Here is a 117,101-nt window from a genome sequence, read left to right as displayed (position 1 = left end):
GACGATGGGCTGGATGGATTTAAAGCAATATTTCACTTTTAATAGAACATTTTCACTTTTAGTACACCTTTGACTTACTGTAGAAAATAATAAACCACTACTAATATTCACTTGCCTGAGGTAATAACGCTCATTTTAAAATGTGTATGGGTCCTCAAACCTTAAATGTATCGTTGTGTACTAGAAATTTCTTCTAAGGAAATCCTAATTGTAGTTTTAAGGGAAATCTTAACTTAAGATGCTTCGTGGCACCATCGGCTTTCTTCTACATACACACTAGTAGAGCATCAGTGGCGGTTTCCCCCTTTGCTGTAAACATTTTGAAGTGGTGATTTTACCTGTTTTCCATAATGGTCTGGGCGTAACATTTTCAGTAATAGTCTGGGGGGGGGGGGGGGGATATTAAAAAGGCCTAAGCATTGATGACTACGGTTTATCACGGCAGCTATTGTCATTCTACCCTATACCAAGTTTGCGTGTTCAAAACAATCAAAAGTGTAAATGTTCTTAGTAAAGGGAATTGTTGCTTTAAGATTTATTTTCTTTTCTGTTTTTTTTTTTTTTCATATCTTTGTTTTTGAAAGGAGCACCTGTATTCACTTGGATCATAATTAGTTTGAGGTACAGTGACTGAGCAGCTTCTGTGGTGACCGTTGGGAATGATTTCTTGGTTTTGCATATTTCTCCAAATCAGAATTCCGACCACGCCGTCGGGGGTGGGGTGGGATGGGAGGGGGGGGGGGGGGGGGGGGGGGGCAAACCTTAATACCTCGCATTTTTTTTTCTCTTTTCTGTTAACTCTTAAACGGCACAGTGAGATGGACAGCTGTGTTCAAGTCATATGATTGCAATCAAAGTGGAGCGTCTGTAATGAAAAAGAAGCTTACAGCATTATCACTTAACCACTTAAACCCTCGATAGATTCTAAATTGGACTTGAGTTGCTCCTTTTGCTATTTTTTATTTACACCGATACATTTTGCCAAAAATAGCCGATCTACAAGTTCACAAGATGTCACGAATCACGATGCATAGTGAGCTTGTAGATCTGCATATTTTTTGCCAAATGTTCCATCCAGAATAGGGATGCTAGGGTTCAAGTGGTTAATGGGGCTTAGCACCCCCTATAGGCTGTTTGTGTTCAGAGGTCGTCAGATGTTCAATTAGGCTGTATTCTTAATATTCACTATGCTTCACTCTAACTTTTGTGACCAAATCAGAGATGCTATTTAGCTTTGGAAATATTTTTGAGCTACAGTATGTGTATATGGAGGAAATTATTTTTTTGTTCAGTTAACTTTTTCCGTTGACAAAATGCTATATTGGCTTTTTTCTGTACATATTGAGGGCTTTTACACTTTTGTCTCTTGTACTATCTTTCATCCTTTTTTTAGATACCAACCATTTTCTAAAAACTTCCAATTATTCACAATGTAAATTGTCTGACTAGATCTAGGCCACATAGTCTATGAAAAAAAGACTTCCCCGTGTCATCACATACTCATTGTAAAAGTTATATGATCTGCTGCCTGTACATTGTATATAATTGTAAAACATACGAAAGCTGATCAAATTAAATAAAAGTACAAAAACCATCCATGTGAAGACGTGAAAAGATTAGCTAGGGAGTCGGGACTAATTGTATACATACTGTATATACAAAGAAAATCTTGAAAGATTACAAATGGTCTGCATTTTATCACTTCATATTCTTTGAGATTGGTTATATATATATTTTTTTGTTTTTCTTTCACTGAGTTTAGTGGGTGAGTTGGTTGGCTGCTATCGGGGTTGTTTTAAATGTTGAGTCGAAGGTTTGACTTTGTCTGAGTGATGTACTGAACTACTGAAACCTGAGCACAGTGCTGCGTAGAAGCCTAATTTATGCTTGCATGTCAGAAATAGCAGAACTACAAGCTCGCCACGTGCTGCATCCGCAAGGTGTTGTGGGCTTTTGGGTCTACAATTTGGGACATGCAACAAAGTATGAATCCGGTTTAATGTCTACAGTCTGACGTGGCACCTTGTCCTCTTCCCTGTCCCTCAAAAAGGCATCCCTTTTTGTTTGTTTTTCCCCCCCTGCATACGCATCCTTTTTGTTCGCCTGTCCATTCATACGTTGAGTATAAATTAAGCGTAACCTTCCATCTGGCATTACAGTATCTGCAGTGCATCCTCTGCCCTATTAACTATAAAGTGATTATATGTAATTAATGCTGTCAGACCCTATCATTGACTTATTGAATGCCCTACAGCACATATCATCTTTGGGGAGTGAATCCTTTTCATTGGCCTCTTTGTGTGTGTGTGTGTGTGTGTGTGTGTGTGTGTGTGTGTGTGTGTGTGTGTGTGTGTCATATAGCACCTTCTACATGGTTGCCACGCACTTGTCTTAGAAAGCAACAAGAACAGGCCACTGTTTGTGCCACAAAGATTTGTTTTGGTGAAGCAGAATATAATGGGGTTGTCAGCTGTCATAATCATTGTGTGACGTTCTATGATTTTGTTTATGAATGATGCAGCGTTAGGGTGGCTACTTGGGTCTGCACCATAACGGGCATGCTTTTGGCCTGCTTTCATTCTCTACTCTCTTGCTACTCATTGTCAAAGTCGTGTGTGTGTGAGAGAGTTGTATTACTATACTTGTGAGGGCCATTTGCCTGGTCCTTTTATGGAGAAATTGTTTTTTTTTAGTTTAAAAATATTTATACAGTTAGGCTTAACAATTCAAATATTCAGCTTTGGGTTAGGGTTCTGCCTGAATTATACATGGGTTGCGCACTGGTGTTGCACACCGAAAAACAGATAAATCTGCTCTTCTCCTATTTTCCGGCTATTTTCAATGCCGTCCTAAAATGTTGATGTCATCACAAGCATAGTAATACAAACGTGTGTGTGAGAGAGATAGAGACATGCCTTTCGGCTTTCCATGTTTTGTTGAGGTAGTTTTCTCTTTGTAGACTAGTCTGGTTAGTCTATAATGTGAATATCGGCCGAGAAGAGACAACACTCTTATAAACACTTCAGGGATAGTACAGGAAACATCTTTCTCCTATTTATTCAAACCCACATGGCAGTTGGAACAGATTTATTCAAACCCACATGGCAGTCAGAACAGATTTATTCAAACCCACATGGCAGTCAGAACAGACTTATTCAAACCCACATGGCAGTCAGAACAGATTCATTCAAACCCACATGGCAGTCAGAACAGATTCATTCAAACCCACATGGCAGTCAGAACAGACTTATTCAAACCCACATGGCAGTCAGAACAGACACATGGCAGTCAGAACAGACACATGGCAGTCAGAACAGACACATGGCAGTCAGAACAGATGTATTCAAACCCACATGGCAGTCAGAACAGATCTATTCAAACCCACATGGCAGTCAGAACAGACTTATTCAAACCCACATGGCAGTCAGAACAGACTTATTCAAACCCACATGGCAGTCAGAACAGACGCATGCAGTCAGAACAGACGCATGCATGTGATAACGTAGCCCCACAGCTGTCTGCTGATGTTCAGAGGGGTACATTTGGTTTTGAAGAGGACCTTTGATATAAATTATTGCAGTGCTATCTTTTACCTTTCCCTGGGGGGAGATGAACCTGTGCTACACACCATTTTCCACAAGAGGGAGATGTTTGAAATAGAAGGCTGGCAGGAAAGTTTCATAAGGCCTTGTCTTGAATATTTTAGGTTTTTTGTGTTTCATTTCGTTTGTACTGTACCTTCCACCATCACTGTGTTCATAATAATCGTAATTGATCAACTGTTATGTTAACAATACAGTGACCAAATTCATTTCTAATTGTATCAATGAAAAAGAACATGATAAAGAAGAACAGACATGGAGACAAATATCCCTCTGTGTGATCAGCTTTTGAAGTGTGTGTGTGTGTGTGTGTGTGTGTGTGTGTGTGTGTGTGTGTGTGTGTGTGTGTGTGTGTGTGTGTGTGTGTGTGTGTGTGTGTGTGTGTGTGTGTCCATGTAAATATACATTGTCTGAGTGGGATGGTAAGTGTGTGGACATGTCTTCACTTTTAACATGGTAGGACATGACAATTTTGGCTGCAATTTCAACTCGGCTTCTGAGCTGCATGTGAGAACTGATGTAAATAATTTAATTTCTACTCTTGACATAATCACAATTTATTTTCAAATACAAGAAAACATAAAATTAGTAAATCCACCGCACCATCTTGATTGGTTGGAGCTGACAGTGATTCATTTAAAGAGCACCTTTTTTCCTCTTTCTTTTCAGTGGTTTAGCACACAAGTAATTTTGAGATATTTTGTTTTGTCTTAGTGTGGCAAGGCTTTGGAAGAGCAGGTAACAGGCCACCATGTCCAATTCCCCAGTCTAATAAAAACAACAACATCCATTGTACTTTTGAAATAAAAATCTATGTAATTCCCAGAGCCACCACCATGACTGTACAACAATTACAAATAGGTATTTGTGAGGGCCTTACAGGAGTTGACTTTTTTTCCCAGTCAAGTTGACATGTTGAACTGAATCAGTGGTCCATGTCTTCAAAGTGAATGTCTGGACTGAAAATATAAATGATAGTGGTAAAGATGAGAGGCTGTAAACTATTAAATGGGATATTTTCAATTTATGCTGTGTATTCTTGTCTTTGGGTTGGAGAAAATGATCAAGAGAATAAAAAATAAAAAAGTCAAACACATTCTACTGGTTTCTTCTTGTGTACATTGGGTGTCGTGCTCCATTCGGACAGATGGTATCACATGTGATATAAATGCTATGTTCATATTTATCAAGAGTTTTCTTGCATTATAATAAAACTGCTAAATGCCTAAATTGTAACTAGGAATATACTCAACCTAGAGGGATGCCCTTGAAAGTATCTTTGGGATTTTTAGAAGTAGTCGATGGGAATCTAAAAGTTCAGCAAAATTATGTACAGTAGGCATATATGCCTAGTCTAGTATGCTTCCACGGTTCTACCTAAGAAATAGACTGAGTCTGTAGTCTGTAGGGCACTTAAATGTATTTGAATATATATCAAGTAGCATAACCCCACGTTATGAAACTCATTTTAACATTTTAATTGGGATTAGGATTAAAAAAATAAAATTACATTAGAATGATAGTTCACTTCAACCACAAAGGTATAATTTCACCTTCCATGAGAATGTACAATAGTATATAACAAAAGCACAACAATGACAATTTATAAACTGGAGGTTGAATAATATTCCAAAACAGGCCTCTCCCCCTGAAATGGGCAGTGCCCAATGAATAAGCACAAGTCCAAGTCCAACCCTGCCCCTTTAATGTTTATTGATTAGCTCTACAGTCCCTGCCCCTTCAATGTTTATTGATCAGCTCTGTACTCTAAGCCTATATGACAGTAGGCTCAGATATATATGCACTCTTCGTTATGGCGTCGCTGCACCGAAACACAATGACATTTTCCAGCTGCGTCTATTGGAATTCATCAGTCGCGGTGGTGGTGTGTCACGACGACACGCAATTGTGGCTGTTAGTAGTTTAAAATAGGCAGCATCCATGGCGATGGAGGACGAGCAGAACACAGCGGGCATGGTGGTCTCCAACAGCCGAATGGACGTGAAAAAGGGAGGCGGCGGCGGCGGCGGTGGTGGTGATGTCGGCGGTGACAAGGGGGCTTGCACCGACAGCCAGCCGGAGCCGGTGCTTCACCAGGACGGATTGAATCAGACGGCAGGTCGCGGCGGACGGAGCAACGCTCCGGGAGGGGCAGCCCGTGGTGCTGCTGCTGCTGCCGGTGCTGCTGCAACGGGAATCCGCGTACTAAAGGCAGGTTATTCTATATAACATAATACATAGCCTATATATAGGCTAGAATACAGTGGTTCTCAAACACTTTCATGGCAGAGACTCCCCAAAATTGATTTGTCAAAGCAAGGACCCCCATTTGAAATGATGTGTAGCCTACTAAAACCAGGTACACTGGGGAAGCCATAGATAATATATGTGTTGTTAAGTCATGTTCAAAATTGTTGATAATTATATATTATTATTAATGTTCAAAATATTTCGATAATATAGTCTATAGCTACCTTCAACTAGGCGAGTGAGCTTGTTGATCAGCTATTTTAGAAAAGCCAGCTCAGATTGTCAAATAGGGTTACACTGATTTTGATGCTATATAAACTAATTTAGCTGGAGAACCCCTAGCTGCATTCAAGGACCTCTGGGGGTCCCATGGGCCCCACTTTGAGAACCACTAATATAATGTATATTTGATGTAATTGTTTTATTCCCAAGTGCATGAGACATGAAATGCCAAAATTCCACCCTGTCACGTCAGTGATGATTGGCATTCTTTAATGATCTATCTCTGATTAGCTGTGTGTGCGTGCGTGCGTGCGTGCGTGCGTGTGGTGGGGGTTTCCAATGTGAGCCAACACGCCTGTCTGCCACAGCCGGCCCAACCATCTGTATGGGTTTGGCCAAAGTCACTGATGTGTCATTCAGAACTTTTTGCTATTTAAAATCTACATTATGTAAAATGACAGTAGATTATTGAGCCATCAGGGCAACAGTGCCTCCACCAACCCCTTCACCCCAACCTAAGGGTTAAACCTTCCTAATCAGGGGTGTGCTGCTGAAGGTGGAGCCTACTGGAGCGGAGCTCCACTTCCAGACTTTCAAGCTCCACTAGTTGGGTGCACGGATGCCCCCACGTGTATGTCGGGCGGGAGAGAGAATTATTAAAACAAATGCATAAATATAAATCACACCAGTGTGAAGTGAGGTGCGGTCTTATCATCGTACTGTACATCAGCATACATCATCTCATTCCGGCCAATCACAATTTGCATCCTCACCTTCGTCTTCAATGTTTGTGTCTTACACAAACACTCAAAACTGGCCATTCATTGTCAATGGCATTCAATGTTTGTTTGTTCAAAAACACATGGAATACAGAAATTCCAAATCTATCGCTCACGTGCGATGCATTATGGGCTTAGAAATGTGCTACACTACTTTTTCAATGTTTGAAGTAGGGCTTTTTTGTACGTTTGGGTGCTGAGGAGACGATGTATCCATTGAGTCTCAAGATGAGATGTTTCTGAACCCCTGTCTATTTCTCCGTTCGTCTGATCGTCTTGTTAGAATGATCGTGTCTCCATAATTTGCAGCGCAACATGAAGAGGAACGGAAGCCGGGGCTGTGTGACCAGAAAGACCCGCTTTGGGTCGCGGGAGCGGGACTGGCTTAAGGGAGATCCCCAACGTGGCTGTGTGTGTCTGTACGGGGGAGCGGTGGACCCTCAGCCCCCAGCCTCTGGTGGCCCCCCCCAGGCCTCGTCCTCCTCCTCTACCCCTCAGGCAGACCTCCAGCTGGTGCTCTGCACCACCAGAACCACAGTGGAGGAGCTGTGTGCCCAGAGGGATGGAGAGGCACTCTACATTCAGCTGCATGGCGATCTGCTTAGGTATATTGAACACAGTGAGCTACAGTACGCTACTACAGGCTCAAGTGCTAGTCCAGGGGTTGGCCATGTCTCACGACCCCTGCCCCGCCCCCCTCCCCACCCCAATACAAATTGGCTGCTACAATAACCTTAATAATAGAGAAAATACATCGTAATTAAATACTGAAACCACATATAATCATTAAGGAAAGTTCATGCATGTACTATGTGTACTATGTAAACTCCTAATTTCTATTTTCCAGCCATTCAGTTGCAAAAAATAAAAAAATAAAAATCATTTTAAATATTCTGGGGACCCCCCCCCCCCCCCCAAATAATTTGGCGACGCCCAGGTTGAGAACCCCTGCTCTATTCTAGTGCACTTTCCCAAACAGTGGGTTGGGACCCATTTGTGGGTCGCGGACACATTGTTATGGGTCCCATAAGTTATTGTTTTTTTTTGGTTTTTAATTATTATTTCCAAACTTTTTCATTAGAACAAATATTTAAGAAGTAGTGAAAAAAGTGCCACGTTGTGAGCTTGTAGATGGGCTATATTCACTAGTTTGGGACCTGGGCAAATATCTCATTTCTGTTTTGGGTCATGAGCTGAAAAGTTTTGGAACCACTGCTCTAGTGCATTGGTTCTCAAATTATTATTTGGAGGATTGAAATTTTTAACGGATAAAAAAAACAACCTTTATCAACTAATGGTTACATGTAATTAACAGTTTTAACAGCCAAAACCAGCCATTATCAAATACTCACTAGGAGCTCTGTTCCCTGACCTTGAAGGTGAAGACTGCAGTAATAAGCAGCATATTAAATAGTTACAGAGATGGCAGTTAATATTAATTATAAATGAACAGACAGAGATATCTGTTATTCCCAGACACGCAGATCAACATTTATATTTAAATCTGATTTGAAGATGATGCCATGTCTTGCAGATGCTGACATTTTTGTGTTTGATTTCTAATATTTTGAACGTTGCAATGATCCCTCATTTGTGTTTAGCTGTGAGAGCTAGGAGAAAATGTGCATGCGAGTCAAGCTACACAAACAAATTACGTAGCAATGATAAGCATCATTATTTTAATTATTTACGCGCTTCACCCCTGACTATATGCTATACTCTATGCCCACCGTCCTCGGCAGACACAAACGCAAACTGATTGCGACCAGAAAGAGCAGCACATGATAGTTGATTGTGCATGAAGCACCCTTAAAGGACCTATAACATAAAATTAAATGTTTGTGTTTTTGGGGCTCCCATATGCGTTTTCTATCCCCACAAATAACCAATGTTGAACAATTAGGCTTTCATATCATATGGGTGCTTTAATGGAAATTGCTCTCAGGAACAGCTCAACTGATTTTGTCCTCATCGTGATGTCATCAATGTCACCCTACTTTGTATAATTCCTCCTCTTCGTCAGTCTTCACTTCCAAATTTGCATTTCCACTTTGTTTACAATGTCCACCATTGTTGATTTTCCAAGATGGCATGGAATGGAAACAAGCCTGGTTTTATCTAGCATCAGTATTATAATGACTCAAATATTAAATAATCTGCATATCAGCACCCCCACCACCTCAGGACATTGTGGTACTGCAGCTAAAACTGCTTTCAAAGTCCAGAAATAAATGACAAGGACTGGTTAAGGAGTGGTGATTCAGGCTCAAACCATTATAAATAACTTTGAGGGACATAGACAATATGATATTAAATATTAAAAGCAGTTTTAAAATGCATGTTATTTGCACTTTAAGATAATGCATTCAGAGCTGCAGGCTTAGCTCATTATTAGGCTACATTCTCTGCTGCTGCTGCTACTATATCTTAGTCCATCTCTGTCTTTCTCTCCCTCTCTCTCATTTGAACTTCAATCACTCTATGTATTTGTGATAAGAACCTGCAACATTGTTTCATGTCTGTTAATCATTGAAGCTTAAAATGTCTGCCAGTAGATGAAATTAAATATGCATGATGCATCCCAAACCATGCTGTTGAACTGCAACACTCACTTGCACAGTTTTGTGAATTTATGTATGCTAGATTGACTCAGGTACTTAAAATAATCTCTTTAATATTTGCTATAAGCTAAGTCTACACCACTAAGAAACATGTTTAACATAATTCCTTGCAGTATATACTGTACTATACTGAAAAGAAGCTGACTAAACAGATTAAACAGATTGTCCCGGATGTGAGAGGACGCTGGCGTCTGTTTGTTCCCCACCCAGAACTTCACCCTCAACATCGACGGCTCCACTGTTACAACCTTCTCCCCCCATATTCGCAACCTCTGTGTCACATTCGACTCCACACTCTCATTCCTCCCCCACATAAACCAGATCACCAAAACTGCCTTCTTTCACCTCAGGAACGTCGCCCGCCTCCGTCCCTCTCTGACTTCCCCTGCCGCCGAAAACAATCATCCACGCATTTATTACATCCCGGATCGACTACTGCAACAGTATCCTCGACGGCACCACCTCCAAATCCTTTTGGTCCGTCACGTGCATTTCCCGTTGGTCCGTCACGCCCCCATATATGGTCATGCCTCGTGACATCACGTGATTAGTTGCTGCGAGAGTGAGGTCTAGCCTACACCAACTCGGGATTCCTGGATCGCTGCCCTCCACAAATTCCTATCCAACATCAGGTTCTTGAGCTCTGCAGTGTTGTCAGCCAAGCTGTCGCTGTCGCGTCTACATAGGTGGTACGCTTCTTTCCCCTCCTGGCTTTGCCCTGGGTTGCCCTGACTCCCATAGAGTCAATTTACTTGCCTCAAGTTCTGGGTGCCTGACGCAGTGCCCTGCCAGCCTCATCCTTCTCTCTCTGACATCACGTGATATCCGATGCCCTAATTCAATCCCTGTTATGCCCATATATGGAGATCCCTGATTTCATCAATATTAAGCCCATATATGGGAATGTCAATGCATGGCCATATTGTGCCAGTCTCATGATAACCAGCGTTGTTGCCGCGACGTGAGTCACACTTGCAAAAGTTGGTACAAAACATGGATCTCCATAGTGGAGCTGACTATCATCACCTAGATCTCCATGTATGAAGATCAAACACTGACCTCATCAAACCCTGGATAGCCATACATGGTTTGACATCCTAGATCTGCATATATGGAGCCGGCCACATAATGACCTCACTGACACCAGATTAATAGTTTAACTCCTGCTTCTCAACTGTGTCGTATTTAGAAGCTATGTTCTTTCAGCTTCTCGCCCTTAGGCGTCTTACTGGTAACTCTATGGTCTCAACCCAGAGTCTGTAGCGCCGCAGAAAATAGGGTCAGATGCACAACGGAGAACGCTTGTTTTACCTGGCTGTTAATGATACGCGTGTCATTCTTGTTCGTTATTATAATTTTTTTCATTATTTGTCTATTATTATATCAAATAATCAAAATCTAATTATTACTGTGTGACCTTTTCAGTAAAATCAAAGTTCAATTTTATATAATTATTGCAGAGGCAAGGAGGCAACCAGGTGCTCAGGAGGTGTGCAGGTATAAAAAATTTAAAAATAGTAAAAAGGTGCTCCTGGGATCAATCGGGATAACTCATCGATATAGAACAAAGAGGAGATCCGGGCACACTTAATGTTAAAAGGAGGAAAACTTTATTGAACTGACATGTTTCGACCTATACGGTCTTCATCAGGGCTGATATAATTTATATAATTATTGACTGGAAAAAGTTTCACAACACCCCCATGAATTTCACCCCCAAAAGCCTTTTCTAAATATGTTAAAATGTGTTTTCAAAGATCCGGACACACACACAGCTTTCTGAGGATTCATGCCATAAAAAGTTGTCCTGAGCGGCTAGCACCGCTCAAAAATGTAGTGGTTCCGTTGATGCTGAAAATCACCCACCACTACAAATCATTCAAGAGATTTATGATGCGTCTCTCCTAATTTCTCACTCTCGGCTTCAAACGCTGGACTCTGATACTCTGCTATTCTGCTCGAATGACAGATTAGCTTTGTAGCTGAGTTGATGAAAGATGAGCCATAGCCCTGTAAGTGCGTGTTTATGTGTACGATTAAGACAGAGTGGAAGGAAATTATCACAATATTATCACCAGATATCACTATTCCCTTCATGTTGTAGGAGGCTGGACTGTAGTGAGTGTCCTCTTCAGATGGTGTACGACTACCTGACAGCGGTGGGCTATGAGGACCCTGTACGCGTGCAGAGAGAGGCAGCCAATTCAGACCTCAGTTGTATGATACGCTTCTACAGTGGTGAGTATTGAGTACTGACTGTTAAGCCTAATGTAAAGTATGTTTTGTGATGTGATGCGTTGTTAGCTCCTAGATCTGTTCTTTTTGGCAAAGTGCTGTATTGTGTTGGAAAATATGGAAATATGTTTTTTGGTGTAAAAATGGTAAATGGGGCCTGGGCCATGGCTCAGTGGTCCAGGCACCTTGGCTGGTAATCCAGTCTGGCAGTGTGCCGCGGGTTCGACTCCCGATCCCGACGGCCTTTACTGCATGTCTTCCCCCCATCTCTCTCCCCATTTCCTGTCAGCCTACTGTCTGTCCCTCCATAAAATGTATAAAATAAAGGCGAAACCCCTTGTGGACAGGGTAGTCCTGTACCTGCCTGTAGAGTAGACCTTCTCGCAATTTGGTGTTGGGGGAATTTCTCACTTGAACTGAGTCAATGGGTCCCTAGACGTGAAATATCAACGAGGTGCTCGTTCGCCATAGTGCCACGAATGGCGCAATGGCCACATCAAATATGGCCGCCATCGGCTATGATGAAAATACAACTTTTTTGTTTCTGGGTGTGTAATTGCACATGTAATACCTCCATCCTGACTAATTCAGGTGTGTGGCTGTGACATGCATGGATCAGTAGTTCTGGGTCATTCCTGAAAAGGTTTGTGCTCTACAGTAGGTCGTCCTCAGACGAGCCCTCCATCGTTGCGTCCAGTCATCCCGGTTCTCCATACATCTGGCCAGCTCGTTGGTGCTTTGCGCTCCTGCGTCGTTCTTGAGTACATCCACATATGTTAATGTGGGACGTCCTCGTCTTGGGGGTCTTTGGCAGTGTCCTGCTAGTCTCATTCTTCTGGCTGCTATTTTCTGGCTCACCCTTGTGCAAACCTGAGTTATCGCAGAGTTTGGGGCTCGGGGACCCTCAGGGGTCCTTGAGTGGGTTCCAAGTGGCTTTCAGCTAAATGAGGAACAGTTTAACGACTTTAACCCTATTTATTTTATATTTGAACTACCGGTATTTGAAAATAGCTGATCTACAGGCCTACAGGGTCATATAACGCATCGCAATGCGAGTCATGCGACACATTGTGATCTTCTAGATCTGCTCTTTTCAAAGCAGTTGCACAAACAACGATACGTAATAGTAACCACACGATGAGCAATCCACCATCCCTTCCTCCTGTGGTTGCCCTTGTCTCTTCCTGCAGGCTGCTGGCTTACCAACTGTCACTGCTGCCATCATGACTGTGGTACTGAATGTGATGCAATCCAGGTGGTGCACACACATCCGAAAATTGCAAAAGGGTGCTGGATAAAAAAAAAGACACTTAAACCGTACAGAAAGATATCTGCACACCATCTAACTTCCCAAATCTATATTAAGCATAAAATACCCGAATAACAGATTATGTCACTACGAGCCATCAATGAGCTTGGTCAACACAGAAACGTCAGGTTCAGGTTGGGCGACGGATTATTCCTTCTGAGGTATGGATGGTTTGGTGGTCTTCCGGACGAGTCCGAGAGCGGCGCGTGCCCCCTCGGAGATTCTGCTGGAAATGACCAGTGAATGACTACCTGTAATTGCACTGTTTGATATTTCATACAGTACTTGGTTTCAATAAATTAACCCAGTACATTGTACTGGGTTTCAAACTCACACAAAATGTGGTTTTATTTATTCTGATCGGTTTGAAAAATATAAATATAGGCCTCTCTCTTATATGCCTCCTTTCAATAAAAGCCTGGTACCCTCTTGTGCTTGCACACCCTGTGGTTCAAGCGGTCAACTTTCAGACTCTCAGGTTACCACTGTTGTTGGTTGAGTGGTTACCACTCAGGCCTCTCAGAAAGATCATCTTCGTCTTCTTCATGGTCCTAGTTTTTAAGTGGTGCAACCACTTCCTTAAGTGAGTATGTGTGTGGGTGCCTGCCTGCCTGGGTGGCTGGCTGGGTGCGTCTGAGCACGAAAACAGCATGGTTGTTTTTCACCACCTGTGCGCAACCTAACACACACACAAACACACACACACATATCAACTGTATATATGGTGATTTTGGGTGTGCCAGTATAGTACAGTGACAGTACAGTACAGTACAGTAGAGGGTACAGTAGAGGGACCCCCACACGGTAACTCTGTCATTTCTCAACCGTTTCGGACGCGGGGCGGCTCGCCAGAATCGGGCCGGCACCCTGGGTGCGTTCCTGTGGACCCCCACATGGAGTTGCACCACTCACTTCACACGGGTGTGATTTTCAAGTGAAAGTAGAGGCGTTGTTTGCCCAGTACCAAGTGAGAACTGACTGTGGCTAGGCTGCTGTCGGTAGCCAGACCACATACTGTACCGTACATTGGTTGCACGCTAGCCAGGCCAATGGGAGACTTACTTCCCCTCTCCTTTATCAGTTGGTGGGAAAACAGACGCAGAGTCCAGGCAGGCAGGCAACACTGGTACTCTCTGCGCATCCCAATGAAGCCAAGAGGATGGCCAGTTAGTTGGGTGCCCAGTTGAGTCGGGAGTAAGTGACCAACAGCCGCCCTATCTTGTGTGGCTTGTGTATATCTTATCTTGTGTATCTTGTTAAAACTACTGCATTTCCTTTACCTATACCGATCCTGCTGACATTCAGGGACACTGCAGTCACACCTCGTTTGGCTGGTTGGTGTACCACCCAGAGTGGTGGATAGTACATAAACATCAGTTTGAGGTACTTGGACTTGAGTATTTCCATTTTTCCGTTTGTATTTCTACCCTACTTACAAGTTACAAATTACAATATTTCTGACCAATTAAGCCCTGTTTTATACTACTTAGGATATTCGGAAATAGCTGATATACAAAATTGTAACGAAAAAGATCAGAGTACTTCTTCTATCACTGCTCTCCAGCCACACCTCCTCTTTTGGCTGATTGCTGTATACCACCCACAGTGTTGATGCACGTAGGTGGGCTCCGAGTGTGTGTGTGTGTGTGTGTGTGTGTGTGTGTGTGTGTGTGTGTGTGTGTGTGCGTGTGTGTGTGTGTGTGTGCGTGTGTGCGTGTGTGTGTGTGTGTGTGTGTGTGTGTGTGTGTGTGTGTGTGTGTGTGTGTGTGTGTGTGTGTGTGTGTGTGTGTGTGTGTGTGTGTGTGCGTGTGTGTGCACGCTTGTGCGTGCGTGTGTGCACGTGCGTGTGTTGTTGTTGAGGTGCACTAACAGAACAGCCTTGTTCGGAGATGCCAGTCCCAGGTGCCTGCATGCCTAGCAGCCGTGCGTTGTCAAGGGTAACATCCTGACGAAGCAAATGAGGGGATCTGAAGCCTGACTGTAAACAATACCTACATTACATTACATTACATATTACATTTCAGCAGTGGTTCTCAAACTTTTTCCATATCAAATTGATATATTTGGCCGCAGATTAATTTTGTACATGCTGTATTCTAGTGGTTCTCAAACGTTTTCATGTTAAGAAAATAGCAGCTCTATAAGCTCACAACATGTGTATCGAGCTTATAGATAGATAGATTTTCAGCTTTAGGTTTGTGGTTACAAATGGCAAAACACAAAAATATTATTAAAATCACACCCGTGTGAACTGAGTGGTGCAACTCCCCCCCTCCCCCCCCCCCCCCCCTGGTACTCATGAGTCACACATGAGTCACACACAAACACCGGTTAACACGGACATTGCTGTTCCTTGGAGTGGTTGCACCACTCAAAAATGGCATTCATAAAAGTGTCTGTCTGTCTGTGTGTGTGTGTGTGTGTGTGTGTGTGTGTGTGTGTGTGTGTGTGTGTGTGTGTGTGTGTGTGTGTGTGTGTGTGTGTGTGTGTGTGTGTGTGTGTGTGTGTGTGTGTGTGTGTGTGTGTGTGTGTGTGTGTGTGTGTGTGTGTGTGTGACTGTGTGTGCGTGCGCGCCCATGAGGTTTATTGCTAACCACACATCATTATGACCTTGTTTACTATGCTGGCCAGTGGGACGTTGATAAGGCGACGTATCGTGTTCAGCCCTCTCCTATTTGTTCAAGGAACTCATCTCCTAACCCCCTCCTCCCCTGACCCTCTAGCCACACCCCTAACTGCCCGCCCACGCCCACCTACTATGACGGTCGGGACGAGATGAAAACAAACATGGAGGAGAGAGTAAACATTAATAAATGCTGACTTAATAAAGAGCACTGCTTGTGAAAACAGAGCTTCAGAGACCCGAGGGCCAGTGCTTTGCCTGCTTTTGGCCCACGCAGCTGCAGCACACAGGGGGGGCTGGCTGCTGCCTGGGAGCTCTGCTTGGCGCTGCTCCACCGGGCATCATTCCACCGCTGCTGCCTGGGTGAGCCGGGCCTTTAGATCTCTGGGCTCTAGGCAGTGGGGGGAGAATTACTCGGATTCTAGTCTTAAAGCTGCATTATGTAACTTTTGTTTTGTCTGAATTAAATGTTACTTTGTCCAAATCTGTATGGTTTGGCACAACGGTCGACACAATCCTGTTTCTGGTTTGTTACATATTTTGACCAAAAAGGTCAAAATTCTGTTTTTTCTCTTTTCTATTTTTTTATTTTATTTGACACCACTGGCTGTAGGACGAGAGACTGTGCTCTCAGAGGCAGCACTGTCCCCTGAGACACTGTCCCCTGAGAGTGGAGGGACATGAAGAGACTGTCCTCTCAGGAGGCAGCACTGTCCCCTGAGAGTGGAGGGACATGAAGAGACTGTCCTCTCAGAGGCAGCACTGTCCCCTGAGAGTGGAGGGAAATAAAGAGACTGTCCTCTCAGAGGCAGCACTGTCCCCTCAGAGTGGAGGGACATGAAGAGACTGTCCTCTCAGAGGCAGCACTGTCCCCTGAGAGTGGAGGGACATGAAGAGACTGTGCTCTCAGAGGCAGCACTGTCCCCTGAGAGTGGAGGGACATGAAGAGACTGTCCTCTCAGAGGCAGCACTGTCCCCTGAGAGTGGAGGGACATGAAGAGACTGTCCTCTCAGAGGCAGCACTGTCCCCTGAGAGTGGAGGGACATGAAGAGACTGTCCCCTCAGAGTGGAGGGACATGAAGAGACTGTCCTCTCAGAGGCAACACTGTCCCCTCAGAGTGGAGGGACATGAAGAGACTGTCCTCTCAGAGGCAGCACTGTCCCCTCAGAGTGGAGGGACATGAAGAGACTGTGCTCTCAGAGGCAGCACTGTCCCCTCAGAGTGGAGGGACATGAAGAGACTGTGCTCTCAGAGGCAGCACTGTCCCCTCAGAGTGGAGGGACATGAAGAGACTGTCCTCTCAGAGGCAGCACTGTCCCCTCAGAGTGGAGGGACATGAAGAGACTGTCCTCTCAGAGGCAGCACTGTCCCCTCAGAGTGGAGGGACATGAAGAGACTGTCCTCTCAGAGGCAGCACTGTCCCCTGAGAGTGGAGGGAAATGAAGAGACTGTCCTCTCAGAGGCAGCACTGTCCCCTCAGAGTGGAGGGAAATGAAGAGACTGTGCTCTCAGAGGCAGCACTGTCCCCTGAGAGTGGAGGGAAATGAAGAGACTGTCCTCAGAGGCAGCACTGTCCCCTCAGAGTGGAGGGAAATGAAGAGACTGTCCTCTCAGAGGCAGCACTGTCCCCTCAGAGTGGAGGGACATGAAGAGACTGTGCTCTCAGAGGCAGCACTGTCCCCTCAGAGTGAAGGGAAATGAAGAGACTGTCCTCTCAGAGGCAGCACTGTCCCCTCAGAGTGGAGGGAAATGAAGAGACTGTCCTCTCAGAGGCAGCACTGTCCCCTCAGAGTGGAGGGACATGAAGAGACTGTCCTCTCAGAGGCAGCACTGTCCCCTCAGAGTGGAGGGAAATGAAGAGACTGTGCTCTCAGAGGCAGCACTGTCCCCTCAGAGTGGAGGGACATGAAGAGACTGTGCTCTCAGAGGCAGCACTGTCCCCTGAGAGTGGAGGGAAATGAAGAGACTGTCCTCTCAGAGGCAGCACTGTCCTCTCAGAGTGGAGGGACATGAAGAGACTGTCCTCTCAGAGGCAACACTGTCCTCTGAGAGTGGAGGGACATGAAGAGACTGTCCTCTCAGAGTGGAGGGAAATTAAGAGACTGTGCTCTCAGAGGCAGCACTGTCCCCTGAGAGTGGAGGGACATGAAGAGACTGTCCTCTCAGAGGCAACACTGTCCCCTCAGAGTGGAGGGACATGAAGAGACTGTCCTCTCAGAGGCAGCACTGTCCCCTGAGAGTGGAGGGACATGAAGAGACTGTCCTCTCAGAGGCAACACTGTCCCCTCAGAGTGGAGGGACATGAAGAGACTGTCCTCTCAGAGGCAGCACTGTCCCCTCAGAGTGGAGGGAAATGAAGAGACTGTGCTCTCAGAGGCAGCACTGTCCCCTCAGAGTGGAGGGACATGAAGAGACTGTCCTCTCAGAGGCAGCACTGTCCCCTGAGAGTGGAGGGACATGAAGAGACTGTGCTCTCAGAGGCAGCACTGTCCCCTCAGAGTGGAGGGACATGAAGAGACTGTGCTCTCAGAGGCAGCACTGTCCCCTCAGAGTGGAGGGACATGAAGAGACTGTGCTCTCAGAGGCAGCACTGTCCCCTCAGAGTGGAGGGAAATGAAGAGACTGTGCTCTCAGAGGCAGCACTGTCCCCTCAGAGTGGAGGGACATGAAGAGACTGTCCTCTCAGAGGCAGCACTGTCCCCTGAGAGTGGAGGGAAATGAATCATCTGCAAGCAGAGGGTTTTAAGATGCCTAATATGTTATTGATCAACCTATCAGTGGGGAGAATGAAAACGATATAAACTGTGTGGATCGTCCGAAAGTTCCGATTAGGGACCAAGTATGCAGAATTGCGGATAGGACACCTGTTGGACATCTCACTCTGGGTTTTATTTATAATTACGGCTCAGTGAGAGCAAGCTTATAGGAAAGAATCTACCAATGTAGTCCCTCTGTTTGACTTTTTGGAGGAGAAGAGGGGATGTGAGAGAGAGGCCCAGATAAACCCACAGAACACCTTCTCTGTGACTTTATTCCCACTACTCCTAATTTGAGATGACTCACTAATCCTCCTAAGAATTCTCTGTTTCATTGGAAATCTGATGACGGCCACTCATCCCTGATTCTCCATGCTCCACGTTTCAGTGAGAGGCTTAAGCCTGACTTAAGGTGTTTGCACACTATAGTGCGTTTTTCGGACGAACATCGAAGCAAATTTCGTAAAAAAGAAAAACCCCGACCTCAATTTATGTCAACACTGCCCACACTGCCGCTGAATATTTCGTCTGTATAAAGTTTTTTTTCGGACCGGGGGCTGATTTTATCCGTTTTCCGCAGGTGTCTATAGTGGGGTCTAGTGGTGACAGGCTGACTGCTAGTGATAGCCTACTACTTTTGGATCCGGCAAAACACAGCGAAAAAACTCACCAGTGTGACACCACCTTCATACTTCGTAGTACAATGGTGTCGCTTGCAAAAACAGATCTACAAGCTGCAATGCATTGCAATGGTGTACTACTGCAACACCGGGGCTCCACCGGGCGCGTCAGCGTCGCGTCTCCGTTACCGTCAGCCTGGGAATGTTCCCTTTTTAATCAATGAAGGGTGGCTCCACTGCCCGCGTTGCGTTGCGTTGACGGAGACGCGACGCGTGCATTAAAATTGAACCGGTGCGTTTTTTGACGCACGCGACGGAGACTCAACGCGTCCGGTGGAGCCCTGGCGTAACTGTGCTCTGCTCTGTGCCGTGACACAAGTGTGCCTGTTTTTTGTGACAACCAAAAACCATTGGCCTATAATGATATCTGATTACCGATTAATTGCAAGGGCAAATCGACCGATAGCGATATTGCAATACAAGTTTCCAGTTGGGTTTACCCATAGAGTATATAAACTGGAGCACTAGCCCCGCCCCCAAGCTATTCATTTCGATGAAGTTGCTCAGTGGCGTTTTGAAGCACCCGGAAGACTGCCGGAAGTACCTCCTCCGGACCTCAAATTTGACGTCCGGGGTGACGTATGGGTGACGTAGGGAGTGATGGTCCTACGTGTCCGTGCACGGGTCCGCCTGCAGTCCTTCCTCTTACCACTAGGACCCAGAGCTTCAACGTTGGAGCGCCTCACTGGCCCCTTGGGTTTACCTTATACAGTAAGTGTGATTTTGGGTGCAGACTTCTAAAATATAGTGCATTCTTATTACCTGATGCATTAGGCCTACTGATGGCAATATATTTGTTCAAACTACTTAAATGTAGCATTTTTCTTAATATTTTTTCTTGTGAAAGCTTCCCCTAGAAAACACAGATTTTTATATATTTTTTGAGTGGTGCAACCACTCCCTTACGGAGCTATGTGTGTGGGTGGCTGGGTGGGTAGCTGGCTGGCTGGGTATGAGCACGAAAACAGCATGGTTGTTTTATCACCACCTGTGCGCAACCTAACACACACGCACATATTAACTGTATATATGATTATTTCGGGTGTGCCGGTACAGTACAGTACAGTACAGTACAGTACAGTACAGTAGAGGGACCGGCACAAGGTAACTCTGTCATTTCTCAACCGTTTCGGATGCGGGGCGGCTCGCCGGAACCGGACCGGCACCCTGTGTGCGTTCCTGTGGGTCTGGAACCCCCCCCCCCGGGAACCCCCACACGGAGTTGCACCACTCACTTCACATTTTTCACTTGTCCATTGGTGTGCCTGGGCACAAAAAGCTTGAAAACCACTGCTCTAGTCTAAGGCATGTGGATGGCAACCATTTAATGACATTATATCAACCACAGATTGAACTCATCTTTTCTTCCAGCTGTGCTCTCGCAGCGTTTGTCTTATTTTGATATCTGACTTGAATTCCATGCATGAAATCCAGTTGAATCCGGATTCTGCGAGTAAAGAGCGAAGGCAGAACCTCTGAGGAGGTCTCTGGGTGGCGGATGGGATTTGAAGTGGCAGCCGGTGTTGCCAAGTCTGCTTATTATAAGTAACGTTGGGCTTGTTTTTTTCCGTAAAGTCACTTGTAAATATTGGTAGTTGCGGGTTGTGTTTTTTTTGTGGGCTTTTTTTCTAAAGCGTGGTTGCTTATTGGGCTTGCTTCCTAATGTTGTTCCTAGTGGTTCTTAAATATTTTCATGTCAAGGACCCCAAATAAATATTGGTCAAATCCCCATTAAAAAATATTATCGCCAGGGGGGAACTCTATAAACGATTTGCGTTAAAAAAGGAAGATCTACAAGCTCTGTATTTTCAAATAGGTGTGTGTGTGTGTGTGTGTGTGTGTGTGTGTGTGTGTGTGTGTGTGTGTGTGTGTGTGTGTGTGTGTGTGTGTGTGTGTGTGTGTGTGTGTGTGTGTGTGCGCGTGTGCGTGCGTGCGTGTGTGTGCGCGCGCGCGCGCGCGCGCGCGCGCACACACACGCACACACTTGTTTTCATAAACCTGGTTGCTTATTTCTCTTGCAAAATCTGGCAACACTGGTGGCTTCCTGACAAGTACTCCCAGACAGTATAGTGTCACGAAGATGCATCTTAGAGCAGGCGTCTCTTCCGGGGTTTTAAACAGCTGGTGGATGGAAGTGACGCGTGCGTGCGGCTGCAACTTGCATCGTCGGCAAAGCGTTTCCATTTTTTTTCGCCCACGCTGCAAGTTGCAGCCCCAGGTGACGCTATACTGTCTGGGAGTACTGAGAAAGGGCCTGGTGTTCTTAGAGCTCTTAGAGCAGACTGTGTTTCCGCCTCCACTGGCCCCCTACTGCATGCATGCTAGCATAATCTAGGCAATCTTTAGCGAGCTAAACGAGCCTTGGGATACTAGGAGCATTGTCTCCCACTCCAATCTCACAATATGCCATGACTTGATCCAATATGTGGATGAGATACAGCTGCAAAAGCACCTACAACCTTCAGACTGAGAGGGAGAACTAGACAAATATCTGCAACTAGACAGAGATGGAAATCCTTTGAAACAAATAGAAGAAGAAAGAAGAGAACCAAAAACACCAGTTCTTATTTATGTTCACTTTTTCAGAAATAGTGAAGATCGCCAATCTACAAGCTCCCATTGTGATGCGTAGTGAGGTTGTACAACTTTCTCTATTTTGGAAATCTTTTGCAATTGTTTGCAATATTGTGAAAGTTTGACAATTTCTTCTTCTTTTGCCCATCATCATCATCATCATCATCATCATCATCATCATTTATTTATTTTTACTGTCGGTGCATGTACAGTATCATACATGCAGTATGCATGGTTTGTGTGTGGCCCTCCTAAGAACTCCCATAGCTATACTAGGCTGAAAGCATTCTGCAACCGAGACTGGACAGTACAATACCCCCTGTATTGTTGATTGTTATGAACCATGTAGTCTGAAATAAAGATTGATTGATTACACCTACAGTCACTTCCTTATATCCACATGATGACCAGTGAGAGTGGGTCACATTAATATATGACATCAACCTTATATATATTAATAGAGACGGCACCCGGAGGAAACCCTGAGGTGAAATGGACATAGTGGCCGAAGTTGGTATTGCAGCACTGGCCCAAACACATGAACGCGCTGGTCAACGGCAGCGCGTTCATGTGTTTGGGCCCAATCCATCCCAGAATGTACTCTGTTCCTACCCGGAAGGAGGAGTGAAATCGCCTCATGCGCTTTTGAGCAACTTAATGCAAGTGGATGAGAGGAGGAATCCGGTGCCGTCTCTATTAATATATACTCTAAGACAGTGTTTCCCAACCTTTTTTGTCCCAGGGCACACTTTTCATAGCCTAAAAATCTCAGGGCACACCTAGATATACGGTGTATAGGCCTATCTATATACATATACATACATATGTGTATGTATGTGTATATAATATATACAGTATATATATATATATATATATATATATATATATATATATATATATATATATATATATATATTTATATATTCATCATTCAATATTTTGAACTAAAGTTCATGGTTCCAAAAAATGAACTATTTTAGTTATTTTTCGTTCTTTCTTTTTTTAATTATTATTATTATTATTACCACAGTACCACAGCCCATAGCCATATAGAACCTCAGACTTTATTGAATAAAAAAACTTTGGGGGATTTAATAATACAAAATTAATTCCTTTAAAAAAAATACATTTTGGAGAAAAAATAGCTCATATGCAATGTGAAATGCCACCTAATTCTTAATCCTTTTCCTTGTCTTTATTATGGGCCAACTTGTGAAAGCTGCATGCTTTTATTGTGAAGGGTCTCAGTTCTCACAGCCTGCATATTTCCACGTGCTAAAAATAGCTGATCGACAAGCTCACAACGCGTTGCGTCCGCAACGCGTTGTGAGCTTGTAAATCAGCCATTTTCAGCATGGAACACGTGTACGACGAAGAATAAATCAAGCATCACTGCGCTTCTGTGGAGGGAGGGAGTCGAGATATATTGTGTTGGCCGAACGAGGCGATCATGTATGGACAGTTGGACAGCTATTTTTCGTGGCACATTATGTTTAATCACAACAACGTCACGTTTACGTTACCTCCTCAGTGTTTGGGTCGGGACATGTAGGACTGTATGTGGCTGCTGTCTATGTGAATATGCGCGAAATGTAGCGTCTTCTGGATGCATCTCTTTTGCATTAACATTTCAATGGCCGAGGGTCGTTAGAGTCTATTGTTCCGTCGTTATCGCACGTCTAATGGTTAGACGTGTGACAACAACAACGACGCAACAATAGGAAGCCTGCAGCCCAGTAGCTATAATATTGCTTTCGGGGGAGGGTTAGTGTTATTTTAGGTCAAATCAGGCGGCACACCTGGACACATCAAACGGCACAGTAAAGTGCCGCGGCACACAGGTTGGGAAACACTGCTCTAAGACATCAACAGGGTAGGGTTGGTTTGGTTGTCTTTCTGGTGAGTGGCCACTAGTCATTGGAAATATTACGGAGTGGAGACTGGAATGACCAATGGTTGTTGGAGATATTACGGAGTGGAGACTGGAATGACCAATGGTTGTTGGAGATATTACGGAGTGGAGACTGGAATGACCAATGGTTGTTGGAGATATTACGGAGTGGAGACTGGAATGACCAATGGTTGTTGGAGATATTACGGAGTGGAGACTGGAATGACCAATGGTTGTTGGAAATATTACGGAGTGGAGACTGGAATGACCAATGGTTGTTGGAGATATTACAGAGTGGAGACTGGAATGACCAATGGTTGTTGGAGATATTACAGAGTGGAGACTGGAATGACCAATGGTTGTTGGAGATATTACGGAGTGGAGACTGGAATGACCAATGGTTGTTGGAGATATTACGGAGTGGAGACTGGAATGACCAATGGTTGTTGGAGATATTACGGAGTGGAGAATGGAGTGGATTGGACTTTGGTATTGAGAAACCGGTAGTCATGTTTCCCTTGCAACTAATGGTCACCCTGACCTTGAGGCAAATTATGTTTGTTTTAGGTGAAAGTTTATGGCTTTATGGCTTCTATTGTGTGAACGGACACAACCATGGCAGTAGTGCTTTTAAAATATGAGGAAGTTGTACTTTACAGTGTGTCAATGTGTTGGTGCAAAACATAAAAAGTAAAGATTTAGGGCATATATAAGATACAAGGTTTCTTTGGGGCAGCGGTGGCCGAACAGTTTGCGGAGCGGTCTTGTTATCGGAAGGTCGCCAGTTCGAATCCCCGGACCGGCACGTTCAAATTACCACCGCTGAAGTGCCCTTGAGCAAGGCATTGAACCCCTACCATGAAATGTTCTATGAGCAGGGTCTGGCTGTAAACAAGAATCTCGAGCTTAGTCCATTCACCCTGGGTAAACAAAGAACTTTGCTTTTTTGCTTTTGCCCAAATGCAACACTTTGCTCTGTTGGGTGCTCTGTTGGGTAGTGAGTGCATAATCCTGAGTGCATAAAACTTCATGTTAATGACGTTTAGAAGATTTTGAAAACTTTCCTGGGGGTCTTTATGTGTGTAATATGTGGTTTTAGATATTTTAGATTTTTAGCAGTGATACCAAATCCAGGAGAACGCCAGGAGACGAGGTGCAGGATCCAGGAGGGTTGGCAGCCCTGCAATGGTGGCGTACAAATGTAGCGTAAATAGCTGTGCATTCTAAACTTGTAGATCTGCTATTTCACTCATTGTTTTAATTCATCTTTTATAATCGTTCATCGTAATTGAGGCAAAAGTTTGAAATGACTAGTGATTTGACGTCATATCGCCCTGCCCTAACTCATATCGCCCTGCCCTAACTTGTACATCAAGCTCCAGAAACAGGAGACAGGCTCCTGACCTATGGTTGGTTATTGGCTCGGGAACCAGTGGTTCCCAAGGCTAATGACTTAAACCCCCAAACCAGCCACACACCAACGCTGGCATTGCACAGTAGAGACTGACGCTGTATGTTCTCTATAGTAGCATGCCCATCCCATTAACCTCATATTATTGGAGGGCTGCTTGCAGTGTTGTTTTCGTCGACTAAAACTAAGACGAAAATTATTCGTCGACTACCTTTTTCCACTGACAAAAACTAAATGGAAACTAAATGAAAACTAAGCTGTGATGACTAAAACTAAGACTAAATATACTGACAATTTAGTCAACAAATAAAAACTAGACTAAAATGTTAGGAAGGGACTAGTGGACAAGAGATCCAGTATAAGTCGTTTACACTTGCTTGCATGCTGAAAATAGCCGATCTACAAGCTTGTAGATCGGCTATTTTCAGCAAATGTAAAATCAGCCATTATGACGGCATCAAGGCCTGCCAAAACACATTTTAGTCGACTAAATCAACTATAGATTTAGTCGACTAAAATCTCCTGACATTTAGTCGACTAAAACTAAACTAACACTAAAACATTCCAGGTGACTAAAATGTGACTAAAACTAAGTGAAAACTATTCAAGAGACAAAGGGCCCTATTATGCGTGTCTTAAGTACCAGGTCTTATGACTTAACTTAAGACCTGGAGGCGTGATCAATGCCATTTGGCTATTCTGAGTGGCCAAATGGCATTGACCACGCCTCCAGGTCTTAAGTTAAGGAATAAGACCTGGTACTTAAGACACGCATAATAGGGCCCTATGACTAAAACTAAAATAGAAATTTGATGCCAAAAACAACACTGGCTGCCTGTCTAAGCACGGACAACACTGTTGTGTCCTTCAGCATCACCGACCAAAGCTAAAGAATGCAAATTTAATGTGACGAAAGCCTGACTCATTCATCAACCTGACAGATGCACCTGGGAGAGCGCAGCAGTAGGGAGACACTGACTGCCAGTGAGCGAGCGATCTGACGACGATATCACACAAGAAACTGTCCTGATATCGGCCATGGCGTTGCAAACTTGCGACATTACCTGAACCAATCAAATTAACTAATGGATAACTAATACAGGGAGAGGAAAGCTGCAACACGGCATGCACACACGCACACACACACACACACACACACACACACACACACACACACACACACACACACACACCACACATATAGTCCCTTCCTTCAATAACAACCAATGTCTTTACTGTTTGAACCATCCTGCAATCTAGGCTCTTGAGCTTTTATGTGTTTTATCATTCATGTACAAATTATGTTCATGTTTGTGTATATGTATTTATATCAAGCAATCAAGCAATCAATCAATCAGTGTAGATAAATCAAACCAAAGGTTTATGAGACAGCAGGTCTTACAATAGCATTATTGTAGTTTTGCATTTTGGTTTCAATTTCAGTTCAGTTTTCATTAATTTACTAAGCAGCCTTTCTAATTTTACAATTTTCACATTGTGAAACAGGGCTTAAAAGGTAGGAGTGTGGCTACGGATTTTGGAAGATAATATTTCATATCCACCCAAAATATTAGTTTTACGTATGAAATATGGACAAAGGATAAAACTAACCACATTTTCGCTATGATTTTAGTTTGCAAACACAACACAGACAGAATTTTTTATTTTTTATTTAATGTAATTGTAGTTATTTTGTTTATTTGTTAGTTCTAGTTAACTGTAATAACTCTGGTCCAGTTCAGAGTGACCGTATAGGGACATTTCTAGGTGTTGGAATCTAATGAACTGACGTATGACATCATGCTGACATAGTCGTACATGTATGTGGCTGCTTCTCAACGGTGGATCCGGAGACACAACCAGGGGTCCAAATGGACCCCTCTGGGTCTGGAACTCTGAGAGTATACAAACGAAACCGTAAGGTTCCATAAGCCCTGAGCATTTTACATTGATACTCTAGATAGGTTTCCAGTGTAGGTTTAGTTTTTATTTACTAGTATTGCTAACATTTTTTATAGTTGGGTCCCTAATCTAGACCTAATCTAATCTTAAATTTGAGAGTGTGCAAATGGAACCATTACAGGTCCCTTTGGTTCCATTTGAACACAAGACTTACAGAGCTGTACGGGTCCATTTGACCTCAGGCTCTGTAAACCTTACAGAGCTGTACGGGTCCATACAGAGCTGTACGGGTCCATACAGAGCTGTACGGGTCCATACAGAGCTGTACGGGTCCATACAGAGCTGTACGGGTCCATACAGAGCTGTACGGGTCCGTTTGACCTCAGGCTCTGTAAACCTCCCCTGCTCCGCTCGGAAATTACTCATGTCATGAGCATATGCTATTAATTAGGTGTGTGTGTGTGTGTGTGTGTGTGTGTGTGTGTGTGTGTGTGTGTGTGTGTGTGTGTGTGTGTGTGTGTGTGTGTGTGTGTGTGTGTGTGTGTGTGTGTGTGTGTGTGTGTGTGTGTGTGTGTGTGTGTGTGTGTGTGTGTGTGTGTGTGTGTGTGTGTGTGTGAGACTGTGTCTGTCCTCACCAGTGGTGGACACACATGCTAAAACATATAAATGAGTAGAAAACTAAAATTCAAATATGTACAGTAAACAGCTAAGGGGGGAGGGGGGGGGGGTCAGTCTCGAATTACAGCCACCTGTAAATGCTCTTTTAAGGGCAACACTCACAGGTTGCAAATAGCGCGGGCCGCCTCCATTATTTTCAGTGGACCTATCCCACACCGGCGGCATCAGGCGCGTGTTCACACCTCGCCCAGCGCTCCCATGCGCCGCTGTTCTATTTCCAGCCGTTGCCACACGGTGAAAGAAATATTTATTTTACTACAAACTGCACAAAGTTGGCATCGGCGCGGCAGCGTGCCGCGTCCTGGGTTGGCGCTTATGGGTGGCACTTCACATGCGTTGATACTGTGCTGCTACGCTCCGCAGCTTGTGTGTGTTACCCTTTGGAGCGGTTTTGAAAGAGAACAAAGATTTGTGGCAGAATTATTTTAACCCCTTGTTTGAGCCAAATCTGGGTTGAACGTGATTTGTGGAGCTCCCTCTGACTGGTGTTGTGATTGTGGACTTCATTGACGTTTTCGTTTTGTAGTACAGGTACATGGCCAGGGTGTCAATGAGGTGTAGTACTTAGACAGGTACATGGCCAGGGTGTCAATGAGGTGTAGTCACAATGTATCTTGTAGACCAGGCCCAAGTTGCTGTACTCCGTCCTCTACCCTGAGCCATCCTACCCTGAGCCATCCCACGCTAGCAAAATGAGCAGGGGTTAACTGAGTTGTAGATGTAAGGCCAAGCATTAGCATGTTTTAGGATGTCTGAAGCCTTTGTGGTGCTATGTACTGTATGAGGTGCATGCGTAGTCGAAGTGACATTGGATGAGTGCTCCTGCCAGAGTCCTCAATGTATTTTCTAGTGACCAGCAGTGAAGAAATCTTGTTCTTTGGTTGACTTTTTGGATAAGTTGGAAAGTTTTTTCACTGGACAGATTTGCCTCTAAAATGCAACCCATGTAGGTAAAATGGTAATTTCATATTTTCTTGTGATGACATTGTCACCCACTTTTACTGAGAAGCTGTGGGCCTTGGAGAGGTGGACCCAAAGGAGAGGTGGACCCAAAGGAGAGGTGGACCCAAAGAGAATAGACCAATTATTTGTTTACAAACATTGGGACTGGGCGCACGGGTGACTGTTTCATGTAATCAATTCCCAACAGATCTCCAAACCTGTTGTTTTGGGGAGCGCTGGTTTCAATCCATTCAAACTCCTCTTGTGAGTTGGCTAGTGAGATGCACCCTAGGAGACAATTATACTTCAAAGCCCAACAGTATTGCGCACAGAGAACTGTTGTGTTGTGAGCGTAGAGGTCTACGTGCGCGACACCATCGCGGGACGAAGCATAAATTATACTTGATGGACTAAAGGTGCGCGTGCAGCCGTGCACAAATAGGCTCTGCTGCCGTGTTCATTGCTATTATTGTTCAAACACAACAGAAACCAAGGATTATATATTTCAAGGGCAAGAGATCACAATAAAAATCCTAATCATTCTTCCGCCACAGAAAAACAGCATCTGAAAGTTTGATGGGGCATTTTTTACACGTGAGTGCAGTTAGAAACTTTTCCATTGCATCTTATGAGAGGTGGTGTTCTTCTGCTGCCGCGATGCGCGCGCATGCTGTTTCTTATCAGTGTGACGTCGTCTGTTAAGGCGTCTATAGATAGTTTGTTTTCATGGAGCCAGGTGCAGATTCTGCACCAGAGCTAAGCGTTTTTTCAACCTGCAATTTGTCCTCATCTGCAAAACGTATGAGTCAAAAGTACATGCTTTTAACAATAATTAAGTCTTCCAAAGTAATTTTCTTTTTAACATCAAAGCATTGCTGTATTTACATTTAGGAAGTTTCCACTTTTTTTTCCAGGATGAGTATAGTTGCAGGAATGTAACTATACTCAAGTAAAGTTCAGTTACTTGAGTACTGTACTCAAGTGAATGTGTGTGTGTGTGTGTGTGTGTGTGTGTGTGTGTGTGTGTGTGTGTGTGTGTGTGCGCGTGGGTGTCGCGTGGGTGTCGGTGTGGACGGGCTCTTTTTCTTCCCAGAACGTCCGGTGAACGCGGACCAGCAGGAGCGGACGTTGCTGAAAGGTGTGTTCAACGCCAGGAAGGGCAAGACGCAGCTGCACAAGTGGGCCGAGCGGCAGGTCATCCTCTGTGGTACTTGTCTCATCGTGGCCTCCGTCAAAGACAGCCTGACGGGGAAGATGCACATCCTGCCCCTGGTGGGGGGGAAGGTGAGAGAGGCAGTGGGTGGAAGAAGTGGTCAGAAGTTTTTCAAGTCAAAGGTGCTATATCACATTATAAAAACTCTGTTACAAGTTTAAAAAAATTTGACTTTAGTAAAAAAGCATTGGCATTGGCAAATATAAAATATACTTGCGGTATTCATTTTGTCAAACCTTTTCTATAATAACAGATTTACAACCTACACAACGCATCGCAATGTGTTGTGAGCTTTTAGATCTGCTATTTTTTGAATAGCAAATAATGGCCAATATATCGGCCAGACTGATACATATGGGTCTGGTCGTGCTCTTGAGGGGGACGATGTCTTTACAAACAGCCCTGCAGGTGCTTCCCTCTTAGGAACGGTCGATCACAGGCACCCAGCGGGGTGCGGATACGACAACACAGCTGGGATGGACTGCTGTGTACAATTCACCGTCAGCTGCAGAGACAGCCCTGCAGAACATGTACTGCACACACTGAGTGTCTAATGCAGTATAAGCCATTTATTTCTGAAAGAATATATATTCAGCATTGCTGTATTTACATTTAGGAAGTTTCCACTTTTTTAATTTTTTTTCAGGAATGAGTATAGTTGCAGGAATGTAACTATACTCAAGTAAAGTACAGTTACTTGAGTATTGTACTCAAGTGAATTAACTTAGTTACTGTGGACCACTGGTCCTCACAAAAAAGTAGTTTTTGATACTGTTAATTTTATTTATTTTAACTTAATTGACCTTTTATGCTGTACTCTTGCTTTTGTGGACTCTGTACTGTGGCATACATGTTGTTGTTTGTGTCTTTCTCCATTGAAAAGCACTTTGGGTCAACGTCTGTTGTTTTTCAATCTGCTACATACCTTTACTGTAGATCTCTCTGTGAGCAGGGACCTTTACTGTAGATCTCTCTGTGAGCAGGGACCTTTACTGTAGATCTCTGTGAGCAGGGACCTTTACTGTAGATCTGCTCTGTGAGCAGGGACCTTTACTGTAGATCTCTCTGTGAGCAGGGACCTTTACTGTAGATCTCTGTGAGTAGGGACCTTTACTGTAGATCTGCTCTGTGAGCAGGGACCTTTACTGTAGATCTCTCTGTGAGCAGGGACCTTTACTGTAGATCTCTCTGTGAGCAGGGACCTTTACTGTAGATCTATGAGCAGGGACCTTTACTGTAGATCTCTCTGTGAGCAGGGACCTTTACTGTAGATCTGTGAGCAGGGACCTTTACTGTAGATGTCTGTGAGCAGGGACCTTTACTGTAGATCTGTGAGCAGGGACCTTTACTGTAGATCTCTCTGTGAGCAGGGACCTTTACTGTAGATCTCTCTGTGAGCAGGGACCTTTACTGTAGATCTCTGTGAGCAGGGACCTTTACTGTAGATCTCTCTGTGAGCAGGGACCTTTACTGTAGATCTCTCTGTGAGCAGGGACCTTTACTGTAGATCTGTGAGCAGGGACCTTTACTGTAGATCTCTGTGAGCAGGGACCTTTACTGTAGATCTGCTCTGTGAGCAGGGACCTTTACTGTAGATCTCTCTGTGAGCAGGGACCTTTACTGTAGATCTCTCTGTGAGCAGGGACCTTTACTGTAGATCTATGAGCAGGGACCTTTACTGTAGATCTCTCTGTGAGCAGGGACCTTTACTGTAGATCTGTGAGCAGGGACCTTTACTGTAGATGTCTGTGAGCAGGGACCTTTACTGTAGATCTGTGAGCAGGGACCTTTACTGTAGATCTCTCTGTGAGCAGGGACCTTTACTGTAGATCTCTCTGTGAGCAGGGACCTTTACTGTAGATCTCTGTGAGCAGGGACCTTTACTGTAGATCTCTCTGTGAGCAGGGACCTTTACTGTAGATCTCTCTGTGAGCAGGGACCTTTACTGTAGATCTGTGAGCAGGGACCTTTACTGTAGATCTCTGTGAGCAGGGACCTTTACTGTAGATCTGCTCTGTGAGCAGGGACCTTTACTATAGATCTCTATGTGAGCAGGGACCTTTACTGTAGATCTCTCTGTGAGCAGGGACCTTTACTGTAGATCTGCTCTGTGAGCAGGGACCTTTACTGTAGATCTCTCTGTGAGCAGGGACCTTTACTGTAGATCTGCTCTGTGAGCAGGGACCTTTACTGTAGATCTTTCTGTGAGCAGGGACCTTTACTGTAGATCTGCTCTGTGAGCAGGGACCTTTACTGTAGATCTGTGAGCAGGGACCTTTACTGTAGATCTGCTCTGTGAGCAGGGACCTTTACTGTAGATCTGCTCTGTGAGCAGGGACCTTTACTGTAGATCTCTATGTGAGCAGGGACCTTTACTGTAGATCTGCTCTGTGAGCAGGGACCTTTACTGTAGATCTCTCTGTGAGCAGGGACCTTTACTGTAGATCTCTCTGTGAGCAGGGACCTTTACTCTGCTCTGTGAGCAGGGACCTTTACTGTAGATCTCTCTGTGAGCAGGGACCTTTACTGTAGATCTGTGAGCAGGGACCTTTACTGTAGATCTCCGTGAGCAGGGACCTTTACTGTAGATCTTTTTTGAGGAAAAATACGTTATGCCCAGTAACTATGCTGCACCTGAGATGTTCCTTTTTTACTGAGGCCAAGTTTAGAATAAGAATTAAATACATTAAATATAACTGAGGCAACTGAAAAACTAGTTTTTGGGCGTGAAAAGAGGCGGGACCACAGGCAGGACTTGACAATGTGTAAATAAATAACATTGGATGTCAGGATGTAGCCATCAATGTCCCTATGTTTTTTTTGTTTTGTGAAGGTAGAAGAGGTGAAGAGAAGACAGCATTGCCTGATGTTCAGCTCAGCGGGACCACAGGCCCAGACCTACTTTGTCAACTTTGACACACTAGCCGACTACCAGCGATGGCATAGGCAAGCATCAAAAGTAAGCAAGAGACAAAGTGTATGCGTGCGTGCGTGCGTGCGTGCGTGCGTGCGTGCGTGCGTGCGTGCGTGCGTGCGTGCGTGCGTGCGTGCGTGCGTGCGTGTGTCTGTGTGTCTCTTCTGGCATTGATTGAACTGCTTGCTTATGCAGTGGTGGAAAGTGACTAAAGTACTCAAGTACTGGAGGTACTTTACGTGAGTATGTTTGTCCATGTTTCAATACTTTATACTTTACTACATCTCAGAGGCAAATACAAGTAAGACGCGCGAACGCGGGAAGCGAACGCAGCTCGTAAATTGCAATAACAACAATTAGAATAAATTACGTACTTTTTTAAGGTTTTTTTTTTAAGTTCTATTTTTTTTGTTTTTTTTAAGATTTTGTCTTTTTAAGTTGTTTTTTTTTTAAGTTAAGTTTTTTTTAAAGTTTTTTCTTTTTAAGTTTTTTTTTTAAGTTAAGTTTTTTTAAGTTAAGTTTTTTTAAGTTAAGTTGTGTGTGTGTGTGTGTGTGTGTGTGTGTGTGTGTGTGTTTGTGTGCGTGCGTGCGTGCATGTGTGTGTGTGTGTGTTTTTGTGTGTGATACAGCTGCGCCCTCTGGTGGTGGGCGGGTGGTGTTACAGCGTGACACACACACAGACACACAGACATGATCTGCTGGGTCTCATAGTAAATGCTCACTGCGTTCGCAATCACTGCGTTCGCAATCACTGCGTTCGCAATTATACTTTTTACTCCACTACAATTGACACCTTTAATTACAAATTACTTTATAGATTACTATTACAAAACATGAAGTCATGAACCATTGAAGCTGTATTTTATACGTCTTCTATTAAGTTCTATTCGAAAATATCAGAAAATAGACAAGCGGACTGGACTTACACTGTTACAAATACGGTCGTATTTTTGTTTTATTCGTGTTATATATTTTCTTATTGGACGTGTCTGTGTCAGGTATCGGGTCAAGGCCATGTGTATGCAAATAGCATGTCCCATTCCCACACACATGATATGCGTGCACTGCAGTGTGTGCTGTGTAGCTGTGTGTTACTGCAGTGTGTGCGTGCACTGCAGTGTGTGCTGTGTAGCTGTGTGTTACTGCAGTGTGTGCGTGCACTGCAGTGTGTGCTGTGTAGCTGTGTGTTACTGCAGTGTGTGCGTGCACTGCAGTGTGTGCTGTGTAGCTGTGTGTTACTCCATAGAGTTGTTGTTCCATTGATAAATGAGGGCCAGTATAACTCAGGCTTTAGACTTTACTTTTCAAGTCATGTAGTCATTAATTCATGGTTGACTTCTACTGTAACTGCACATGACAGTAGAGGCTCAACAATGACCCCAGATCAGTAGGCTCAACAATGACCCCAGATCATTCACATGACAGTAGAGGCTCAACAATGACCCCAGATCAGTAGGCTCAACAATGACCCCAGATCATTCACATGACAGTAGAGGCTCAACAATGACCCCAGATCATTCACATGACAGTAGAGGCTCAACAATGACCCCAGATCATTCACATGACAGTAGAGGCTCAACAATGACTCCAGATCATTCACATGACAGTAGAGGCTCAACAATGACCCCAGATCATTCACATGACAGTAGAGGCTCAACAATGACCCCAGATCATTCACATGACAGTAGAGGCTCAACAATGACCCCAGATCATTCACATGACAGTAGAGGCTCAACAATGACCCCAGATCATTCACATGACAGTAGAGGCTCAACAATGACCCCAGATCATTCACATGACAGTAGAGGCTCAACAATGACCCCAGATCATTCACATGACAGTAGAGGCTCAACAATGACCCCAGATCATTCACATGACAGTAGAGGCTCAACAATGACCCCAGATCATTCACATGACAGTAGAGGCTCAACAATGACCCCAGATCATATACATGACAGTAGAGGCTCAACAATGACTCCAGATCATTCACATGACAGTAGAGGCTCAACAATGACCCCCAGATCATATACATGACAGTAGAGGCTCAACAATGACTCCAGATCATTCACATGACAGTAGAGGCTCAACATAGGATAAGCCGATTGCTGTTTGTTTCTTTGCCAAAGCTAACTTTGCTATGCTAGAAACTATCCTGCATTGACATTGCTACCTTGATGAAGCTAACTCTGCTATGCTACGAAGCTATCCTATGCATTGACATTGCTACCTTGCTGAAGCTAACGCTATGCTAAGCTACGTTGTTATGGAGATACCTTTGCTATGAAGATAACCTACTAAAGCCCCTGCTAAAGTGCATTTTTCTACCGTGAAAGTCGTTGTTGCATTGGCTTTTATTAGTGAATACCATGCCAAGTTGCACAGCTCATTGACTTTTCTAACTTGCCTAGTTGGTACTGCTTGTTGCTAGAGCTACTGCTAGATTCTACTCATTCTAGTGTAGCTGCTAAAGGCTAGTACATGTAAACAAGTCCGCGAACCGGATACGCAAGCCGGAAACGGACCCGCAAACCGGAAGCAGCCGAACGGGAACCCGGATACAACTATAAGAAAACGGGAGTACGTGTGCCGTCCAAATCGGTCCGTCGTGCAACTACTACCAATTGACTTTAGTTCCTACCAACGTTTTCATCTTTTTTGTTCCTACTAAAAGCCTCATCATGTTGATGGATGCAATGGGGGACCTTAAAGACAGCAGAGCACAGGCAGAGGCAGTGTTTAACAAGAGGGCTGATGCTGTTTCACATATGATGAAGAGACTGAGTGTGAACGAATTGAAAGCTGAACATTACGCACTTAAGCATGATTATGAAGAATTCATGCATGCCAGTTTCAAATGCTGTGCTGCAATGGAGGACCATCCTGTTTTAGCTCAGGACATTGGGGAGGAGAGGGCGAGGTTGGATGATAGAACCTCAAAGTTTTTTGACATTGACTTTAAAATCAAGGACATTTTGTGGGACAAGCATGTTTCCAACCAATTCTATTCCCATGGGGACAATGTCAGGCACTTTGTTGAACAGCTCGAGCAGCAGTGCGCCCAGGGAGGAGGGATCTCGTCGGAGGAGTACGCATCGTTGCAGGATCAAATGGAGTGCAAGGTAACATGTCTGGAGGAGTATGGACAAACTTGGGCCCCTTTGGTTCATGATGACAATGTTGTTGACATGGAGAAATACTGCATGGAGTACAAGGAGAGGAAAGACGTGGTTTTACGAGCGTTGGGGAAGAAGATCGACGTCAACCACTCTGGTCAGTGGGAGAGCAATGTGAGTGTTGGGGACAGCTATGAGTCGTGTGGCGAGGATGAGAATCGGGTTCTCGCTACTGTAGTCCGGGAGCCAGACGGGGCAGGATTAGTCCAGGAGCCAGACGGCTCAAGATCATCTAGTCCCCGAGGCAAGCAGGCTGATTTAGCCATGGGAGCAAGTGGAGGCGGACTAGCTACTGGGACAACGCAGATCGATCCAGACCCGCCATCTCAGGCACTGAAGCGAGAGCCGTCTCCGCCGCCAGGGCTAGACACTAGCACCCTGCTGCATCGGCCGCTTCCAGACCTGCCACCCCAAGCGCCGAAGCGAGAGCCGCTTCCGGGGCCAGACACTAGTACCCCGCTGCATCGGACGCTTCCTCCGTCGCTTGGCTACGGCGACCATCGGTCTCAGCAGCAGCGGGGAGCGTCTACATCAACTCCAGGCTACGCTGACTCACGTCCACCGCAGCAGAGAGGAGCGTTTTCTACATTGCAAGGTTACGGTGACCTTCGTGTTCAGCAGCAGCATGGAGTGCTTGCTTCAAGGCAAGACTACGGTGACCTTCGTGTTCAGCAGCAGCATGGAGTGCTTGCCTCAAGACAAGACTACGGTGATCTTCGTGTTCAGCAGCAGCATGGAGCGCTCGCTTCAAGACAAGACTTTCGTGTTCAGCAGCAGCATGGAGTGCTTGCTTCAAGACAAGACTACAGTGACCTTCGTGTTCAGCAGCAGCATGGAGCGCTCGCTTCGAGACAAGACTACGGTGACCTTCGTGTTCAGCAGCAGCATGGAGCGCTCGCTTCATCACAAGGCGACGGTGACCGTCGTTCTCAGCAGCAGCATGGAGCGCCCACTTCATCACAAGGCTACAGTGGGGCGCGTTCGAAGCTGCCATCAAGAGCGTATGTTGAGCAACTGGACAGTAACCCTCATGGGTCGAATGATGCGTTTGTTGCGCCACCAAGGGATGGCGGAGCGAGGCAGTCAACGCCTGCGCCCATGAACGTTTCAAGTGCTTCTGCCCGTTCGATGGGGGCAGTAGCGCCAAGGTTAGCGCTTGCGCCGCTGAGCTTGCCCAAGTTCAGTGGGGACAGAAGGAGCTACTACCGCTGGAAGGATAACTGGAATAACCTGCAGTCCTTGGCTGAGCCATCGGGCTCTCGTGAGTTACGGTTGTTGCACCTGCTGGACAGTATTACCGATGCAGTGAAAAACGAGCTCAGACTGTTTTATTGTCGTGATGCAGACGATGTTTTCCGTGCTCTGGAGGATCGGTATGGAGACGTTTCGCATATCGCTGATGACATCATTATGGAGTTACAAGAATTGCCAGTGGTGCGCAGCAACCAGCCAAGGGAGGCATTACAACTGATCCAGACCGTGGAGAGGGCGTTGTGTGACCTCTCAGACTTGCGTTGTGAAGATGCGATTAACAACCAGTTGGTGGTCCGAGCACTCGAGGGGAAGTTACCGCCCAGCATGCAGGAGCGGTGGCTCCTATTTCGGTGTGACGCAATGAACAATGTCACCACACGAAATCGGTTTGATAAACTGTTGCAATTTCTGCGCGATCAGAAGACCGTTCTGACACAACAGGAGCAGTTGCAGGCCATGAGACCGGCCTCCACCAGGGCGGGTGAGCCGCAGGGCCGCAGCAAGCCGGTTGATAAATCAGGGGACAGAGGGCAAGAGAGGCGTGCGTTCACTAAAGCAACAGTGAACGAGACCAGGAGCAACTCTTCTCAGGTTCTTTGCGACATGTGCGGAAAGGCCGGCCATACTGGGCTATATCGCTGCAAGTCGTTTCGAGATGCCAGTGCGGCGGATAAGAGGGCCCAGGCAAAAAAGGCAAAAGCTTGCTTTAAATGTCTGGATATCCATGACGGGCTGTGCAAGAGAGACTTTTTGTGTCGTAAGGACGATTGCAAGAGGGGCAATACTCCTGTGGACCACCACTACATGTTGTGCCTAAAGCCACGAGCAGATAGGAGCTCTGTACCTAAAGACACTGCAAAGGGGAACACTGCAAAAGTCTGGGCCAAGGGGGATCAAAGGAAAGAACCTCGGGGACCGACAACGCAGCAGGAGGCCATCTTTGCGAGGTTGGGCCTTACACCAGAGCAAATGGCCGGAGTTCGTGAGGCGGTGACGAACAAGGTGTCTACTACAGTATGTGCGGAAACAGGACTCGTGGACAGTAGTGGACTAAAAGAGCACCCAGTACTCATGATGATGGTTGATGTCACGACCAAGAGAGGGGACTGGCTGGGTGCTTTAATTGATTTAGCCTCCGACACCAATTATGTCACTCACCAGGCAGCAGAGGAGCTGGGGCTATTGGGTGAGCCCGTCACGCTGATCGTGCGTGGTGTGGGTGGAATGGAGTCAAAGGTTGACACAATGAGATACGTTGTGAGCCTGAAAGTGGAGATGAAGAAGGGATCATTGCAGGCTCACGAGATGATCTGCTATGGGCTTGACGAAATCGCCAGAATAGACTATACAGTGGACTCTGAGCGCCTGGAGAAGTTCTTTCCAGCTGTAGTCAAGCCGGGGGAACTGAGACGCCCGCAGGAAGTGCAGCTGCTAATCAGTGCCCGGGAAGGCCGTCTCGCGCCTCAACGGATGAAGAGGTGCGGTGATCTGGTCTTGTGGGACGGTCCTTTGGGGAAGGTCGTCAGCGGCGTTCACCCTGAACTGTCCGAAGGTGTGGAGGTGACAGCACGCCAGGCATCGACACATTTCGCCTGGTCTATGCGGGCGGAGGCTGTGAGAGTCGAGGCCCGGAGCAGAGTCAACCGCCCAGAGCAGAGCTGTGTGGAAGTTAAGACTTCTGCTGCAAGCAACGCTGAGGTCATCAAGTGGCTGCAATGGGACAGTATCGGCGCAGCCTGTGATCCTGTGTGCGGTGGCTGTCGTTGCGGGAGGTGCGCTCCTGGAGGGAAGGAGATGTCCCTGGCGGACGAGAAGGAGCTCGAGATCATCAGAGGAGGACTGACCTTCAGAAAAAGCGACGCTCACAGCGACAAGTCCCACTGGGATGCGAAGTATCCGTGGAAGGAGGACCCTACTACTCTACCCAACAACCGAAGAGCTGTGGAGGCGGCGTTCCTACGGTCGGAGAAGCGTCTTGAGAGGGATCCCGCATGGAAGGTCACGTACACAAGGCAGGTGCACGACATGCTCGACAGGGGGGCCGCAGTTAAGCTCTCAAAGACTGTGATGGACAATTGGAACGGAGCTGTGTGGTGGGTTAACCATCTTGCTGCACCCAATCCACACTCTGTTACCACGCCAGTCCGGCTTGTTTGGGACAGTAGTCAGGAGTTCAAAGGCGTCAGTATGAACAGTATCCTTTTGAAGGGCCCTGACGTTCTAAATCCCATCCGAGCAGTGCTGCTGCGGTTCCGGGAAGGAGAGCACGCTGCCATCGGCGACGTGTCGAAGATGTATAATTCGGTGTGGCTGGAGGAGCAGGAGGTGCACGTACATCGTTTCCTGTGGAGAGACACCCCTGCTAGTGACATCGAAGACTACGCTGTGGTGCGGGTCAACATGGGAGACAGGCCGGCGGGCTGCATTGCTCAAGTGGCCATGTGCGAGACTGCCCGTCTACCCCAATTCATCGACATGGTGGACGAGAAAGCCGTCATTGTCGATCATTCGTATGTCGATGACATTCTGTATTCCCACAACGACCCCCAGAGACTAACAGAGATTTTAGCGGGGGTGGAGGCCATTCTCGCTACTGGGGGTTTTCACCTCAAGCCCTGGGTGCGGTCTGGCCAAAGTGGGAGGGAAGGCATTGCTCCAACAGTTCCAGGGACTATCTTGTTGCCAAACCAGCTACGGGAAGAAGACAACAAGGCCCTGGGGGTAGGCTACAATGTGGGCAAGGATAGCCTCTTCCTGATGGTGGCCATTAACTTCTCTACCCGAAAGAAGAAGATGCGCACGGAGACAAACCTCACTGCGGAGGAGGTTGAAGACCAGACACCGAGCCCCCTCACCCGCCGTGAGTTGTTGAGCCAGGTTGCTAGTCTGTATGATCCCATTGGGTTGGCGACGCCCCTAAAGCAGAAGGGTGTCATCCTGGTCAGGAGGGCCTTTCAAGAGGCTGGAACTTTAACCCGGGATACATGGGACAAGCCGCTGTCTAGCGAACTGCGCAGGAGGGCAATCGAGCTCTTTATGGAGTACTCTCAGCTGAGTTCAATCGCTTTCCCCAGGTGTGTTACCCCACCCGGCTGGGTGGGTAGACCTTGGGGGGTCACCTTTTCCGATGGAAGCTCTGACTCCTATGGGGCGGTACTATATCTACGCTGGGAGACTTCGAGTGGAGTGGAAACACGGCTGGTGGAGTCAAAGGCGAAATTGACTCCTCTGGACCAGAAGGGAGACGCTGTCAAGGCGGAGATCTGCGGGGCCGTTTTTGCCTCCCGACTGAAGGGTTACGTGCAGAAGCACGGCCGTTTGGAGGTGGAAAGATGGTTTCATTTCATCGACAGCCAGACGGTGTTGGGGGCTATCCAAAGGGAAAGTTATGGATTCCAGACTTTCTTTGCTAACCGTGTTGGCGAAATTCAGAAGGCCGGGCCTGTGACAGACTGGTGGTGGGTCCCTGGCACAGAGAACATTGCTGATCTGGTCACGAGAGGAGCTTCTCCTGAACAGCTGGATGGAGATTCTCTGTGGCAGAGAGGGCCCAGGTTCCTGTCCCTGCCAGTGGAGAGTTGGCCCATAAAGTCAGCGGCGGAGGTGGCCTCCGAGTCCAGAGAGAGCGTCAGTGCACTGCAGAGGAAGGCGTTCACTGCTGTCGTGACTAGAGCCCAGGCATTGAAGTTGGCTGCACCGTCTTCACCGGTTGGTGCCATGGGGGTGTCACCAGGGACAACTACAGGGTCTTCTTCGGTGGATTCCAGTGTCTGTGTGGAAAGACTTTGGGGGGCACTCCTTGTGAGTCAGATGGACCTGACGAGATGCAGTACCTTATCTAAGCTCTGTGGCACGGTGGGGTACGTCCGCAGAGCAGTACAGATCTGGTTGCTTCAAAGGATCGGCAAGCGTGAGCAGTGGGAGGCGAGGCTCACAGTCCAGGAGCGTAAGATGGCGTATCAAGACTTATGCCTTGCTGCCCAAACTGGCATGTCCTTCCCCACAACTACTCTGAACCGGCTCGTTGTGTGTAAGGACGAGGAGACAGGACTCTTGCTGTGCCATGGCCGTGTTCAATCAGTAGGCGAGGAGAGCCAGGGTGTCCCGTTGATACCTTATGGCGCACAGATCAGCACACTTTTGGGTGAAGAGGCACATCGTGTCGACCACGAGGGTGTTGCTGGCACGCTTTTGCGGATGAGGAGAAAAGCCTGGGTGGTGCAGGGGCCACGAGTTGCTCGCAGGGTGATCGACTCATGTCTGCACTGCCGGAAGAGGGCTGCCAAGCTGTCTACACAGGTGATGGGCGCGCTACCTACGGTGCGTACGGGTCCGGCGGCTCCCTTTCAGTACACCACACTGGATTTGTTTGGACCTTATATGGTCAGGGACGTGGTGAAGCGACGCACCAAGAAGAAGGTCTGGGGCATCGTCTTTAGCTGCATGGCTTCACGGGCTGTACATGCTGATCTGGTGGGAGACCTGTCGACAGAAGGCTTTCTCCTAACCTATCAGCGTTTCACTGCCTTGAGGGGACACCCGGAAAAGTTATGGTCTGACCAGGGGACGAATTTTGTGGGGGCCAAACCGGCGTTGGCTGACCTCTACAGTTTCCTGGCCGTCATAGACCAGGGAGTCGTCCAACGAAAGGCGGCAGTGGCTGGGACTGACTGGGCCTGGGAGTTCAGCCCAGCAGACTCGCCACATCGCAATGGGGCGGCGGAGGCAGCTGTCCGCGTCCTGAAGACGTCTTTGAGCAGTGTTGGAGAGAACGAGGGGCTGTCTGCATTGGAGTTGCAGACTGTACTATACCTCGCAGCCAATCTAACAAATGAAAGACCAATCGGTGGCCGGGCTCAAGTCCAGGAGGAGTCTGTGGACATTATTACACCGAACTCGTTGCTGTTGGGGCGAGCAGGGCCCAGGGGAGACACTCTGGGCTTTGAGTTTCCCTCATACCCATTCAGCCGTCTTCGGGCGGTCCGGATTGAGGTGGACAAATTCTGGAGACGGTGGAGCCAACTGGCGGGCCCTCATCTTTTCGTTCGGCAGAAGTGGCATGCTCCGGCCCGGAATGTCACCGTCGGTGACGTTGTGTGGGTCGCAGACCAAAACGCCCTCCGGGGGCGATTCAGACTGGGTCGTGTGGTGGAAGCGCATCCTGACTGCAAAGGCGTCGTCCGAGACGTCAAGGTGCAGACCTGCCACAGTCTCCCCATCAGTTGGTCTCAGGTGAAGAAGGACATGGGGTCATGTTCATCTACCATCCTCCATAGGGACGTGAGGAGGCTGGTAGTACTGATACCGGTGGAGGATCAACCATAGTTTAAGTCCCCACCGAGGGTGCCCAAAAGACTTTAGCTGCTAAAAACTTTCAGCTGCTCTCTTTTTTACTTTTTTACCCAAACGGACTTACGTTCAGCTGCTTACTTTTTTACCTTTTACCCAAACGGACTTTTGAGTTGTCTTTGTTTGAGTGCTTACTAAGAGTTTGTTTAAAATGTTGTGACTAAAAGTGATGCTTATGTGTGAAATAACCTAAGTGGGATGGTGTGTCTAAGTGGGAGGTTGTGTAGCCTACTTGGATCGCGTGATCCGTAGCCTAAGTGGGAGGTGTAGTGTTATTTACTGCGTGCACAGGCTTAGGTTACCTATATTTTGTATTTGGGGTGCTAGAGTGGACTCTAGTGGTTGAGGGAGGCACTCACACCTGTTGCGCATGTGCGAACGGAGTGGAATAAGCGTCAGGAGTCAGTCTCCGAGTGTGATTGTCTGATCTGGATGTCTTTTGTTTAATTACCTGCTAAGCTGCTGCTAACTGCTGTTCTCTTTACTGCTGTTGACGGGTTTGGCTTATTACGAATGCTATACAAAGTTTAGTTTAGATTTAGTTCATGTGTGTTATGTTGTGAATGTGTGTGTGCTAATAAATTAACAAAACGAGTATTTGAGTTGCCTCGGTGGTATTGCTGAACTAGCATGCTGTGTGTAGCTAGTTAGCCGAGTAGTTTACATTGTCCCAGACAGATGATAGCCTCGACGGAGGGCTAAATTATTAGATTATTGATTGAGTCTAGTGATTTCCGTACAATGACCCCCAGATCATATACATGACAGTAGAGGCTCAACAATGACTCCAGATCATTCACATGACAGTAGAGGCTCAACAATGAGCCCAGATCATTCACATGACAGTAGAGGCTCAACAATGACCCCCAGATCATTCACATGACAGTAGGCTCAACAATGACCCCAGATCATTCACATGACAGTAGGCTCAACAATGACCCCAGATCATTCACATGACAGTAGAGGCTCAACAATGACCCCAGATCATTCACATGACAGTAGGCTCAACAATGACCCCAGATCATTCACATGACAGTAGGCTCAACAATGACCCCAGATCATTCACATGACAGTAGGCTCAACAATGACCCCAGATCATTCACATGACAGTAGAGGCTCAACAATGACCCCAGATCATTCACACGACAGTAGAGGCTCAACAATGACCCCAGATCATTCACATGACAGTAGAGGCTCAACAATGACCCCAGATCATTCACATGACAGTAGGCTCAACAATGACCCCAGATCATTCACATGACAGTAGAGGCTCAACAATGACCCCAGATCATTCACATGACAGTAGAGGCTCAACAATGACCCCAGATCATTCACATGACAGTAGAGGCTCAACAATGACCCCAGATCATTCACATGACAGTAGAGGCTCAACAATGACCCCAGATCATTCACATGACAGTAGAGGCTCAACAATGACCCCAGATCATTCACATGACAGTAGAGGCTCAACAATGACCCCAGATCATTCACATGACAGTAGAGGCTCAACAATGACCCCAGATCATTCACATGACAGTAGGCTCAACAATGACCCCAGATCATTCAGCATTTGGATTGAATGTTGAGTGTCTTTCAGAACACCATGTCTGGTCCTGTCTGGTCAGAACACCATGTCTGGTCCTGTCAAAGACTCTGCAAAGCTCTGCTGTCCTAATTCACTATTCTCAACGTCCGGTCCGGGGGCCATCATCGGTCCAACTAAACAGTTACAGGTCTGTAACTCTGAGAGAGTACAAAAGGAACCAAATGGAACCAGGCCATTTGGTTCCATTTGTGCACTTGCAGGGCACTAGTTTAACTACAGGACTTTGCGCCATGACTCCATGGTCTTACGCCTTGGTGGTGGTCCAGTCCGCGGCAATTTTGCTATTTACAGGACACTTCTTGTGGGCGCAATGTGTTAGCGCCTGAAATTCAGAAGGCTGACCATCATGAACGTCACTGTACTGGAACCCCAATACAATAACTGAGTTGACCTGTGAGGGCCCATTTGGATCCTTGGTGGTCCCCGGACCCGACTTTGAGAAGCATTATGTCCTAATTCAGGGGTGGGCAACTGGCGGCCCGCGGGCCACATGCGGCCCCCACCTTCACTTAATGCGGCCCGCATGTTAATATCAGAATACTGATATAGTATTGATTTCAGCTGTTACAATTCCAACCCCGCTTTAATTACTTCATGACTAGTATTAAATGACTAGTACTTAATGTTATTGTCTTTTTGTGTCCAATGTAGTTATGTTAACAGTTCATAAAGTTAACATAACTAACTAAATGCATTTGAAATTCAATAAAAAGGTTACTTTTCAGGATTCCAATTAAAAAATAGCAAAACATTATTCAGGTTTTCAATTCAAATATAGCAAAAAATTGCTGATCTACAAGCTCAAAACGAGCTTGTAGATCGGCTATTTTTGCTACGACAGTAATATGCACTGTGGCCCTCTGTAGTGAGAGTGGAAATATAGTGGCCCTCGTCATCGTCAAAGTTGCCCACTCCTGTCCTAATGAATGAATTTTGTCCCGGCTCCACCCCGTCAACCTCACAGAGAGCCCCATGTTGACAGAGAGCCAAGCACACAGTGATCCTGGAAAGAGAATAAGGGACAACAGAACAAAAAAGGACAATCCAATTAGTTGCAGATTCATGCTACAGTAAGTCCAGGATCTGTCTCGGCCACAGTGGCATGGTTCACTGGATTAGAGCAGTTAAGATGAGTCCATTTAATTCATAAAGCATTTATAAAAACGAGCAGAGTTGCCCAAAGTGAATAACAGCATAGAAATCTAACATACCATAACAACAGTCATGTATTAGCATGGATCCATGGATTAGAGCATGCATAGCATAGTCTCTCAGGCCATGGATCCATGGATTAGAGCATGCATAGCATAGTCTCTCAAGGCCATGGATCCATGGATTAGAGCATGCATAGCATAGTCTCTCAGGCCATGGATCCATGGATTAGAGCATGCATAGCATAGTCTCTCAGGCCATGGATCCATGGATTAGAGCATGCATAGCATAGTCTCTCAGGCCATGGATCCATGGATTAGAGCATGCATAGCATAGTCTCTCAGGCCATGGATCCATGGATTAGAGCATATATAGCATAGTCTCTCAGGTCATGGATCCATGGATTAGATTTAGAGCATGCATAGCATAGTCTCTCAGGCCATGGATCCATGGATTAGAGCATATATAGCATAGTCTCTCAGGCCATGGATCCATGGATTAGATTTAGAGCATGCATAGCATAGTCTCTCAGGCCATGGATCCATGGATTAGAGCATGCATAGCATAGTCTCTCAGGCCATGGATCCATGGATTAGAGCATATATAGCATAGTCTCTCAGGCCATGGATCCATGGATTAGAGCATGCATAGCATAGTCTCTCAGGTCATGGATCCATGGATTAGATTTAGAGCATGCATAGCATAGTCTCTCAGGCCATGGATCCATGGATTAGAGCATGCATAGCATAGTCTCTCAGGCCATGGATCCATGGATTAGAGCATATATAGCATAGTCTCTCAGGTCATGGATCCATGGATTAGATTTAGAGCATGCATAGCATAGTCTCTCAGGCCATGGATCCATGGATTAGAGCATGCATAGCATAGTCTCTCAGGCCATGGATCCATGGATTAGAGCATGCATAGCATAGTCTCTCAGGCCATGGATCCATGGATTAGAGCATATATAGCATAGTCTCTCAGGTCATGGATCCATGGATTAGATTTAGAGCATGCATAGCATAGTCTCTCAGGCCATGGATCCATGGATTAGAGCATATATAGCATAGTCTCTCAGGCCATGGATCCATGGATTAGAGCATGCATAGCATAGTCTCTCAGGTCATGGATCCATGGATTAGATTTAGAGCATGCATAGCATAGTCTCTCAGGCCATGGATCCATGGATTAGAGCATGCATAGCATAGTCTCTCAGGCCATGGATCCATGGATTAGAGCATATATAGCATAGTCTCTCAGGCCATGGATCCATGGATTAGAGCATGCATAGCATAGTCTCTCAGGCCAGCCAAGTATTCCACAATCTTTTGTAATTACGGCCTCATGAAAGCCACATGCAGAATTGGTCATCTGCTCATTTAAGTTCATGAAAATATGTTTTAAAAGGTAAAGTAAATTAAACTAGATAAAGCATATATTTGCTGTCGGGAAGAAACCACCTAACTCTGTCTGTCTGTCTGTCTGTCTGTCTGTCTGTCTGTCTGTCTGTCTGTCTGTCTGTCTGTCTGTCACATCGTCTATCCTTCGTCAGCAGTCAATCTTTAAAAAAATTGACAAATGACAAAACATCCAGCTCAAGTGGAGTTTTGTCGAAGTGTTTTTTAATATTTATGCGTGACATGAAAAGGTTAATGGTGGTGCTCTGGTTGTATTTTATATATGAACATATATGCCAATATATGTCAAATATATGCAGAAATTGTCAGGCTTCTATCCCAGGTAAGGATCCAAAATGCAGAACTCACGGACACAAGGAATAAACTTAAAGTCTTTACTTGGCAAAAGTAGAAAACAGGTACACCTTACAAGGCAAGAAATAATGAATACACAAGGCAGAGCAAACTGATAAACCAACAACCACATGAGAGCATCAAGGGCTATATATAGACTAGGTTCATTAGGGAGCAGGTGAGGTATATATAGACTAGGTTCATTAGGGAGCAGGTGAGGTATATATAGACTAGGTTCATTAGGGAGCAGGTGAGGTATATATAGACTAGGTTCATTAGGGAGCAGGTGAGGTATATATAGACTAGGTTCATTAGGGAGCAGGTGAGGTATATATAGACTAGGTTCATTAGGGAGCAGGTGAGGTATATATAGACTAGGTTCATTAGGGAGCAGGTGAGGTATATATAGACTAGGTTCATTAGGGAGCAGGTGAGGTATATATAGACTAGGTTCATTAGGGAGCAGGTGAGGTGAGACACACAGGTGGGCCCAGGAAGTCATCAGGGCAGTGGATGAGTGGGTGTGGCACAGACTGTGGCCAGGGCTGTGACAGAAATGATATACTGGCTGCATATACAGTATTCCATAGGCTATTCATGTTCATAATATACAGTATGTATATAACAGTACAGCATAGTATAATATATATGTATAGCTTATATGTATAGTGTCATTATATATAGATATGTTCTAGTTACGTTCTTAGCTTACGCATGTTTCTTGATAAATGCTGTTTATATATGTGATGTATTCCCATGCTTTTTGTTCTTGCTTAATGTAAGTCGCTCTGGATTAAGAGCGTCTGCTAAATGCCTAAATTGTAAATTGTAAATTGTATGTGGATAGGAACTATATGTCCACATACAGTATATCGTGCATATATGGATATTTACATTTATAATTGATATATGTACGTAGTAGAGACATTGGTGGCCAATTTCAAATAATATGTCACATAACCAGGTCGGGAGGTAGAGCAGGACAGGATCTGGCTTAGAGCAGTCAGTCAGTGTGGATCACGGGTTTACAGCAGTCAAAATCATACAGTGTAAGCCCAATTTACACCGTGGCTATTCAGAAATAGCTGCTCTTACAAAAATAGCCGTTCTACAAGCTAAGAATGTTTGAAATACAGGCCGGCACATACTCATACATCAGAGGATTCTATGGAGATTGCTAATAATGAGTGGAGAAGAAGGCTTGTGGGGATTTGGGACAGCGTTCACGCTACGCTGAGCAGAAAATATGAACGCTCTCCCTCATGCTCGCTCTGTCTGTCTGTCTGTCTGTCTGTCTGTCTGTCTGTCTGTCTGTCTGTCTGTCTGTCTGTCTGTCTGTCTGTCTGTCTGTCTGTCTGTCTGTCTGTCTGTCTGTCTGTCTGTCTGTCTGTCTGTCTGTCTCGCACACACACACACACACACACACACACACACACACACATTTTAACCATTTATTTATGTCCACACAAAGGATATGCATACAAGGACACAAATATTATAGGTGCATTAAAGTTACATCTGCAAAGTCATGGCATGTGTTTTCGTGATACAACAGGCATGTCACTCAGTACTCTATGGGTATAAGTAACAGGCATGTCACACAGTACTCTATGGGTATAAGTAACAGGCATGTCACACAGTACTCTATGGGTATAAGTAACAGGCATGTCACACAGTACTCTATGGGTATAAGTAACAGGCATGTCACACAGTACTCTATGGGCATAAGTAACAGCGTCTCCGCCATATATGACGGCTGCCAATTATAGCAGAGACACCACAATACTTTGCCAGCCTTTTTGCCTCCTTTTTGGGCATCCCAAGTTGTTGGAACCCTCTAACAACCAGTCTGTGCATATGCCCTAGGCTGCCAAATATAAAGACAAATAGTCTGCACCTATAGCCCAGCTCTGAGATGGTATGTAGAAGTGGTTGGTATTTTATGACCTTGGTCATAAAGGCTTCCTCTAGGCTGACACACACACACACACACACACACACACACACACACACACACACACACACACACACACACACACACACACACACACACACACACTGAAAGTCAATACCTGGAATTGAAGCAGCAGAACTACCTAAGCCCTATCTTGTTTCAATTGCCTTTTTATCTCTCTTTCATTGTCCACTTTCACATCAGCTGGTGTGATCTATACGCCCTTGTTTTCCAGCTGCTAGCTGATGAGTCGCAGCGGTGGGAACTAACTAAGTACATTCAATCAAGTAGCCCCGGAAACGCTTTGGCCATGTCTCGCTATATAATTTAAACGAGCATGCTTTAACCGCAAATATTGTACTTTTTACTCAACTAATATTTTTTTGTTACTTAGTAGATTTAGATTATTATTACAAAACATACATAACCAATTAAGTCCTATTGTATGAGTCCTGAGCTTGTAGATATGCTATGTTTTGAGGCGGAAAAAAAGTTAAATCAGCCATTCATAATGAGTAAATGTTTGACACATTTAGAAAAATGCAGTAACCTCCTGTACTTCTTCCACCTCTGGTGACGAGTGGTTCTCTGATGCTGTGTCTTTTCCAGTGTCTAAAAGAGGTGACATGATCTCATGCACAGCTGAGTAAGCGCCTCATGTGAGGGAGTGTTGCTCAGAGAGTAAACGCCTCATGTGAGGGAGTGTTGCTCAGAGAGTGATCCATCCTACATGTGAGGGAGTGTTGCTCAGAGAGTGATCCATCCTCATGTGAGGGAGTGTTGCTCAGAGAGTGATCCATGTGAAGGAGTGTTGCTCAGAGAGTGATCCATCCTACATGTGAGGGAGTGTTGCTCAGCGAGTGATCCATGTGAAGGAGTGTTGCTCAGAGAGTGATCCATCCTACATGTGAGGGAGTGTTGCTCAGCGAGTGATCCATGTGAAGGAGTGTTGCTCAGAGAGTGATCCATCCTACATGTGAGGGAGTGTTGCTCAGAGAGTGATCGCCTCATGTGAGGGAGTGTTGCTCAGAGAGTGCTCGCCTCATGTGAGGGAGTGTTGCTCAGAGAGTGATCGCCTCATGTGAGGGAGTGTTGCTCAGAGAGTGATCGCCTCATGTGAGGGAGTGTTGCTCAGAGAGTGATCCATCCTCATGTGAGGGAGTGTTGCTCAGAGAGTGATCGCCTCATGTGAGGGAGTGTTGCTCAGAGAGTGATCCATCCTCATGTGAGGGAGTGTTGCTCAGAGAGTGATCCATCCTCATGTGAGGGAGTGTTGCTCAGAGAGTGATCCATCCTCATGTGAGGGAGTGTTGCTCAGAGAGTGATCCATCCTCATGTGAGGGAGTGTTGCTCAGAGAGTGATCCATCCTCATGTGAGGGAGTGTTGCTCAGAGACTGATCGCCTCATGTGAGGGAGTGTTGCTCAGAGAGTGATCCGTCCTCATGTGAGGGAGTGTTGCTCAGAGAGTGATCCATGTGAGGGAGTGTTGCTCAGAGAGTGATCCGTCCTCATGTGAGGGAGTGTTGCTCAGAGAGTGATCCATGTGAGGGAGTGTTGCTCAGAGAGTGATCCGTCCTCATGTGAGGGAGTGTTGCTCAGAGAGTGATCCATGTGAGGGAGTGTTGCTCAGAGAGTGATCGCCTCATTTGAGGGAGTGTTGCTCAGAGAGTGATCCATCCTACATGTGAGGGAGTGTTGCTCAGAGAGTGATCCATCCTACATGGTATTCGGAAAGTCAGGAAAAAATATATATTATCAATACGCCTAATGTAATGCTCTGTAGCTTGCCAAAAAGAACAGAAATAAAGGCTAAAATTGCTTGTAGATCAATTATTTGTCACAGGCAACACCCTCACGTGATTTAGATGTAACAGGCCGGCTGTGGTAGTGTGTTATTTTGAGGAGGATGAAAGCGAGGCGGTTTAGCTACATTCTGCACATGTAGATAAGATGTGCCTTTCGGATAGGATGTGGAATGTACTGTAAAGTCACAAGACTGCTGGCAACCAGCCAGTACTGCAAGTACTAGACCATTCATTACTGTAGTGTTGCAAGTACTGGACCATTCATTACTGTAGTGTTACAAGTACTGGACCATTCATTACTGTAGTGTTGCAAGTACTGGACCATTCATTACTGTAGTGTTACAAGTACTGGACCATTCATTACTGTAGTGTTGCAAGTACTGGACCATTCATTACTGTAGTGTTGCAAGTACTGGACCATTCATTACTGTAGTGTTGCAAGTACTGGACCATTCATTACTGTAGTGTTGCAAGTACTGGACCATTCAGTACTGTAGTGTTGCAAGTACTGGACCATTCATTACTGTAGTGTTGCAAGTACTGGACCATTAACCACTTCAAGTACTGGACCATTCATTACTGTAGTGTTGCAAGTACTGGACCATTCATTACTGTAGTGTTGCAAGTACTGGACCATTCATTACTGTAGTGTTGCAAGTACTGGACCATTCATTACTGTAGTGTTGCAAGTACTGGACCATTCATTACTGTAGTGTTGCAAGTACTGGACCATTCATTACTGTAGTGTTACGAGTACTGGACCATTCATTACTGTAGTGTTGCAAGTACTGGACCATTCATTACTGTAGTGTTGCAAGTACTGGACCATTCATTACTGTAGTGTTGCAAGTACTGGACCATTCATTACTGTAGTGTTACAAGTACTGGACCATTCATTACTGTAGTGTTACAAGTACTGGACCATTCATTACTGTAGTGTTACAAGTACTGGACCATTCATTACTGTAGTGTTGCAAGTACTGGACCATTCATTACTGTAGTGTTACAAGTACTGGACCATTCATTACTGTAGTGTTGCAAGTACTGGACCATTCATTACTGTAGTGTTGCAAGTACTGGACCATTCATTACTGTAGTGTTGCAAGTACTGGACCATTCATTACTGTAGTGTTACAAGTACTGGACCATTCATTACTGTAGTGTTACAAGTACTGGACCATTCATTACTGTAGTGTTACAAGTACTGGACCATTCATTACTGTAGTGTTACAAGTACTGGACCATTCATTACTGTAGTGTTGCAAGTACTGGACCATTCATTACTGTAGTGTTGCAAGTACTGGACCATTCATTACTGTAGTGTTGCAAGTACTGGACCATTCATTACTGTAGTGTTGCAAGTACTGGACCATTCATTACTGTAGTGTTACAAGTACTGGACCATTCATTACTGTAGTGTTGCAAGTACTGGACCATTCATTACTGTAGTGTTGCAAGTACTGGACCATTCATTACTGTAGTGTTACAGGTACTGGACCATAGAAAGTGTCTAACGTTACCATGCCAACAGTGCCACAATCTTTCGAGGCTGTGGCTCTCCAATTGAATGGACCCACTCCTACCATTCTAGTCAACATTTACCGCCCTCCCAAACCAAACAAGGATTTTATTACTGATTTCACTACATTTCTCACTCATATCTGCACACTTTCACCCAATATAATTTTGCTTGGTGACGCAAATATTCATTTGGACAATAACAATCTTGCTTTCACTAAGGACTTCATCTCATGCCTGGACAGTTTTGGTCTCAAACAATTTATCAATTTCCCCACACACTGTAAAGGGCATACATTGGACATAGTCTGCTGCTCTGGTATCACTCCTCTCAATTTCTCTGCTTCCGACCTCCCTTCCACTTTCACTGACCACAAACTCATTTCATTTAACCTCAGTCTCATCTTGTCCAAAACCAAACAATCTCGTACCATAACCCTCCGTAACATCAAAAACATAAACCCTGACGACCTCATAACAGGCATTGAAAATCTCCCCACCATCACCCCCTCATGCACCCCAGATCAGTTAGTCAATATTTACAATGATGGCCTCCAATCCCTGCTAAATACACTTGCCCCCCTCAAAACCCGGAACACCTCATTTCGCCACTCTGCCCCCTGGTTCTCCCCCCACCTGCGGCAGCTGAAGGCCAAAGGCCGTCAGCTTGAGCGACTGTACACCAAAACCGGCCTCACTGTACACAAACAAATGCACCATGCCCACATCCTCCAATATAAAAATGCCATCTCCTCAGCCAAAACCCAATATTTTGCAGACAAAATCTCTGCCGGTGCCGGGAACACCCGGGCTCTGTTTTCGGTGGTTAACAACTCCCTCCGCCCCCCTGACTCCCTCCCCCCACACTTCTACTCCACAGACCACTGCAACTCCATAATGTCATTCTTCAACGCCAAAATATCCACCATTCACCATCAACTAGCCCCCCTCACGTCCGGTTGTCCTCCTCCCTTTGTTCCTAATCCCCCAGTCTCTGCACCTCTCTCCTGTTTCCAACTCCCCTCTCCCTCAGACCTATCCAAACTCATCCGGACTTCCAAACCTACGACCTGCCAACTTGACCCCCTGCCATCCCCCCTCGTTATAGCCTCCCTTCCCTCTCTACTCCCTCTGATAACAGCCATTATTCACGCCTCTCTCACATCTGGTTCCATCCCATCTCCACTGAAAACTGCCTCTGTTACGCCCTTATTAAAGAAACCTGGTTTAGACCCCAACAACTTCAGTAATCTCCGCCCCATCTCCAACTTACCATTTTTAGCAAAAATCCTGGAAAAGGTTGTTGCAACTCAGTTACAGGCCCACCTCTCCAACAACAACCTATTTGAACAGTTTCAGTCCGGTTTCCGCCCCCACCACAGTACAGAAACAGCCCTAATAAAAATCACCAATGACCTCCTGTTAGCAGCCGACTCTGGACAGTTATCAATTCTCATCCTTCTCGACATGACCGCAGCCTTTGACACCATCTCACATTCCATCCTCCTCGACCGTCTAGCCTCCATTGGCATATCCGACACACCCCTACACTGGTTCCACTCCTATCTCTCCGACCGTACTCAGTTTATTCAGCTAAAATCTTTCATATCCCACTCCTCTCCCCTCTCCTCTGGTGTTCCCCAGGGCTCTGTCCTTGGCCCCATATTATTCATAATATACCTCCTCCCACTTGGCGCAATATTCCGCAAACACAACATCAATTTCCACTGTTACGCGGACGACACCCAGCTCTATGTCTCCTCCACACCTACCTCCACCCTCCCACCACCCTCCCTCTGTGCCTGTCTTCACGAAATTAAAGACTGGTTCACCTCATCCCTCCTCAAACTAAATGGCAATAAAACCGAGTTAACCCTCATTGGCACCAAATCCTCACTCACCAAGCAGCCCAGTTTTACACTCACCATAGACAACTCCTCGGTTTCCCCTTCCCCCCAGGTCAAGAGTCTGGGTGTCGTCCTCGACAGCACCCTATCATTTCATACCCACATCAATAACACCATCCGGTCAGCCTACTTTCACCTTCGCAACATCAACCGCCTCCGCCCTTCACTCACCTCCAACAACACTGCCATCCTAGTCCATTCTCTGGTCGCCTCCCGCCTCGATTACTGTAACTCCCTTCTCTTCGGTCTCCCCCACAAACTCCTCCATAAAATCCAACTGGTCCAAAACGCTGCAGCCCGCATCATCACCAAAACCCCTGCCATCTCCCACATCACCCCCGTTCTGCACCAACTCCACTGGCTACCCATCAAATACTGCATAGACTTCAAGATCCTCCTCAACACATTCAATGCCATCCATAACCTCTCCCCCCCATACCTGTCTGATCTCATCCATATCAACACTCCCACCCGGGCACTCAGGTCTGCCTCCTCCACCAACCTCACTGTTCCCCCAGCTCGTTTGTCCACCATGGGGGGTAGAGCTTTCAGCCGCTCTGCCCCTCGCCTCTGGAACAGCCTTCCCCCTGACATTCGAAACATGGACTCACTCCCCACCTTCAAATCCCACCTCAAAACTCACCTATTCAGACAAGCCTATGCTCACCTTGAGTAAAGGTCTGCTGCAGGCCTTTGTGTTTATTTTAAACTTGCTTTATTATATTGTATTTCTTTTCTGTTTTGTTAGGCGACCTTGGGTGACCTGAAAGGCGCTATATAAATAAAATGTATTATTATTATTATTATTATTACTGTAGTGTTACAAGTACTGCACCATTCATTACTGTAGTGTTACAAGTACTGGACCATTCATTACTGTAGTGCTGCAAGTACTGGACCATTCATTACTGTAGTGTTACAAGTACTGGACCATTCATTACTGTAGTGTTACAAGTACTGGACCATTCATTACTGTAGTGTTGCAGGTACTGGACCATTCATTACTGTAGTGTTACAAGTACTGGACCATTCATTACTGTAGTGTTACAAGTACTGGACCATTCATTACTGTAGTGTTGCAAGTACTGGACCATTCATTACTGTAGTGTTGCAAGTACTGGACCATTCATTACTGTAGTGTTGCAAGTACTGGACCATTCATTACTGTAGTGTTGCAAGTACTGGACCATTCATTACTGTAGTGGTGCAAGTACTGGACCATTCATTACTGTAGTGTTGCAAGTACTGGACCATTCATTACTGTAGTGTTGCAAGTACTGGACCATTCATTACTGTAGTGTTGCAAGTACTGGACCATTCATTACTGTAGTGTTGCAAGTACTGGACCATTCATTACTGTAGTGTTGCAAGTACTGGACCATTCATTACTGTAGTGTTGCAAGTACTGGACCATTCATTACTGTAGTGTTACAAGTACTGGACCATTCATTACTGTAGTGTTGCAAGTACTGGACCATTCATTACTGTAGTGTTACAAGTACTGGACCATTCATTACTGTAGTGTTGCAAGTACTGGACCATTCATTACTGTAGTGTTACAAGTACTGGACCATTCATTACTGTAGTGTTGCAAGTACTGGACCATTCATTACTGTAGTGTTGCAAGTACTGGACCATTCATTACTGTAGTGTTGCAAGTACTGGACCATTCATTACTGTAGTGTTGCAAGTACTGGACCATTCATTACTGTAGTGTTGCAAGTACTGGACCATTCATTACTGTAGTGTTGCAAGTACTGGACCATTCATTACTGTAGTGTTACAAGTACTGGACCATTCATTACTGTAGTGTTACAAGTACTGGACCATTCATTACTGTAGTGTTGCAAGTACTGGACCATTCATTACTGTAGTGTTGCAAGTACTGGACCATTCATTACTGTAGTGTTGCAAGTACTGGACCATTCATTACTGTAGTGTTGCAAGTACTGGACCATTCATTACTGTAGTGTTGCAAGTACTGGACCATTCATTACTGTAGTGTTGCAAGTACTGGACCATTCATTACTGTAGTGTTGCAAGTACTGGACCATTCATTACTGTAGTGTTGCAAGTACTGGACCATTCATTACTGTAGTGTTGCAAGTACTGGACCATTCATTACTGTAGTGTTGCAAGTACTGGACCATTCATTACTGTAGTGTTGCAAGTACTGGACCATTCATTACTGTAGTGTTGCAAGTACTGGACCATTCATTACTGTAGTGTTGCAAGTACTGGACCATTCATTACTGTAGTGTTGCAAGTACTGGACCATTCATTACTGTAGTGTTGCAAGTACTGGACCATTCATTACTGTAGTGTTACAAGTACTGGACCATTCATTACTGTAGTGTTGCAGGTACTGGACCATTCATTACTGTACTGGACCATTCATTACTGTAGTGTTGCAGGTACTGGACCATTCATTACTGTAGTGTTGCAGGTACTGGACCATTCATTACTGTAGTGTTGCAGGTACTGGACCATTCATTACTGTAGTGTTGCAAGTACTGGACCATTCATTACTGTAGTGTTGCAGGTACTGGACCATTCATTACTGTAGTGTTGCAAGTACTGGACCATTCATTACTGTAGTGTTACAAGTACTGGACCATTCATTACTGTAGTGTTGCTACAGAAGTACTGGACCATTCATTACTGTAGTGTTGCAAGTACTGGACCATTCATTACTGTAGTGTTGCAAGTACTGGACCATTCATTACTGTAGTGTTGCAGGTACTGGACCATTCATTACTGTAGTGTTGCAGGTACTGGACCATTCATTACTGTAGTGTTGCAAGTACTGGACCATTCATTACTGTAGTGTTGCAGGTACTGGACCATTCATTACTGTAGTGTTGCAGGTACTGGACCATTCATTACTGTAGTGTTGCAGGTACTGGACCATTCATTACTGTAGTGTTGCAAGTACTGGACCATTCATTACTGTAGTGTTGCAAGTACTGGACCATTCATTACTGTACTGGACCATTCATTACTGTACTGGACCATTCATTACTGTAGTGTTGCAGGTACTGGACCATTCATTACTGTACTGGACCATTCATTACTGTAGTGTTGCAGGTACTGGACCATTCATTACTGTAGTGTTGCAAGTACTGGACCATTCATTACTGTACTGGACCATTCATTACTGTACTGGACCATTCATTACTGTACTGGACCATTCATTACTGTAGTGTTGCAGGTACTGGACCATTCATTACTGTAGTGTTGCAAGTACTGGACCATTCATTACTGTAGTGTTGCAAGTACTGGACCATTCATTACTGTAGTGTTGCAAGTACTGGACCATTCATTACTGTAGTGTTGCAGGTACTGGACCATTCATTACTGTAGTGTTGCAAGTACTGGACCATTCATTACTGTAGTGTTGCAAGTACTGGACCATTCATTACTGTAGTGTTGCAAGTACTGGACCATTCATTACTGTAGTGTTGCAGGTACTGGACCATTCATTACTGTAGTGTTACACGTACTGGACCATTCATTACTGTACTGGACCATTCATTACTGTAGTGTTGCAAGTACTGGACCATTCATTACTGTAGTGTTGCAAGTACTGGACCATTCATTGCTGTAGTGTTGCAATTACTGTGTACTGGACCATTCACCACTTACATCACAGGTTTACATCGCAGGTTTACATCACAGGTTTACATCACAGGTTTACATCGAAGGTTTACATCACAGGTTTACATCACAGGTTTACATCACAGGTTCACATCGCAGGTTTACATCACAGGTTCACATCACAGGTTTACATCACAGGTTTACATCACAGGTTCACATCACAGGTTTACATCACAGGTTTACATCACAGGTTCACATCACAGGTTTACATCACAGGTTTACACATCACAGGTTTACATCACATCACAGGTTTACATCACAGGTGACAGAGACACAAGAGAACGTAATAAGCAGTTTCAGATAGCGTCCATACGTAGTGTACTGAACTGTTCATTTCAGAGCAATTAGTCTAATGAGCGTACCAAGCGACCATCGCGTGCCTTATACTTCTTCATTCTACTGGCACAAAGTACTGTCTGTCTGTCTATTGGTTGTCCCAATTTTCACCAATTTCAATTTCAATAAAATTGTAAAATTGCTGTCCTAATATGTTGGTGTGTGTGTGTGTGTGTGCGCGTGTGTGTGTGTGTGTGTGTGTGTGTGTGTGTGTGTGTGTGTGTGTGTGTGTGTGTGTGTGTGTGTGTGTGTGTGTGTGTGTGTGTGTGTGTGTGTGTGTGTGTGTGTGTGTGTGTGTGTGCGTGCGTGCGTGCGTGCGTGTGTGTGTGTGTGTGTGAAGGTGGTGTCTCAGACAGTCAGCCTGGTGGATCTGTCCTGCTACAGTCTGGAAGCAGTGCCTGAGTATCTGTTCTACAGCCAGGATGTCACTCACCTCAACCTGAGACACAACTTCATGAGCCTACAGGGGCCTGGAGGCCTCCTCAACCTGCCCAGGTAAACATCCTGTTAACTCCCCTACAGGGGCCTGGCGGCCTCCTCAACCTGCCCAGGTAAACATCCCTGCTAACTCCCCTACAGGGGCCTGGCGGCCTCCTCAACCTGCCCAGGTAAACATCCTGTTAACTCCCCTACAGGGGCCTGGCGGCCTCCTCAACCTGCCCAGGTAAACATCCCTGCTAACTCCCCTACAGGGGCCTGGCGGCCTCCTCAACCTGCCCAGGTAAACATCCTGTTAACTCCCCTACAGGGGCCTGGCGGCCTCCTCAACCTGCCCAGGTAAACATCCCTGCTAACTCCCCTACAGGGGCCTGGCGGCCTCCTCAACCTGCCCAGGTAAACATCCCTGCTAACTCCCCTACAGGGGCCTGGAGGCCTCCTCAACCTGCCCAGGTAAACATCCTGTTAACTCCCCTACAGGGGCCTGGAGGCCTCCTCAACCTGCCCAGGTAAACATCCTGTTAACTCCCCTACAGGGGCCTGGCGGCCTCCTCAACCTGCCCAGGTAAACATCCTGTTAACTCCCCTACAGGGGCCTGGCGGCCTCCTCAACCTGCCCAGGTAAACATCCTGTTAACTCCCCTACAGGGGCCTGGCGGCCTCCTCAACCTGCCCAGGTAAACATCCTGTTAACTCCCCTACAGGGGCCTGGCGGCCTCCTCAACCTGCCCAGGTAAACATCCTGTTAACTCCCCTACAGGGGCCTGGAGGCCTCCTCAACCTACCCAGGTAAACATCCTGTTAACTCCCCTACAGGGGCCTGGAGGCCTCCTCAACCTGCCCAGGTAAACATCCTGTTAACTCCCCTACAGGGGCCTGGCGGCCTCCTCAACCTGCCCAGGTAAACATCCTGTTAACTCCCCTACAGGGGCCTGGCGGCCTCCTCAACCTGCCCAGGTAAACATCCTGTTAACTCCCCTACAGGGGCCTGGCGGCCTCCTCAACCTGCCCAGGTAAACATCCTGTTAACTCCCCTACAGGGGCCTGGCGGCCTCCTCAACCTGCCCAGGTAAACATCCTGTTAACTCCCCTACAGGGGCCTGGAGGCCTCCTCAACCTACCCAGGTAAACATCCCTGTTAACTCCTACCTACAGGGGCCTGGCGGCCTCCTCAACCTACCCAGGTAAACATCCTGTTAACTCCCCTACAGGGGCCTGGCGGCCTCCTCAACCTGCCCAGGTAAACATCCTGTTAACTCCCCTACAGGGGCCTGGCGGCCTCCTCAACCTGCCCAGGTAAACATCCTGTTAACTCCCCTACAGGGGCCTGGAGGCCTCCTCAACCTACCCAGGTAAACATCCCTGTTAACTCCTACCTACAGGGGCCTGGCGGCCTCCTCAACCTACCCAGGTAAACATCCTGTTAACTCCCCTACAGGGGCCTGGCGGCCTCCTCAACCTGCCCAGGTAAACATCCTGTTAACTCCCCTACAGGGGCCTGGCGGCCTCCTCAACCTGCCCAGGTAAACATCCTGTTAACTGCCCTACAGGGGCCTGGCGGCCTCCTCAACCTGCCCAGGTAAACATCCTGTTAACTCTCCTACAGGGGCCTGGCGGCCTCCTCAACCTGCCCAGGTAAACATCCTGTTAACTCCCCTACAGGGGCCTGGCGGCCTCCTCAACCTGCCCAGGTAAACATCCTGTTAACTCCCCTACAGGGGCCTGGCGGCCTCCTCAACCTGCCCAGGTAAACATCCTGTTAACTCCCCTACAGGGGCCTGGCGGCCTCCTCAACCTGCCCAGGTAAACATCCTGTTAACTCCCCTACAGGGGCCTGGCGGCCTCCTCAACCTGCCCAGGTAAACATCCTGTTAACTCTCCTACAGGGGCCTGGCGGCCTCCTCAACCTGCCCAGGTAAACATCCTGTTAACTCCCCTACAGGGGCCTGGCGGCCTCCTCAACCTACCCAGGTAAACATCCCTGTTAACTCATTTTCAAGGACGCCCTGATTAAAGCAGGTACAACAAAGTATCAATTGCTATTGCAATAATACAAACATGTGGTGCATGCAGATAACAGTAGAGGGCTACATAAAGCAGTCTATCTGGAGTATAAAAGGTGAAGGCGGTCTCTCCTGACTCACTGTTCATACGTGGTAGTCTAATATGTGCCTGTGAGCGTGTTTCATATCCAGTAACATTCAAGCGAAGACAAATACAAACAATGGAAGGTTGCCACACAAGGCCTTATTGTTAAGACTGAGTAGTGTTCTGAACTCAAATGCAACCACTCAAGAGACAGGAAGACTATTAAGCAGTTTAATGTCCAAATAAAGCAGGATAATGACAATGTATAGATATATATATAAATCCATATAAATACATAAATACTCTATAGTATAAATAGGTAGATATGTATCTATGAGGATATATATAATATAAAACTATACTTAGGGGAAATCCAAGAGAGTAGTCGAAGACGAGCTTGTAGATCGGCAGCCAAACAGACAGTCCAGAACAAAGGGGTGACGAAATCCAGGAGTGGCACGGCAGATTGACAGGTCTGGAGGATGAGAGAAACAAATTAGCTAAACAGCTAATACTGCAGCTAAAACACAAGAACAGCTCTACAGAGTACGAACAGCAACTGAGTAGAGAGCAACTATACTTGCCAGGCGTTTCTATGGGAAGATCTGGCGAGGAGTGGGGGGAAGGCAGGGTTTTTGAAGACTCTGGTGATCATGTAGAATGGAAACAGGTGTGCAGTGCCACACCCAGGCAGCTCGTCAGAGGGGAAGGGGAACACAGAGGTGGACCTGACTAGGTGGAAGAGTGATGACGGCGCAGTGGGTTGTGCCCAGGAACACCAGAAGTGGAAGGTGGAGGTGGAGGGTTCGAACCTGGGTTCGAAACCGTAACAGGACCCCCCCCTCTACGGGAGCCCCCTGGCGACCTGCCAGGCTCATCAGGATGGTCTCGGTAGAACTGGCGCAGAAGCTCGGGGTCCATGATGAGTTTCCGGGAAACCCAACTGCGCTCCTCCAGCCCATACCCCTCCCAGTCGACGAGGTATTGGAATCCACGACCCCGGCGGCGCACCCTGAGGAGCCGCCGCACCGTCCATTGAGGATGCCCATCGACCATCTGTGGGGGTGGGGGGGTAGGGGGTGGAGGTGTCAAGGGGCATGAGGAGACGGGCTTTATCTTGGAGACGTGGAAAACTGGATGGACCCGCTGCATGGAGGAGGGGAGTCGGAGGCGCACTGCAACCGGATTGACAATGTGCTCAATAGGGAATGGTCCTAGAAACCGGGGCGCCAGCTTCCGGGACTCCACCTGCAGCGGAAGGTCAGGGGATGAGAGATACACCTGCTGACCCACTCTGTACTGCGGGGCCTTGGTGCGCCGACGGTTGGCTCCCCGGCAAGCACGGGTGTTGGACCTCAGTAGAGCTGCATGGACAGTCTTCCACACCTTGCGACTACGTCGAAGATGGGCTTGAACCGAAGGGACTGCAACCTCAGTCTCCTGGGCCGGAAACAGGGGAGGCTGGTACCCCAGGTAGCACTCAAAGGGTGACATACCGGTGGCAGCACTGACGTGGGTGTTCAATGAGTATTCAACCCAGGGCAGATCCTTACTCCAGGAGGACGGATGGAGAGCAGAGGCGCAACGGAGGGCCCCCTCCAGACTCTGATTGGCCCGCTCTGCTTGTCCGTTTGACTGGGGGTGATATCCAGAGGAGAGGCTGATGGTGGCACCGATGCCCTTACAGAAAGCCCTCCAGGCCTGGGAGGTGAACTGGGGACCACGGTCACTGACGATGTCCGCTGGGAGTCCATGAAGGCGGTAAACGTGTTCCATCAGTAACTCCGCCGTCTCCTTGGAAGAAGGGAGCTTAGGGAGGGCTACAAGGTGCACAGCCTTGGAGAAACGGTCTACCACCGTGAGGATAACGGTGTTGCCCATGGAGGGGGGAAGACCGGTGACGAAATCCAAAGCGATATGCGACCAAGGACGACCAGGGACAGGAAGGGGATGTAAGAGACCAGCAGGGGACTGATGGGATGACTTGCCTCGAGCGCACACCGTGCAGGCGGTGACAAAACTCCGGACATCTGCCGCCAAAGTGGGCCACCAGAACCGCCGGCGTACGAAGGAGAGGGTGCGGTTGACTCCTGGATGACAAGCCACCCGGCTGGCATGGCACCACTGGAGGACCTGGGATCGGGCAGCATCAGGAACGTACAGTCGGTTAGGGGGTCCAGTTCCTGGGTCAGGTTGCGTGCGCTGAGCTCTCCTGACCGCTGCCTCCAGACTAGTGGTGATCACTCCAATCACTTGGGAAGCGGGGAGAATGGTGTCCGGGGTAATGGGGACTCTCTCCGCTGAGTGAATCCGAGACAGTGCGTCAGCCTTAGCGTTCTTGGAACCTGGCCGGTACGTCAGAGTGAAGTTGAACCGGCCGAGGAATAGGGCCCAGCGTGCCTGCCGAGAGTTCAGCCGCCTGGCCGACCGGATGTAAGTGAGATTCTTGTGGTCGGACCAGACAGTGCTGGGATGCTCTGCACCCTCCAACCAGTGGCGCCACTCCTCGAAGGCCTCCACAACAGCCAGGAGCTCCCTGTTGCCGATGTCGTAATTCTCCTCAGCCGGGGTGAACCGGCGAGACAAGAAAGCACAGGGATGCAGTTTCTCATCTGAGTCAGACTGTTGTGAGAGAACTGCCCCAATGCCAGTGTCAGAGGCATCCACCTCCACTACGAAGGGCTTAGAGGGATCAGGGTGGAGCAGGATGGGTGCAGATATGAATCGCCTCTTAAGGGCGTCGAAGGCGGCGCTGGCTGCAGATGTCCAGGCAAAAGGACGCAGAGGCGACGTAAGAGCAGTGAGGGGGGCTGCCACCTTGCTGTAGCCTCGAATGAAGCAACGATAAAAGTTTGAAAAGCCCAAAAAACTCTGTAGCTGCTTCCTGTTGGCCGGTTGAGGCCACTCAACAACAGTCTGGACCTTCCGTGGGTCCGGCCGAGTCTGTCCACCCTCTATGATGAATCCCAGAAACTCCACTGAGGGAGCATGGAAGGTGCACTTCTCGGCCTTGATGAAGAGGCGGTTCTCCAGGAGGCGCTGGATGACTTGACGGACGTGTTGGACGTGTTCCTCAGCACTCCTGGAGAAAATCAGGATGTCGTCGAGGTAGAGAACTACAAAGATATCCAGCATGTCCCTCAGTACATCGTTCATCAATGCTTGAAAAACTCCAGGGGCGTTGGTAAGGCCGAAAGGCATGACGAGATATTCATAATGCCCCCGCGGAGTCTTGAACGCAGTCTTGAACTCATCCCCCTCACGTATCCGAACGAGATGGTAGGCATTCCGGAGGTCCAACTTCGTGAAGACGGTAGCACCCTGCAGGGGTTCGAAGTTGGAACTGATGAGGGGGAGAGGGTACTTGTTCTTGACCGTGATCTTGTTAAGTTCTCTGTAGTCGATACACGGCCTGAGGTCTCCGCCCTTCTTCTTGACAAAGAAGAAGCCAGCTGCCATCGGGGACCGAGAAGGACGGATGAGACCCTCAGCCAAACATTCAGAGATGTATTTGTCCATGGCTCCCTTCTCAGGGAGTGACAAATTGTACAGCCGACTGGCGGGATAGGCTGCGTCCGGAAGGAGATCAATGCCGCAATCGTAAGGACGATGGGGAGGGAGGGAACGGGCTCGGTCTTTACTGAACGCCTCACCAAGGTCATGGTAAGCGGATGGAACAGTAGACAAGTCAGGAGGAGAGGGAGTTTCAGAAGGAGGCCCTGGGGTGGAGGAAGTTGCAGCACGGAGACACCGGGCATAGCAGGTGGTGCTCCAACTGAGGATGCGGCCTCTACCGTAGTCCACATGGGGGACATGCAACTCCAACCAGGGTCGGCCTAAGATGAGAGGAGTGCCAGGGGACGGTAACACATGGAAACGGATCTCCTCGACATGGTTGCCGGACAAGGTCATCTTGAGGAGTTGAGTCTGGTGTGTAATAAGGCCAATCCTGTGTCCATCCAGAGCAAAAGCAGGGATGGGTTCAATCAGGGCGATGAGGGGAATGTTAGCCTCACAGGCCAATTGGTGGTCAATGAAACTCTCATCGGCGCCAGAGTCAATGAGGGTGCTGACTGAGAGTGTCCCTCCATGCCAGGAGAGATTGGCCTCAAACTTGGCAGGGCTAACGGATGAGGGGGAACGAGAGACTCGGCTCACCTGGAGTCCCCTGGTCTCCGATGAGCCTAATCTTTTGACAGCCTAGGACAGCTGTCCCTTGAGTGGCCCCTCTGCCCACAATACATGCAGAGGCCGCGGGTCCTGCGGTGTTCCTTCTCCGCAGCAGACAGACGCATTCTGCCCACCTCCATTGGCTCTGCACCTGGGACAGAGTCTGAAACGAATGTCTCGTAGGAACAAGAGGTACTGCTGTTCTGAATGGGGGTCAAGCGGGAGGAGCCTTGATGTGCCTTGGTCTTCTTGCGCTCACGGAGACGTTCGTCGACATCAATGGCAAGACTGATGAGCTTATTGAGGTCGGTGGGCTTGTCTCTAACAAGCTCGTCTTTCAGTGCCTCCGTGAGACCCTCTCTAAAGATGCAGCGCAGCGTAGAATCGGCCCACCTTGTGCTGGCCGCAAGCGTGCGGAACTCGATTGCATAAGCGGCAACAGTGCGGGAGCCCTGCTTGATATGTAGCAGCTGGGATCCTACATCTTGACCAGCGACGGGGTGGTCAAACACTCTCTCGAACTCCTCCTCGAAGTTGGCATAGTTGTGCCTTGCCCCCAGGTTGGAGCTCAAGAAAGACTGGACCCAACGAAGTGCCTCACCGGTGGTGTGGGTGGCAATGTAGGCTACCTTGGCTGCGTCAGTAGAGAACATGCTGGGCTGCAGGTCAAAGACAAAGTCGCACTGCAACATTCACAGTCGCACTGCAACTGTGAATGACCCATCGAAAGGCTGGGGGCTAGCCAGATTAGGCTCCCGGCCAGGCTGGGCAACAGGCCCAAGAGTGGGAGGTGAGATAGCAGCGGAAGATACTTGAACTGACTGGGCTGGTGGGGCTGCGGCACACAGAGCAGCTAACTGGTCGCACATGTTCTTCATCTGGGTTAGTAGTGACTGCTGTTCGCTGGCTACTTGTTGCAGCTGTTGTGACTGGGTCTGCTGCTCACTAGCCATGCCCTGCATCATAGTAGAGGCCTGACGAAGCAACCGGGCGTGGTCAGCAAGCACAAAGTCTTGGCGCTGGATAGCAGCCATAGTGTTAAGAGAAGGCTCAGTAGAAGAGGCCTGCTCTGGAGTCTGACCTCCTGAGGGTGCTGAGTTCATGTTGGCCAGATCTTCTGTTAAGACTGAGTAGTGTTCTGAACTCAAATGCAACCACTCAAGAGACAGGAAGACTATTAAGCAGTTTAATGTCCAAATAAAGCAGGATAATGACAATGTATAGATATATATATAAATACATATAAATACATAAATACTCTATAGTATAAATAGGTAGATATGTATCTATGAGGATATATATAATATAAAACTATACTTAGGGGAAATCCAAGAGAGTAGTCGAAGACGAGCTTGTAGATCGGCAGCCAAACAGACAGTCCAGAACAAAGGGGTGACGAAATCCAGGAGTGGCACGGCAGATTGACAGGTCTGGAGGATGAGAGAAACAAATTAGCTAAACAGCTAATACTGCAGCTAAAACACAAGAACAGCTCTACAGAGTACGAACAGCAACTGAGTAGAGAGCAACTATACTTGCCAGGCGTTTCTATGGGAAGATCTGGCGAGGAGTGGGGGGAAGGCAGGGTTTTTGAAGACTCTGGTGATCATGTAGAATGGAAACAGGTGTGCAGTGCCACACCCAGGCAGCTCGTCAGAGGGGAAGGGGAACACAGAGGTGGACCTGACTAGGTGGAAGAGTGATGACGGCGCAGTGGGTTGTGCCCAGGAACACCAGAAGTGGAAGGTGGAGGTGGAGGGTTCGAACCTGGGTTCGAAACCGTAACACTTATAAACTCGGTGTGGGGGTCCCTGGGGTGTCCCCGGAACCCGCGAGCCGCCCTGTGTCCGAAACGGTTGAGAAATGACATAGTTAATGTGTGGGGGTCCCTGGGGGTCCCCGGAACATCCAGACCTCCAGGAACGTGCCCAGGGGGCCGGGTTGGTTCCGGCAAGCCACCCGCGTCTGAAACGGTTGAGAAATGACAGAGTTACCGTGTGGGGGTCCCCAGGGAGTCCCTCTACGGTACGGTACTGTACTGTACTGTACTGACACATCCGAAATCACGTAATGGCTGCTAAAAACTTAGCTTCTGAGCTTCCCATCATGCACCTGTGCACAGTGTGAAGCTCAACAGCGCAACTTTGCCACCTGTTTTTGATTGATTGATTGATTGATTGGAAAATGTATTAACAGTTTGCAGAATTACAGTACATTTCAAGCACAAACTCAATTCAAAGGCTGTTAACTGTGAGTGGACGACCCAATTAAGCATTACACTTGTTTCCAATAGGGTCCACAATGTTCAATTCATCAAAAACATTTACAGGAACAGGAATTCATCATAAAGGAGGTAAAAAGGGAAAAGAAACATGTACAGTGAGGGAAAAAAAGGGGTGGGCGGTGGGGGGGATTCACGTTCAGCTCCGTTCATTTGTTTTTTTTCCTTGGAGGAGCTGCGTTGGGTCCCCAAGTCGGCTCCGTGGCCGTACCTTGAGTTGGCTGTGTGGCCGTGACCGTCTCTTGTGTTGTCCTTGCGTTGGGTCCCCAAGTCGGCTCAGTGGCCATACCTTGAGTTGGCTGTGTGGCCGCGACCGTCACTTGTGTTGTCCTTGCGTCCGTGTTTGAGGGATTCCGATTTTACAGGGGCCAGTTTCGAATTGCAGCCGTCCGTAGGTGCCCTTTGAGAGCGGTTTTGAAGGAGTCAAGGAATTCGCATGTCTTAATGACTGTTGGTAGGGCGTTCCACATTTTGGTGGCATAGGAGCGAAAATAATTTAATCCCTTGTTTGTGCCGAATCTGGGTTGTACATGGTTCGTTGCACTCCCTCTGGTGTTGTGGGTGTGGACTTCGTTAACATTAAGGAAGTATCTAGACAGGTACATGGGTATCTTGGTGGTGTATCGAATCTTGTGGACCAGACCCATTGCAAGATGCTGTACTCTGTCGTCGACCCTAAGCCATTCCAGCCTGTCGAAGTGGGCAGGGGTGAGGTGGGTTCGGGGGGCGAGGTCAAGTAGGAGCCTGACCAGTTTGTTTTGGGAAGTCTGGAGCCTGGTTTTAAGGGCCTTTGAGGTGCTGTGGTACTCTAAACATACATACATACATACATACATACATACATACATACATACATGCATACATACATACATACATACATACATACATACATACATACATACATACATACATACATACATACATACATACATACATACATACATACATACATGTGCGACTGTGACTCAAGAGGTAGAGCCCAATGATCCATGGGTCGGCGGTTCGAATCCCGGGTCCTCCTGTCTACATGTCGAAGTGTCCTTGGGCAAGACACTGAACCCCAAATTGCTCCCGATGTACTGGTTGGTACCTTGTATGGCTTCCGTCGCCATGTATGAATGTGTGTGTGAATGGGTGAATGTAATGCACAATCTATGTAAAGCGCCTTGGATAAAGGCGCTATATAAATGCACCATTTATACATACATACATACGAAGGGACACACATTGCTGTTCCTTGGAGTGGCTGCACCGCTCCAAAGATTACAAAAACAATGATGTTGCTATACTGTACACAACAACAACTAGCCCAAAATGGGTTCCCGTCTTGAAAGGTAAAACAATCTCAAAGGGGTACGCATCCTAAATGGGTTGGATGCATATAAGAATGCCATGATTTAGAATGTTACAGTTGTTTTCTGAACTGTAGAAAACCGCACTGCAACAAATTTAGTTTTTTTCCCTCTTGAAAATAAAGCTTTGTATGATTCAGAAATGTGCACAATAATACATAGCCTAATTAAAAATTCTATGTCATTCCCCGGGGGTACAGTACAGTACAGTACAGTACTGTACTGTACTGGCACACCCAAAATCATATATATAGAGTGAATATGTGCGTGTGTGTTTGTGTGTGTGTTAGGTTGCGCACAGGTGGTGAAAAACAACCATGCTGTTTTCGTGCTCAGACGCACCCACCCAGCCAGCCACCCAGCCACCCACACACATAGGTCCGTAAGGGAGTGGTTGCACCACTCAAACAAATGAGAAAAAGAACAGAAAAAAAGCTTCTCTGCCAGATCTGAGAAACCTTAGCATTGCCTTGTCTTGTACATGAAGTCAATCAAGGTGCAATTGTGATTGATGTTGTGCACATTGCGGGAAAAAGAGAGAGAAATATGGTCTGACATGGAAACACCTCGCCACTTGAGGTATACACATGGCTGAGGGAAGTAGGGGTGCTGGGGGGGCTGTAGCACCCCCTCCACCCAGGCACAGCCCCCCCTCGAACAGGAGAGAAAGAAAAAAAAAAAGAGATTTAAATATGCTGTATCACAGTATTGGCACCTTATCCTGGTTAATTGCCTGTGTCAGTTCGTTCATATATAACTTGCGTGTGGAGAGGGAAAGTAAAGGCCACGTTTGCGCGTGAAAATGCGCGTGCATGATGCGCGTGCACGCACATTTTTGCGGCGCGCGCTATGCGCGCGCACCCCCAGGTACACGTTCAGCTCCTGCTAGTGTAAAGTACTTCCCGCGGGCCTGGGTATAGACAGACTAGCAACAGGCCTGTAGCCCAACACTCAGTGGGCTGTCTACCTGGTTGGCACAGTTCTGTGTCATGCAGTAGGCAGGTGCAGCGGGGCGCTTGTCCGCTGAATGGTACTGCAGGCTGTTAGTGGTACTGGCTGCTAGTTCTGTGTCATGCAGTAGGCCAGGTGCAGCGGGGCGCTTGTCCGCTGAATGGTACTGGCTGTTAGTGGTACTGGCTGCTAGTTCTGTGTCATGCAGTAGGCCAGGTGCAGCGGGGCGCTTGTCCGCTGAATGGTACTGGCTGTTAGTGGTACTGGCTGCTAGTTCTGTGTCATGCAGTAGGCAGGTGCAGCGGGGCGCTTGTCCGCTGAATGGTACTGCAGGCTGTTAGTGGTACTGCAGGCTGCTAGTTCTGTGTCATGCAGTAGGCAGGTGCAGTGGGGCGCTTGTCCGCTGAACGGTACTGGCTGTTAGTGGTACTGGCTGCTAGTTCTGTGTCATGCAGTAGGCCAGGTGCAGCGGGGCGCTTGTCCGCTGAATGGTACTGGCTGTTAGTGGTACTGGCTGCTAGTTCTGTGTCATGCAGTAGGCAGGCTGTTAGTGGTACTGGCTGCTAGTTCTGTGTCATGCAGTAGGCATGGTGCAGTGGGGCGCTTGTCCGCTGACTGGTACTGGCTGTTAGTGGTACTGGCTGCTAGTTCTGTGTCATGCAGTAGGCAGGCGCAGCGGGGCGCTTGTCCGCTGAATGGTACTGGCTGTTAGTGGTACTGGCTGCTAGTTCTGTGTCATGCAGTAGGCAGGTTGCAGCGGGGCGCTTGTCCGCTGAACGGTACTGGCTGTTAGTGGTACTGGCTGCTAGTTCTGTGTCATGCAGTAGACAGGCGCAGCGGGGCGCTTGTCCGCTGAACGGTACTGGCTGTTAGTGGTACTGGCTGCTAGTTCTGTGTCATGCAGTAGGCGGGTGCAGCGGGGAGCTGGTCCGCTGAATGGTACTGGCTCAAGAGTTACTACGCAAGGAGTTATTGTGACTGATGTTTAGCAGACGGCAGAAGAAGGCACTGAATCATGGGCTAGCATGGAAATTAGGAGAAGTACTCGTACCTCAGTTGACCCTGATGAAGGCCCATGCAGGCCGAAACGCGTTGGTCGTGTTTTTAAACCCTTGTTTTTAATATTTAAACTAATCAATGAAATAAAGGATTTTTCTACTTCTACTGGACAGAGCTGCCTTGGACCCTCTTTTAAGTTCGCCACCTTATACTTCCACAGTGACATTGACTCAAGGTATAGAACTTTTTAAGAACTCTTGTGCTTTGCTATATGAAACCCTCTCCAAAGAGCACCTGTCAACAGTTCTCTCTACATATAAAGGACCCACGTAGCGCTTCTTAGTTTCTTTTTTTTTCTGGTACTCGTACCTCACTTGAGTATTTCCATTTTTCAGCACTTTACATTTCTACTCCACTACACCTCTGAGGCAAAACAAATTAAATACTTTACTACTACTTATATATTTACATTGTTATTACAAAACTACATTAACAAATTAATCCCTATTGCTATTATACACTTCGGCTACTCAAAAATCTACAAGCAACATGTCACATGTTGTGAGCTTATAGATCGGCTATTTTAGAAAAGATTTCAGTCAGGACAACTCATGAATGGATGAAATATATATTGAATATAAAACTAGCGATATATTTATTATGGTTTTGGCGATGAATTGGATCTGCTTTTTAGGCACTGATCAAGCGCATCAGTCCCAACCATAGGGACTCCGAATCCGTACCTAAAGGTGGAGGAGGGTGAGCAGCAAAGTTTAAGCAGACAGCAGCGCAGCAGAATCAGTGTGTGCAGCAGCAAGCAAGCAGGATGAGCAGTGCAAACGTTCCAGTTTAAATAGGCGGAATGAAGATGGAATGAGTGTGTGATTGGATGAGTGAATCATGTGATGCTGAGGCGGCCCAATGAACGGCCGGCAGCGACTGCTCTGAGTTTCCTGACTGAACTTGCTTTGTGCATGTCTGTGACAGGCGCAACGCTCATTTTTCACTTAAATATATTTTTGTACTTTTACTCTCAAGTACAGGCCTATTACTTGTCTTAACCCATTTTGGGCGGGAACCCCTTTTGGTGTTTTAAACATTGTTATAATTTAGCTATTGAAAAATAGCAGATCTACAAGCTCATAGCGCGCCACCGAGTGGCGCGCTACGAGCTTGTAGGTCTGCTATTTTTGAAAAATTGTGAAATTATTTATTTCAGAAAACTGGAGGATTTAGAAGATTTTTTTTTAAATTTCGAGGTCAGGCCTAAATGGGTTAAGTATTTCTTCCACCACTTCCACATATCCTACCAAACTAGCACCAGGCCTGTAGTCCAATACTCAAGCCCCTGCCACTGGACAACAAACCCATGTAGTGTACAGTACACCCACTAATATCAGGCTTTTGTCTTCCGTGGGAAAGGTTACAATTGGCATTCATTCCCAGGACAAATAACCAGTAGTCACTGGTATGTACTGGCTCTGCACATTTTTGGACTTTCCGTTGCGATGCTGTGAGAGAGCTTCTCCTGAGGAAACAAAGACAGTAAGACACCAATGGCTTTGCAGCGCGAGTATATCACTATTTTGTGGCAGAGATTTCTTTGTGATGTCGCATGTGACGCACCAGGAAAGCAAGTTTTCCTGAGGACTATACTATACAAGTAAGACGCGTAAACGCGGGAAGCGAACGAAGCTGTTGTGGCAGTCACACACACACACACACACACACACAGACATCTGTATCCTTCCAATTTCAGTTCGTATTGGTTTGCTCCCAATCTTTTGCCCTCTGGTGGCGGGCGGGTGGTGTTACAGCGTGACACACAGACACACACACACACACAGACAGTTTTGGCCATCTTCTATAGTTAGTGCTCACTTCGTTCGCAATAAGGAATGTACTACGGTGTACAACAAAGACTGCAGCAGCAAAATGTAGAAAATAGAAATCAGATTCATTGATTGATTTCTCGCAAGATGAACCACTGTGTCACTGACGTAATAGTGACACACATTTGAGTTTCAGAAGCAAGTGAAAAAGAAAGAGCTACCAGCTACTCTAGAGAAAGAGCTACCAGCGACTCTAGAGAAAGAGCTACCAGCGACTCTAGAGAAAGAGCTACCAGCTACTCTAGAGAAAGAGCTACCAGCTACTCTAGAGAAAGAGCTACCAGCTACTCTAGAGAAAGAGCTACCAGCTACTCTAGAGAAAGAGCTACCAGCTACTCTAGAGAAAGAGCTACCAGCGACTCTAGAGAAAGAGCTACCAGCTACTCTAGAGAAAGAGCTACCAGCGACTCTAGAGAAAGAGCTACCAGCGACTCTAGAGAAAGAGCTACCAGCTACTCTAGAGAAGAGCTACCAGCTACTCTAGAGAAAGAGCTACCAGCTACTCTAGAGAAAGAGCTACCAGCTACTCTAGAGAAAGAGCTACCAGCTACTCTAGAGAAAGGGGCTCTAAAGGGGCACAGATGAAACAAAGATATCTCATAACTTACAAGGTAAGACAAGAGAAAAGAAAGAGCTACCAGCTACTCTAGAGAAAGGGGCTCTAAAGAGCTACCAGCTACTCTAGAGAAAGGGGCTCTAAAGAGCTACCAGCTACTCTAGAGAAAGGGTCTCTAAAAGAAAGAGCTACCAGCTACTCTAGAGAAAGGGGCTCTAAAGAGCTACCAGCTACTCTAGAGAAAGGGGCTCTAAAGAGCTACCAGCTACTCTAGAGAAAGGGGCTCTAAAGAGCTACCAGCTACTCTAGAGAAAGGGTCTCTAAAAGAAAGAGCTACCAGCTACTCTAGAGAAAGGGGCTCTAAAGAGCTACCAGCTACTCTAGAGAAAGGGGCTCTAAAGAGCTACCAGCTACTCTAGAGAAAGGGGCTCTAAAGAGCTACCAGCTACTCTAGAGAAAGGGGCTCTAAAAGAAAGAGCTACCAGCTACTCTAGAGAAAGGGGCTCTAAAGAGCTACCAGCTACTCTAGAGAAAGGGGCTCTAAAGGGGCACAGATGAAACAAAGATATCTCATAACTTACAAGGTAAGACAAGATGCTGACACCAGGGCTCCACCGGGCACGTCAGCGTCACGTCAGCGTCGCGTCACCGTCAGGGAATGTTCCCTTTTTAATCAATGAAGGGTGGCTCCACTGCCCGCGTTGACGGAGACGCGACGCGTGCATTAAAATTGAACCGGTGCGTTTTTTGACGCACGCGACGGAGACACAACGCGTCCGGTGGAGCCCTGGCGTGACACTGACACAGCCTAAATTGTAGGGTTGGATCAAGTGAAAAACCACACATTTTGTATGAACCTATTTTGAAATAGTTTGTTGCTCATACAGTGTTTATTCTCAGGTGTCAGCTGCAAATATTGTCCGTTCACAGACATCTGACATACAGCATAGGGGTGGCGGTGGCTCAGGGGTAGAGTGCCTGGATGGCAACCGCGAAGTGTCCTTGAGCAAGACACTGAACCCCTAATTGCTCCCGATGTGCTAGTTGGTGCCTTGCATGGTTTCCGCTGCCATCGGTGTATGAATGTGTGTGTGAATGGGTGAATGTAATGCACAATCTATGTAAAGCGCCTTGGATAAAGGCGCTATATAAAATGCACCATTTTAGCATACAGTATAACATGCTACAGCATGTTCACACATCTGTGAAAGCCTTCCATCTGACTGGGTTGTGATGAATGAAGTGATGCATGGTGGTGAATGGAAGGGACAGGAGGACACGGCATCACACAGGCGTCGTCTGTGTAGCCCATGTGGTCACATGTGCTGCCAGCAACAGCGATGGCTGCCGCCATGAGTCACAACGCATGCTAGAGCTAAGACCAAAACAAACACCCTGTATCTAAAAATACAATCAAGAAGGCAGCTGGAAGGAGGCTGAGGACGGCAGAGGCAAGAAATAATATACTGTTATATGTGCACTGGCATTTAAAGGAGCATTCAGTGATTTGGGTAATTTGGAAAAAACCCCGGTCCACCCTGGTAACAAGATGTGCTCATGCACACGCTCTACAGTGAGGGAAGTACAACAGACCAACAGCACGTGCACCAAGGCCCGCCCCACTCGATCATGATTGGAGGAAGGCCCCTCTCATCCTGATTGGATGAAGGCTTTGCCACCCAAAGCCCAAACCGAAACTAGGGTTTTTTGACCCCAGGGGCTCACTGGGGACAGGGAGGAACTCCTTATATGGTCAGCACACTTTATAGTAGGGAGGATTATCCAAAAAATAAGAAAAAATAAGTGATATTTGAATTAAGTGAAATCACTGAATATACCTTTAAATTAGTATGCCTCTTTAGGAAACCAATATTACTTATTTCAGGAACAAACATTGCCACATACCGAGTTTTCCCGAGATAAAATCTTCCAAAGCATAATTAGCATATCCAGGCTAATCAAAAAAAAACAAGTCTACTGTATTTGTAGTGATTTGATGGGACCTAGAGGTACAGTAAATCACCTCTATCTTCTCAGGATGGGACATGATGATGATGATACGTTTCTGCTTTAAATGTACCATAATAATTCCATGTTATACACATGGGTTTCTTCTAGTACTTAACCTCACATCAGCTCAACTGAAAACTATGATCCTGGGTAGAACAAACTATGATCCTGGGTAGAACAAACTATGATCCTGGGTAGAACAAACTATGATCCTGGGTAGAACAAACTAACAATTAGTGCAACTGTTGTACCCAGTGGCTCACCTACTGCAGGGGTTCTCAACGTTTTTGGGAATGCTTTGGCCATGTCTCGTGAACCCCTGTGTCATCCAGGCACCCTAATAATGCTAAAGTACCCCTCCAGACATGTTTTAAAGTTTGTAAAATGTGTACGATCAATAATATTACGCTATTAATATATTATTTTACCACATGAAAAGTAAAATTCTCTGAAAAGGTGCTATGATAACCTTTCTTTCTTTCTTTCTTTGGGGCGGTGGTGGCTCAGGGGTAGAGTGGCCGAATAGTAACCGCAAGGTTGCCAGTTCGAACCTGTCCTCCCCCAGAGTTAGTGTCGAAGTGTCCTTGAGCAAGACACTGAACCCCTAATTGCTCCTGATGTGCTGGTTGGTGCTTGCATGTATGAATGGGTGAATGTAATGCCCAATCTATGTAAAGCGCCTTGGATAAAGGTGCTATATAAATGCACCATTTCTTCTTTTCATGGCAGGTTCTCCCAGCTGAAGAGCCTAAACCTGTCACATAACCGTCTGGGTGTGTTCCCTGAGTCAGTGTGTGAGATTCGGACCTTGATGGAACTCAACCTCTCCTGCAATGGTCTCCACACAGTCCCCGTGCAGATAGGCAACCTGCAAAGGTGCAGCACACCAACATGCACACTCACTCAAAATATTAGGTCCACTGTGTGTGTCCATCCACATTTTTAAAACTGTTCATTAAGATTAGTTTCTTTTCACTGGTCATATCCTTACTGCCGAAGCCTTTTTTTAATTACCCCTATTCTACTTTATTTTATGACTTTTAGTTGTTGATTTACCTATATGGACATTGCACAAATCAGGTGGTAAGAGATTATACGTGACACAAGTACAGTAGGTGAAACTTGTGTCAGTGAAAATACAGTGAAAGTGAGACTGTAAATAGAATAATAAGCGATGACATTTGTTTTCCTCCAAATGTAGTTTTAAAGCTGATAGTAATCATTATTATAAATTATTTGCTCAACAACAGGTGTCTCACTGTCTCTATTAAAGCTGATAGTAATCATTATTATAAATTGTTTGCTCAACGACAGGTGTCTCACTGTCTCTCTAATAAAGTCAATGTTCAGATAGGTAGGGATTAGCCACCCAGGAGTCTAATAAAGTAAATGTTCAGATAGGTAGGGATTAGCCACCCAGGAGTCTAATAGAGTAAATGTTCAGATAGGTAGGGATTAGCCACCCAGGAGTCTAATAGAGTAAATGTTCAGATAGGTAGGGATTAGCCACCCAGGAGTCTAATAAAGTAAATGTTCAGATAGGTAGGGATTAGACACCCAGGAGTCTAATAGAGTAAATGTTCAGATAGGTAGGGATTAGCCACCCAGGAGTCTAATAAAGTAAATGTTCAGATAGGTAGGGATTATAGCCACCCAGGAGTCTAATAAAGTAAATGTTCAGATAGGTAGGGATTATAGCCACCCAGGAGAGAGAACTCATGGATACACTATAGGGTAGACAAGTGATGACACAAAGAATTGAGCAGACATAATTGTAACTTGATTACTTTATTTATTTTCTATGTATTAACCCATTCAGACCTGAGATCAGATTCTAAAAATGTCTTCTACATCCTGACAGTTTTCTGAAAAAGCTATTATATGTTTCTATGTCAGTCGTTCTTCGACTTTTTAAAAATAGCAGACCTACAAACTTGTAGCGCGCCACTCGGTGGCGTGCTATGAGCTTGTAGATCTGCTATTTTTCAATAGCTAAAGCATAACATAATGCTAACACCAAAAGGGGTTCCCTGTTACTGAACAGAGTACATATCATAATCAGAATAGATTTTGCTGTAGTGACAAGGAGGGAACAGTCTATTATAAATTATGTTCTGCTCATTTATGGTTTGCCTTTTCATTTCAGTGAACATATGATGTACAGTATATTAAAACTGTTATGCTATTTGTAATGTCACACATAGATTTATTTATTTTTTATTTAAAAAAAAATCCCATTCAGAAATCATTGCATTCATGACCTACATTAATGTAGTCTGCATATTCAATGGAGTCAGTGAAATGTGTAAAGTTCAGCTGTTTCATTATGTAACCACATTAAATCATCTCAGCATCTAATCTAGGCCACTTTCAATGCCGCCACCACACTGCATGCATAGTGGAATATGCAATAAATTAATGTCATTTCACATCCATAAGCAGATATTTGAACCTTTTTATTGAATTCTGAGCAGCAAATAAAAATAGAAATAAAAGGTTGGCTAGCTCACTGGTTCTCAATGTTAGGTCTGGGGACCACCAGGTGTCCAAATAGACCCACATGGGTCTGTAACTCAAAGAGTGTACAAATGGACCACTGAGTTATTTTACAGTGCAGATTGAGGTTCCAGTAGTTTAAACCATTTTGGGCGGGAACCCCTTTTGGTGTTATAAACATTAAACATTGTGTTATAATTTAGCTATTGAAAAATAGCAGATCTACAAGCTCATAGCGCGCCACCGAGTGGCGCGCTATGAGCTTGTAGGTCTGCTATTTTCGAAAAAATCGAAGAACGACTGACATAGAAACATAGCTTTTTCAGAAAACTGTCAGGATGTAAACATTTTTAGAATCACAAGACATTTTTAGAATCTGATCTCAGGTCAAAATGGGTTAACTCTCCGAGTTACAGACCCGTAACGGTCCATAATGGACCGCTGGTGGTCCCCGGACCCAACATTGAGAAACAGTCAGCGGTGTAATATGTAATAAATGAATGCAATCTCACATTATCCACAAGCAGAACCTTTTATGGAATTCTGAGCAGCAGTGGCCCGAATGAAACAAACAAATGAATATAGTCGGCTATAGCCTTTTCTGTCTGTGTCTTTTAAGCCTACAGACCCTCGCTCTGGATGGAAATCACTTGAGCTCCCTGCCTGAGGAACTGGGAGGCCTGTCTCAGCTCAACAGCCTGGGGCTGTCCTTCAATAACTTCCCCCACATCCCTGCCGTGCTGGAGGGCCTGAGCGGGGTGGACAAGCTGGCCCTGGCTGGCAACAGGGTGGAGAGTCTGGAGCTGGGCACCTTGGCTCGAATGAGCCACCTGAAGAACGTCGACCTACGGTAAAACACACACACACACACACACACACACACACACACACACACACACACACACACACACACACAGTCACACACACACACACACACACACACACACACACACACACACACACACACACACAGTCTCACACACACACAGTCTCACACACACACACACACACACACACACACACACACACACACACACACACACACACACACACACAGTCTCACACACACACAGTCTCACACACACACACACACACACACACACACACACACACACACACACACACACACACACACACACACACACACACACACACACAGTCACACACACACACACACACACAGTCTCACACACACACAGTCTCACACACACACACACACACACACAGTCTCACACACACACAGTCTCACACACACACACACACACACACACACACACACACACACACACACACACAGTCACACACACACACACACACACACACACACACACAGTCTCACACACACAGTCTCACACACACACACACACACACACACAGTCACACACACACACACACACACACACACACACAGTATCACACACACACAGTCTCACACACACACACACACACACACACACACACACACACACACACACACACACACACACAGTCCCACACACACACACACACAGTCTCACACACACATAGTCTCACACACACACACACACACACTCACACACACACACACACCTTTTCACCTATAATGACATACCAAAAATAGCGATTGATTATTCATTGACTATTTATTAAATTGTTTTGTTTTTATAATTGATTAAATCATTAGTTTAACTGTTGTACCCCTAGAGCTCTCTATGTCTCTCTGCTTGCTCTCTCTGATGCTCAGACTGTCTGTCTGTCTGTCTGTCTGTCTGTCTGTCTGTCTGTCTGTCTGTCTGTCTGTCTGTCTGTCTTCCTCAGCAGTCAGTGCATGCATAATGTAGTATCAATCCACAATAGTGATGAAATGAGAGAGCCCTCCCCATGACTCCACCGTGGAGACTTGGGTTCAGGGGACAGGGGTAAAGTTCCTGCCCTCCACCGTGGAGACTGGGGGACAGGGGACAGGGATAAAGTTCCTGCCCTCCACCATGGAGACTGGGGTTCAGGGGACAGGGGTAAAGTTCCTGCCCTCCACCGTGGAGACTGGGGGACAGGGGACAGGGATAAAGTTCCTGCCCTCCAGCGTGGAGACTGGGGTTCAGGGGACAGGGGGCAGGGGTAAAGTTCCTCCACTGTGGAGACTGGGGTTCAGGGGACAGGGGACAGGGGTAAAGTTCCTGCCCTCCAGCGTGGAGACTGGGGTTCAGGGGACAGGGGACAGGGGTAAAGTTCCTGCCCTCCACCGTGGAGACTGGGGTTCAGGGGACAGGGGACAGGGGTAAAGTTCCTGCCCTCCACCGTGGAGACTGGGGTTCAGGGGACAGGGGTAAAGTTCCTGCCCTCCAGCGTGGAGACTGGGGTTCAGGGGACAGGGGACAGGGGTAAAGTTCCTGCCCTCCACCGTGGAGACTGGGGGACAGGGGTAAAGTTCCTGCCCTCCAGCGTGGAGACTGGGGTTCAGGGGACAGGGGACAGGGGTAAAGTTCCTGCCCTCCAGCGTGGAGACTGGGGTTCAGGGGACAGGGGTAAAGTTCCTGCCCTCCACCGTGGAGACGGTGGAGTATAACTTGCTGGAATGGCAATGGGAGAGACAGTTTTCACATGCCCTCCTTGGCAGAAAAAGTTCTGTTATTGCCTGATAAGCAGCAGTTATAACTGTACATTTTCAGGTGCGTTGTTTGATCTGCTCCTAGTTGTGTGATGTCATCACTCATCACTTCCAATTTCTCTTGTATCATGTATGATTTATCTCTCCTGATTGGATAAAATAGTTTTCCCGACCTGAAATATGATTTTCTGTTTATTAAACCGTTTAGTAACGAAAGAACTGGACAGATGGGAAGAACACTGTTACTGGACAAACACTCTCTGATTACTGTCAGAATTTAGAGCTATTTAAGAAAAGAAAATATCACTTAAGGAATCCCCTTTTCTGTCCAAATAAATCAGTTAGATTTAGAGATGAAAACTGTAGTAGGCCTATTTGTCTTTTTTCCCCCCCATAGTATAACATTACGCTTAAAACACCAAATGGGGTACCCGCCCAAAATGGGTTAACCCGTTTAGGACTGAGGCTGATTCTAAAAACGCCTTCTAAATCCTGACCTTAAGTTTCCTGAAAATCTTCAAATATGTATTAAAAAATGACTAAACATTTATGTTGCTATATAGTACTGTACACATACTGTACCAAAATGGGTTCCCGTCCTGAAGGGTAGGGTTACAAAAAGGGGTTCCCCCCTGTAATGGGTTTTTAACCCATTTAGAGTTAAAATTAAAAACATTCACTTTGAAAGAATATATATTCAAGAGATTTGCGCCACATTTTTACGATTTTTCAAAAATAGCAGACCTACAAGCTCATAGCGCGCCACTCGGTGGCGCGCTATGAGCTTGTAGATCTGATATTTTTCAATAGCTAAATTATAACATAATGTTTAAAACACCAAAGGGGGGTCCCCCCCTGTAATGGGTTTTAAAACTGACATTGTCGCCGGTTTAAACTTTAGCCATTATTCATTTCTCCCTGTCCGTACCATCCCAGCCAGTTCTGCCTCAGAAGCCTGAGACTCAGAGCTTCATTGACTTGTGGCCGCCAGGCTGGATTTATAGGTCAGCTCAGTGGAGTTGTGTTGGATTAAATGGCTGCCTCATAAAAAGCAGCCAGTTCTGTTCTGTTTAGACTAGAGGGAGTGGGAGGAAGAAGTGATGAAGCTGGATCTCATCTGCCTGTGAAATCAGTGAACCTTTACATAAACGCACATCAGCTTGTATGAGAGAATGAGCATCAGTTACTTTGTGTTAATGAATATTCAATATAAACAAAAAATCAGACCTGTCTGAACTGAGTGGTACTGTACTGTACTGTACTGTACTGTACTGTACTGTACTGTACTGTACTGTACTGTACTGTACTGTACTGTACCTCCTCCCTGGCCTGTGTGTGCGTGTGCGTGTATGTGTTAGGCTGCGCAACAGTGACACTTGGTGGTGGTCAAGAAACGCTATTTCCGTGCTTGGACGGACACGTGGACACGTACACATAGGGACACACATTGCTGTCTATAGGAGTGGCTAGCACCACTCAAAAATATTGTTGCTAATACTGTATATATCAGTGGTTCACAAACATTTTCATGTGTGCGAGCCTGCTGATCCAAGCGATAAACGCAGGCGCTGTAACTCGTGTCGCACCCCTTCTGAAAAGCCCAGCAGTCTCTCTACGAGTCGCAGAATCGTACAACAAAATATGAATATTCCTGCCTGTCCTCTCCTCTCTCCTCTCGCTGCTCCGTTAACGCAGACTCAACGGGCTGCGCTGGGTGAGAAGCGAGACCCTGGCGACGGTGAACCAGGTGACCCAGCTAGACGTGAGGGACAACAGCCTGTCCTGCCTGGATCTCAGCCCCGTCTGCAGCCTGGAGAGCCTGCACTGCCAACGCAACCAACTGGGGACACTGACTCTCAGTGGGTTCACCCTGCGCATGCTTAACGCCAGCAGCAACCGTAAGGGAAATTAATTTTAGCTTGTTTGTATTTTGCCTTCTGCCCCCCTTGTGGCTTCAGGCCCTTTTTGCTCTACGGTTACATAAGGCTCGTATGAGTGGCTCAGATGCTTGGCTACCGATCTGTAATAAGGCAAGGCAAGTTTATTTGTATAGTACATTTCAGCACCAAGTTATTTAATGTGCTTTACATAAAACATTAAGCAGAAAAAAAACATTATAAGGGTGCAGCCACACCGAAGTTTAATTCTACCGATGAGGGCGGATTCCGCCAATGCTTTTCAATGGGAATGCAATTTGCAGAAATCCGCAAATTGCAACAAACTGCTCCGTTCCAATTGAAAAGCGTCATCGGAATTTGCCAGCATAGGTAACATTCCAGTTCGGTGTAACCACACCCTAACAGGACCTATCAATTCAGTAAACAATTTAAATACATTAAAAGGTTTAAACACCTATCTCTTTAATAGAAAACACCTATTCAGTACACAATAGCAAAAAACACAATATAAAAGCACTTTTGAATATAATAAGGAGTACCGTAATTTCCGGACTATAAGCCGCTACTTTTTTCCTATGCTTTGAACCCTGCGGTCTATACAACGGTGCGGCTAATCTATGGATTTTTACAGCTAACGGCCACTAGGGCACCTTCTAAATCTATCTCTATGGCCGGTCGACGTCCCCCCTGCGGCTTATAGTCCAGTGCGGCTTGTATATGTACACATATATGTTCCCTAAATTTAGCTGGTGCGTCTTATATTCAGGTGCGCTTTATAGTCCGGAAATTACGGTAAACAAGGAGTAAAAGTAAAGAAATCTCAATATAAGGTAGCAGCAAACAGAAATATATACCTGTATAGCTGTGATTTAAAATAACTGAGAGTTGTTGTAGCAAACTGGGACTGCTGGGAGTTTGTTGCAGAGTCTGTTGGAAAAAAGTGAACGCTGCTTCTCCACGTTTAGTTTGATTCTAGGGACTTAAAGCAGACCTGTCCTAGATGACCTGAGAGGTCATCTAGGAACTTAAAGCAGACCTGTCCCAGATGACCTGAGAGGCCTGGATGGTTCATAATACGTATTTAGGCCCTAAACCATTTAATGCTTTATAAACCCAATACACCAATTATTTGACATACATGGTGTCCATATCTATAAAGAGCTGCTGGAGTGATATTATGCTCCACTTTCTTGATATAAGTACGTTCTTGAGCGGAGGGCAGCATTCTGAATCAACTGCAGCCTGCGTCCAAGACTTCAGATCTGTACTATTATCTACCCACAGGCCTGACTACAATCAATGTGTACCCGGTCCCCAACCAGCTGACACACATGGACTTATCACGGTGAGTGCTGTCATTGTTTTTACTGTGTTCTAAAAACAATCTTCCCCCGATTCATTGGGCCATGATGCAAAGTAGCAAAGCCACACCCATTTCTGCCTAACCTGTCTACTGTGTGTGTGTGTGTGTGTGTGTGTGTGTGTGTGTGTGTGTGTGTGTGTGTGTGTGTGTGTGCGCGTGCGTGCGTGCGTGCGTGCGCGTGCGTGCGTGCGTGCGTGTTTGTTGTGACAGGAACCTATTGGAGTACCTTCCGGACTGGGTGTGTGACAGCAGGAAAGTGGAGGTGCTCGATGTCACACACAACCTCCTGTCTGAAATACCTTCCAGGTTAGTGACTCAAATCAAAGTCCACTTCTCAAGTTCAAAATCATTTAATTGGGTCAAACACATGTGACTTCCATTGGAAATGCATTGGGGCGGCCATGACACTTACAACTTGCTTACATCTACCATGAAACAATGTTGTATGCTAGATGTATAGGGCCTGACTCACACCTTCGCATCTAGCATACAACATTGTTGGATGCTAGATGCATGAGACTTGTTTACTGATGCAAGCTCGCAATGCATTTCCAATGGAAGTCACATGGTTTGACACAACATTTGTGTTGTACGGCTTTCGGCTGTGTTTCGACTGCCCCCCACCCCCTCATACAACACAAATGTTGTGTCAAACCATGTGACTCCCATTGGAAATGCATTGTGAGCTTGCATCAGTCAATAAGTCTCATGCATCAGCTATACATCAATCTGTTGTGAAGGTGTGAGTGAGGCCTGAACAGTCTGGTCTTGTTGTCATTGTGTGTGTGTTAGGCTTCACTCACACGGTCACAACAGATTGTTGTATAGCTGATGCATGAGACTTGTTTACTGATGCAAGCTCGCAATGCATTTCCAATGGGAGTCACATGGTTTGACACAACATTTTGTTGTATGAGGGGGAGGGGGGCAGTCGAAACACAGCCGAAAGCCGTACAACAAAAATGTTGTGTCAAACCATGTGACTTCCATTGGAAATGCGTTGGGGCGGCCATGACACTTACAACTTGCTTACATCTACCATGAAACAATGTTGTATGCTAGATGTATAGGGCCTGACTCACACCTTTGCATCTAGCATACAACATTGTTGGATGCTAGATGCATGAGACTTGTTTACTGATGCAAGCTCGCAATGCATTTCCAATGGGAGTCACATGGTTTGACACAACATTTTTGTTGTATGAGGGGGAGGGGGGCAGTCGAAACACAGCCGAAAGCCGTACAACAAAAATGTTGTGTCAAACCATGTGACTTCCATTGGAAATGCATTGGGGCGGCCATGACACTTACCCTTTGTTTACATCTACCATGCAACATTGTTGTATGCTAGATGTATAGGGCCTGACTCACACCTTTACAACAGACTAATGTATAGCTGATGCATGAGACTAATTTACTGATGCAAGCTCACAATGCATTTCCTGAGTCAGGCCTTAGGCCTGACTCACACCTTCGCATCTAGCATACACCATTGATGCATGCTAGATATATGAAAGGGTTTGTTTACATCTTGCCCCAATGCATTTCCAATGGAAGTCACATGGTTTGACACATTTGTGTTGTACGGCTTTCGGCTGTGTTTCGACTGCCCCCCACCCCCTCATACAACACAAATGTTGTGTCAAACCATGTGACTCCCATTGGAAATGAATTGCGAGCTTGCATCAGTAAACAAGTCTCATGCATTAGCTATACATCAATCTGTTGTGAAGGTGTGAGTCAGGCCTATATATGTGTGAGTGAGGCCGTAGACTGCTGAACAGTCTGGTCTTGTTGTCATTGTGTGTGTGTGTGGTATAGACTGCTGAACAGTCTGGTCTTGTTGTCATTGTGTGTGTGTGGTATAGACTGCTGAACAGGCTGGTCTTGTTGTCATTGTGTGTGTGGTATAGACTGCTGAACAGTCTGGTCTTGTTGTCATTGTGTGTGTGGTATAGACTGCTGAACAGTCTGGTCTTGTTGTCATTGTGTGTGTGGTATAGACTGCTGAACAGCCTGGTCTTGTTGTCATTGTGTGTGTGGTATAGACTGCTGAACAGGCTGGTCTTGTTGTCATTGTGTTTGAATTGTGTTTTTGATTCATGGGATTTTTATTATTGTTTGGACCCAATGTTTTATACATTTGTCAATAAAGTAACTAACTGTGTGGTATAGACTGCTGAACAGCCTGAGTGTCAGGAAGCTGCTGGTGGGGAACAATCGGTTGCAGAATGTCCCTGACCTGATGGACCACGTCCCCCTGGAAGCACTGGACCTCCAGCACAACAACATCACCCAGCTTCCTGACAGCCTCTTCTACAAGGCCTTAAAGTTAGTCTCTCTCCCTCTCTGGATCTGTCTGTCTTCTCTCTCTCTCTCTCTCTCTCTCCATATCTCCATATCTGTCTTCCTCTGAATGTAAAATCCTCAGTGTCATTTAACTCTGAGAGTGTACCATTGGCTCCAGGATTTCACTGTGTAGCTCTGACATACCGTGTCTCTTTTCAATGTGAATAACCCAGAGGAATGGCATCTGTCAACAGGTGTGTGGGTGTAAGAATATCTTATTCAGTTCGCTATATACAGTACATTGAGTACAATATCAAAACAATGTAGCACAAAACCCATTGAGAAGGAGCTATAATGATTTTGGCTATTATATGGGGTTATTATATGGGGTTATTGTCTAATAGGGTCAGGGTGTGTCAGAACATACAGAACATACATTTCCAGGTGGATTACCAAGTTCATACAATCGGTAGAGAGAACCCCACAAAGATAATTGACCAGCTTCAAAGTCATAGTGTTCCAAACGTTGAATAGAAGAAGAGGGGAGCGCTGCCGTGGTCCTTTGTTTGTTGAACTGAATACAGGTGCTCGTTGGCGAGGTTAAATAATAACATAAAAGAAGAGGATCATAGTGTTCCAATTCCAATTTTGTCTGCTGGGTTTTTGTTTCACCACTTTCAATTTCACTTGTTTATCCTGTCCTGTATGTGTTATCTCTCCTGACTGGATGAAATTGGTATCCCCACCCAAAATTCTTTTTTAAGTTTGATAAAAAAATCTGGAGTGACGGGGAGACCTAATTTACGGAACAAAGCTATCGGAATTTCTAATTTATGACTGGAGGTGTATTTACGTATATGTTGATGTGAAACCGTGTGTGTGCGTGCACGCTTGTCTCTGTCTCTCCTGTCTCCTAGTTTAAAATACCTAAACATATCAGCCAATGCCCTGGAGACTCTCCCTCCCAGCAGCCAATCAGAGGAGAGCCTCAGCACACTCCAGGAACTGTACCTGACGGGGAACAAGCTGAATGAGAACTGTGGTGTTGTGTTGGTGGGACACCACAACCTACGAGTTCTGCACATTGCCTACAACCAACTGCTGTCCTTTCCTGCTAGGTGACGTAAACCTTTTAATGTCAAGGACCCTGTGAAGTTGGCCGACCGGCCAAGGCTCCAAAAAGACAGAAGAGTCCAAGAATGCCCTTTGACCACCAAATTTTGGTGGTCAAATGCAGAAGTGCAACCGATCGCTCAATGTTAAAGCCCAGCTGCACAGGGTTTCCCGGTCATGAATCCACGGGTCCGCCTGTAGACCCTCCTCTTACCACTAGGGCCCAGTGCTTCAACATTGGAGTGCCTCACTGGCCCCTTGGGTCTAACTCACACACATCACGTCCTGCAGGCTCCCTTTTATAGGAGTGAGACATACCAAACCACATCACAGCAATTGGCAATTCAATTAACTCCCCATAAGCAAACAAAAGGCCAATGCGTTAACACACCCTTCCTGACGGTTTTTACCAGTAACTTAAACATGAAACTCTGGACGTCCATTCATACACAAACTATAGTTTAGTTTTAAATAAGATTGCTCTTGAATCAAACACCCCTCCTCCTCTGCAGCACTTGGCACCTTCCCAATCAACAGGAATGCCACTGCAGAGGGGAGAGGTGACTCACAATCACTTCAACTTCAAATCAATAAATTAGTTATAAATTACAGTTAATTACAGTTATAAGTTACAGTATCAATAAATAGAACATACAATTTAACACTTGACCCGCCACTTCCAAGCCGGCTGATTGATAATTAATTGGAAGCAGGTGTAGTAAAGTTTATGCAATGTCCCCAATCATCCCAGTCTGTGTATAGGGCACAGGCTGCCCCCTGACAGACCCCCAATATAAAAACTATTCCACATTTTTTAACTGTTGAAATCTTGTATATTGGCTATTTTCAAATAGCATGTATATAGTACATATAAGTGGTTTTAGTGGCTTGCAGACAGCTGCGTTGTTTTTTTAATTTATTTTTGTAACTTTTTCTGCGTTTTTCCAAAAGAACGCAGCATACTGCAAGGAACTTAAATGCAATTTTGCTGTGGACACCCTGAAACACCCTCAAGGACCCCACCCCATTTTGAGAACCATTGATGTATCGAAACATTAACTAATTAGCTGTTAGTCTCGTATCGTTTGCAAAAACAATAGAAGAAGGAGACCACTGTATAATGCAAAATATTTTTTAATGACTTCAGCAATTATTTTACAACTTTTTGTTTAGCAAAAAGTTGCTATTTGAAGGGTTAAAATATGATTATTTTGGAGGGACGTGGCCTGACACGTTTGAGAACCACTGAAATACAGTACTTACTTACTTACTTTTTTTTCTTTCTTTTTTTTGTACACAGTAAGCTAAGCAAACTGGAGCTACTGGAAGAGTTAAACCTAAGTGGCAACAAGCTGAAGAGCATCCCCTCCACTGTGTCCAGCTGTAAGAGACTGCACACTCTCATAGCACACTCCAACCACATCACTGTCTTCCCCGAGATCCTCAACCTGCCCGAGATCAAGGTCAGACTTTGCTTTTTTATTATTTTATTAAACCACTTAAAGGGGCATTCCACTCATTTTCAACATTTTACTATGTCATTAATATACCTTAGAGCTGTTGTGTGGAAATAATAAAAAAGTCCCCCCATTCTATGTTTCCTAGAACTGGAGGTCTGAAAAAAATCATTAACATGGTGAAACACATCTTGATGAAAATGTGTTTCACCATCTAATGATTATTTTCATACTTTTCATACTAGGAAACACATAATGGGGGGACTTTTTTATTATTTCCACACAAAAGATCTAAGGTTTGTTAATGACATGGTTAAATGTTGAAAATGAGTGGAATGCCCCTTTAAGCCCCGTTTACGAAAGTGGTGAAAAATAGTGATAGTTGCCTATCTACAAGCTTACAACATTCCCACATCACAATGCCTTGTGAGCTTGTAGATCTTGCTATGAAGGGAAGAATGTGCTGTTCAGTGAATTCGTGGGGTGACACTCAGATCTGGTGACGTCACCAGTGATTGTCGCAAGTAGTTGTAAGTTACTTGACAGATACTGTATATAGTGTATAGCGTCCAGTCCAGGGTCTACACACACTATACTGGACTGGACTGTTCTAGCACGGTAGGACAGGCGCTTGTTTAGGTGGTCGTACAATAGGGGTTGGTGTCTATTGTAGGTGGGAATATATTTTGTACATGCTATTTTTGCTATTCTTTTATGTTGGAACATTTTTGCCTATAATGACATTCCTCAAGTAGAGACGTCAGATTGTATGTTTTAAAGTTTTAAAATCACACCCGTGTGAAGTGAGTGGTGCAACTCCGTGTGGGGGTCCCTGGGGGGGGGGGGAGTTCCAGACCCACAGGAACTGCTGGCCCGATTCTGGCGAGCCGCCCCCCGTCCGAAACGGTTGAGAAATGTTACCGTGTGGGGGTCCCTCTACTGTACTGTACTGTACTGTACTGTACTGTACTGTACTGTACTGTACTGTACTGTACTGTACTGTACTGGCACACCCGAAATCACCATATATACAGTTAATATGTGCGTGTGTGTGTTAGGTTGCACACAGGTAGTGAAAAACAACCATGCTGTTTTCGTGCTCAGACGCACCCAGCCACCCACCCACCCACACACATAGCTCCGTAAGGGAGTGGTTGCACCACTCAAAAATAGCCAAAGTAGAAATATGTCTGTGTGTGTGTGCGTGCGTGCGTGCGTGCGTTGTTCTGTCTCACCATGACAAAATCGGCATAGATTAGAAAGACAATTTACTATGTAACTCCTAAAAGCGAACTATAGTATTCTCTTCTCCCCGTGTGTCTTGTATGTGTTTGTTTGCGTGTGCTGCAGCTCGTAGACCTGAGCTGTAACGAGCTGACAGAGATCCTACTGCCTGACTCTCTGCCAGCCTCCCTGCAGGAGCTGGACCTGACAGCCAACAGCAGCCTCATCCTGGAACACAAGACCCTCAATCTGTTCAGGTGAGCCTCGTCCTGGAACACAAGACCCTCAATCTGTTCAGGTGAGCCCTATAGCCTGCCCCAGCCTGTGTGATTTCTGGTCTCTAGAGGGGCGGGTGCTGGCGAGAACACGGCGGTGGATCCTATTGAATATTTTGAACAGTTTGGGAAATAATATATATAAATATATTTAATATAGGAAATATAAGAAAAAATGATAGGCTATTTGACCCATACAAATTGTTGCGTGACCAATTCACTCGTCTTTCTTTCCTTCTGTCTCATGTTTTCAGTCACATCACCACTCTGAAGCTGGACCAGAAGTCAGCCACCACAACAGGGGAGTCAGTGGCCACGCCCACCCTGTGGGAACACGGTTACACTGAAATGAGTGGTCAAAGAAACAAGTGAGCAATGGAAACCATATTTTCCACTGTCTTTGTTTCTTTTCATTCGTGAAGAAACCAATTTCTATCTGAAAACATTTTAGGTAGAAATTAGCAACGTAGTAACAAACATAAATGGTAAATGGCGCATTTATATAGCGCCTTTATCCAAGGCGCATTACATTCACCCATTCACACACACATTCATACACCGATGGCAGCGGAAACCATGCAAGGCACCAACTAGCACATCGGGAGCAATTAGGGGTTCAGTGTCTTGCTCAAGGACACTTTGACAGTAACTCTGGGGGAGCCCGGGTTCGAACTGGCAACCTTACGGTTACCATCCAGGCACTCTGCCCCTGAGCCACCGCCGCCCCATGCTTCACAATGGCCCTCTCGCTCTCTCCCTTGGGCTGCGTAAACAAGCCCTATGCTGCACTGCTGCAGTGATTATTTTTATTTTACTGTGTAGACAGTAAATTATATGGAGGCGAGATATTTGTAGCCTATCTGAGCTAACGCCAGCTAGCCTACCAGTTAGCGTTAGCTTTTGTTATTTGTTATTTGCACAGCTTTGTTGAATGCTTGATTCTGATTGGTCACTCACTGAATATAGCAGTCTGTTATTTTTTGAGTGGTGCAAACCACTCCAACAACTGGCTTTGTACCCGTGTACCCGTGTTTGTGCGTACCAAAAAAACGAGCATGGTTGCTATGGTTAGTGTGTGACGTCACTGACATAGCTGATCAGACTATATAAGACCTTGCACCACTCAGTTCACACGGGTGTGATTTTTCTATTATGACCACTGAACTCAATAACAGACCGCTGTATAATCATCACAGGCTCAGAGCACCTGGCTCATATCAATCTGTATTGCTTGACAATGCACACAATATTGATTCTTGTTTGATTCTTGGACGCACCTGGTATAAATTAATGGAAATGAATGGACTACTTTAATTAACGTAAACAATGAAATCGATAAAATTGTTTTTTGTGTTACTTTTGGGTCAATTCATTCATCTCTTTATTAAGCAGGCATGTAATAAGCTGTGTATAATAACCTTCAGGGTGATAAAGTTCCCTCTGCTTCTCGTTGTGGTCTAAAATCACAATAATGACCAGATCCCCGTTGATTATCCCTCACATAATCATGCCCGCATCGCCGTTAGTAATACAAACCTTTCTGAGGGTGAATGAGACCATTTGCATCCCATGTCCTTCTGATGGACTTTGACTGGCTGTCGGTGTTTCTATCGTTAATAGAATCGTTCTGAAAGTGATCCAAGCGGTTTCGTTTGATGACTTATCGTTGACGCTACAGTTGTGGTGTGGACTCTGCCATCCACTTCAGTTAGAACGATTTTGAAAATGACAAATATATATAGTTATCGTTATTGCGCTTAAAGGACCACTTCACCACTTTTCAACCTATCTTCGTATAATAGGTCCTCACTAATAATCATGATAAAATGGCATAATTGTTTTCTACTCAGTCTGTGTCTCATAGGAGGGCTGTGGGCAGTTCAGAAACCGTCTTCCAGTGACATCAACATTAGGCAGATTTATTTTTAAACAAGATTTTTTTTTACAAAAATGTTTAGATTTTCATTATCGTGAGAACGATGGCTTCCATTTTCGCATTGCAACTTTTCAGGACTAGAAAGCCTGCCGTTTCTATTAGCTTGTATTCCCCATCGATGATGTCACTGGAAGACGGTTTCTGAACTGCCCACAGCCCTCCTATGAGTAGAAGAAAAAAATTGCGCCATTTTTTCATGATTATCAGTGAGGACCTATTATATGAAGATAGGTTGAAAAGTGGTGAAGTGGTCCTTTAATAGTTCTACAGTCCCAGAGTGGATGTGTTATTTTCCAGTGAATGAATTCCCTGATAGAAGTGGCATATCTTTCATCCATCTGTGGGTCTTGTTTGTGTGTAGTCCAATACTTCCTGTGCATCTAATGGCTATAAAACAGCTTGTAGTGCATCATTAATGAGAGCCTGGCTCATGGCCACCCCGTGGGGCCCCACGCAGCAGTGTCTTGTATCAGCATTCACCCCATACTGTTTCTATAAGCATGCTGAAGAATGCATGAGCTTTACCTCGCTGTCTACGTGAGGGATTTGTGTCATTTGTATGCAGTGGTGGAAGAAGTACTTTTACTTTTATTTAGGTAGTTAAAGCATCATTACGTCCTGGACAGGGTCTCCGGACGTAAAAACAAACAACTTAAGCCAATAATTTGATGACCGGCGAAGAGCCTCTATTGAGTCTCCTCCCAGAGAGTCCGGCAGTCATCACATTAATGACTCGGGAATGCAACAAAAGCACATGAATTCAAGGCTTCATGTGGTGTGTAATTGATAGAAAATAAGTTTTTTTTTGCAGAACTACTTCTTTTAGTGGTTAAAGTATGTTTTGTATGAATAATCTAAATCTCCAAAGTCACTTGTAAGTTGTAACTAAAGCTGTCAAATAATTGTAGTGGAGTAAAAAGTACAATATTTGCCTCTGAGTTGTTCATTTATGTGTTGATGTGTGTGTGCTGTGTTGTGGACAGGTTGTGTTAATGTGTGTGTGCTGTGTTGTGGACAGGTTGTGTGTTAATGTGTGTGTGCTGTGTTGTGGACAGGTTGTGTTAATGTGTGTGTGCTGTGTTGTGGACAGGTTGTGTGTTAATGTGTGTGTGCTGTGTTGTGGACAGGTTGTGTTAATGTGTGTGTGCTGTGTTGTGGACAGGTTGTGTTAATGTGTGTGTGCTGTGTTGTGGACAGGTTGTGTTAATGTGTGTGTGCTGTGTTGTGGACAGGTTGTGTGTTAATGTGTGTGTGCTGTGTTGTGGACAGGTTGTGTGTTAATGTGTGTGTGCTGTGTTGTGGACAGGTTGTGTTAATGTGTGTGTGCTGTGTTGTGGACAGGTTGTGTTAATGTGTGTGTGCTGTGTTGTGGACAGGTTGTGTGTGTCTGTGCTGGCAGTGGATCGTTTTGGGGACAGCGGCGTCGAGGCAGCTTATGGCATCTTTGACGGTGACCGCAATGAGGAAGTGCCTCGACTACTGCAGTGCACCATGGGAGATGTGCTATCCGAGGAATTACAGCACTCCAGTGTGGACAGCGTGTACATGTGCAATACCTTTCTCACCTCACACAGGTTGGATTATCTAATAAATACACTGGTTCTCAGAGTAGGCTCCGGGGACCCGGGTTTCAGGGCATCCACAGCAAAATAAGGAACAGTGTTAAAATCTTAAACTTAAACCTATTTTAGTATTTGGCTATTTGAAAATAGACCATCTACAAGCTTACGTGTCGCAATGTGACATGTTGTGAGCTTGTAAATCTGCTATTTTCAATATACGGTGAAAATGGCCTGAGGCAAAATACATATCTATTGTGTCAATCTAATATATTGCGTAAATTTGAATTGAAAAACTATTTAGACGATATTTGCCATCAGTACATCAACAGTGTTTGCAATTAACAAACGGATCATTGTGCTGCCGCTGCTGTGTTGATTTATAGGTTGCGAACAGCTGCTTTAGGGCTCTGAAGCTTGTGTGTGTGTGTGTGTGTGTGTGTGTGTGTGTGTGTGTGTGTGTGTGTGTGTGTGTGTGTGTGTGGTACAGGAAACTAGGCATGGCAGGGCAGAAGCTGGGAGCCTCTGCCCTGCTGTGTTACATCCACCACGAGCCTTTAGGGGAGCCAGGAGGCGTGTTCAGCCTGACCGTGGCTAACGTGGGCACCTGCCAGGCAGTGCTGTGCCGAGACGGCCAGCCTCTAGTCCTCTCTAAGGTCCTCAGCCTGGAGAGCAGTGCCGAGGAGATGGAGAGGGTTAAACTAGCCAAAGCCATCATCACAGAGGTACTAGTTATTGCAAATTTCAAAAATAGTGAAGATAGCTCATCTACAAGCTCACAGCGCATCGCGATGCAACTTGTAGATCAGCTATTACAACTCTGTGCCAATCAATAGCACACTTTCCTGACCTCTGACCACGGCATTGCACCATTTGTAAGATATTGATTCTAATTAGAAGTTGTGTAGTGATTTTTACAGTGTACCGAATGACTATACATAACCAGCCAGCTTCATTACAAGAGTTTAGTAATCTCATCAAGGCTCAACTCATAATACACTCATAATATTATGAGTGCTTTATGCTCCTCTCTTTTCTCTATCTTCACTGCAATGAGGAGCTTTTAGGCACAACCACGTTGTTCACCCACCTTACTTGTAATGTGATGTGACAATAAAGATTGATTCTGATTCTGACTAATAAGTTGCCTATAAAACGTGTTTTTTGAGGATAGAAAAATCACACATGTCTTCTTGAGACATTATGAAAATATTGACTGGTTGGAAACTCTTTATACTTTCCCAGATGCAACACTTTAGGATGAAACCCTACATGTACTAGACTGTGTTCTACTCATGAATATACATGTTATACTCTGTTACTTAACTTAACATACTCTGTTCTTAATGTTTGCAGGACAACAAGGTGAGCGGAGTGACGTGTTGCTCGCGCCTGCTGGGCTGCTCTTATCTCTCTCCGTGGGTGCTGCCCAAGCCCTGGGTGCACACCGAGCCCCTCTGTCCCCAAGACCAGTTCCTGATCCTGGGCAACCGGGCGCTGTTCCAGAGGGTCTCCTACCACGAGGCCGTGCGTACCGTTCAGACCGTGCGCGACCCGCGCGCCGCCGCCAAGAAGCTCTGCTCCCTGGCCCAGAGCTACGGCTGCAAGGACAACATCGGCGCCGTGGTGGTGTCTCTGCACATCGGCGAGGACAGCTGCACCTGTGAGCCGCCGCTCTCTGCCGCCGGCACTGAGCCACGAGGAGGGGGGCCGACCACGGCGTGCCCCGCCACCGCCTTACCGGCCGCCGTGATGATTCTCGGCCCCGCCACTGCCGAGCCAGTCACTCCCTCGTGCAGCACCGCCGTCGTCGTGTCCGAGTTCAACAGCGAGACGTCGGCCTCCGAGGTGGGCAGCGAAGCAGGTTCCACTGCCTCCGATGAGCAAACCTCCTCACAAGGTTAGTAAAGTTTAGAATCCGTTTTTTTTAACGTTGTTTTATTTTTTTCCTATGCACAGCTTTGTGTGTGTGTGTTTGTAGCACGGAATATGATGATTTGATTGGCTGAGCACGGAATGTGATGTATGATGATATATGATGGCAAGAGCGCCCCTCACTTCACACAAGTGTAATTTTTTATTTAGTTTTCACTTTTTTTGTTTATACTTCGTTTTTTAATTAGTTTTAGTGTTGTTTTTTATAGTAATGTATGGGGTAGGGGAGAGATTTAAAAAGTTCAGAAAAACGTGTCGCATTGCATCGCTGGCACAGCAATAATATTGGAAGATTTCACATTCACCCAAAATAGGCTTTTGGGTGGATGTGTCTTATTCATTCATTAATATTGGAATCCCCATCAATGATGTTATTGGTAGACAGGTTTCCGTACACTGTCCACCAATGAGACGCAGTGAGCGAATAGGCACAAATGGTGCCATCTTCTAACGAGCATGAGGACCAATTATCTGAAGATAAGATTTAAAATGGGTGACATGCTCCTTCTTTAACCAGTGTATGATAGTAACCCTGCCTCCTCAGGCCCCGTGCACCGCCCAGAGAGACGCTGCAGCCTGCATCCCGCTGCCACCACCACGCTGTCTGGCGTCATGGTGCCCGGCTCGGCCGGGGCGGGGGGGCCTCACCCCGTCTTGTTCCAGCGGCAGCCCTCCAGTGCCACCTTCTCCAGTAACCACTCTGACAACGGGCTGGACAGCGACGACGAATTACCACTTGAAGGTGTGATCTCCAACGGCAGCAAGCTAGAGGTGGAGGTACTGTTGGACACTGGACCGATCCCAGAGTATTCTGTTGATCTCGTTACGACACTAGTTCAGTCAGACAACTCACGGAATAGATTTAACCAATATTTATTATGGAATGAGAATACAAGTGTGCATATGATATTTATCTTGGCGTTCGGCTCTGCTGCATTTTCTCCCTGCTCGGCACGATTAAGCACCAACATAAAACATTATCCCCCATGGGGAGCATAAATAACAGAGCCCACCGGTGGTGCTGGGGTGGTGGTGGGAGCAAACATCACATAACAACCAGGAACCATAGCAGAAGGAAGGCAGGAAGAGCATGCAGACTAGTGAGCTTAAGTAGCCCACCCAATTGGTCAGCTGACTGCCGCATCAGCGAATGACGTGTGGGACTTGCACACACTTATAAGGTGCTGCCAGACTTACTAAAGAGCCGTGCACGTTCTCGGCTGTGTGCAGCTTCTTTTTCCGGGTTTTCCAGGTTTTTAAAATAAGCTGCGCACAGCTTAAGACGTGCGCGGCTGTCGACCGTTTTGCGCTTAGGAGTGGAAACACTGATACACCCACATAGAAATTCAGCATGTTAACCCCTTGAGTATAGAATGCGCCTTTGAGCATGGCATGAACCCCCTTGAGTGTGACTGACTGAACTAACTCCGCAAGCTACGTGTCATTTGTTTAAGCATAGCGTGGGATACTGTAATTACTGTGATTGGGTGTGTCTTGTTTGTGCGTAGTGCAGGTTACTGTAAAGGGTGTGCTGTCGTATGCTATCGTTACTGTAAAGGGTGTGCTGTCGTAGTGCAGGTTACTGTAAAGGGTGTGCTGTCGTATGCTATCGTTACTGTAAAGGGTGTGTTGTCGTAGTGCAGGTTACTGTAAAGGGTGTGCTGTCGTATGCTATCGTTACTGTAAAGGGTGTGTTGTCGTAGTGCAGGTTACTGTAAAGGGTGTGTTGTCGTAGTGCAGGTTACTGTAAAGGGTGTGCTGTCGTATGCTATCATTCATTGTTGATGGCATTTTAAGCGTTAACCATCAAAAATGGTGTGCTTTAACTGCTGGCCACTGAATTTCCCCTGCGGGATCGATAAAGGTCTCTGTCTGTCTGTCTGTCGTCTGTCTGTCTGTCTGTCTCTTTATCTATCTAGGTTGACATCCATTGCTGTGCGTTCCAGCTGCGGTCTGGGCCCCCCGCCGTGAACCCCAAAGACGTTGACATGGAGCAGCGGGGTTGTGACTATCCCAACGGTAAGACGCGCAGGCAGACCAGCGTGGTGGTGTCTGCGACCAACGGCTGCCTCCTGGCCGTCTGCGGCCGAGAGATGTCGGACCTGAAGAAGTCACCGTCCACGTCCAGCCTCTTTGGCAAGAAGCTGTCCAACGGCTCTGTGGTTGCCCCTCAGGTAGCCCTGTCACAATGTACTCAAATGTGTTGCTTAAGTAAAAGTATCAATACTGCAATGTAGAACTGCTCCGTTACAAGTAAAAGTTCGGAATTCAAAATGTACTTGATTAAAAGTACGAAAGTATTGGCATCAAAATGTACTTAAAGTACCAAAAGTAGAAAGTACTCACTATGCAGAATGTCCCATTTCAAGTTTTCAAATGTATACAAATATTTTGAAAATAGCAGATCTAGAAGCTCACTGTGAGTTTGTAGATCGGCTATTTTCAAATGGCCGAAATGTATAGAGCTGAAGTGTTTAATTAATATATGTTTTATAATAATAATCTAGTTATTGAAATAATTATAATAATATTCTTTTTAATAAAAAATAGTTTTCAAATGAATGTAAAAGTACAATATTTGCCTCTGTGATGTAGTGGAGTAGAAGTAAAAGTATTGGAAATTGGAAATTCCTCAACATTTTACTTAAGTAAAAGTAGGGTACTTTCGATCGCATGATCTCCTCATCGCAAATGATTTGGGATGACAGACTCGTTTCCATTTCATCTGTATAAATTAGTCTGGAGAAATGCATCGCATGTGCTTATAGTTTAGTATAATTAAGTATTAAATGATCAAACAGAAAAGTAATTTTCTGTTACTAGGCAAACTGAAAAGACATTTTCAACTATATATGTATTTTTTATACTGTATTTTTATGCCAAAAACAGTTAAATTGTTACTCGCATCAATGGATTATTTAGGGACATGTCAGATAAACATTTGATCGTCAACTAAACTGTCATCATGATGACAACCCTACCCTCAGGACAGCCATAACGCCATCGAGGTGGCCCTGGAGGCTCCCAAAAAGAAGTCGGGCTACTTCACTGCCCCGGCCCAGCAGGACCCAGAGGATCAACTGATTGTGCCCCCGAGTCTGGAGCAGGATGTCCGGGAGCAGCTGAGAGGCCAGACCCCTGTGGTCTTGGGTCCCCCGGTGCCGTCCACTCCCCCTTCCATTAGAGACCTGGTGTGGGACCACCCGCACCCTCCTGCTGCTCCCATGCTCCATCAGCACAACCACACCTCCATGCTGGCCCCCTCTGCAGGCCCCACTCACATTCTACAGCAGGAGGTGTACGACACTGCCCTCTAGTAGGAGAGCCAGAGTAACGCACCAAATGCCATGGCAAAAGGAGGCAGAAAGGAGGTCTCTCTGTGGGATATTCAAATTGGAGTTGCCATTCAGACCAGACATGGTAGATGTGTTGTGACGTTTGACAGATGGAAAAGCGATTGATGTCCGTCAGCACGTCGTTCTAAGCTAGCGAGTTGTCTGAATGGGGTTGAATCTGGTGGAACTGTGTGAGCGGGGCGTCGGCGGCACAACTCGTGACAAGAGGTTGTGGAAAGAAATTCATGTTCCAAAGGACGAATAATAAGCCCCATGCCTGAACTGGAATACCTCATGAATTTAACATTGCAGAACACGTCAGCAACATTTCCCTTTACTCGGAAGGTCTAGCAATCAAATTGCTATCCTGAATTGGGATGATCACTCTAATGATCTCCTCTCGAGGGGTCCGTCCGGCGGTCTTTCAGGTCCAGGAGGAAAATCCCTGTGAAGAAAAGGTGAAAAAGTGCCTACTGCGGATGAATCAGCCCAGACCAGAGCGTGTTGACATTCCCAGCTGTAAGAGAAAAGCTACTGTGGGATTGTTCAACGATTCCATTCAGTAGGCCTACTGTATGTGGTGAACCCTATGTATAGGATGTGATCCATCTTCAAAATGTTTTTTTTAACTAAGGCCTAATTCATGCGCTGTCGTGTGCAGAGAACGGCTGGGAATGGCAGGGAACGGCCGAGAATAGCAGGCCTTCATTAGCAGACCTTGTATGTCGGCTGTCCTCGACATGCGACACCGTCGTGCAACCAAGTATGAATCGGGCTTTAGTCTGTTGAATTTAGGCACTGGTTCACGTGGATGTTTCGCTAGAGAGGACATTAATTTTGAATTGTTGCCAAAAATAATTGTAAGAACTTAATTTTCATAACCGTGTAAAGCCAACACTGTAATTTGAGATGGTGTGTGATTAATTAATTAATGGATTATGTTGTATGGTCATCAGAGAATCAAATGAAGATCTAGGAAGTGTGGAAGAGTCAATTATCAAAGTACTGTACGCAATGAGGGCAAGGCTGGATTTATTTAGAGACATGTAAAATAAACATACTTTATATGTATGTACCGTATGTTATGAAATGTCAGTGTACTCTGCTGGTACATAGATGACAAATTCTAGTCAACACACACTGTTTTTGTTTCTCTTTTGAGGCTGCTACCCAAGTACCCATTGAAATTTGTTATCTCAACTAAAATAATCTTTAACGGGCGCATTCAGTTTGTTTGTGTGACAAACTAACTACAGCAGTGACAACTATGACAAGCCATAATGTATCTATCTCAGTGGGTCTTTTTTTTTTAAATTATTTTTACTGTTTTACTGGCTAGCATATCATCTACAGATCCACAGCAAGTTAAACGTATGGTCTGTCGCTCTTGTTTTATGCAGGAAAGTGTTGTGTGGTAGGATCTGGTCCCTAGAGGCAGCGTGACCCAAATGGGAGAATGCCAGTCCAGGACAATAGGTGGGTGTGATTGTTGTGTTGCTGTTGTTGTCTTAGAACAAACGACAGCATTCATAATAATTGGGACAGTCTATGTCTCCCACACAAGGTTTATTATGCCTTGTTTAAACCCATTAAAACCAGGAAAAGCATCCGTGTCATTTTAGATTTTAAACCCTTTAACCATTATTTTATACTTTGGCTATTCAAAAATAGCAGATATACAAGCTCATAGCACGTCACGTTGTGCCATGCTATGAGCTTGTAGATCTGCTATTTTTGAATCTGGAACATTTGTGCAAATCTTTGAATATATATATATATTTTTAAAGTGAACATTTTTAACTCAAATCTTTGCTTCTGGGGGTCCCTGGAACAAAATATTTTGAGATGGGTGTCCGCGGCCAAATTCATATAATTTGGGGGGGTCCTTGACATGAAAAGGTTTGAGAACCAATAACATAGAAACTAGGATTTAGAACAGCGGTTCCCAAAGTGGGGTCCGGGGACCCCCAGGGGTCCTTGAGGGAGTTCAAGGGGGTTCCCATCTAAATGATGGTTTGGAACCATCATCAATTCTAAAGGTACTGCATCCTCTGCCGCCGTGTGTTTGCCAAGTATAGGTGATGAACAATGGAATGCAGGTTACAGTGTTCATTGGTTTGTCAAACACCATCGTGCAGTTCTAGAAACCCCTGTCTAGCCATTCCTTTAAACCTTGCCTTGTGCCAAAACAGAGATTGTAGGGAGGCCAAACATGTATAATTACTAGTGTCATTTATTGCTCCATCTAGATACTATTTGGTTATTGGTGCTGCTGCATTCAGTAGCTGCATCTTCCAATTGGATCTTCCAATGTTCCCATATCGCCTTAAAGAAGCACTACTACTATTCTATGTTATACCGTCTCCCTGTCTCTTCGTGACTTGCATCAGTGGTAAATAGAGGGAGGACAAGAAACAAAGAAATACCAACCTACCCTTTTAATCTGTATTCATTAGACTGGAATGATCGGTAAAATATTTACCGATTGATAGATTCATTACTCAATTTTGCCATTACTTTTTTCATTTAAAAAATATATGTTCAAAGCACTTTGTAAAACAAATGAAAACATTTGTTGTGGGCTATTATTTTTGCTAACTTCCCCCAGGATAGGCATGCTGGGGACGTTCAAGTGGTTAACACGAGAATCTTAGCATCAGCACCATAAACAACATACCGTAATTGGGCCTCGATAACGTTGATATACCTGGGCTATGGTACAGGTATAAGCCAACAGCATATTGCCTTTGTGATCACTCTCTTCCCAATTGTTATTTGGAAGTCTTTGTGTTCATTATTGATTATACTGTAGTATTTTTCCTAAGGTGACAAACTACTTAGATAATTCCTTTAGAAAAGTACAGAGCGCCTTAGTTGCTGGAACTAAGGGATCTTGGAAGAAGATTTTGTATGTCTGTGTGTGTGCGTGCGCACGTGCATGTATGTGCATGAGTCTGGATCCAATCTTTGAAAATGCTGCACCTGTCAGCATCCAAACTTTGTGCAGGCTTCCAGTAGGCCGAGGTCCTAGAATGGTAAATAAATGGTCCTAGGAAGACAACGCAACCCAAACATATTCAAAGTGTCCTAATGGTGGTGCTATAATAGCCCACTTTATATTTTGGCCGAAAACTGTAGAAGGTCACAGTACAACCAAAAATGTGGTTTTTTTCCTGGATTCCCTGGCTCATGTAGCAACTGTCCATATAGTAAGTCCATTTCTTCAGAATACACACATTTTTCTACTACTAAATTTACAGATTTTGTCCAAAACTCTCACGTGACCCGCCCCGCCCGCCGTGCAATAATTGAGCTGAAAATCTTGTCCCGTCGGCCGGGACAAGATTTCGATCTTTCAAATCGGCGCGGGCCGGCCCGGTTGCCGGCCCCGCCCGTACATCACTAGTACATACATGTGCTTAAGTGTAGACCTTTTCTGTACATTCTACACTGGGATGTTGGAGATAGAGCTTTGGGACAGATGCTAATGTTTAAAAAAATATTTGCACACATTTGACATTTTCATACTGCATTTTTTAAGTTGGGACGAGGGTTTTTCTTTATTAATTCCTGAAATGGAATGGGCCTTTTTGTTTGACTTGTCTTATTGCATACAGGATACTGTTGTAAGGCACTAAAGTATGAAGACTTGATGACTTCCCTCATACAGATATGCAAAGCAAACTGGATGGAAATGATATAGTAACTGATGGTGTGCCTGTGTGAATGTGCGTCTATGCGTTTGTGCAAACATTTTGCATTTATGTGAGTTTTGTTAAGGATCTACAGACCATTAGTCAGGTTCAATTGTGCATTTGTGTGTACATTCTCTCCCACTCTTCCATGGTTTAATAGAAACAAACACTTAACCCATTATGTTATACTTTAGCTATTGAAAAATAGCAGATCTACAAGCTCATAGCGCGCCACCGAGTGGCGCGCTATGAGCTTGTAGGTCTGCTATTTTTGAAAAATCGTGAAAATGTGGCACAGATCTTTGAATATAATATTCTTTCAGAAAACGTTTTATTTATTTCGACGTCGGGCCTAAATGGGTTAAATATCCTTACAGTTAGTATACATACTGTCGAGCCAGAGGGAGCACAGGGTACAGTGAAGTCCAATGTTTTTGATAATAGGATTGATTCCCTTTAATTCTCTAGTGGACAAGACACCATACATACAAGCGTATGCATATGATATAACCATTCCCAACCTGTGAGGATATTGCAAGTGGGCCCTCAAAATTCACTATGGTTTTATTGATATTACAGTACGGAAAAGTCCTTCTGCACACCTACAAAGGACAGGTGCGTCGGATAACAGGAACTGATGGGTAGAAAAAAGAGAATCCCGCACACTGTCTTCACCACACAGGTTGGTTTTTATTGCAACGTTTCGGTCGTCAGACCTTCATCAGGCATAAATGAAGGTCTGACGACCGAAACGTTGCAATAAAAACCAACCTAAGTGAAGACAGTGTGCGGGATTCTCTTTTTTCATTGATATTACAGTACAATAATAAAGAAATCTTTTAAATCTTGACAAATGTGTTTTCATAGTGATACCAAATAAACAAAAACTTAATAAGTAGTACACAATCGATACATTAAAATAAACATGTTCTGAAAATGCACACGGCCCAAAACATCTGATCATAATAGGTGGTCAGATGGGTGGGCCATGTGCACCTTCAAGATTTCCTAGTGGGCCCAGATCCACAAGAGGTTGAGAATCGCTTGGCTGAGTAAAAGGCTGTCAGTGTTTTTCAAATTGCCAATTCATCCTTTCCACTATAAGATGCTTATTTTTCCTTCTTTTTTTTTTTTAGATGCTGCCTGTGTTGTGGTATTGTATGTTGTATGTGGTGTGTGTGTGTGTGTGTGTGTGTGTGTGACGTGTGTGCATGCATGCATGTGTGTGTTAAGAGATGTTAGACTAAATGCACACATACAAGTATGCATGCATGCTCTTATGCATTATGGAATGAATGTTGTTGAGTGGTTCTGGTGAAAGAGAGACTGGTAGAGGATGTTCCAGTTGTTTGACATAATGACCAAAGTAACCATGTTTAACCCTCACTGTTCCTTTCTGTACATTATTTTCTAGAAATGCTTGAATATTTTATCTCAATGCCAAGAAGCTGATGTTTATTTTTGTACTTCATTGTTTCATGCAAATTTATATTTCCTTCTCCATTACAGAATTTAAAATGATAGGGATTGTATGGTAAATTGTTACACATTATTGTACTTTTAAGGTACTAATTATTGCTGTATTTAATGTTTAAAGCATGCCCTATATACTGTAAATCAATATAAAATACATACAGTACATACAAAATGTGATTTGTACAAAATGGAGCATATCTAATATTCTTTTATTTTAGCATGCAGAATACTGCAAAAAAAATCATGTTAAATGTTTATTCATCAGTTGATAATTGTTTTATTTAGGAATAGGACTAACAATGAGCACTTTTGCTGTCTGTCAGCCAGAATCGTACTCCTCCTTTAAACTGTTTTATTTAAAAAGCTGCTATGTCTAGTTTGGAGCAGAAAGCTGTATTTTTAATTAACCTTAAGCCAAGTAGCAATAAAGATTTATACTGTGAAATGCTATGTTATTAATTTTGTCCATTGTTTATTTTGTACACCTTTCCGATGAGCTCATTTCATTCTGACCCCTCCACGAAAAGGCCTCGTTGTCCTGAACCCTTATCTGTCATTTATACATTATGGATCAATAGTGTGGACTTAGACTGTTATTCGTCTGTGGCATTAATGTCCTTACAAAGGAGCTTTTTTTTGTGGAGTAAAATACCATATATTCTCAGTGTTCTTTGCCGTTTACTCTGTGAGAAGAGTTCTCCAATAATTGTAGTCAATATGCACAAGTTAGTTTTCATAAAACATGAGCATAACATTTTGTTTTATATCCCTTTACATACAGAAAACAGGTGTGTTGGTTCATAATGACAACATTTTGAATAGAATGATGTCTGGAATAATATCAAATGTGTAAAATAAATTTAGCTGACAGTGTTGAGACCATTAAATGCACCTTAACCCATTTTGGACTGCGGTCGATTAAAAAAAAGGCTTCAAAATCCTATTTCTTTCCTGAAAAACCCATGTTTCTATATCAGTGGTGCTCAACCTTTTTCATGTCAAGGACCCCCAGAATTATCTCTATTGGGCCACGGACCCCCCCCATCTCAAAATATGTAGTTCCAGGGACGCCCCAGAAGCAAATATTTTAGTTAAAAATGTTCGCTCTGAAATATATATTCAATGATTTGCGCCACAATATAACAATTTTTCAAAAATAGCAGACCTACAAGCTTGTAGCGCGCCACTCGGTGGCGCGCTATGAGCTTGTAGATCTGCTATTTTTTAATAGCTAAATTATAACAATGTTTAAAACACCAAAAGGGGTTCCCGCCCCAAAATGGGTTAAGAACCATGTTAGTATCACTGCTGTTGTGGCTCTACTGGCTCAACGGCCAGTGAGGAGCCCCCACTGCCAGGTGCCTCCCCAGGAGTCGCTAACGCAGTAGCCTCGGTGACCACCGGGGGCATTGCATTCTGCTTTGAAATGTATCTCGACGACACTGCAAAAGGAGGGTGACCTCAATGTCTTACGAGAATAAATAAAGGTTTGAATGCATTCATTTTCCATCCCCCCGAATACAGTATGTGGAAGTACACCCTATGACTTATTTTTTGCACAATAGGAATACATGTTTTCATTTAAAAAAAAAAAAAAAAAGGTATAAAATGTATACTTTGACATTCTACTGTAAAAACAAAATGTAATCCTAATTTCCGAACAATAATTAGTGTGAACCCATTGCAGTACCAACAAGTACCCCTAGGGGTTTGCAAGCCGGACGATGCACCACTGTGGATTTGAAACTCTTGTCTCCATGATGATGGTGGACAGATACTTTACCAATGCACCATTATGAGCACCTTACTTGTTGTTTGAGTCATTTATTAAGACAAATGAAAGATGTTATACACTAGTATATTTATACTAAAGGAGGCAGCAAGAAAAAAATAAAATACATCACTAAAATATTTCTTTAAAAAAAAATGTATAGAACGGTTAAAAATACTGTGAACTTGTATCATGATGATGATGATGTATGATGATGTATTGACCCACATGACTAGCCTGAATTTTCATTTTGTTTCATTTCATTATTCACTGCTGGCACGGCATCCACACTTAACCCATTTAGGCCCGACGTCGAAATAAAAAAAACGTTCGCTCTGAAAGAATATATATTCAAAGATTTGTGCCGCATTTTTACGATTTTTCAAAAATAGCAGACCTACAAGCGCGCTATGAGCTTGTAGATCTGCTATCTACAAGTCCTCGGGCGACCTTTCTAGTCGACATGGCGCGCGCGAACGTTCCACTACACCGAGTGGCGCGCTACGAGCTTGTAGATCTGCTATTTAAAACCTTTGCTTCTGTAGAACGCCACAACGGTAAGGCCTTCCGGTCTGATCTTCGGATATGTTATAGAGCTCCCCGAGACGCACGCGTGGAACTGTAGTACGTCCTCGGGCGACCTTTCTAGGGGACATGGCGCGCGCGAACGTTCCACTACACCGAGTGGCGCGCTACGAGCTTGTAGATCTGCTATTTAAAACCTTTGCTTCTGTAGAACGCCACAACGGTAAGGCCTTCCGGTCTGATCTTCGGATATGTTATAGAGCTCCCCAAGACGCACGCGTGGAACTGTAGTACGTCCTCGGGCGACCTTTCTAGTCGACATGGCGCGCGCGAACGTTCCACTACACCGAGTGGCGCGCTACGAGCTTGTAGATCTGCTATTTAAAACCTTTGCTTCTGTAGAACGCCACAACGGTAAGGCCTTCCGGTCTGATCTTCGGATATGTTATAGAGCTCCCCGAGACGCACGTGTGGAACTGTAGTACGTCCTCGGGCAACCTTCCCTAGGAGGCGGGGTCTCGTTTCACTTTTTCAGCCAGGATGCTGTTAAAGTCTATGGGTCTGTGAGCTGTCCGATGCACAGAGCCAAAGTGAAGGACGTTTTGTACGACTGTCGGAGGCGTACATCCAAGAGACCAAACCGTTCGTCCTGGCTAGCTCTCCGACATATCAGCGCGGCACTTGGTGCAGCGCTGTGAGCTTGTAGGTCTGCTATTTTTCAATAGCTAAAGTATAACATAATGCCTAAAACATCATGTTTCTATGTCAGTGGTTCTCAATATTTCATGTCAAGGACCCCAAAAATGTTATGAAATTGGCCGCCGACCCCCCCATCTGCACATTTTCACGGTTTTTCAATAGCTAAAGTACAACATAATGCTTAGTTATGTAGCCCTCCCATCAGCCTTACTCACATTAATTATCAGGTTAATGAAAAGCATGGGAGGAGCAATACCAACATTCTCGTTGTCTAGGTTCTCACTAGGGTGACCAAAAAGAGACCTCAGGTAGCCACAGAGACATAACATGTAGCTATACTGTAACTTGAAAAACACTAACACTATAAGGTACTATTAGCTCTTGAGCCCCCACCCTGAACACAATCAGAGAATAAACCAAATTATAAATTCACAGACCACAGTACTTTAACTATATTGGTGTTTTTATTCACCCACCAAATCAATTAAAATGCAATGCTCTTATTATGGCACAGTCAGTGGTCAGTTAATTTCCTTACTTACAGTCTGTCTGTACTCTGTGATATGAACCAATGATTCCCGAATCCCGGTCCAACGTGTCCTCCTCAACTGGCATGCACGTGCGTGCGTGTGCTGCGTGTGGTCTCCTGCACACAGTGAACCAGTTTGTAGTAGTCCCGAAATTGCGGTAAAACAAGCGTTCAGAAAGTGTCACTTAAACTCACTTCGGCAAAACTTGTCCTCAGTTGCAAGTCATACAGCACTAAACTGTCTTCTTTCAAGTGTCAATATATATAGACAAGCTAGGCTAAACCATAGCCAAACAATGACTCAAACTGGTTCACTGTTTTCTCCATCCATGTCCACGTTCTTCTGTTCCCCGTTGCTTCTTTTAACACGCATGTCACGTTTCTCTCATAAACACAGTCTTTTTCTCTATGCGTTCATCATGTAGCTCAAACTGAAGCTCTCTCCACATTTTTACATTACGTTCTCCAGCTGTTTACCTTCTCTCTCTCTCTCTCTCTCTCTCTCTCCCACTCCCACCTCTCTTCTTAAGGCACAGTACACACACATCTCCACATAATGGAAAAATAATAAATACCTCCCAGTTTCAAAGAAATAAGTTGACAAAGTTATAGAAAATAACAAACGTCAAAGACTAAAGGCTTTAAACAATGACATTAATTAATATAATTATTCAGGGGCACTACAGTTAAAACACCAAACACCAACCTCTCAGACAGCAGCGCAGCGCACTAACCCTCTTAAAGCACATTATACAAATAACGTTTTATTATTTTATTATTATTATTATTATTATTACAATTGGGTCACAGGGTGCCACGAAAACACATTAACCACAGTGTGATGCTAAAGATTTGATTGATTGAAATATTTATTAACAGTTTGCAGAATTACAGTACATTTCAAGGACAAACTCAATACAAAGACTGTTAACTGTGAGTGGACGACCCAATTAAGCATCACACTTGTTTACAAGAGGGTCCACCTTGTTCAATTCATCAAAACATTTAGAGATGTACAAATAGACACTTCTATATAGCCAAAGAACAGAATCACGTTTAATCACAGGGATGACCCGTACCTGTCACTTTCTGCTGCCTCTCGGGACTCCATGTGTGTCACGAAAACATATAATCCAGGGCATTAATCTCCTCCAAAAACATAAACAACTTAAAAAAGCCAAAATCGCAACAGAGTCAGCTATTCATTCACTGTTTCACAGACCTTGATGTGATTCTTAGCTGTGAATAAGTAAAGTAAACAGATGAACGAGACGACACGATACGACACAACACACACACGCACACAACACACACACACACACGCACACAACACACACACACACACACACACACACACACACACACACACACACACACACACACACACACACAGGAAGTCAGAGAAACGAGAGTCAAATAAAATACAGTCAAATGGCAGTGGATTTCAGAACAGCGCCACAGCCCATCTGTGGCCAGATATAGATATTACATGGCCAGTGAGCGGAGAGGCCCTCCTCTCCTCTCCTCCACAAAAGTGAAAACAGACAAAACAAACCTTTAAAACATGTTCCCTAAGCCTATTCTTCGCAAACGAGACATTTTATTGATATTTAGAGCGTGTAGAATCCAATGGCGTCAGTCTGGGCTCTCCACGCCGTTTACAAAGGTCAATGGTCAGCAAAAAGGCTGCCTCTTCTCTCCTTCCTCTCCTCTCCTTTCTCCCCTCTCTCCACAGAAGTGAAAACAGACAAAACACACCTTTAAAACATGTTCCCTAACCCTATTCTTCGCAAACGAGACATTTTATTCATATTTAGAGTGTCCCGAATTCAATGGGGCCGGTCTCGACTTTCCAGGACGTTTGCAAAGGTCAATGGTCAGCAAAAAGACTGCAACGGTGACCCTTTGGGCCAAATTCTTTAAAAAACGGGGTGATATATATTTTTAAAAATATGTAAGAACCTCCAATATCCATATTCAGGACATGTCGAATCCAATGGAACCGGTCTCAAATTTCCACGACGTTTGCAAAGGTCAAAGGTCAGCCGAAAGACTGCCACGGTGACCTTTGGGCCAAATGCCTTAAAAATTAAGTGATAGATATTTTTTAAAATATGTAACACCCCCGAATATCCATATTCAGGCCATGGCGAATAAAATGGCGTTGGTTTCGATTTTGTGGGACTCTTACAAGTGTCCGATAAAGGGAACTACACTGCAATGCTAGGCCTCGGGTCAGATTTGAGGTTCCCGAGGTCGCAGAAAAAAACTCAGACCATCATGACGATCGGCTCATCGCCGCGATCGCAGAGGTGTTCGGCCCATCCCGAACAGACTTACGATCGTCGGCGTAGGCACGCGTGAACGTAAAAACTTTGCTTCACTGGAACGCCACGACGGTGAGGCCTTCCGGGCTGATTTTCGGATATGTTATAGAGCTCCCGGAGACGCACGCGTGGATCTATAGAACGTCCTCGGGTGACCTTTCTAGGAGGCGCGGTCTCGTTTCACTTTTTCAGCCAGGACGCTGTTAGAGTCTATGGGTCTATGACATGTCTGCATGCACAGAGCCAAAGTGAAGGACGTTTTGTACGACTGTCGGAGGCGTACGTCCGAGACACCGAACCGTTCGTCTCAGCTGGCTCTCCGACATATCCGAACGTCGGACCGTGATGTTTTATCGTTGGCGCGTTGTCGCGCGTCAAAGTCGGCAATTTGTAGGCGTTCGTTCAAGGCTACCGCCGCGACCGTATGTCCGTTTGGCCCGAAACCTATACGGCTGCGATCGGGGCCGCGACCCGGCCGTGGTGATGGTCTCGGATTTGTTCTGCGACTTTCGCGTCAAAGTCGCAAATTTCGAGGCCTTCGTGCAGGGCTACTGTCGCGACCGTATGTCCGTTTGGCCCAAACCCTATACTGCTGCGATCGGGGCCGCGACCCGGTTGCGGTGATGTTCTGCGAATTTCGCGACTTTTCTCGCTAACTTAGGCCTTACTTTGTGGGATCGGTTTATGCTAATGAAGGGCGTGGTTCCGGCTACTTTGTGGGTGTGGGCTATGCAAATTAGTGGGTGTCACTTATGCAAATTAGTGGGTGCTGCCCGCCTACTTTGTGGAAGCGGTACATGCAAATGAAGTGCGTGGTTCCGGCTACTTTGTGGGTGTGGTTTATGCAAATGAAGGGGTGTCGATTATGCAAATTAGTGGGTGTCGCCCCACCTACTTTGTGGGAGCGGTTTATGCTAATGAAGGGCGTGGTTCCGGCTACTTTGTGGGTGTGGGCTATGCAAATTAGTGGGTGTCGCTTATGCACATTAGTGGGTGTCGCCCGCCTACTTTGTGGGAGCGGTTTATGCAAATGAAGGGGCGTGGCATGCAAATGAAGGGGAGTGGTATGCAAATGAAGGGCGTGTTTCGGCTACTTTGTTGGATTGGTTTATGCAAATGAAGGGGCGTGGTATGCAAATGAAGGGGCATGGTTCCGGCTACTTTGTGGGATTAGTCTATGCAAATGAAGGGGAGTGGTATGCAAATGAAGGGGAGTGGTATGCAAATGAAGGGCGTGTTTCGGCTACTTTGTTGGATTGGTTTATGCAAATGAAGGGGCGTGGTATGCAAATGAAGGGGAGTGGTATGCAAATGAAGGGGAGTGGTATGCAAATGAAGGGGCATGGTATGCAAATGAAGGGGAGTGGTATGCAAATGAAGGGCATGTTTCTGCTACTCTGTGGGATTGGTTTATGCAAATGAAGGTGCGTGGTATGCAAATGAAGGGGAGTGGTATGCAAATAAAGGGGCATGGTTCCGGCTACTTTGTGGGATTAGTTTATGCAAATGAAGGTGCGTGGTATGCAAGTGAAGGGGAGTGGTATGCAAATGAAGGGGAGTGGTATGCAAATGAAGGGGAGTGGTATGCAAATGAAGGGGCATGGTTCCGGCTACTTTGTGGGATTAGTTTATGCAAATGAAGGGGTGTGGTATGCAAATGAAGGGGAGTGGTATGCAAATAAAGGTGCGTGGTATGCAAATTAAGGGGCATGGTATGCAAATGAAGGGGAGTGGTATGCAAATGAAGGGCATGTTTCTGCTACTCTGTGGGATTGGTTTATGCAAATGAAGGTGCGTGGTATGCAAATGAAGGGGCGTGGTTCCCGCTACTTTGTGGGAGTGGGTTATGCAAATTTGATGGGCGTGGTTTCGGCTACTTTGTGGGTGTGGGCTATGCAAATTTGTGGGTGTCGCTTATGCAAATTAGTGCGTGTCGCCCTCCTACTTTGTTGGAGCGGTTTATGCAAATGAAGGGCGTGGTTCCGGCTACTTTGTGGGTGTGGTATATGCAAAATAGTGGGTGTCGCTTATGCAAATTAGTGGGTGTCTCCAGCCTACTTTCTGGGAGCGGTTTATGCAAATGAAGGGGCGTGGTTCCCGCTACTTTGTGGGAGCGGGTTATGCAAATTTGATGGGCGTGGTTTCGGCTACTTTGTGGGTGTGGGCTATGCAAATTTGTGGGTGTCGCTTATGCAAATTAGTGCGTGTCGCCCTCCTACTTTGTTGGAGCGGTTTATGCAAATGAAGGGCGTGGTTCCGGCTACTTTGTGGGTGTGGTATATGCAAATTAGTGGGTGTCGCTTATGCAAATTAGTGGGTGTCTCCCGCCTACTTTCTGGGAGCGGTTTATGCAAATGAAGGGGCGTGGTTCCCGCTACTTTGTGGGAGCGGGTTATGCAAATTTGATGGGCGTGGTTTCGGCTACTTTGTGGGTGTGGGCTATGCAAATTTGTGGGTGTCGCTTATGCAAATTAGTGCGTGTCGCCCTCCTACTTTGTTGGAGCGGTTTATGCAAATGAAGGGCGTGGTTCCGGCTACTTTGTGGGTGTGGTATATGCAAATTAGTGGGTGTCGCTTATGCAAATTAGTGGGTGTCTCCCGCCTACTTTCTGGGAGCGGTTTATGCAAATGAAGGGCGTGGTTCTGGCTACTTTGTGGGTGTGGGCTATGCAAATTTGTGGGTGCTGCTCATGCAAATTAGTGCGTGTCGCCCGCCTACTTTGTGGGAGCGGTTTATGCAAATGAAGGGGCGTGGTTCCCGCTACTTTGTGGGAGTGGGTTATGCAAATTTGATGGGCGTGGTTTCGGCTACTTTGTGGGTGTGGGCTATGCAAATTTGTGGGTGTCGCTTATGCAAATTAGTGCGTGTCGCCCTCCTACTTTGTTGGAGCGGTTTATGCAAATGAAGGGCGTGGTTCCGGCTACTTTGTGGGTGTGGTATATGCAAATTAGTGGGTGTCGCTTATGCAAATTAGTGGGTGTCTCCAGCCTACTTTCTGGGAGCGGTTTATGCAAATGAAGGGGCGTGGTTCCCGCTACTTTGTGGGAGCGGGTTATGCAAATTTGATGGGCGTGGTTTCGGCTACTTTGTGGGTGTGGGCTATGCAAATTTGTGGGTGTCGCTTATGCAAATTAGTGCGTGTCGCCCTCCTACTTTGTTGGAGCGGTTTATGCAAATGAAGGGCGTGGTTCCGGCTACTTTGTGGGTGTGGTATATGCAAATTAGTGGGTGTCGCTTATGCAAATTAGTGCGTGTCGCCCGCCTACTTTGTGGGAGCGGTTTATGCAAATGAAGGGGCGTGGTTCCCGCTACTTTGTGGGAGTGGGTTATGCAAATTTGATGGGCGTGGTTTCGGCTACTTTGTGGGTGTGGGCTATGCAAATTTGTGGGTGTCGCTTATGCAAATTAGTGCGTGTCGCCCTCCTACTTTGTTGGAGCGGTTTATGCAAATGAAGGGCGTGGTTCCGGCTACTTTGTGGGTGTGGTATATGCAAAATAGTGGGTGTCGCTTATGCAAATTAGTGGGTGTCTCCAGCCTACTTTCTGGGAGCGGTTTATGCAAATGAAGGGGCGTGGTTCCCGCTACTTTGTGGGAGCGGGTTATGCAAATTTGATGGGCGTGGTTTCGGCTACTTTGTGGGTGTGGGCTATGCAAATTTGTGGGTGTCGCTTATGCAAATTAGTGCGTGTCGCCCGCCTACTTTGTGGGAGCGGTTTATGCAAATGAAGGGGCGTGGTTCCCGCTCCTTTGTGGGAGTGGGTTATGCAAATTTGATGGGTGTGGTTTCGGCTACTTTGTGGGTGTGGGCTATGCAAATTTGTGGGTGTCGCTTATGCAAATTAGTGCGTGTCGCCCGTCTACTTTGTGGGAGCGGTTTATGCAAATGAAGGGCGTGGCTCTGGCTACTTTGTGGGTGTGGGCTATGCAAATTTGTGGGTGCTGCTCATGCAAATTAGTGCGTGTCGCCCGCCTACTTTGTGGGAGTGGGTTATGCAAATTTGATGTGCGTGGTTGCGGCTACTTTGTGGGTGTGGGCTATGCAAATTTGTGGGTGTCGCTTATGCAAATTAGTGCGTGTCGCCCGCCTACTTTGTGGGAGTGGGTTATGCAAATTTGATGTGCGTGGTTGCGGCTACTTTGTGGGTGTGGGCTATGCAAATTTGTGGGTGTCGCTTATGCAAATTAGTGCGTGTCGCCCGCCTACTTTGTGGGAGTGGGTTATGCAAATTTGATGTGCGTGGTTGCGGCTACTTTGTGGGTGTGGGCTATGCAAATTTGTGGGTGTCGCTTATGCAAATTAGTGCGTGTCGCCCGCCTACTTTGTGGGAGTGGGTTATGCAAATTTGATGTGCGTGGTTGCGGCTACTTTGTGGGTGTGGGCTATGCAAATTTGTGGGTGTCGCTTATGCAAATTAGTGCGTGTCGCCCGCCTACTTTGTGGGAGCGGTTTATGCAAATGAAGGGCGTGGCTCTGGCTACTTTGTGGGTGTGGGCTATGCAAATTTGTGGGTGCTGCTCATGCAAATTAGTGCGTGTCGCCCGCCTACTTTGTGGGAGCGGTTTATGCAAAGGGCGTGTTTCGGCGACTTTGTATGATTGGCTTATACAAATGAAGGGGCGTGGTATGCAAATGAAGGGGAGTGGTATGCAAATAAAGGGCGTGTTTCGGCTACTTTGTGGGATAGGCTTATGCAAATGTAGGGGAGTGGTATGCAAATGAAGGAAGTGGTTCCGGCTACTTTGTGGGTGTGGTATATGCAAATTAGTGGGTGTCGCTTATGCAAATTAGTGGGTGTCGCCCGCCTACTTTGTGGGAGCGGTTTATGCAAATGAAGGGGCTCCCTTCATTTGCATAAACCAATCCCACAAAGTAGCCGAAACCACGCCCATCAAATCTGCATAACCCACTCCCACAAAGTAGCGGGAACCACGCCCCTTCATTTGCATAAACTGCTCCCACAAAGTAGGCGGGCGACATGCACTAATTTGCATAAGCGACACCCACAAATTTGCATAGCCCACACCCACAAAGTAGCCAAAACCACGCCCATCAAATCTGCATAACCCACTCCCACAAAGTAGCGGGAACCACGCCCCTTCATTTGCATAAACTGCTCCCACAAAGTAGGCGGGCGACACGCACTAATTTGCATAAGCGACACCCACAAATTTGCATAGCCCACACCCACAAAGTAGCTGAAACCACGCCCATCAAATTTGCATAACCAACTCCCACAAAGTAGCGGGAACCACGCCCCTTCATTTGCATAAACCGCTCCCAGAAAGTAGGCGGGAGACACCCACTAATTTGCATAAGCGACACCCACAAATGTGCATATACCACACCCAAAGTAGCCGGAACCACACCCTTCATTTGCATAAACCGCTAATTTGCATAAGCGACACCCACAAATTTGCATAGCCCACACCAACAAAGTAGCCGAAACCACGCCCCTTCATTTGCATAAACTGCTCCCACAAAGTAGGCGGGCGACACGCACTAATTTGCATAAGCGACACCCACAAATTTGCATAGCCCACACCCACCAAAGTAGCCAAAACCACGCCCATCAAATCTGCATAACCCACTTCCACAAAGTAGCGGGAACCACGCCCCTTCATTTGCATAAACTGCTCCCACAAAGTAGGCGGGCGACACGCACTAATTTGCATAAGCGACACCCACAAATTTGCATAGCCCACACCCACAAAGTAGCTGAAACCACGGCCATCAAATTTGCATAACCAACTCCCACAAAGTAGCGGGAACCACGCCCCTTCATTTGCATAAACCGCTCCCAGAAAGTAGGCGGGAGACACCCACTAATTTGCATAAGCGACACCCAGAAATGTGCATATACCACACCCAAAGTAGCCGGAACCACACCCTTCATTTGCATAAACCGCTAATTTGCATAAGCGACACCCACAAATTTGCATAGCCCACACCAACAAAGTAGCCGAAACCACGCCCCTTCATTTGCATAAACTGCTCCCACAAAGTAGCCAAAACCACGCCCATCAAATCTGCATAACCCACTCCCACAAAGTAGCGGGAACCATGCCCCTTCATTTGCATAAACTGCTCCCACAAAGTAGGCGGGCGACACGCACTAATTTGCATAAGCGACACCCACAAATTTGCATAGCCCACACCCACAAAGTAGCCGAAACCACGCCCATCAAATTTGCATAACCAGCTCCCACAAAGTAGCGGGAACCACGCCCCTTCATTTGCATAAACCGCTCCCAGAAAGTAGGCGGGAGACACCCACTAATTTGCATAAGCGACACCCAGAAATGTGCATATACCACACCCAAAGTAGCCGGAACCACACCCTTCATTTGCATAAACCGCTAATTTGCATAAGCGACACCCACAAATTTGCATAGCCCACACCAACAAAGTAGCCGAAACCACGCCCCTTCATTTGCATAAACTGCTCCCACAAAGTAGGCGGGCGACACGCACTAATTTGCATAAGCGACACCCACAAATTTGCATAGCCCACACCCACAAAGTAGCCAAAACCACGCCCATCAAATCTGCATAACCCACTCCCACAAAGTAGCGGGAACCACGCCCCTTCATTTGCATAAACTGCTCCCACAAAGTAGGCGGGCGACACGCACTAATTTGCATAAGCGACACCCACAAATTTGCATAGCCCACACCCACAAAGTAGCCGAAACCACGCCCATCAAATTTGCATAACCCGCTCCCACAAAGTAGCGGGAACCACGCCCCTTCATTTGCATACCACGCCCCTTAATTTGCATACCACGTCCCTTAATTTGCATAAGCCAATCCCACACAGTAGCCGGAACCACGCCCCTTCATTTGCATAAGCCACTCCCACAAAGTAGGTGGGACGCAGCCCACTAATTTGCATAAGCAAAATGTGAGGTGTGTGTGTGTAGTAGTAGTAGTAGTAGTAGTAGTAGTAGTAGTAGAAGTAATACAACATACGAGATGATGCCTGATCTTCTGACATCCATAGTTGGTTGACTGGATGGCGTTGTCCTCACCTGGAGAGAAATGCCCCCGGAAATATGATCCATCCATCCATGTCATGTCATGTCATGACATGTCTGTCTTACTCTATAGCAAGAGGTGGGGGGGGGGGACCCGCCAAAGCACATTTTAGACAACAAAATCAATTGTAGATTTAGTTTGTGATGTGTTGAGCAGGGAGTAGACTATGGTGGACTGGATACAGCAGAATAGTTGTCAGTCCAGGTATTTCACACAGGTGATGACACTAAACTGGTTTATTTGGCAGCCAACTAATAGAGCATTGATTCAGTATTGACCATATTAAGCCAGGTCTCACGGCAGACAGCACTAATATGATAAACAAATGTGAACGGAGCACGTCAGATCTTCTACACAAAGCAAAATAAAAGGGAGCAGTGCACCACCCTGTGGCACCAACTGGCACTGCTGACTGTTACAAATTGACTAAAAAGAGAAAAGAGTGGATTATCTTGGATTATGTCCGCCAAAATACATTTCAATTGTACATTTAGTTGACTTATTAAAGTGTGATTTATTTTTGATTTATCCTTAGTCCTTGACTAAAAGGTAAAGAATGATTTATTTTGATTTATCCTCAATCCTCTGTCCGAGGTCACGAATCTTGACTTGTCACGAACCAGCGTGTCGTGGCACTGTAAGCGACTGCCAGAACCACTGAGCCACCGTGGAATACTCTGAGCCAAGGATTGAGGGGATATTTATCCTCTTGTTTTTTTTGCAGGAAAATCAAACCACAGACCACCGGCACACTGGACCAGCACACTAGC

The 117,101-nt window shown here is 45.8% G+C and overlaps 1 protein-coding gene and 1 long non-coding RNA gene across 2 annotated transcripts; one reads left to right on the top strand and one right to left on the bottom strand.

Moving 5' to 3' along the window:
- Nucleotides 1–3,030: 3,030 nt before the first annotated feature.
- On the bottom strand, nucleotides 3,031–4,689 carry LOC306920096. Its single transcript, XR_013789614.1, has 3 exons — nucleotides 3,487–4,689; nucleotides 3,336–3,371; nucleotides 3,031–3,051 (listed from the first exon to the last, which is right to left on the bottom strand). It is a non-coding gene; the product is annotated as an uncharacterized lncRNA (long non-coding RNA).
- Nucleotides 4,690–5,792: 1,103 nt separating this feature from the next.
- LOC306920850 (PH domain leucine-rich repeat-containing protein phosphatase 2-like) lies at nucleotides 5,793–99,179 on the top strand. The gene is made up of 23 exons (XM_079497786.1): nucleotides 5,793–5,813; nucleotides 7,163–7,458; nucleotides 11,579–11,712; nucleotides 29,571–29,761; nucleotides 32,524–32,649; nucleotides 58,408–58,533; nucleotides 60,448–60,476; nucleotides 75,534–75,680; nucleotides 77,920–78,150; nucleotides 81,583–81,785; nucleotides 83,070–83,130; nucleotides 83,359–83,454; nucleotides 85,324–85,479; nucleotides 86,355–86,555; nucleotides 87,851–88,013; nucleotides 89,358–89,488; nucleotides 89,761–89,874; nucleotides 92,819–93,016; nucleotides 93,492–93,726; nucleotides 94,358–94,901; nucleotides 95,481–95,713; nucleotides 96,856–97,110; nucleotides 97,924–99,179. The coding sequence occupies exons 2-23, from the start codon at nucleotides 7,169–7,171 to the stop codon at nucleotides 98,251–98,253; spliced, it is 4,194 nt and encodes a 1,397-aa protein (XP_079353912.1). The 5' UTR covers nucleotides 5,793–5,813; nucleotides 7,163–7,168; the 3' UTR covers nucleotides 98,254–99,179.
- The last annotated feature ends 17,922 nt before the right edge of the window (nucleotides 99,180–117,101 follow it).

Source organism: Electrona antarctica (assembly GCF_951216825.1).
Source record: "Electrona antarctica genome assembly, chromosome: 3".
NCBI classification, from domain to species: Eukaryota; Metazoa; Chordata; class Actinopteri; order Myctophiformes; family Myctophidae; genus Electrona; species Electrona antarctica.
This window is presented reverse-complemented; position numbering and strand designations above follow the sequence as displayed.

Bases quoted from the DNA above. Each gene is read 5' to 3' on its own strand.
- LOC306920850 (XM_079497786.1), top strand. From the start codon at position 7,169: ATGAAGAGGAACGGAAGCCGGGGCTGTGTGACCAGAAAGACCCGCTTT. The intron at 85,480-86,354 runs GTTAGTCTCTCT...CCTGTCTCCTAG, and splicing joins CTCTTCTACAAGGCCTTAAA to TTTAAAATACCTAAACATAT. The intron at 88,014-89,357 runs GTCAGACTTTGC...CGTGTGCTGCAG, and splicing joins TCAACCTGCCCGAGATCAAG to CTCGTAGACCTGAGCTGTAA.